Source organism: Lutra lutra, chromosome 4 (genome assembly GCF_902655055.1).
Source record: "Lutra lutra chromosome 4, mLutLut1.2, whole genome shotgun sequence".
In the NCBI taxonomy this organism is placed as follows: domain Eukaryota; kingdom Metazoa; phylum Chordata; class Mammalia; order Carnivora; family Mustelidae; genus Lutra; species Lutra lutra.
Window position 1 is genome coordinate 116992037 of NC_062281.1, and position 144179 is coordinate 117136215.

At 38.3% G+C, this 144179-nt stretch overlaps 1 protein-coding gene across 5 annotated transcripts; it reads left to right on the forward strand.

Annotated features, from left to right (window-relative positions):
- Positions 1 to 36973: 36973 nt before the first annotated feature.
- ARHGAP29 (Rho GTPase activating protein 29) lies at positions 36974 to 112359 on the forward strand. Of its 5 annotated transcripts, XM_047725519.1 has the most exons (24): positions 47780 to 47792; positions 47876 to 47931; positions 53664 to 53900; positions 65231 to 65365; positions 75133 to 75229; positions 75610 to 75682; positions 78201 to 78249; positions 78733 to 78870; positions 79745 to 79809; positions 80227 to 80337; positions 80442 to 80522; positions 80725 to 80913; positions 81649 to 81786; positions 94850 to 95007; positions 95544 to 95683; positions 95960 to 96064; positions 98295 to 98393; positions 99427 to 99566; positions 99844 to 100032; positions 100375 to 100512; positions 104983 to 105215; positions 106650 to 106980; positions 107110 to 107218; positions 109891 to 112359. In XM_047725519.1, exons 3-24 carry the CDS (start codon positions 53696 to 53698, stop codon positions 110754 to 110756), a joined length of 3789 nt encoding a protein of 1262 aa, XP_047581475.1. In that variant the 5' UTR covers positions 47780 to 47792; positions 47876 to 47931; positions 53664 to 53695; the 3' UTR covers positions 110757 to 112359. The 5 variants fall into 5 exon arrangements, with proteins under 5 accessions (XP_047581474.1, XP_047581477.1, XP_047581475.1 ...); XM_047725518.1 differs by lacking the exons at positions 47780 to 47792; positions 47876 to 47931 and adding an exon at positions 36974 to 37138; XM_047725521.1 differs by lacking the exons at positions 47780 to 47792; positions 47876 to 47931 and adding an exon at positions 36974 to 37138 and having other exon boundaries at positions 53672 to 53900.
- The last annotated feature ends 31820 nt before the right edge of the window (positions 112360 to 144179 follow it).

The following is a 144179-nucleotide window of genomic DNA, read 5'->3' on the forward strand; positions in this document are numbered from 1 at the left end:
CCAGTTTCTCTGCTTCTCCCACCACCATTCCCTCTGTAAGATAATTTGACAAATCCACCCCCTCCTCCCCGTTATTGAAGAGGAATGCAATAGTTAGAAGATCGGGTTGCAGTTTGCAGAAAGTAATCAGGATAAGCTACAAACATTCTTTCTTCATTCCTGAAACAAATTCCCTTCTTAATGGTGCACCTAAATTGTTGTCTTTTTTTTTTTTTTTTAATTTTCCTAAGTCAGGGCAAAACCTTCTTTTTTTTTTTTTTTTTTAAACTGGGGTAACATATAAATAACATAATATTTGTCATTTTAACCATTTGTAAATATACAATCCAGTTGCATTGGATTTCTCTACTTAATGGTGAATTTCGTGAGTTCACCATGCTGATTGTAGCTAGTTTATGTGGCTTCTGGGGGGAGATTAAGCAAGAGTGATTAAGATTAAGCAAGTAAAAACCTTAGAAGCCTCCAACCTTTCCATCTTCCTCTACAGGTTTCTCAATAGTTTGCTCACTTTTCAATGCAAGGAACTTCTATTGCAGGAGGTTTACCTGTAAAAGTCTATGCCAGGTTGGATGGGAGATACAACACTGCAGACCCTCCAGGGCTCCTCATCTGCTGGAGAAGAAAGCCAGACCAAAAACTAATCATCAAACAAAATATAATGTAAACACAAAACAAAACAGCCAAGTGCTAAAAGGCAGAAGAAGAAGAAGAAGGATGAATTAGGACTAAGTGGGGGAGATTAGGAGACGAATAAAATTTCTAAGGGAAGAGAAGGGTGGTTCTGGCAGAACACTGGAAAGAACAGTGTTTGACATAGAGTAGGTGCTCAGTAGTTATCAAATAAATGAATGAAATGCAAATGGGAATGAATAAACGAATGAGAGCCAAATCTGAGCACAGGCTGGGAACTGAAAGTGTAAGGAGACTGGGATGAATGGTGTGTAATAATAGCTGGATGTGGTCAGGGTGTACGGTGGGGAGTAGTAGCAAGAGGATAGGAGACAGATGTTTGGCTGGCTCAGTATGTAGAGTGACTATTGATCTTGGGGTTGTAAGTTTGAGCCCCATGTTGATAGGTATAAAGATTATTTTAAAAATAAAATCTTAGGGACACCTGGGTGGCTCATTCGGTTAAGCGTCTGCCTTCAGCTCAGGGCATGATCCCAGGGTCCTGGGATCGAGCCCTGCATCGGGCTCCCTGATCAGCAGGAAGCCTGCTTCTCCCTCTCACTCTTCTCTTACTTGTGTTCCCTCTCTGTCTTTCTGTCAAATAAATAAAATCTTTTAAAAACATTAAAAAAATAAAATTTTTTAAAAGAAAAAGATGATAGGAGAGAAAGGAAGGATTATATTAGGGAAAACCTTGGCCCCAAAGAGAAATTTTCACCAATTTCCCATCAGAATAAATGGAAAGAAAGGCCTTAAGGGAAAGACTACAGCTACAGTGAAAGTCCAAGTCAACCCCACTCTTAATACTTTTTTTTTTTTTTTTGACAGAGAGATCACAAGCAGGCAGAGAGGCAGGCAGAGAGAGAGGAGGAAGCAGGCTCCCCGAGAGAGCAGAGAGCCCGATGCGGGGCTCGATCCCAGAACTCCGAGATCATGACCTGAGCCGAAGGCAGTGGCTTAACCCACTGAGCCACCCAGGCGCCCCACCAAGTCAACCCCACTCTTAAGAGAAGGCCATCGGGACGTGGGTGGGAATGTGGGTGGAAGGGGGAGGCGTGTAGTTCAAGAATTAAGAGAAACCTCAGACCAGAGAGGAGATTCTATGAAGATACTTACTGAGTCATAAAACAATGAAGCAGCAGCATGCATTTGACAAACATGAATGAAAGGCCTACTCAGGCCGTCCCTACTGCCACAGAGCTGGCTCCGATGGTCACTTCCATCATGGCCTCCCTCCTACTTTGAAAGACAGGTAAATTCGTGATTTGGATTGGCTCTGAAAGTGTGGTAACAGAGGTTATGTGCTCAGTGAAATGGCATATAGTAAAAGGAGAGACTGGGTCCATCCCTCTGGGGTCAGGGAGAAACCTCACAGACAAGAGACATTTGAATCTCCTCTTTGAAGCATAATGTAGAAACGCATCAGTTGTAGAGGAGAGGCCCAGCGTTCCAGGCTGAGAGGCCAGCAGAGACAAAGAGGGGCATGAAATCACACGGCACATGAAGTATTGCTTCATACCATAAGCAGCTGCTCACTAATCTACACAGAGATATTCAGACTGCTAGAGATTAACCATCTGGAGGACCCTCACAGCTGCTCTTTGAGAACCACGGTGTTAAAGGACAAAAGGAAACCATGAGAAACAGTGAGTGTGGCCAAATGGTCAAGGAAGCTGGAAAGTAGGACACTGCTGTCCAACACTCCTATGAATGCTAGCCAGATTAAAAATAAGTGGTGAGTCAACGTGCTGCATTACAAATATATGAAGTAATTAGACTACGTTAGTTCCTCACAAATGCAAATTGAAATATTATTACCATCTTACCTCCTGCACATCAGAGGGTAATATTTTTGCTAATGGTCCCATTTGTGCCTTTATCCCATAAACCTGAATAGAGTCCTCATCGCTCCACTTCCTCTAGGGCCCATGGCGAGGGAAGGCAGCAGTTCTCCCAGCCAAGCAGCCTAATTCTGTGAAGGCTTGAATTATTTGCCCCCATTTATTGACTGTCAGGCTGGTCCCAAACCCATCTTTCCAGGCTGGCATGCCTATTTAATAATTACAGTGAGGTTTTTATATGACTTAAAATATTTTAATGTGACTGTTCCCTGAGGGTCCAGAGCAAAGTTGGGTTTAATAAATTTAATAACTAATTAAGACACCCTCAATTTCAACCTCCATTAGATTAATTTTTTAATGAGTTTCAGAATGCCTCTCAAGACGTTTCTTCCATAGATGTGGTGAGAAACACACACATGCACGCATGCACCCCAAAGATGGATTTGAGGCTTTGATATGCCAGGTACTGGCTGAGTAACTTATCTATAAAGGAAAAGCTCTGGACAAGGTTTTCAAATTCCCTCCCAATTCTTACCTTTAGTAATTCCACAGCAGAATGGCTGTTCTCGGTACTTCCCCTTTAAGGGAAGCAGAGAATCCTAAACTGTACAAAATACACTGTGCGTGTGTGCGTGTGTGTATGTGTGTGTGTGTGTATGAATGAATCTCAAATACTCTTGTGGCTTTGTACAAGTAGCAGAATTAGGAATGGGGATATTATCCATGTACAGAAAAATTCCTTAAAAGATTTTATTGGCCAATAAACATAAAATTTGGAGACAATTTGGAGTTACCAAGATGTGTTTATTTTCCTCCAAACGACTTAACCCTTCTGCTCCCAAGAGCTTGAGTTGTTCTCCCTTCATGTGCTACATCTTGGAGTTGGAGAAGAATAGCTCTAACCAACTCTCCAGTAGGAATTTTAGGGAAAAGCAAATCACCAGCCTGCTTTTTTGTCTTCCTTCTCCTCTCTCCTGTCTAGCAGATCACACTGTGGGATATTTACCTTGATGGGGGAAGGAGAAGAGAATTCCAAAGAAAGGGAAAGAGAAAAACTAAAATATTAACTATTTTATGGCTACAGTGGAATGGTCCTTCTTCGCCCGTAAACTTGGGGAGTACAGTCTTACTCACACAAACACACGCATGCACGCACAAGGTAGAATAAAATACGAAGCCAATCTACCCAGCACCTACAAAAATAAATTGTACTTTTAAAAAAATAACTATTTTATAATTTGTTTAAAATCCTAGTCAAAATGAACATTTGTTTTCACCTTGAACAGTAATTTAGGGGAACAGAATCTGAGGAAAAACAAGGTCTGAACTGTCTCATTCAGCATAGCCAAACGTTGATTATCCAAATCCATGACAAATCTGCCTTTCAGTGTCTTTGTGACATGACTCCCTCCCCCTGCATATTTAACTCATCTTTAAGAATGAGAAGTTGGCTTGCTCTCCCATTTCTTCAGAGCTGGATCTTCCCCGAATAGCAACATTATTTTATTTAAAGTCCATTGAATTTCCAGAATTCTAGAAACACTCATATTCAAATGTTAGAATAAAAACACATTCCAAAGTAAGATGAAAAAGTGCACTCTGCTCTAAAGCATGGAAAATTAAGAGTTGGCTGTTTGGGAAATTTCCTGCTGCGTCAAAACCAGTTGAAAGCATTGCCTGTTTTCATTTTTAGTATTCATAAAGGCCTCACTAACAATTTTGGGGGTCATAGCTATGGGAGTTAAACCCACTGGCTGGTTAGTGCCTAGACTCATAATATTCATTAAAGTTAGTTGGCCATTTTACTACTCAGGAACAGGGTGATGAATACTACAAAAAAGAAAATGAGAAATATACAGAGTATTTTTTCCCAATATATCAATAATAGGAACTACAACAACAAAAGAAAATTGGGACTTGGGAATTTCTAATACTTATATCTTTTAAAAAAACTCTAAAGATCAATTCTATGTATGAACAGTTATAGCTTAATGGGATCATTTGATGTCTTTGTCAGGTTGTCCCTATGAGATCATCTTTCCCATATTTCTATAGCCTAATAAGACACCCCTTTCCCTACATGCTCTGAAGAGACACATGAAATAATATCCAGAGTGGTGTCCAGAACTTTTTTTTAGGTTGAAAATCCTCCTGCTGTGCTCATGGCTCTGCTTCTATGCAAATGCCCTAAGGTGGAATAAAAGATTGAAAATCCTGGGTTTTGGTTGCCAGAGAATGAAAAACCCAATAATTGGGCTAGTTTTTTGGTTGTTTTGGGGGGTTTTTTTTTGGTGTGTTTTTGTTGTTGTTATTGTTGTTGTTTGTTCTTTAAGTTTGATGTGGGGCTTGAACTCATGACCCTGAGATCAAGACCTGAGCTGAGATCAACAGTCATATGCTTAACTGACTAAGTACCCAGGCACCCCTGGACGAATTTTTTTTAAGATTTTATTTGACAGAGATCACAAGTAGGCAGAGAGGCAGGCAGAGAGAGAGAGGAAGGGAAGCAGGCTCCCCACTAAGCAGAGAGCCCAATTCGGGGCTCAATCCCAGGACCCTGGGATCATGACCTGAGCTGAAGGCAGAGGCTTTAACCCACTGAGCCACCCAGGCATGCCCCCCCCCCCCCGACCAATTTTAAAGCCGAATCAGGACAATGGAAACCTTCTGCCACTCCAATATTTCTTTTCTTTCTCACTGCCTTCTAAAACTCCCTCTCTTGTACGTTCCTACTCCTTTAACTTTTTGCTTTTCCAGCTTATAAGTTTTGCCAGCTGGCACTCAGTGACCCTACTGGACATTAGTTCAAACCAAAGCGGGGGCTGAGAAGACCGCCAACCCGTCTGCCAAGAACCTGGAGGCAGGAAGAGTCTTGCCTGTGCTTCACTAGGCTTGATTTATACACAGGTGCTTCTCTTCTGCTATGTAAAGCATGCCTGAAGAAAGCATGCAGGCATGACCCCTCCAAGATTCTCATTTTTATCCTGTTGCCTAACAAGGAGGAACTCCTGACCATTCTTCAGCATATTAGGGCAACAAAGTGGACTTCGGCACGACAGCCTATCAAATAAATCATTGGCCCTATATGGGAATGATGGGAAGGTAGTAACCGTGGTAAACATCCCTAAAACCAGTTAGATTTTTCCTTCCCTCTTGGTAGGATGTTTGTAAATGTAGTCATGGCAATAAACACAGAATAGCTGGCTGGAAAGGTTAAAAGCAACTTCAGAAATCCTCCTGACTAGCAGTTTCTAAACATAGTTCATGCACATCAAAATCACTTGTGGCGCTTATTTAAAAACTTGGATTCTCAGATGCTTAACCAAGACCTTCTAAATTACAATCTTTAGGATCAGGGCCCTAGAATGTTATTTCAAGTGAGTATCTCATATCCAGCCAGGTTTCAGAACTACTGCTAGACGGGTCCACAGTTCCCCACTGACTCTACTTACTCTTTTCTGGGGGAGCAGATAGCCACTGAGAGAGTGAGGTCAATACTTCTTAGGGTAAGGATTCAAAGCAAAGTCGGAGAAACTAAGATCCCTAAAAATAAACTGGTAATTTTTTTGGAACAGACCTCCAGGTGACATTGTCAAGCCCTGGCCATGAGAAATTTCCACTGTAAAGAGCCTGAGTGTCACACAAATGCGGACTGAACAGCAAGTTCAAGCCACACTCCAGCTGCTGTCATTCAAATAACCTTTGTGGGGGCACCTGACTGGTAGGGCATGGGACGCTTGATCTCGGGGTTGTGAGTTCGAGCCCTACCTTGGGTGCAGGGATTACTTGGAAATAAGATCTTTTAAAAAAAAGAAAAGCAACACAACAAAAACACAAATAATCTCAGCTCCTGGACAGTGAGCTAAGTGGTAGGAGCATAGGGTTGACACTGGGTCACTGGCTCATTCTGCCAGAAGCCCCCTATTCCTCAGGTCAGATAGTTGCCCTTCCTCTTGTCCCCTTGCTACCCAATCACTGCCCCTATCATATAGCCCTTATACAGTATACTCACACAATAACTGGCTATTTACATGACTTTTTTCCACTGTAAACTCCACTGCAAACTAAGGTGTCTGTTGTCACTCCATTGTCGGTACCCCAGCATTAAGTACTCAATCAGTGTTTGTCGAATGAACAAGTTTGTATTTTAGATGGCTCCAACTTGGTTAGAATTTTCTCTGTGGGATTCCAAACACATTTATTTTGAAAAGCAACCCACGTGCTTCACAATTTAAAACACCGTCCCACCTGAGAACAGCAAACAAACAACATTCACAGAGGTTAGGCCCACCTGCCAAGTCCAGGTGGCCTGATTTTATAAATAACAGTCTTGTTGGAACACGGTTACACCCATTCATTTACCTTATCATTTATAGCTGCTTTCACGCAGCAACCTCAGGACTGAGTAGTTGCTACAGAGAGACAGAGGCTGTATGGCCCACAAAAAGCCCCAGATATTTATGATCTGGCTTTTTACACAAGGGTTTACCAAATCCTGCCCTAGAGGTGGGAAGACCTGTGTGACATTGGACACAATGCTCAACTTTTCTGAATTTTGGTTTTCTCATCTGGATAATGGGGATAATAATGGTGTTCTATCTTACAGGGTTTTGTTTGGAATAAATGGGATAATCCTTGTAAACCTGAACATACTAGGTGTTCAGCAAATATTAGTCACTATATTTATTACTTTGAAAACTTGCCTATGTTCCCTCTTGTCTTTTTTCAGCTATTCCTCATCAACTTTAAAAAATGTTAATAAAAATAAAACCAGAGCATTCTCTAGCTTCAGAAGCATTGCCATTTGAGAGAACTTTGGGTTCAACCACTCTAATGATAAACTGCCTACCTCCTTAGAAAAAAGACTCTAAGTAAGTCTTTATTTCTAGTTAAAAAAAAAAAATTCCAAGACAAGATCTTTGGGTATTTAATAAACATGCCTTGCTATGAGATGCTTGCTTTCTCACAAGCTTCGATCATAAGAGCCAGAAGAGGGGCTTGACCTCACACACATCTATCCCCCAGCTTGGTATCTGTCTTACATATTATTCCATTGCCTCTAAAATCAGACACCCATAGCACTTCTATTAAATATCTTGAAAAAGTGCAGAGGTGGGGCATGGAGCACTAAGTACATGGAATGGTTTTTGTAGCAAAAAGGTCTGAGTGATAAATAGGAAACCAAGCCAAGAATCTCTAAAGGCATCTTTTACTTAACTTGGAGCCCTCATTTCTGGAAAGCTGGCTGACCACTCCTGTTAAAGTCCTTTCATCAGACAGATGTCCCACTGAGTGAATTGTAGTTCATGCAAAGGAGGACAGCTCTCTGACTTACCTAACATCTTATTTATTAATTTCTTTTTCTGATTGTAGAGCTGAAGTGGAATTTCAGTTTTTCCTTTAGCATTCAAGATTACCAAAGTCTTGGCATTGACCAAGACTCTGCCCTACAGGAATTTGCAGCAGTAGGCAACTTCTACCTTGACTTCTTTCAGACTCTTCTATCCATCTGTGGGATTTCCTGCTTGGCATGGTGGCTAACTGCCCAGAGCAACCGGACTTTACAGTTTTTGTTAATGTACAAATTTATGCTTTGTAAGCGGGACTGTAGTGTGGATTTGTATAGTTGGGAGATTGTATAGTTGGGAGATTCATGTGTTAGGTTAGAATCGATTTAGATTTCTCTTGGAATTTTACCCTGAACTCCCAGGGATAAACTCACTCAGCTCTCATGCCAGTTCAGGTCCTCCAAAATTCAGTCACCTCACAGTTTACTGTGAGGATATAGGGGACTAAAGAGGGGGAAGAGACAGAAGAGTCTTCCAGTTGTGATGTAGGTCTAATGTATGTGAAGAGAGAAGGGGAAGGAGAACTGCACAGTAGCACTACTCTGAGCTGAGACAGTCTACTGGAGACATCTCTTGTTTGGCAGAATTGTCCTGGCTCTAGAGCCCCCCCATCTCAGGTGTTGGCTGGGACGAGCCTGGGATGACTGGTCTCAGGGTGAACACTGGAATGTAACCAAAGGTGCAAAAGCTGGCCTTACATCTGGTTCTCTTGAAGGGAGAACTGAACAACATACTTCTGTGGTCACCATTATCCAACCCTAGTGGATAATGGGGTAGATAATGGCATCCACTTCAGACGAGTTCGAAGAGCAGCTCATCCGTGGTTCCCATAGTCCCTTCTTTCTGAGGAGAAATTTAGAAAATTTTAGAAAAAGGAGGCTAGTGAGACAAGCTATTGTCCCATCTCTGGTTAGTTTTTGAATCAAAACTGGTATTCATCTTCTCCCTCCTCTACTATCCATTCCAAATCTCCCTCATCCTCTACCTTCACTTCCACAAGTGTTGGTGGCTCTCCTGGGTGGTTGAACCTAAACCCTCATTCTTGAGGCATCTTCATCTTCTTCCTGCACTGGGTTCACTGTATGTGCCCACTTACAGTTACAGCTGGGTAACAGATTACCAGGAGGTATGCAAGTACTTGTGTTCATTCCTGCCCCCATTATGTAAAAGCAGCCCTATCTCTCTTACAGATCAGGTTAATTGTTCCTGATTTTACTCTTTGTCAGCTGGTCTCTGGACACAAAGCTTTTGAAGTAACCAGGTGGCAGGTGTGCCTTGTAATTCAATGGGACATCCTGCTCTGTTTCAGGCATGTGGGCACTTCTTTTGGGGACGAGGACTTCTGACTGTGCACATCTCATAATTACCAGGATGTCACTGGAAATAATGGCAAGACTACTTCTGCTTCCATCCTTAATATTATTCTTCAAGGGGATACAGTCTCATAAAGGGGTCTCTAGAAGATACTGTGTCCTAAAGGATGGCACTCCATCCTGTAGTTATTGCCACCAAATTGGCACCTCAGCTATACCTCCACTAGGCCATTCCAGTGCTTTAATAGCCATTGCCTGGAAATCTGTATTGTGATAGGCAGTTTCTATAATGGCTCCCAATGATCCCCACCTAGTTGTATAACTCCCTCCCCTGGAGTGCGGCTGGACCCAGTGACTTACTTCCCACAAATCAAACACAGCAAAAGTAATGGGATATCCCTTCATAAATTAGTTTAAAAAGGATTAGATTCCATCATACTCACCCTCTCTTAGTCTCTTACTTGCTCACTCTCATGAAAGCCAGCTGCCATGTTGGAAGTTATCCTATAGAGGCTGATGTGGCAATGAACAGAGAAACTAATAAAAACAAAACAAAACAATACAAAACGGAGGAGGCTGGGCAAGATGGTGGAGGAGTAGCCGACTAAAATGACATCAGCCTGCAGGAGTTCAGCTAGTTATCAAGCCATTCTGAACACCTACAAACTCAACAGGAGATTGAAGAGAAGTGCAACAATTCTAGGAACAGAAAACTGACCACTTTCTGAAAGGTAGGACCTGTGGAGAAGTGAATCTGAAGCCATGGAAAGATAGACCGTGGGGGGAGGGGCCAGCTCCTGCCAAGTGGTAGAGCAGTGGAGCTCTACCTGGCAGAGCTCCCAGGTATTGGAGTCAGAAAGCCAGCTGGAAAGATGGAGGTAAGGAGTGAGCTCTCAGCTCGGGGTTACCTTAAACCATGATCTGCAGCACAGTCGGACCACTGCTCTTCGAGCAGGGACCCCACAAGTGATAGATCCACAGAGACTCAGCTTCCTCCTCTGGAGGCAGAAATCTGCTGGATTTGGAGACTCCAAATGGGGCTGTGCGCCAGAGACCGAAACACTTGGTCACAGGCCGGGTGAGTCCAGAGTGCAGGTGGAGACCAGGGAGACAGGAGTGATTGAGCACTTTTCTCCAAGGGTGCACTGAGGAGTGGGACCCTGAGCTCTTAACTCTTCCAGGCCAGAGATTGGGAGGCTGCCATCTTCATTCCTGTCCTCCAGAGCTCTACGAAAAGCATTCAGGGAACAAAAACTCCCGAGAGTGAACTCAAACAGATTTCTTAGCCCAGCCCTTGGCAAGGGGGGTGCAATTCTGCCTTCAGCAAAGACATTTGAGAATCATTACAACAGGCCCCTTCCCCAGAAGGTCAGCAAGAACATCCAGCTAAGACCAAGCTCACTGATCAAGGACAACAGCTTAACTCCAGAGGAGGGGAAAGCGAAGCATGGAATTTATGGCTTTCTCCCCATGATCCTTTACTCTTGCCAAGTTAAATTAAATTTTTTTTAATTTTATTTTTTTCTTTTTCTAACTTTTTAAATTTTTCCTCTTTTCTCTTTTAACGTTTTTTAAGTAGTTTATCTTAACAATACCTTTCTTTAAAAAATCTTTTTAAACCTTCATTATTATAGTTATATTTTATCCTTCATTGTATTTTAAGCTTATTTTTTTGTATACATATAGGGTTTTTTTTTTCCCAAAATATTTTGGGATACAATTTCTTCTAATAGATCAAAATATACCCTAAATCTAGCACAGGGCTTTGTTCTAGTCTCCAGTCTGAGCACATTCTCTCCTCTCTCCCTTTTTTTTTTTCCTTCTTTCTTTTTCCAACCAACTTACCTTATCAATTCCATTTTTAGAATTTTTTTAAAATTGTCATCTTTACAGTCCTATTCCAGCCCTTCATCATGTTTACCTTATTTTTGTGTATATATATATATATATTTTTTTTTTCTTTCTTTAAAATTTTGAGAGGTAGTTTCTTCTAAGAGACCAAAATACACCCAAAATCAAGTGGGTGGCTCTGGTCTATTCACCAGTCTAATACATATATATATATATATATACATACATACATACATACATATGTGTGTGTGTGTGTGTGTGTGTGTGTGTTTCTTTTTACCCCCTTTCTTCTCCTCCCGGTTTGGGGTCTCTTCTGATTTGGTTAGCGTACATTTTTCTGGGGTCTTTGCCACCCTTTTAGTATATTATTCTTTCATTCATATATTCTTACCTGGATAAAATGACAAGGCAGAAAAACTCACCACACACACAAAAAAAAAGAACAAGAGGCAGTACTGATGACTAGGGACCTAATAAATACAGACATTGGTAATATGTCAGATCTAGAGTTCAGAATGACAATTCTCAAGGTGCTAGCTGGACTCGAAAAAGGCATGGAAGAGATCAGAGAAACCCTGTCTGGAGAAATAAAAGAACTAAAATCTAACCAAGTTGAAATTTTAAAAACCTATTAATGAGGTGCAATCAAGAGTGGACATTCTTACTGCTAGGATAAATAAGGCAGAAGAGAGAATTAATGATATAGAAGACTAAATGACAGGGAATAAAGAAGCTGAGCAAAAGAGAGACAAACAACTAATGGACCATGAGGGGAGAATTCGAGAGATAAATGATACCATAAGATGAAACAATATTAGAATAATTGGGATCCCAGAAGAAGAAGAGAGAGAGGGGGGGGCAGAAGGTATATTGGAGCAAATTATAATAGGGAATTTCCCTAATATGGCAAAGGAAACAAACATCAAAATCCAGGAGACACAGAGAATCCCCCTCAAAATCAATAAAAATAGGTCCACACCCCATCATCTAATAGTAAAACTTACTAGTCTTAGTGACAAAAAGAAAATCCTGAAAGCAGCTTGGGACAAGAAGTCTGTACATACAATGGTAGAAATATTAGACTGGCAACAGACTTATCCACAGAGAACTAGCAGGCCAGAAAGAACTGGCATGATATATTCAGAGCACTAAATGAGAACAATATGCAGCCAAGAATACTATATCCAGCTAGACTATCATTGAAAATAGAAGAAGAGATAAAGAAGCTTCTAGGACAAACAAAATTTAAAAGAATTTGCAAATACCAAACCAGCCCTACAGGAAATATTGAGAGGGGTCCTCTAAGCAAAGAGAGAGCCTAAAAGTAGTAGACCAGAAAGGAACAGATTCAATATACAATAATAGTGACCTTAGAGGCAGTACAATGGCACTAAATTCATATCTTTCAATAATTACCCTGAATGTAAATGGTCTAAATGCCCCAATCAAAAGACACAGGGTATCAGAATGGATAAAAAAACAAAACCCATCAATATGCTATCTACAATAAACTCATTTTAGACCAAAAGACACCTCCAGATTTAAAGTGAGGGGGTGGAAAACAATTTACCATGCTAATGGACATCAAAAGAAAGCTGGGGTGGCAATCCTTATATCAGATCAATTAGATTTTAAGCCAAAGACTATAATAAGAGATGAGGAAGGACACTATATCACACTCAAAGGGTCTGTCAACAAGAAGATCTAACAATATTAAAAATCTATGCCCCTAACATGGGAGCAGCCAACTATATAAACCAATTAATAACAAAATCAAAGAAACTCATTGACAATAATACAATAATGGTAGGGGACTTTAACACCTGCCTCACTGAAGTGGACAGATTATCCAAGCAAAAGATCAGCAAGGAAATAAAGGCCTTAAATGACACAGATGGACATCACAGATATATTCAGAACATTCCATCCCAAAGCAACAGAATACACATTCTTCTCCAGTGCACATGGAAAATTTTCCAGAATAGATCACATCCTGGGTCACAAATCAGGTCTCAACCAGTACCAAAAGATTGGGATCATTCCCCACATATTTTCAAACCACAATGCTGTGAAGCTAGAACTCAATCACAAGAGGAAATTTGGAAAGAACTCAAATACAGGGAGGCTAAAGAGCATCCTACTAAAGAATGAATGGATCAACCAGGAAATTAAAGAAGAATTGAGAAAATTCATGGAAAAAAATGATAATGAAAACACAACTGTTCAAAATCTGTGGGACACAGCAAAGGCAGTCCTGAGAGGAAAATATATAGCAATACAAACCTCTTTCAAGAAACAAGAAAGGTGGGGCGCCTGGGTGGCTCAGTGGGTTAAGCCGCTGCCTTCGGCTCAGGTCATGATCTCGGAGTCCTGGGATCGAGCCCCGCATCGGGCTCTCTGCTCTCTTGGGGAGCCTGCTTCCTCCTCTCTCTCTGCCTGCCTCTCTGCCTGCTTGTGATCTCTCTGTCAAAAAAAAAAAAAAAAAAAAACACAAGAAAGGTCTCAAATATACAACCTAACCCTACACCTAAAGGAGCTGGAGAAGAAACAGCAAAGAAAGCCTAAACCCAGCATGAGAAGAGAAATAACAAAGATCAGAGCAGGAATCAATGAAATAGAAACAAAAAAAAAATATGATAAATCAACAAAACTAGGAGCTGGTTCTTTGAAAGAATTAGTAGATTGATAACTCCTCACCAGACTTATCAAAAGTAAGAGAAAGGACTCAAATAAATGAAATCATGAATGAAAGAGGAGAGATCACAACCAACACCAAAGAAATACAAACAATTATAAGAACATATTATGAGCAACTATACACCAGCAAATTTGACAATCTGGAAGAATTGGATGCATTCCTAGAGACGTATAAACTACCACAACTGAACCAGGAAGAAAGAGAAAACCTGAACAGACCCATAACCAATAAGGAGATTGAAGTACTCATCGAAAGTTTCCCAACAAAGAGCCCAGGGCCAGATGGCTTCCCAGGGGAATTCTACCAAACATTTAAAGAAGAGTTAATTCCTATTCTCCTGAAACTGTTCCAAAAAAATAGAAATGGAAAGAAAACTTCCAAACTCATTTTACAAGGCCAGCATTATCTTGATCCCAAAACAAGACAAAGAACCCATCAAAAAGGAGAATTACAGACCAATATCCTGATGAACACAGATGCAAAAATTCTTACCAAAATACTAGCCAATAGGATCCAACAGTACATTAAAAGGATTATTCACCATGACCAAGTGTGATTTATTCCTGGGCTGCAAGGTCGGTTCAACATTGGCAAATCAATCAATGTGATACAATACATAAATAAAAGAAAGAACAAGAACCATATGATACTCTCAATAGAAGCTGAAAAAAACATTTAACAAAGCATAGCATCCTTTCTTGATCAAAACTCTTCACAGTGTAGGCATAGAGGGTATATACCTCAATATCATCAGAGCCATCTATGAAAAAGACACAGCGAATATCATTCTCAATGGGGGAAAACTGAGAGCATTTCCCCTAAGGTCAGGAACACAGTAAGGCTGTTCACTATCACCACTGCTATTCAACATAGTACTAGAAGTCCTAGCCTCAGCAATCAGACAACAAAAAGAAATTAAAGGCATCCAAATCGGCAAAGAAGAGTCAAACTCTCACTCTTTGCAGATGATATGATACTTTATGTGGAAAACCCAAAAGACTCTACTCCAAAACTGCTAGAACTTGTACATGAATTCAGTAAAGTGTCAAGATATAAAACCAATGCACAGAAATCAGTTGTATTTCTATACACAAACAACAAGACAACAGAAAGAGAACTTAAGGAGTCAATCCCATTTACAATTGCACCCAAAACCATAAGATACCTAGGAATAAACCTAAGCAAAAAAGCCAAAGAATCTATACTCAGAAAACTATAATGTACTCATGAAAGAGATTGAGGAAGACACAAAGAAGTGGAAAAGCATTCCATGCTTATGAATTGGAAGAACAAATATAGTGAAAATGTCTATGCTACCTAAGACAATCTACACATTTAATGCAATCTTTATCAAAATACCATCAATTTTTTCAAAGAAATGGAACAAATAATCCTAAAATTTATATGGAACCAGAAAAGACCCCGAATAGCCAGACGAATGTTGAAAAATAAAGCCAAAGTTGGTGGCATTATAACTCCAGACTTCAAGCTCTATTACAAAGCTGTAATCAACAAGACAGTATGGTCCTGGTACAAAAACAGACACATAGATCAATGGGACAGATTAGAGAGCTCAGAAAGAGACCCTCAACTCTATGGTCAACTAATCCTCAACAAAGGAGGAAAGAATGTCCAGTGGAAAGCAGAGAGTCTCTGGGTGTCTGGGTGGCTCAGTGGGCTAAACCTCTCTGCCTCTGGCGCAGGTCATGATCTCAAGGTCCTGAGATCAAGCCTTGCATCAGGCTCTCTGTTCAGTGGAGAGCCCCCTTCCCCCGCACCCTCTGCCTGCTTCTCTGCCCACTTGTGATCTCTGTCAAATAAATTAATTAATTAAATATTTTTTAAAAAGAAAGAAAGAAAAAGGACAGTCTCTTCAACAAATGGTGTTGGGAAAATTGGACAGCCACATGCAGAATAATAAAAACTGGACCATTACCTACACCACACACAAAAGTAGACTCAAAATTAATGAAAGACCTCATTGTGAGGCAGGACTCCATCAAAATCCTTGAGAAATCTCTTCGGCCTCAGCAACAGCAACTTCTTCCTAGAATAATTGCCAAAGGCAAGGGAAGCAAGGGCAAAAATGAACTATTTGGACTTCATCAAGATCAAACGTTTTTGCACAGCAAAGGAAACAGTTAACAAAACCAAAAGACAACTGACAGAATGGGAAAAGATATTCACAAATGACATATCAGATAAAGGGCTAGTATCCAAAATCTATAAAGAACTTATCAAACTCAACACCCAAAGAACAAATAATCCAGTCAAGAAATGGGCCGAGGACATGAACAGACATTTCTGCCAGGAAGACATCCAGATGGCCAACAGACACATGAAAAAATGCTCACATCACTCAGCATCAGGGAAATACAAATCAAAACCACAATGAGGTACCACCTCACACCAGTCAGAATGACTAAAATGCAGAGAACGGGGAACACTTCTACACTGTTGGTGGGAATGCAAGCTGGTGCAGCCACTCTGGAAAACAGCATGGAGGCTCCTCAAAAAGTTGAAAATAGAGGTACCCTAATACATATATATATATATATATATATATCATACACACACACAATGGAATACTTGCAGCCATCAAAAGAAATGAAATCTTGCCATTTGCAGTGACGTGGATGGAACTAGAGGGTATTATGCTGAGCTAAATAAGTCAAGCAGAGAAAGACAACTATCATATGATCTCCCTGATACAAAGAATTTGAGAGGCAGAGTGGATGGTTTAGGGGGTAGGGAAGGAAAAAATAAAACAAGATGGGATCAGGAGGGAGACAAACCATAAGAGACTCTTAATCTCACGAAAGAAACTGAGGGTTGCTGGTGGGGGGTGTATGGAGAGGGTGGTTGGGTTATGGACATTGGAGAGGGTATGTGATATGGTGAGTGCTGTGAAATGTGTAAGCCAGACAATTCGCAGACCTGCACCCCTGGGGCAAATAATGCATTACATGTTAATAAAAATAATTAACAAAAAATAAAATAAAATAAAATAAAATAAAAGGTAGTAAGGAGCCAAGCCCTTCAGATAGCATCCTGTGAGAAATTGAAAACAACTGAAAAACAAATTGAAAACAACTGAAAAACAAATTGAAAACAACTACATGAGTGAGCTCGATCACAGATCCTCCCTCAGTGGAGCCTGGAGATTACTACACTTTGGCAATGTCTTTCTTGAAGCCTGTGGGAAACCCTGAGCCAGAAGGTCCAGCCAACCACACTCGGATTTCCAACCCACAGAGGCTGGGAGATATGTGTCATTTTAAGCTGTTAAGGTAATTTGAAATGTAGTGATAGATAAGAAATACACTTTCCTATCTTGGAATATTTCTCTTCTTCACAAAGAAGAAGGCATGCTGCTTGCAGCTCTGTGCATTGGAAGGATTTTCTTTCTTCACTTTCTTTCAAGTCTACCCTGGAAGTGCTGTCATGGAACAGCTGTCCATTTCTGGCTTGCTTCCATTTGCAAAGTCAACCCACCCAGAACTCAGACTTAGATTTTGTCCTTCTGTTTAAGCCAGTCATACAGGGAACTCCATATAGCATAGCGAGATACAAATTGAATGAGAAATGCTTTTGTAATTGTTGTGGATGACATGGGGGCCTGGACCACCTGCTCACAAAGCTATCTTGTGTCTCCTGGTGTTGCTTGGGCTCAATCCTGGATGTACTAGATCCATCTTTTAATGGACCACTGCTAGATCTATTTGACTTTACAACTTAATGGCACCAAAATAACCCAACTCATCATAGGTAGCTTTAGGTACCTGGTCTTCCTAGGTCAAATAGTTCAGGTCTATAGGGCTCAGTAGCATATCAAGAACTCTGTTTAGCTATAGACGGCATGACCATGCTCCAAAACTCCAAAAGCCTCCCTTATGATTCTCCCATTGAGACTGACCCTAAACTCCACTTTTCACCACTGACAACTTGACCATCACAGATCTGCTGGAGCTTATGCCCCAAGCAGCTTAGTCACTTAGATTGTACTGGGTATAAAGCCCTTTTCTATTCTGGGCCCCACTCAAAGCTGGTAGTCTTCCAGGATGCCAGTATATGGACTAGCACAGTATTTAGGTGTAGGATCTGTTGCTTCCAGGACCCCAAAGTGTTATCGATCACAGTGCTTCCTGCCTTGTAGCAGAGAATATAAGATGCAGTATTATGCCTCTTCAGAGGCATATCCCAGTACCCCACCCTCTCTCCTACCACTGGACCCTGGAAACTGTACTGAAGTGGCAGATCTCTGAATCTTTATAGGGCTTCTTTCCCACCTGCTGGGGCACGCATACATCTCATCCAGGTCTCCAGTATGCTAACTACCTCTTGTTTCTTTTGCTTGATCAGCATGATGTTATCAATGTAATAATGTTCTGAGAGAAGTCCAGCTCTCTCTTTCAGACTATATTGTGATAAGTGGGATAATTAGCATAACCCTGGAGCAAAACTGTAATTTTTTTTTTATCCCTTGGCTTTCTCCATCTCCAACTTTCAAGTCTGTTAATCTCAATTATACATTTGAGAACAGGGAAATGACCCCCATTTGGATCCATGGGCCCAATGGACCCACTGCAATTGGACTCTATCCAGGACTCTAATTATAAGCTCATGCACCTACCTATTATTTACTCATTTTTTATGTCTCCTCTACTAGAATATAAGCTCCTTGAAAGCCACAACTCTGTAGGTTTTCGTCTCTGCTGTACCTCCTGTACTTTCCACAGCTCTGGCACCTACTAGGTACTCAATATTTAACAAATCGATTGCATTATTATTTTAATTTGAGTTGTTTTAGTTATGAGTAAGATTGTTTTCCTTGTTCTGTAAACTCTTTCCCTCACTGTCATCATTATCATTAAGTATAATAGTAATAATAATAATAATAATAATAATAATGAATTTTGCTACCTCTGTTCCTGGCCATGAGCAGTTGCTACTTCAGAGCAGTCAAAAGGGCTGATCCAATCTCAAAAATCTGGTTATCGTAGGGTGAACTTGACAGTGGTTTGCATTACTTAGAGACCAGGAATATATCCTAACCCCTTGCGTTCCTTTAACATCCTGTTGTCAGCTGTAAAGAGACATTTACATTGCATTATAATTGTCTTTTCACTTGTCTATTGCTGTTCTAGATTGGATTCCTTCCAGGGAGGAACTTTGTCCTTCCACTGGATATAACCAGGACCTAGCCCAATGCCTGACAAAGAATGGGAAATAAATAAATCGATTAAATGAATGTTTGTGAACATGAATCAAGTCAGCCTGCCAGGGCTAAACAGCAAATAACAACTTAACTTTAGATAAAAGCAGATTCTTTCTGAGCTTCCCTCTAAAATGATACTCCATATTCAAGCACCAATGTGGAGAATGAGCCAGATGTCTAACTGGATCAGGGCCAAACCTGGACTCGACTCTGGGGGTTTTGAAAAGGAACCTTTTCTGGACTTTCACCCTGGGGCATTCACCCCAGGGATATGTGATAAAACATCCATGTCTTTAAAAGTAAACATTCATTGCCTCAAAATAGGAAAGGATTACACTCTGTTGACAGGCTTAAAAGTTATTGATTGCACTATGCAAAAACCTGATCTTCTTACATACGTGTATGTATGTGCATTTATATGCATATTATATATGTGCAGGTGTGTACACATATATACACATGCAGGTATAGATAAATAGTTATTACTGAGGTCTAGTTTAGCTTAGCAGGAAAATAAGAAAAGACAAACAATGGCTCAGAGATTTGCCTATATTTTTACTATGGAAGATAGTCATTTGGTAGTTCTAAATAGACCTGTTTAAGGACATATATGCCAGTGTATTCATTTAACAAACATTAATATTTACCATATTCATTGGATATCTATGTCTTAGGCACTATTGTAGGCACTTGAGAACTATTAATGAGAAAGAGAGAGAAGAAGGGAGGGGGAGAGAGAGAAAGAGTGGGGAGAGGGAAGGGAAATAAATTCTCCCATGTGTAAACACACATTAAACATAACAAAATTACATAGTATGTTAAGTGGTGCTAAGTGCTATGGAAAAAAATTGAGCAAGATAAAATGATTCAGGAGTACCAGTGGAGGTGGTGGAGGTGGTGGCAGGAGCGTGGGAAGGTGGAGAATTAAATGGGATGACCAGATTATACCTCATTAACTAGGTGAGATTTGAACAAAAACTTAAATGAACAAAAGCTTAAAAGAGAGGGAATGAGTAAAGTGGATATCTTTGAAATTAGCATATCTAATATTGTCTATAGGTCTTGCAGTATATTACAGATATTTTAATTAAACTCAGAGTTTCAATGGTTATAATTAAAATGACTATCTGAATTAAGACAGACATAATTCATTTAAAAATCAGAATATGAAACAGAACTATAATTAATGAAATTTACTCATCATTCTCTTCTGTTTGTCAAAAGAAGCCTATGTTTACCTAAAGCTTATACAAGGTAAAAACAACTAAGAGAGCTAGAGAAAGAGAAAAGTCAACAGAATAAATATTAACACTGCCAGGAGGCCGAAGAAATGCAGTTATGTCATCTAGTAGCTTGAATATCAAGGTTTCCTGTTATATAGTGAAGACAGAGGTAGTTCAAAGGACTGCAATAATCATAAAATGGTCAGGATATGATCTCAGATTTGTTTGATGTCACAACCCACCATCTCACTCTTGATGGTGGCCCCTACTACATTTTACTATTACATTTGTGTCTATCATGGGAGATAAAATGTAGGTGAGTTAAATCTTTACAAGAACAGAAGAGAAATGTAAGTAAGATGTGATGATTACATTGCACTGATACTTGGTCCCAGAACAGAAGAAATGGTGACATAAGGACATTATGGTCATAACCATATTCAAATCTTGTGACACTATTGCCTTTGGAAACCAAGGCTTTAGAAATAGAAATAGATATAGAGGCAACTGGACTATTTCTGAGCTACAGAAGTCATTTCAACTCAAGAGATAGGGTTGCATAAGCCAAAGTGAACCAAATGCTAAGGATGGCATGATGGGATAATAGGAAGATTCCTGGACAGAAGACAGAAGATCTGAGTTTCTGTCCTGCCTCTACCATTAATTCATGTGACCTTGGGCAAATCACTTCACCCCTATGAGCCTTGGTTTCCTCATGCATAAGAGGCCCAGTGCTGTAAAGATTAAAGAATGACAATGGGTATCTTTCCTTTAGGAGCTAATGATAGGTTGTCATAAATAATTTATTTGTATATCTGTCTTTGGAACCTGAAAGTTTGATTCAGAAAGTTGAGAACAGGAAACTCCAATGCTGGGGAGATAATGAATACTGAGAAGTAAGCTATCATAAATTTAGTAAGGACGGGCTAACAGGAACTCCATGGACCTCTTTTAGAACCAGAGTTATCAGAATAAGTTTGTTCTCCCAGCATCCCTCTGTGTTCTACACTCTGTACGCCACCACAGTGCAGATGAAGAGAAGCAAAAGCCATAGCACTAAGGGCCCAGTTCCTGAACTAGGGAGGAGAAGAGAGTAGAAGAGCAAAGATATTATTAGCTCTTAGATCTATACAATAAACACAACATTCAGGAAAAGTTAGTCCCTGTCTAAGTGAGAGAGATTCAGAATCCCACTCAAAGCTGATTCCTCAGCATAGTTTGGAGCTGAGGGAATATTGACTGTTGAGGGCTGTTTCTGGAGTAGCACAAGTTTTGGGAGTTCCTGGTCTTCATTTAAGCAGGAGGGAGCCTGGGAATAAGCATTACAGAAGGAGGCCAATGACAGTGACCAGAGTCCATTTAGTGCCTGGCGTTTGAGCCTTGGCTGACCCACTGCTCTGGCCATGTCAGTTAAGCCTGTAATCCTCTACTTTCCCGCTAGCTTTCCCTTAGAAGGGCCAGCCTTTCCTCTCATTCCATTTGCCTGAACTCTGAGGGGGTTTCAGTTTCTTTTAATCAAAAGCAGCTTGATCAGAAAGAATACCACCATGAGCCTTGCCTGCTGGCTCATGAAATAGACCAGAAATAAGAAGAGTGTTTCTTCCCAATCTCCCTACATCTGCATTCCTGGTGCCGTGCCAAGTCTGTCACAGTTGCCAGGGTGGAAAGGCACCAGACCCTTCTGGGTTTTTGGATTTTGTCTTCACAAACCAAGAGACATCTCTTCACTTTCTTGGTTTCTTGCCCCCCATTAGTGAATAGCCCCTGGCCCTGTGGCACTCACTAGGGCAACAAGCCACCCCCACCCTTGAAGCAGGTGGATTTTTTTCTAAGGAAAAATTTACCAGGCCTTCCAGGAACAGGCAGCAACAGCAAGGAAAGGAGATCCCATTTGTGTGATGAAAGCACTGTGGTAGTTCCCAATCAATTGACGTTCTGGAATTGGCTAAGAACATCCCATAGGGAGAGGATCAGGACATTCTAGACAATAGCTAATGGTTTGTTTCTTAGAGTTTCTTCAGCTCTAAGTGGCTGCTCCTATTCTCCACATTCCTTCTTCCCAAAGTATGTCCCTGGAAAGGATTTGCTGGGAAGGGATGGCCTGAGCCTGAGCTACCCATATTCAACTATTATGCCTTATCTTCTCAAAAGAAAACCGAGATTGGAGGGGTTAAAATATCCTGTCTCTACAGCTTCTGGAGCAGGGCCAAGCCCAGGAGGAGCCAGGGCCCTTAGGAATCCCAGGACATCCCTGCTAGGACAGCTTATGGACACAGCTCAGAGGGAAACCAGACCAGGCCAGTAATGCCAAGGTAGGAGGAAAGAGCCAAGTGGGGAATTGAGGTATCACATGGGAGGCCAGAGGCCAGAGGGAAGGTCAACCAAGGTGCTGATGCCAGAGATGGAGCCTAAATAAATGGGAGATAGGAAGGACCAAATGGATATTGAGCAGGGAGGGGATAAGCCTGGGGAGTGGAACAGAATTTATTAAGATGAAACTGGCAAGATCCCACAGCCCTTCAGTGTTCATTTAGTACACTCCCTTAATATCCTGAAGCAAGGCTTTGAGCTGTCAGCTTCCCACTGGACTTGTAGCACATGTGCCAGGGCATTCTGGTAACAGAGAAGCAATTCTGAACCAAAGTGAGAGGGACCGTCAGAGTCAAGGGCAAAGCTAGGGCAGAGTTGACTTCCCAGAGGAGAGGTTGGCAGTAAGAGATCAAGACCAAGCAATGGTATAGGAAATACTGGCCCATTTCATGGATGTTAAGGTCAAAGAGGCAACTAACATAGAGGAAGAGATAAAGGGAATGGTCTCATTGAACTCTGGCAGAAACCAGGAGTGGTGGGATGGAAGATTGTTGCAATGTGGGATTGTGAAATATAAAGCTAAATCATTCAAAGAAATCTATCCAATAGGAGGTAGGGAAGAGCAAGAGATAGCTCAGCCCCAGGAAATGGGGCCGGCCAAGAGATGCAGGGAAAGCAGGTACCAGATTGATTGTGGGGTATAAGGTAGGACTCCCCTGAGTGAACTCAAAAGCCCAAGAGAGGGGAACCTGGGTGGCTCAGTTGGTTATGCATCTGCCTTTGGCTCAAGTCATGATCCCAGGGTCCTGGAATCAAGCCCCAAGTCAGGCTCCCTGATCAGCAGGGAGTCTGTTTTCTCCTTCTGCCCCTCCCCCAGCTTGTGTGCTCGCATGTGCGTGCGCTCTCTCTCTCAAATAAATAATAAAATCTAAAAAAAACAAAAAACAAAAAACAAATGTGCAAGAGAAGCAAGTAGAAGAGAGCTATAGTGGGGCATCCAGGGGCATCCAGGGAGAATGATTGCCTAAATATGTCGAAGCACCTGGGTCTTCTTTCAGTCTGAGAACCAAAGACCATTTCCAGACTTGCACCGACCAGTAGGGCAATGTTATTCATGTTCTTGCTAACAAAAGCCTTCCCAGTCTTGGGATGGAAGAGGCAGGCTTTGAACATCTGGATGCTAATTATGAACAGTGGGGTTGAGATGAGGGCCAGTATGGAACCTAACAAAGAAGGACTCAGGGAGGAGCCAGCAAAAACTCCAAGGCTCAGTGGGACTTAACCTACCTCCTGGGGGCAAGAAATCAAATGCTGCGGTATTCAGATACCATTCTCATATGCCACTGCCAAGACTGTAAAGAGGTACATTCTTTCCAGGGACCACTTTGGCCATATGTCAAAAGATCCATAAAAATATGCCTAGCCTTTGAACAAAACTTCCACCTCTAGGGATCTAATCTAAGAAAATAAGGATTTATACAAACTCAGCTCTATGTACAAGAAAGCTCACCATCTTCTTATTCATGCTAAGGAAAATTAGAAGTAATATAAATATTCAATGGTAGGCTAATGTAAGGAACTTCTGGAAAATGAACCACTATGTGACCACACTAAATCACACCTTTGAAGAATCCTAAATGGCATGGGGAAATGCTTATGTTGTAAAATGCTATGAGGGAAAGCAAAAGCAAAATAAAACAAAACAAACAGAAGTAGAAAGTGGTATACCTAGGAAAATTTTAGTCTTGTGAAAAAATTTATATATATCTTCAAATGCACAAAACTAAAATGAGGAATACTAAGGCATTAATAATCATTGTCTTGAGTAGGGATGTTATAGATTGTGTTAGAATTCTCACCAATTTTCTAAAATGAACCTGTGTTATTATAAACAGAAAACAGAAACATACCATATAATACCTAAGCAGAATTAGCCCATGGGGAGAAATTCATTACATTGAGGAGTTCTGCCTCCTTGTTTGACACTTCATAATCATACCACAAAATAACGCATGAACACACGGTCTGCAAGTCTTCTAACATCTTTAGAGCACTGTGGGTTCTGATTGCAGATAAGCTGGACACAGAAGACCCCAAATCTTTGACTTCTAAATTACTGAAATCTTTAATTCTGTTAAGATGTAGCTACATTTGACCCATTTGTATAACACAGTAAAGACAAGTGAGACCGAACTTTGTTGAAACCAATGCAAATATTTATTACTACATCGCTGAATGGAACCAGTATTATAACCCATGTCTCTTGATTTATAAGGCATGTCAGAACTTCTACAGCAAGTGGATTGGGAAAGGGGAAAGAGCAGAACTATGGTAATGAGCAGGCCAAGTGTCAGTGTCCAAAGGGGGACTGGATACTCGGGATCACTGTGAGGGTATCCAAGAACTCTAATCTAATGGAACTTGGCATTGGCACATGGTGGTTTCATAGACCAGTTTTTTAATATTTCAAGAATAGAGAGGTATTTACCTTAGTTAATGGCAGGAGTCAGATGGATAAGATGGTGTTACAGGGATGAAAGATGTAATGGCTGTACAACTGTGCCTCACAAAGACAGAACAGCATTTAAAAACTAGAAGTTGCTTTAGAATACAATTCAGCTTGAGGGGTCCAATGAGATCCTGAGCACCCATCAACCTGACTGTAATGCCCTGTCTCTTTTACACTTAGCCTGTGTTTCCACTGTTCCTGCCTTTTACTGCCAACTTCATGTGTTCTTTTTGTTTCATGGCTTCTGCTCACTAATGCTATCTGTTGCCTTCATTGTTTCTACTTTCTGTGTCTTTCCAACTTCTGTCCCTGCTACCAACAGCAGGGGCTCTCCAGAGACTTAAACTCTCTAACATAGAAGGTCTTATTTGTGCTGTTGCTTACCTTTTTCCTCATTGGGTAGGGCTCTCCTGCCTGATTACTTCATAGAACGTTGATGGGCCCGAAATGGGCTGCTCTTGGATGAGACAGGCAAATGTGGTAGAATCAGCTGGGTGCAGGAGGTGGAAACTGTGGCTAGTTTTTCTCAGAATGGACAACGGGCATTCTAAGAATTGAGAGTATAAGAGATTCCTCCCTCATTGCACAGAGTCCATCCAATTTGAGACAGACCCTTGCCAGAGCTTAGAGTAAGACAGGGATCTGCCCTTAGAGAAATGAAAGCTGGCAAAGTTCTGGGAATCATAGTCCCATAAGAGAAATTGAGTCAGATGCCAGACAGGGCACACATGGCAGAAAATGGGAAAGACTACCACATAATGCACACTTCAGTGTCTATGGCGCATCCCAGCCATATTGGATTTCAGACTTGGAATAGTAGATTGGTTAATGAGCTTCGTATCACAACCAGTCTTGGTCAAGATTAGCTTAGAACTGAGCCATTTTGAACGAACACACTGGATGCCTCTGGTCTTCTGTTGAAATTCCACAGATGCTTTCCCCATATCTAGGGAGGGAATTTTGCCTCCCTGAAGAGTATATTCTTTACCTAACAGCGTGTTAGGAAATACTTTCTGAACTTTTGACTTCGGGATCCTGAATTTAAATAGTCAACACAAATTCCTCCATTTTATTCTGAATGGGCATCACAATATTTAAATTTTTTTCTTTAACATGAGAACTGGTTTCCTGTGGCTGCTGTAACAAATTACCACAAATTTGGATGGTTAAAAACAATAGAATTGTGGGGCAGCTGGGTGGCTCAGTCATTTGAGCATCTGCCTTTGGCTCAGGTCATGATCCCAGGGTCCTGGGATTGAGCCATGCATCGAGATCCCTGCTAGGAGGGAGTCTGCTTCTCTCTCTCCCTCTGCCCCTGCTTGTGCTCTCTCTCTCTCTAAAATAAGTAAATGAAATCTTAAAACAACAACAACAACAAAAAACAATAGAAATTTATTCTCTTATAGTCCTGGAGGCTTGAAGTCCCAAATCAAGACATTGGTAGGACCATGCTTCCTCTGAAGGCTTTAGAGAATACTCTTGCTTCTTCTTAGCTCCTGATGGTTGCCAGCAGTCCTTGGTGCTCCTTGGTTTACAGTTGCATTTCTCTAATCTACTCATCTTTATATGGCTATCTCCTCTCTTCTTATACGAATTCTAGTCATCAGATTAGGGCTCACCCTAATCCAGTGTGACCTCATTTTAACAAATTACATCTGCAAAGACCCCTTTTCCAATGAAAGTCACATTCTGAAGTTCCAGGCAGACATGAGTTTTGGGGCCACACAATCCAACCCAGTATAACATATGTTAAATATTCCCCAATTTTTTTTTTTTTAAATCCTCTGTGCTTCTCACATGGAAAGAGAAACAGGAATCCTTTTTTTTTTTTTTTAAAGATTTTATTTATCTGACAGAGAGAGATCACAAGTGGGCAGACAGGCAAGCAGAGAGAGAGAGAGAGAGAGGAGGAAGCAGGCTCCCTGCAGAGCAGAGAGCCCAATGCGGGACTCGATCCCAGGACCCTGAGATCATGACCTGAGCTGAAGGCAGAGGCTTAACCACTGAGCCACCCAGGTGCCCCTATTCCCCAATTTTTGGTCAAGTAAATAATGGAAAGAAAATCCTATGCTTTTCTTAGTCTCCATTGGGTGAGGTCTATTTCTTATTTATATTTCTAAAATGGATACAGGATGCAGAGATGACTAAGATCATGAAACCTTAAATCTTTAATCAACTGCCTATCATCACCATAGATTCTCAAGCAATCTGAGCAGAAGGGACATCTGGCAAATGAACACTGCTTATAACTAACTGGAACTTTGGCTCTAAACTTCCAAGGAGCTCCCCTCCCCCCCATTCTAAGATCTGAACCACTGAACCACTGGGCCTCTGGTCTAAAGCCCTGAATAAAAGCAACAAAATGTCTTCTTATAGATCCAAAGTCAAGATTATAGTTTTCCATAGTGACAAGAGATCTAAAAGGATTCACTCAAATGAAAAAGTGTCCCAAGGGGAAAAAAGTTGTTCTCTCTCCCTCAGGAAGCCACAGACACTGAGGATAAAGATATGGGCTTTGGAGTCAACTTTGATATGAGTTCAGATCCTGATTTTGCCACCTACTTGTTGGAGGACATTTTTCAGGGTAGGTTGTCTTTTAAGTCTCAGTTTCCTCATTAGGACAACGGAAAAATTAATATCTTCCCTGTAGAACTGTGGTGAACAGTAAATGAGAACATCTATGTAATACATTTAGTACATGTGAAGTGCTAGCTATAATCATTACTAAAGGCTACAGCAACTGGCCCAAGTTGCTCATATCAGGCCTTTTAACTCATGAAGCCCACATTGATTTCTACTGGAACTTCCAAGAGCGAGAATGCCCTCCCATGTAGGAAGTATCCAAAGACCTTTTCTCACCAGCCACATGAAGGACAAATTATCCACAGGGCAAACCAAAGAGCACTCTCATATCAGCCAGACATATTAACCTAGAAGTTACAAACTGGTGGATTCCATGCTGGATTCTGCGCTTCATGAGTTTTCGTTGGTCTTGACAATATTTTTAAAAATTTGGAATTTGTTGCCTACGTTAAAAATCCAAAGATGTTCTTTAAAAACCCAAATTTCTGAGTTGAAAAATCAGAAGACCAGGCAATATTATGCCTAAATCTTCCCATGAATAGAGTGTCTATATACCATATTTTACAAACTGGAGCACTTTTGAGAGTGAGAGGAGGTTCTGATAATACTTATGCCTGAACAACAGGCTTTAAGTGAAACTGCTTGAGGCAAATAGGGATAATGGTTGGTCCCCTTACCCATTACCCCAGTGTTCTGGAGCTAAGTAGGAATGAATGCCTGCCTTCTGGCTCTCTCAGTTAGCCCCTACCTCTAGGGTTTTGAATTTTCAACCTCCATTTTAATGCCTTTGTATATCATGCCCAGTAATTGGCCCTTTGTCACCACAATCAAACATCCCTGATCTGGGCTTCTATCATCTTCCTTCTCTAAGAAGGAAGGAGTATGGGATGAGTCATCAATCAGTGCATATACTGGACTTCATTCACAAGCTATCAGGGATTCTTATAGAATTTCCAACAGCATAGTAACACCTATGTAATGTCATTAATACTTTGTCAACATCCAATGTCTTATTAATTAGTCCTTCGCTGCATCTATAGGTCATATATCATTGGGTTATGTCATACATGTCACAATAATTTACAAACATTGTAAGCTTCTTTTTTTTTTTTGACATTGTAAGATTCTTGAAGTGCCCTCTGAATCATAAAAGGATTGGTTTAAGAGGAACATAAACTAATTCTTTGAAAATTCTGAATTTTTAAGAAGTCCCCATCCAATGACTGGATTATGTTCCAAAAGTTTGCTTGTAAGTTTAGCATAAAGAATCAAAAGACATATTTTTATAAAATAATGCTGTCACCCCTCCACTCCACACACGTACACCCCAAGTAAAATGAATTATATATATTATAAAATAAATACACTGTAGTGTATCTAAAGATTAGTACTGGATACTAATCTATCCCTGGGTATTGGTAGTTTGAATTCTGTATGTAAGAGGAAGTATCTTCTAATAATTCTTTTTTTTTTTAATTCGTAAGTACTCATTCTTTAGAAATTCTGAACCAAGGCCAGTGGTGGGAGAAGTAATTTATTGAGGTGGTTTCTCTTCTGCTCATTTCTATGTGCAAAATGTTTATTCATGTAGCATTTGTAAAATAAGCATAATACACATAATAAATGTCAAAGTCCTCTATTACCTAGAATATTTGAGGTACAGAAATAAACATAAAACAGAAATATAGAGAAAATGTCATTCCTTGATCAAAGTAGATTATTTGAAACTTACGGAATGGGATGGGATTATTTAGAGCTGGTGGGTGAGTTGGAACGCATCCTGCTTGAAGAGACGGGCGACCTTGTTTTGAGTCCAATCTCTGCTATTAACTGATTGTGCAACTTTGGGTAAAATAGTTTACCCTCACTGAGATACAGCTTTCTTATCACAAATCTGAATAAGAGTGATAAAAATAATTTATATTTCACAGACTTCTTTTGAAGATAAATTGAGGTAACCTATGTGATAGAGCTTTGTACGCTGTGAAATGCTGTGAAAGAATAAATAGAAAAGCGAATGAACATCTTTTAAGCTCTTATTATGAATGAAGAAATGTGATGAAATTGCTATAATTAACTAGCTACCAATACTAATTGCAGTGGCAGCAGTGGTATCATTACAATTGCCCCTCTAAATCTTCCTCTTGTTAGATACAAATGAAAAGACCAGATCATCTCTTCCACTCTAAGCAGAAACCAATCTCCTCCTACTGAAAATACTCACAGAACAGCAGGCTTGTAAACATCCTGCCTTCAGATTTTAATGACAATATTACAATGGAGATGAGGCCACATCCTGGCCTACACCCCAGAGTAGGAGTGATATTGACTCATTGAGAATATTATGAAGAAGAAATACCTTCTTAAAGAGTTAGATAATGGCAACATTCAGCCAGACTTGGACTTCATATTTTTATGGGGCAGGGGAAGGAAATGGTCTTGGGTCGAACTAGAACCTATTAATGGTATTATTATTTGATTCCTAGAACTTACATGGTATTGTGTGTTGGTTTGCTGCAGATGCCATAACAAAGTGCCACAGACTGGGTGGTTTAACAGAAATTTATTTTTTCACAATTCTGGAAGCTAAAAGTTTAAGATCGAGGTCTTGGTGAAGCTGGTTTCTTCTGAGGCTTCTTTCAGCTTATAGATAGCCGTCTTCTCCCTGTGTCTTCACATGGTCTCCCTGGGTGTATTTACATGATCTGTGTGTTTCTATGTCCTAATCTTCTCTTCCTTTCTTTTTTTTTTAAAGACTTACTTATTTGAGAGAGAGAGAGAGAGTGAGCATGTGAGAGCGAGGTAAGGGGGAGAGGGAGAGAGAGAATCCTGAGGCAGACTCCCCTCTGAGTTGGAGCCTGATGCAGGGCTTTAGCCCAGGACCCTGAGATCATGACCTGAGCTGAAATCAAGAGTTGGCCACTTAACCAACTGAGCCACCCAGACATCCTCTAATCTTCTCTTCTTATAGGAATATCAGTCATACTGTATTAGGGCCCACACTAATGGCCTCATTTTTAACTTAGTACCTTTTTAAAGACCTTATCTCCAAATATAGTCACATTCTGAGGTATGAGGGGTTAGAACCTCAATATATGAATTTTGAGGGAATGCAATTCTGCCCATGATACCTTATAAGATAAATCAGTGATCTTTGTTCTCAAGAAATTTTCCCTGTGCTATGTCCTTTATCTTTTCCTTCTCCCTCCAGTCTTGTCCCACCCCCACTACCAAAACCACCTAGACCCTTCAGTTTCATAGCACTTCAAACACTATTTCATGAATATAACATTGCTACTGACATTTGCAGCTCCATTTCACTGACACGGTGTTCAAAAAAAGCTTGTGTAGATTAAAATACCAGTTCTTCATGAAACATCTTCAAAGAGTCCTTCTAGAAGCCACTCTTCCTTGACCCACATTCTACGCTTCTACTTATTTTAGTATCTAAGTAATTCCAAGGTCTATATCAAGACTTCTTGTCTACTGGTCTACTCATTTCCTTAGATTCTGGTTTCTTGATAAGCTTGTTTTATCTTTTAGTCATTCTTCCAGAATGGAATTCCTTTCCCCACCGCCTCTTGATTCTTAGTCATTACCCAAAAGGAAGTCATTAGAAGTGGGCTTAATCTTGTTCTTCCAACCAAGCATATTTGTCTTCATCTATTCACACAGGAGATGCATGTTTCAAACGAAAAATGCGACTCAGGCTAACTCCTAAGTAAGCCAACTTACAGTCTTGATGCTTGTTTGCCACTCCATTTGTTCTCCACCCTGAATATACTACGCTGATGGTTTCAGTGATGTTACATAACAGGGATTTCATCAGCTTTCTGGCTAGTGACATATATGGTTATGTTTGTGACCTCAGATACTCCAGGACCATGTAGCTCCCAGACAAAATTTAATTACACTGATGAGCATCCTAAAATGAATACATCATCAAGCATAATAACAATGTCAAATCTATCACTGACAAAAGACACCAGTCCATCAGTGATAATCAATTAATATTTTCCAAGGTTTTTGAAACAGAAGAGTTTATAGACATTTCCAGACACCAATAAGAGTTAATAGGATTATTAACTCACAGGACTAGTTTTTTTCCTTGTATTTTCTTCCTTCTAATTTAAGCCTCAGCTACTAAGATAATTTCAGAATAAAATAGTTTGTTTTTTAAATTTTTTAAAATATTTTTATTTATTTGTCAGAGAGAGAGAGAGCACAAGCAGAGGGGAGAGCAGGCAGAGGGAGAAGCAGATTTCTCGCTAAGCAGGGAGCCTGATGCTGGGCTGGATCCCAGGACCCTGGGCCCATGACCTGAGCCAAAGGCAGATGCTTAGCCAACTGAGCTACACAGGTGTTCCAGAAAAAAAAATAGTTTAAGTCCAGGTACCTAAATGATGAGATAATAACAGTTCTTCTGATGCTATAGAATGCAACCTTCTCTTGAATAAACTTAAAATGAGACTTTGCTGAAACAGGTTCGTAAAACTAAATATTTTTCAACTTTTACAAGCAGCCACTTCCCAATCTTCTGGCAAGCATGCCACAGGCAGCCACCCCTATATAAATATGCAGTTAGAAATATAAACACTCATTAAAGTCCCTAGTGGTAGCATTGTTTCTCAGGGTTCAGCAATATTTGTTCAGTAAGTAGATAAAGAAAGAGATTAGCAATGTTTCCATTGGGCTTTACTCCTTCCTAAAGCCAGCCAGCCCTCTCCCTAGGAGCATGGCAGTAATGTGTGTGTGTGTGTTCCAGAATGTCTTAGGACAACTTTCTGCTTCACGAACAAACCAAACTCCTCATTGGGTACATGCTAAGTCATTCATTTTTTTTAGGACATTAATTTTAGTAACTTAATAAGTCAGACTTCCAAAATAATAGGAGTAAATCTGTAGAACAAATTTCTTATTTAAACATGTCAGTATAGCTTAAGTATTTACACATGAAACTAAAAATGAGTTGGGTAAGTGCTCTAATCTCATTTCATAGACTTACAGACTGTCTAAGGGCTTAATCTATCAGTTAGTGTAGAAAGAGCTCTGGTCTTGGTTCCAACTGAATTAAGCCAACGATTAACCATATGATCTTTGGGAAAGCTGGGCTGGGCTTACCTTACAAAATAAAGGGGGAATGGAGAAGATGAGCTCTAATATCACTCTGACTCCAAAAATTTATGATATGCTCTTGGGAAAAATAGATCTCATCTTCCTATCTCATAATGTTTTGGTGAGATTAAATGTCAGGATGTACTCCAAAGCATCATGTTGACCATGGAATAGAATTCACAGGTGAGGAGTAGCTGTTTTTGCTTTCTTAAATCAGGATTTGGCAGAATAAATGAAAGAAAAACAATAGTAGAAAATATTTGCCCCTCCACTTAAAGAAGGAAGGAAATAATTTTAGATTCTAGAGTTATTTGTGGCTCTTTCAGATAGAGATTGGGTGAAGTAATTAAATTTGTCATGTGTTAATATGTTGGTTGTGAGCAACTAATGTAAAATCTTTGACAAACAAAGCAAACAAACAAAATATGGTTCTCTTATCTGATTAAAATTTTCAAAATGTTAACAAACTAATCTTTTCAAAAGATTAATCTAGTATTTAGGTATATGTCATTTTCTTTAAACTTGTTCATTGTTAATTAATTTCAAGTACTTTTCCAGGGTCTAGGGATACAATGGTGAACAAAACAGGCAGTCACTTCCACCAGGGAACTTAACTTCCGACACTCGTAAGGGAAAATAAAAATACATACTAATAACTATACCAAATCAGTAGAGGGATAAGTGACATGGTAATATTTAAAACAAAGTAAGAAAGATGGGGGAGTATCAAAGAAGGGAAATACTGTTTTCTATGGACTAGCCAGAGAATACGTCAATGATAGGGAACAACAGGAGACTGGGAGGGAACAAAGAGGAAGTCATGTGGATACAGTCCAGGTAGAGGGAACAGCAAAGGCAAAAGCTCTATGCAAGAGGGACCTTGGGGTATCTGGGAAACAGCAAGAAGGCCAGAGTGGTTGAGTAAGAATAAGAGGAATGATTCCCAAGGAAATCCAAGGAAAGAGCAACTTACCATCATCTTAACGTTGACTTTAAGTCCAGCAAAAACTCTCTTTAAAAAAAAAAAAAGGACTTTATTTATTTATTTATTTATTCATTCATTCATTCATTCATTCATTCATTTATTTGAGAGAAAGAGAGAGCACATCCACAAGCCGGAGTTGGGGGGTGCAGAGGGAGAGAATCTCAAGCAGACTTCCTACTAAACACATAGCCTGACTTGAGGCAGGGCTCAATCCTAGGACCCCAAGATCATGACCTGAGTCAAAACCAAGAGTCGGACACTTACCTGACTGAGCCACTCAGGCACTCAAGTCCAGCAGAAACTATTGAACTTCTTTTGTTTTGTGCCTCAGTGTTTCATTTGTAAACTGGGGATGATAATGGTACCTTGTAGGCTTGTGAGAACTAAATGACTTACTAAATATAAAGAATAATTAAGATAGTATCTACCACTGAGTAGACCATGGAAGGCTAGTTTTTATTACTGTTATCATCATCTCTTTATTCACAACAACATCAATAATTCAATTTTTTAAGCCAATAGTATTATTTTGTGTCAACCATTAATTATTGGGTGAGTTTCCTTATACATGTTCTTAGGACATTAGGTAAGGTCATGGTATGTGATGACTCAAGCTCAGAGGTTCATGTCATCAAATGTCTTACAGAGAACTTAAAACACATGGAAAAGAACTGGGGTATGAAGTTTAATATGTTAATTTAGACATAAAATGAATATGATATATACATATACTCACTGGAGTTTTTCTTTATTTTTTTCAGTCAATCTTAGTTTACTCTCTTGATGGCAACACAGAATTCTTGGATGTTTGCAATCTCTTTCACATTCATTTCCAGCATGTGGTCTGAATTGATTCCTTGTTTCTCAATTACAACCATCATGGAATCAAGATTAATAACCTGCTCGGTGAGTTTTGTACACTTTGGAATCTGGAGCCTTTGTACTCATTGTGGCCTTTCTGGCTCTCTGTGGTTCTTTCTAAATGCTCCTGCAGTGAAGGTCAAGGACAACAGCAAATACAGGGAACCTGCCTGACTTTGGGCCATCGCTACCTGCTTCCATTATTTCTTCTCTTCTCCCAGGGATTTAATCATGGTTGAGGAGAGTCTGGAAGTAGATTTAAAGTTCACTAATAAAACTCCTGTGCTTAGAACAATGCCTGGCATATTGGGGTAATCAATAAGTATTTGTGGAATAATTAAACATATGATAGGTCCGGTGGACCATGCTGCACTCTCCTAAACAGACTCACTGAAGCATGACTGAGAGGTAGAGCACCTGTCTACTGTACTATCCTGTGGAGCTGGAGTCCCATCTCCTCCTGCCACATGGAGCATCTGCCTACATTATCAGGCCCTTCAACTCGAGGCACAGGGTACCTGGGGCAGGCTTTACTTTTAAAAAGTGGCCATTGCACTTGGTTTCATTAGTTTCAAGAGATTGAGAAGAGCTTATGGAGAGAGAAAGAAAGAAAAGAAAAGAAAAGAAAAGAAAGAACGGGGAGGAAGGAAGGAAAGAAGGGAGGAAGGGGGAAGGAGGGAGGAATAGAAGGAGGGAAGAAAGGAAGGGATGGAGGGAGGGAGAAAAGAAAGAAAAAAGGAAAGAAAGAAGGAAGGAAAAGATATCCTGGAAAGATTTTTATTTCTGGCCTCACTGGTCATTCCCTCAACATTTCTCCAGAAAATACTTAGTAGTTGTCCCTACTGTATTGAACATAGGCCAAAGTAACATAACGCTGTAGACTTGTATACAACCAAATAAAATACTTCATAAAAATCACAAGTAGCACAAAAATAGAATTTTATATACCATATAATGTCAAATGGGAGGATTGATTTTCAGTGAAGAGAAGAGGAAAGCTTCAAGAAAAGAAGTGGTATTCTCTTTATCATGGAAAGAATGAAGAACATTTCAATCAGCAGAGTGATTATTTGTGATTAGTAAATACTAGAATATTAGCAATTCAATTATTAGCAATTCAATTATTCTATTGAATAATAGCAATATTATATCACCTGTCAGAAAGTTTCATTATTAATCCAGCATCCAAATATCTCTCTGAATTTTTGTCTGTGATTCCTTGTGTCCCAAAGCTGTGACTCTGAGCCACTTGAACCAAGAAACACAGGTAAGAACAAGTCAGTTTCTAAGACCATGAGCTGGGACACTTTCATAGTATTTGGTGGAGGTATTGTCTTTTCTTCCTTCTTTTCTTTACTGCACACATAAGAGATCTGTCCCAGATGACAGATTTTTGATGTTCATTCTTTCTCAGTTAATAATTGTATTTATTTTATTGCAGAAATGAATTACCATCTTTCTCTGAGAATGCTTTCAAGTATCATGTTTCTCCTGAATAATGATGAAAAGTGGAGACTGTGACAGGTGTATATTTGAGAAAGATTTAAAGGGAGGATGAGACTGAGACTTTTTTTTTCAAATTCCATTCCTATAATTTTGCCCATTTATTCAGCAAGTATTCATGAACCACCTGCTTTGTGTCAGCCTAGACTACAGAAAGAGTATTCCTGGCAGAGCTATTAAGTGTTACTAATTTATACTGTAACTATTCAATGGAAATGCCCTCCTTTTTTCCCATATATGATGTGTAATCCAACATCTAGTTAAGGCTTTAATTTTGGTTGTTCGTTTCCCCCAACAGCGTGGATGAGTCCTATTACTCAAGGAGCATTTGGTGGTTAAGAAGCGAGGAGCATAGTCAGGGCACATACATTCAACTAGTATTTACTGAGCCGGGTACTATATATAAAATATAATGTTATGTGTAGTTTAGTTTTCTGAAAATGACAAACAGTAGAAGATAGAAGAAAGTAGGTGTGTTTTAAAGTTCAGCACAAAATGTATTTTTGTTCTGAAAAGGAGAAGGCAGGTGTGGGAAGAAGGCAGATAAAGCAAGTTGAAGATCAGATTGCCCACCGGGAGAAATTCAGTGCCCACCAAAGAAATGTCCACTTAAACAAGGACAGAGTATCTGCTACCTGCTGGACGATACAAAAGGTGACTCGTGCCTGAGGTTCCCTCCGCCTGTTGTGCCGCAAGCCCCACACTGTGGCTAACACGTCCTGCAATGTTGGGGACAGCCTGCCCGCTGGGGTGCCTCTAACAACCCGCGCTCCGCGTGCTGGAGCGGGCAGCCGCCCCCACCTGCAGCTTGACGCCAGAGCCCCGCCCCGCTCGGGCGCGCGAGCCAATGGGCTGGGCCCCAGGGGGCGGGCCGCGGCCGGGCGGGAGGTGCGAGGCCCGGGGGCGGGGAGGGGGGCGGAGCGGACGGGGCGGAGCGAGCTCAGCGGCGCGGTGGTGGCCGAAGCTGCTGGGGCGGCGGCGTTGGCAGCTTGGTCCGGCGTCCGCGGGTCGTGGGGGATGGGGGTGGCGAGCTCCAGCCCTCGGCGGAGGCGGCGGCGGCCGTGAGTGTTGGGCCGGCGTCCGCGTCCGGGACGCAGGATGGAGCGCCGCGGTGAGTGTGGGGCTGCAGCGCTAGGTCGGGCCGCGGCGGCTGGGGCTCGGGGCTCGCGGCTCGCGGCTTGGGGCTCGGGGCTGGGGTGGTCCGCGGTTCGGCGGGCGGAGTGCGGTCCAGGGTGTGGGTGGCCCATGCGGCGACCCCGAGCCTGGGGGGCGGCGGGCTGCGCTGGGGGTCGGACTCTTGTCCTCGGTGCTCCTGGTCGTCCGGGAGGGGTCCGACGGGGCGAACGGCGCCCGGGGTGCAGCAGGAGCTGAGGAACCGGGAAGGGCGCGAGCAGTCGCTGCGCGGACACTTTGGATTCCGGTTGGGTGTCCTGAGTTACGCGAAGCCGCGCGGCCGCCGCAGAGAGGCTCGCCGGACAGACTTAAATCGCGTTCCAGGTGTCCTGTTCCCCCCACCCCCCCGGCCTCGCGCCCCTTCCCCCCACCCGGAGCGTCCTGCAGCCCTTCTTCCTTTCGTGCCCTCATTGCCTCCGTGCGCAATTCAGGGGTTCCTTTACTTCTTAACCTATTGGTTTCCTTCACTGGGGCTTCACGTTCGTCTTCCTCGCTTGGGGATCTTTTTGGAAGTTTGGTGGCGGTTTCTGAAATTTCAGTCTGACAAATCGCAAAGGTGAGATAAAATTACAGACATCTCGTATTCCATATCTACCTTTTCTTATCACACTTATGCCACCTAGGCCCAGGCTGTTTATTATTTGGAGAGGTGGGGGAAGAACTGTAGGTAGAAAAACACTTTCTCTTTCTGAGTGCCCCCACTCGTGCTTCTCTGTCACTCTCCACACCGCTCCCCTCTCCCTACTCCTCTTTTCCCCCCAGTAACTGTCCCTTCACCACCACCCCCTCCATACAAGGTCTATCTCGCTTTTTCACCACAACCACTCTTTACAGACAAGGGTGAGGCGTTTTTTATTTGTTTTTGTTTTTTGTTTTTACCACTACCCCTTTATACATTGGGGTTTTGGGATTTTTTTGATGTCCTTAGTCTTCTAATGTTGGATATTTAGGGATAGTTAAGTGTTTGGTGAAATTTCCAAGACCGTGATGGAGCCAAAATTGCCATCGAGCTTTTGTTTCTCATTTCTCTTTTCCTTTCCCCTTTTAGTGGGAATTAGCTTTTTATCTTCATTCCGTTTGTGAAAGGGGTTTTCTCTTCAGGAAAAAGAATTCATGAGTAAAGAAGTCAGAACAAATTATGAGAATCTTGGAGATTTAGATTCCTTTCTTCAGAGATTTCTTTAAGCAGTTTGCCAGAAATGCATAATTAAAAAATGCTCCCTGATTGTAGGAACAGTGCAAGTGAAGAGCCCTGACGCCTAAAATTCATTAACTTTATTGTATGAATAGCTCTGGTCTCCTGATTCTGAGAGGGGTTTGAGAGTGAACTTGGAGGAAAGTAAAGTAGGCCTGGGTAGTAAACGTTTCAGTCCCCAAATCTGTAGGAAATAGAACTTTGGCTGAGATGGAGACAACACTGTTCAGCAAATCTGTGGTGGCTGGTCTTTCCCACTCTTCCCAGCTGCCTAAAATAGAACATCCACCTAAATTATCGGTGCCTTTACTTCCAGCTGTAGAAGCCCTTGACCTAGGAATGTGGGCTTCTACAACCACTGCTGTTGGTCCCAGGAGTGAGCACTATGTTGAACAAAGCTCACACCCAGAAGTCCCGCTGGAAGGATTTGCATTCCTGTGCCATTGGTGATTCATTCAGCAGTCACCCAAATACATCAGTTTCATCCCACTGTACATTAGACCAGGGTCCTGTGGAAGCTTTCATAGGTAATTACAAATTGATAGGGCCCAAGGCATAATATATTGGGTTACCCAAGAAAAGTATATTGAATGTCCTATAGGAAAGTAGAGGGATGATTTATTTTCTGTGAAGGGAATGAAAAGGCTTCTTGGAAGAAATGATGTTGTGTGTGAGATTGAAATTAAGAGAATAATTTCAGTAACCACAGAAGGCAGAAAAGCCCTTCTGGACAGAATTGCTGGTTTTCTGTAATGCATACCAGGATATTAGTGATCAGCTTCCGTGATTCTGCTTTGAAGGCTATTTTCTTTATTTTTAGTTTGCTACCTCAGCTCCAGATGATGATGAGCCACAATACATAAGAACACTTTGATGTGTAAAGAAACAAGGAGGTGTAAAAGGAGGGTCAGGAACACATTTTGGTAGGATTTTTGTGGAGTGTTTACCTTTCCTTCTTTGTCTTTATTATTACTCTGATAAACAAAAGAGCCATTTACTTATACTGCCTCCTTAGATAAGAATTCTTCTTTTTCTTAGAAAATGTTTCAATATTTGTCATTGAGAAATTTTTTAAATACCATAGTCTTCCTTCCCAAGGAGGGAGATGGAAAATAGTTTGGCAAGTATTAAGGAAGGGAGTCAGTTGAGTTTGAAGGACTACTCAAATGTAACATTCTGTAATTTTATAATTTATTTATTTAATATTCATTGACCACTAGCATGCTATCAGATTTTTATACACTTTGAGTGAGTTTAGACGAATGTGTACACCCATGTAATCACCTCTATAATCAAGATCTTAAAACACTGCTATCACTCCAAAAAGCTCCATCATGCTCATTTGGAACTCCCCCACCCTCACCCCAAAACTCCTGTCCCCAGGCGACCAGTCATGCTTTTTGTTACTAAAGATTAGTTTCATCATCTTCTAGAATTCATGTAAATGGAATTATATAGTATATATTCTTTTGTGCCTGGCTTCTTTCATTTAACATAATGCTTTTGAGAATCATTTATGATTTTTGCCATATCATGGATATCTGTTGTTAAATACTATTCCGTTGTAAGGCTATATCATAATTTTTATGCATTCATCTGTTGATAGACATGTGGTCTTTCTCCAGTTTTTGACTATCATGGAAAACAGTTGCTGTGCACATTTATGTGCAAGTTTTTGGATGAATGTATGTTTTCATTTCTGCTGGGTTGTATGGTAAGTGGGTTTAATTGTATAAGAAACCGCCAGCCTGTTTTCCAAAGTGGTACCTCATTAGCAGCACCGTGTGAGAGTTTTAGTTGCTCTACCTCCTACCCAAAGTTTGATAGTTAAGTCTAGCTAAAATTCAGAATTCTAGTAGACATTTTAGTGGTATCTCATTGTGGTTTAAATTTGCATTTCCCTGATACTAATGATGTTGAACACTATTTCATGTACTTATTACCCATTTGTGTATTTTCTTTTGTGAAGTTTCTATTCAAATATTTTACTCATTAATTTATTGGGTTGTTTGTTTCTTACTGAGTTTTAACAGTTTTTTATATAATTTGGATACAATTCCTTTGTCAGGTATTTTCTCCCAATTTGTCGCTTGTCTTTCACTTCTTAAGTTGTTTTTCAAAGAGCAGAAGTTCTAAATATTGATGACGTCCAGCTTACCAGTGTGTTCTTTTGTGGTTGTTGCTTATTGTGTCTGTCTGATTTTCTCCCATATTTTCTTTAAAAGAGGGATGCTCAAACATTTTCTTAAGGGACAAGAATATAAATATTTTAGGCTTATAGATTATACACCTCAACATTCAACTCTGCTGTTGTAGTTCAAAAGCAATTATTGACAGTACATAAACATGAGAAATGACCTTGTTCCCCCCAAAACTTTTATTTATAAAAACAGGCAGATGCCCCCTCTGAATACTGAATTTAAAAGGCTGATAGACTTAGGTTATATGTTTAAGTCTCTGATACATGTTGTTTAATTTAAGGTATGCTGTGACTTAAGCACCCAGGATCATTTGTTTCTCATATAGATATCAAGTTATTTCAGTATCATTTATTGAAGAGACTATCTTTTCCCCCATTGAATACTTTGATACCTCTTGAAAATCAATTGACTGTATATATGTAGTTCTCTTTCTGGACTCTATTCTATTATGTTGATATGTGTCTCTATATCAGTGTCATGCTATTTTGACTACTGTAGCTCTGTAGTTAAGTCTTGAATTCAAGCAGTGTAAGTCCTCAAACTTTCTTCTTTTTCAATATTGTTTTGGCTGTTCCAGTTCTTTTATGTAATCGTAAACATGTTAGACCCAGCCTGTCAATTTCTATAAAAAAGCCAGGAGGAATATCGTTTGGGTTTGTTTCAAAGTATAGATCAATTTGAGAGAAATAGAAGTTTTAACATTATTGAGTTTTCCAATCCATGAACATGGTATACTTATTGATTTATTCACTTCTTTAATTTCTTGCATTAGTGTTTTGTTGTTTTAAGTTTAGGATCTTGGATGTGTTTTATTAAATTTATTCCTAAAAAATCTTGTTTTTTGATGTTACTGTAAATGGTATTAGTTTCTAAAATTTTATTGTCCAATTGTTTGTTGCTAGTATATAGAAATAAAATTGAGGTATATTGACTTTATCTTCTGTGATCTTGTAATATTAATTTATGAGTTGTAGTAGCTTATTTATAAGTTCCTTAAGATTTTCTAGGTAAACAAACATGTAGAATAAAATGTTTTACTTTTTCCTTTTCAATCTGAATGTGTTTCATTTTTGTCTTGTTCTATTGTACTGGCAGATACCTTCAGTAACAATATGAATCCTTAAGAGGAAAACATGGTCCTTCATCACAGTGTTAGCTGTAGACTTTTTGTAGTTGCCTTTTATCAGGTTGAAATTATTTTCTGTGCTGACTGCTTTAATCATGAATAGATGTGGAGTTTTATCAGATGGTTTTCCTCTATTGAATATTAAAATAAGCTTGCATTCCTGGGACAAACCCTTCTTGGTCATAATGTATTATCCTTTTTTTATGTATTTTATTTGACTTACTAACACCGTGTTAACAAATTTGGCCTGAAGTTTTCTTGTAATGTCTTTGTCTGATTTTGTTATCAGGGTAATGTTGATCTCACAGAATGAGTTGGGAAGTGTTTCTGCCTCCTTCTGTTTCTCCTCTATTTTCTGAGAGTTTTTGTGGGATTATTTTAACTGTTCAATAGATTTCATCATTAAGCTCATCTGGGTCTGCAGTTTTTTTTGTAGACATTTTAAATTATGAATTCAATTTCTTTAATACATGTGAGGCTATTCAGATTTTCTGTTTCTTGTGTTAGGTTTGGTTATTTGTGTCTTTCTAGGAATTTTCCCATTTCATCTGAGTTGTTGAACTGGCAAATTTTTGTAACATTCCTATTACCTTTTAATATCTATAGGGTCTGTACTCATAGTTCTTCTTTCACTCATGATTTTAGTAATTTGCATTTTCTCCCTTTACTTTTTAATTAGTCTAGCTAGATATTTATGTTTACTTGCTCTTTTCAAAAAACCATTTTTTAGTTACATTGCTTTTTCTCTCTTGTCTGTTTTCGATAGATTTCTACTCTTACCAATATTTCTTTCTTTACTTAGTGTGGGTTTAATTTGCTTTTTATTTTCTAGCTTCTTAAAGTGGAAGTTTAGATCATTGATTTTAGAAACTTTATTTTTAAAAGCATCTAACCACTGCATATTTATCTAACCACTGCTTTTAATATGTAACTTACACAGTTTGAAATGCTATGTTCTCATTTTCATTCAGTTCAAAATATTATTATCTAAAAGTATATTTTATAATTTCCAATTATTTGGGGATATCCCTATTATTTACTGTTATTAATTCCAAATTTAATTTTGTTTGGGTCAGACAATATGACCGACATGATTTCAGTCCCCTTAAATTTATTGGGACTTGTCAAATGGTCCCATGTATGGTCTGACTTAGTGAATATTTTATGTGCATTTGAACAGAACATGTACCCTGCTGTTGTTGGGTGGTTATTTATGTCTATCAGGTCAAGTTGGTTGATAGTATTGTTCAACTTTTATATATCCTTACAGATTGTATATCAGTTTATGAAAGAGGAATGTTGAAATTTTAACTATCATTGGGATTTGTCTGTTTTTCCCCACATTTCTGTCAGTTTTGCCTCATGTATTCTGGAGCTCTTTTTAGGTGCAGAAAATTGTAAGATTATGTCTTTATGATTAATTGATTTTTTTTTTTAGGTGCAAAAATTTGTAGAATTATGTCTTATGATTGATTCTTTATCATTATGATATTCTATCCCTGGTAAAACTCCTTTTCCACTATAATAGAGTTACTTCTTTCTTTTTTGATTTGCATGATGTATCTTTTTCTGTTGTTTTGCTTTCAATTTATTTCAAGTCTATTTCTTATAGGGAGTACGTGGTTGATTTTTATTTTTCTATTCATTTTGATAATCTCTGCCTTTTTATAGGGGTGTTTAGAGTATTTATATTTAGTGTAATTATTGCTATGATTGGGCTTAGGTTTATCCTCTCACTTTTTGTTTTTAATCTGTCTCATCTGTTTATTTTTTTTTCCTCTATTTTTATTCTTGTCCTGCCTTCTTTTGGATTATTTCCTTAAAATTCCACTTATGTTCTTTTTTGGCTTCCTAAGTGTATATATAAGGGTTTTAATATACATTTTTAGCTTCCTCTTATTATTTTTTCTTCTTATGATTATACACCTTCAAACAATATTATGCTACTTTATATAATGTAAGAACCTTATTGTATAGTTTCTTTTCCCTCCTCTATGCTATTGTCATACATTTTACTTCTGTATATGTTGTGAATGCCATAACACATCATTATTACTTTTGTTTTAAATATGAATTTTTTAAGTTCATAGGATTTAAAGATTCTTCTAAAGCTTCTTTGGGGTGAAGCCAGAATACCATATTTGTTAGGTCTGACTTAGATATGCTATTAACACATGCTGTTTTGGGATCTCTTCTTCAGTGTTCATCAGGTCTCTCAACTCTGGCTGATGAAAACTCGGAAGTCTTTCAGCCCTGTGGGAGCCCTGGGAATTGTTCAGTTACAGCTCTCTGGAAATTCTTTGCCTATCCCTGGTGGGATTTCATCCACACATTTGTGGCTTTGTATTCAGCAAGAGAATTAAGGAATTGCCTGTGCAAATTTCTGGAGCTCATCCTTTGCCTACCTCCTTCCTCTTTGGTACTTTGTCCTACAGATTCCAGCTGCCCCAGTCTGCTCTGCTTGTCTTTCTACTTCCTGTGCCCTGGTCTAGAATGTGCCTCCAGGCAGAAAGTTGGGGCAGTTGAAGGCCTACCTCATTTGTTTGTGTGATCCCATACCTCAAGGATCATAGTTCTCTGCTGTCTTTAGTCTAGTTCTGAAAAGAATATAGTGGAAGGGCAAGTCTGGGCTCATTTCTGTGCTTGACGTATCTAAAAATTTAAGCCTTTTTTTAATCTAAAGATTTCTTTTTATCTTTTTCCTTGTAATTTATTTTAAAAATTGTGTTATTTGCTCTACAAAATGACCCACAGTCTAGATTTTGCTGGGTGCATCCTGTGACGTAATTTAGAATGTTCCTCTAGTTTACATATTGCTTAGAAAGTAGTATTTAGGCCTAGAGCAGAATTTCTCAACTTTGACTTTATTTCTCAAACTTGGCACTATTTGGGCCTGATAACTCTGCTAGGAATGGTGGTATTTAGGCTTAGTTGGTGGGGGGGGAGAGGGGGGAGGGGTGCTCTCCTGTGCAAGTAGGATGTTTTAGCAGCATCCCTGTCCTCTACCCACTAGATGTCAGTACAACCCCCTCCCCAGTTGTTATAACCAAAAATATCTCCAGAAATTTTAAAATGTTTTTAGATCCATGTTCTGTTATGGAAAGTAGCCTACCTAAACCACAGAAACAACTTCAGGAATATGAAGGTATCTACCTAGCAAAAATAACAATGCTGGCTAGTTAACACTGCAGAGAATACATGAAAAAGATTTTTAACAAGCAATTGGAGGCTTTATAGAACAGTTGACTCAAGAGCAACATTATAGGGGGTGTTAGTTTCTACTTCAGAAGGAAAAAAATAATAGAGGATAATGTAAATTGGTAAAAACAAATAGTTCATTTTCAATTATATGTTGCTTTCATAAATTTTTTTCTGCAACTCATTGAATGTTTTAAGATGTTGGACTTCTACAATAGATACACAGATGGGTTATTTTTTTTTTCTTTTTGGTAGCACTTTACAATTTAATTATAAACTAAGAATTCTGAACTTCCAGAAAGATATTATTTATGTGATATAAAATTACTTAAAACAAAATGCAAGTTGGGAGAATTAATTAAATAACCCTTTTAATTTTAATGTGAACTACCATTTTTTCAAATGTTTCCAGATGTTATTACCCTCCTTACTAAGGAACAAGCATGGAGAAGATGAAAGGTAATTAATGTATTTTTTTTAACTGTAAAAGGATTGAGATTGAGAGACCTCAAAAATTTCCCTCAGATAACCTTACTTATAGTTTAACTGTTTAACATTCATCGAAGACCCACTCTCTGTCAGGTTCTATGCATGATAGTTATGTTTTGAGGTGGTGTAGAGGTAGATCTGGTGGGAAGGGTCTTGAGATTAACCCAGAACAGATCTGAGGAGCGTACTTTCCTCCTTTGAGTGCCCTGAGGATTGCCCTGCCCCTACCCTTATTGGCCTTGAGAATTCTTTCCTCTTTCCCCATTGATGTCTTTCAGTTTAGTCATCAGTGGTTTCCATGGTGAGTGTCCATGGTGTATCATTCTCTTCCAGTGGAGTTTGAAGATGTTAGGTATCTTCATCATTTCTAGTGCTTTTGAACTTGGTATGGTTATGTTTAAGATTTAATGGATATGTTTTTAAAAATTAAGTCTGCAGAAATAATTGTAGAATTCAGTAATCAGGGAGCCTGGGGTTCTTATATTTATCTTTTTCATGTAACAACATAGGGGCCTGACTGACTTCACTTCCTTAGAACTGTGAGAGGTGTCCCTCTTCCCCTTCTCTGTCAGTGGGTAGTCTCTCAATCTCTTTCTCCCTATCACTTTTTATCTCTCGTCTCTTTACTGTCTCATCTTATTTTTGCCTGCACTTGTCTCTGCATCTTTCCATCTTCTTTTTCTCTCTGCCTTTCTCTCTTCTCCACAGTTGCTTCTCACCTTCTCACGTCTTGGTCTCTCTTTCTCCATTTTTTCTTTCCCTTCCTCCTGTGTGCTCCTTACTGTTTCTATCATCCTACTACCTTATCCCCACATACCCTTTCTTCCCAACAGGACCTTATTCAAGACATTGTCAGTGACATTGCGAGCTCCACCTCAACAAGGAACGCAATAGTCCTTATTAAGGGAATGGTGGATAAAATAGCACAAAGTAATTTATATCATTTAAAATAGATGTAAGGGGATGTTTGAGGTTGCATGAGTACCTCACATTTCTTCCCCACAGTCTTATGATTTAATCAGGGTTGCACTGCTTCATTCAGTCCCCTTTTGGCCTGGGGACTCCTGACCTCTCCTCTTACTAGTTTGTTTCCGTGCAAGGAATCTGCTTCTGCGATGGTGCATTTTTCTTTTTAGGTATGCTTAGAAGGATAGTTTGGTTTTTACTTTTCCTGAGTATCTGTGACATGTCCTTGGTATTGTTGTGTTTGGGATTTCAATGGGTAAATGTGAATAGGTTGAATTTGAAAAATCCAGTTTGCAGCTAAAGTAGCCAAGTAGCTGAGCATTTTCATATTAATCTTTCCCAAGTAGCATCTGAGGACCACATTTGTTTTATTTCACTAACATTGTTTTTCATGTAAGGATTCAAAGATGTTCCTGTTCTCTTTGTCAATTAGTTTCTCCTTTTCTCACTACTTGTTGGCTCTATCAGGCTAATTATTTTTTTCTGTCTGTAAGTAGGTAGTCTCTCCCTTCTTTTATTTCTCATTCCTGTTTTCTCTGTCATCACCTTTTTCTGCCTTCCTTGATTTTGCCTCCTGCTATGTCTGCACTCCTATTTTCTTTCTACTTTTCCTCTTCACACTCTATGTCTTTTTCTGCTTTCTCCCATGGTGATAATTTTTCTGTCTTCACCATTACCCACAGTCGCCTGCCCCATGTGCCCTCTGTTTCTCCATCAGGTTTTTCTCAGTGTTCCAACACAGACACAAAGGACATTGCTTGTTCCAGTGTGTAGTATGATATGGAGGCTTCCGTGCTTTGGGCCCCTGGTGCTTTCCTTAATTGTTCCATCCTTCTCAGACATTTTTCTCATTCTGAGTGAGTTTTGAGAGAGAAGCTTAAGAAAGTAATATAGGTCTAAGTGGGAAATACTACCCTGTACAGAGGGAAGGTGAGCCAGGCCTGTGTTACACTTTGCCGGTGTGAGGTCTTGTTTTTGTTTTCTTAAAGGCCTTGATGAGGGAGCAACAGGTGATCAAAAGAAGTACCTTATAAGAAATGTAGATTGCTCATTTGAGAAACTCCTGTTAGCCAGATGAAGTCATCAGGTGACTCGTGCCTGAGGTTCGCTCCGCCTGTCGTGCCTCAAGCCCCACACTGTGGCTAACACGTCCTGCAATGTTGGGGACAGCCTGCCCGCTGGGGTGCCTCTGACAACCCGCGCTCCGCATGCTGGAGCAGGCAGCCGCCCCCACCTGCGGCCTGACGCCGGAGCCCCGCCCCGCTCGGGCGCGCGAGCCAATGGGCTGGGCCCCAGGGGGCGGGCCGCGGCCGGGCGGGAGGCGCGAGGCCGGGGGGCGGGGGAGGCGCGGAGCCAACGGAGCGGTGCGGTGGTGGCCGAAGCTGCTGGGGCGGCGGCGGTGGTGGCGGTGGCGGCGGTGGTGGCGGTGGCGGCGGCGGCTTGGTCCGGCGTCCGCGGGTCGTGGGGGATGGGGGTGGCGAGCTCCAGCCCTCGGCGGAGGCGGCCTTGAGTGTTGGGCGGGCGTCCGCGTCCGGGACGCAGGATGGAGCGCCGCGGTGAGTGTGGGGCTGCGGCGCGGCGGCTGGGGCTCGGGGCTCGCGGCTTGGGGCTCGGGGCTGGGGTGGTCCGCGGTTCGGCGGGCGGGTTGCGGCCCAGGGTGGGGGTGGCCCATGCGGCGACCCCGAGCCTGGGGGGCGGCGGGCTGCGCTGGGGGTCGGGCTCTTGTCCTCGGTGCTCCTGGTCGTCTGGGAGGGGTCCGACGGGACGAACGGCGCGCCTGGCGGCGGCGAGTGCCGCGAAAACAGATGACGATTAAAATTAAAGCAAACAAATAACAAGTCCCACCGTCCACGTACTGTTCTAAGACTGCCCCACATTTTAACTTCTTTAACCCTCGCGACAGGTCCATGATTATTTAAGTTATTTTTTACACGGGGAAGATGAGGTTAACCTGCTGGAGCACACAGGCTAGTAATGGTCAGAGTTCAGATTGAAACTGAGGCTCTTGTGTGCTCTTGACCGCTAGCGAGCCCAGTCTTAGCTCTGACCCGCTCCACTCCCACCTGTCCTGACAGCAGTCCTCACTTCAGCTGGGTTCCATTCCGGAGACGTTTTAGAATTTCCGTGGTGCGGTGTTCTCCTCGTCTCTCTCTTTTGGGCTGAGGAGGAGCTCTTTCGTTCCGAGGCCTCAGTGTCGCTGGTTTTCCCAATTCCGTTGTGGATGTGTTTGGGGCTTGACTGTTATATTTCATTTTAATGGGTGAGCTCAAGAACCCTAGTGACTGAACCTCTTGTCTCCATGTTAATCTTATTCTACTCTCATTGGCAAGAAGGAATTGGCCTCGCACCCTTTGTGGGGGGCGGGCAGGACTGTTAGCTGCTAAAGGCAGGAGCTGGGCGCCCGTTCCCCTTTTTCCACCTGTCTTGGTGACCGTATCACTCCTCTGGTGATATCCATATACGCTGCCCTTTTTGGTTGCTCCGTTTCCCTACTCGGTATTTAAATACGGGGATGGGGAGCGTGCTCTTTGGCATGGGGTAATTTTGGCTAGTCAAGAGAGAGCCGTGCCTGCCAGGAATGCTAGACATTCTGGAGGCGTGGGAGGTTGGGCAGCTTCCTCTTTTTTAAACGTGCTAGGTTCTAAGTGCACAGGAATGAAGTGTATGTGTACTGCGTGCCTTTTTTTTAGAAATTACAATTATTTGCATATTATTGATAAAACTTTTTCACTTACCTGTATGCTGTTTTTGTAGGGAGAGCTTTACAAAACTATAATCAAAGACCTCCAGGATGAATTTTTCTGATTCTTTAAAAGCATCTTTAAGTAGATTCTTACCAAAAGAGAAATTGTGCTGAAATAGCAGATTTCTGAAATATCTGGCAATTTTTCTTGAGGTAGGAATAGTTAGATGGGAACTATTAAGTAGATATCTGGGGCAGTTTTAAACTTTAATTAGCCTAGTGCCTAAAATGAAAGTACTTATATAATGATGTGTTTGGGGGAGGATGTGCATGTAGCATGGGACGTTTGATTAACACAGGCTACTCAAGTCTTGGGAGAGTCACATTACAGAGTACTGGGAAGTTAGTGTTCACATTTCTAATGCACATATTACTTAGAATTAAAAACATATAGAGAAAGTAGTTTTGTGTAGTAATATTCTTTTACCCACAAAGTTCTTTGCTAAGTGGATAAAACACATTTTTAATGTTGATGGTTTGGAGTTGGAAGAGATACATGAGATTTTGGAGAGTTTCACAGATATTTTGCTCAATGGTCTGTTTGCATGGTTCAAACTTCACTTGGAAGCCATATAGTAGGTTTCCACGAAGCCAGCTAAGTTTCTGGAATTGTTTCCAGTGCTGTAACAGATATATTGTGGTGTAGCCACATCTTGTTCATTACCTAAGTGTATTAAACAAAAAACAATCTCCCACAGTAAAGCACGGCTAATAATAATGGTTAAGTTACTGAGTCTTCATGATGAACCAGGCACAATGTTAAGTGCTTTCCATATTATTACCTCATTTAATTAAATTGCTGGTTGCAATATGTTAGTAACTACATTTTACATTAACACCAACTAGAGGATATTCATTTTGGGACACAGGAAGGTAGTGTGGATGATCTGGGAAAGTGTATATCCTCCAAATTTTCCTCTATTATAGTTCAGTTTTTTGAAAACTTGGGTTAATTTTGTTATTTAAAATTTTTTTCATCTGTCATATTTCCTTTTTTCATTTCCAGTAACAATAATGCTGACTAGAGAGTATAATCCTTTCTAGTTTCTCCTTCCCCCCTTCACGTTTTGTTTGCTTATAGATTTTCTTAGTCTTGAGTAAAAATGTTTAGGCATTTTTGAAATACTTCTTACAACTTTGGGTTACTAATTTGACATTATGAACATGGTGAAATAGGTGAATTGCTTAGGTAAGTGAATTGTTTTATTTGAAACTTACGATACACATTTTTTTTTTAAGATTTTATTTATTTATTTGACAGAGAGATCACAAGCAGGCAGAGAGGCAGGCAGAGAGAGAGGAGGAAGCAGGCTCCCTGCTGAGCAGAGAGCCCGATGCGGGGCTCGATCCCAGGACTCTGAGATCATGACCCGAGCCGAAGGCAGCGGCTTAACCCACTGAGCCACCCAGGCGCCCCAACGATACACATTTTTAATAACCATCTTTTTACCAGGGACAATGACCAGTGATCTAATTTACTAAACTAAAAGCTGTCCAAATTAATCAGAGTGACTTTAATTAAGTAAGCTGCAAAAGTGTTAAGTTAGGAATAGTCTTCTCAATGAGTGATTTGTAAAAGAGCTGCCCAAATAAGTTGAGTGTTTTGTTTTTATTGTTGGTGGGGAGACTTAGGTATAATAATTGTACTAAAAAATTGTCCTGGGCTCATTTTAGAAATTACCTACCCATTTAAGGACTAATGTTAGATAGGTTTGGAACTAGCTTAAAGGTAGAAATTATATTTTCAGAAATAATTTGAGATTAACAAAAATATTTAATAAAGCAGCACTGAAAGCCATTAGAGAAGTAGAGAAGTTTTGTCAGAAATAGAGAAACAAGAACAGAAATCCAACTTTGATTCCAGTTTTATTCAGTCTTGCCTTTATCAGCTTTATAGACTTGTTTTTTCTTTTTCTTCTTTTATATTGTTTTATAGACAGATTTCTTGAAAACCCATATATATTTTCCATTTAAAACAAAGCAACAATCCAAAGTTAAACCTTTTTTGTTTCTGTAAACATTAATTGCAACTTTATTACCTTGTAAGCTCAGTGTTCATTCTGCAAATTCATTTACTCTGCAAATAGTTTTGAGTAGTTCTTCCCTCCTGTGCCAAGCACTGTGCTGTCGCAGGGAACACATGGTTAGCAAACTGACATGGTCTTGATTTCCTTGGGATTATAATCTAGATAGGAAAACATGAATCATTGATTTGAACTTTGATAAGTGCAGTAATGAAAAGTATAAGATGCTGTAATGCATCTAACAGGAGATTCTGTTCTAGTTTGGTGTTAGTTGTTACAGGGGCATGATGGTCCAGGAAGATTTCTTTGAGGAAGTAATCTTTGAGTTGAGGTCAAAATGAGTAAACAAAGGGGAAGGAGTAGTCCAGGCAAGTGGAACTGTATATAGACAGGACCCTGAGTCAAATAGTCTGTTTTTCTAGTTGTAGGTCCATGACCCACTATGAGTATGAAACCATTCTGATGGGCTGCAAGCCGCATTTTAAAAAATGAAATGGTATAGGATAGAAAACATCTGGTTTATTACCTGTTTCCTTAGCCAGAATCTGTTTTATGCTTTCCAACACACAACCACACAAAAACATAACATACTTAATGTGTATACTGGCTCATGATGTGAAATTATTTCCTACTGTGGAGCATAGTAAACAAATACTGTTGGAAAATGAGGAGGGAGTGTGTGTGGCAGGAATGTTGAGAGTGTCTAGTAGGAATTATGGCTCCAGATTAAGTAGGGGCCCCATCTCATGTTGTGCCTTAGAGTTCTCAATAGATTCTCACTTGTCCTCTGGAAGAGTTTTGAGCAGAGAAATGACATGTTGGGATTCATGTTTTGAAAAGTGTGCTCACTACATTTGGAATAGGATAAGAATGGATGTGGAGAGATCATTAGAAAATTAGTTCCAATAGCTCATATAGGAAATGGTGGTAATTCACCTAGTATGGTAGTACAGACAGAAGTAGATAGATTAAAGATACTGTAGATAAGGAAGGAAAAAATCTATAGAGTTGGGTGAAGTATAGGAAAAAGTAAATGATACAATAATATATCTTACACATGACCTGGAAGTGAATATTATGTAAAACTTCCTACTGTAAATTTCACAGTTCTTAGTAATTCTGCCATTTGAAAGTATCAAAATATTGAAGATGGGGGGCGCCTGGGTGGCTCAGTGGGTTAAGCCGCTGCCTTCCGCTCAGGTCATGATCTCAGGGTCCTGGGATCGAGTCCCGCATCGGGTTCTCTGCTTGGCAGAGATCCTGCTTCCCTCTCTCTCTCTCTGCCTGCCTCTCCATCTACTTGTGATCTCTCTCTGTCAAATAAATAAATAAAATCTTTAAAAAAAAATATTGAAGATGAAATATTTGAAAAATGTTTTAGTGATTATGCTTGTGCTAACTTAATTCCTCCAGTAATTTCCTTTTTGATTCAAGAAATGCAGACAAAATTAGGACTTTCAATTCTAGAAGGGTAAAATGTGAGGATGAAGCAGAAACAAACTAAGATTTTCTGAGTTTCAACTGTGTGCCAGGATTAAATGTTTTCATTGTGAATTCTTTTAATTTTCTGTCCCTTTTTAATTCTCACACAGCCTATAAACAAAATTATACAGGTCACACATTTAGAAAGTATTGAACCAGAAGTTAAGTCTAAACCTTTCTCATTTCAAAAGATTGTGTTTTTACTATACCATCTTTAAATTACCAAAAATATTGCTCTGATATTCATACATTTATTTGTTCAGGCAATCAGGATATATCAGATTAGTAGGCACCTTTAGAACTTCTTTTCAACAGAAAATTATTTTTGATGAAACTCGATAACCTGGGATGTGTATGCATGTGTGTGTATGTATGCATTAAGAACTAACTGTAATTGAACTTTTATGTGTCAGACACTTCTATATTTCTGTCTCTTTTAACGCTTACAATAATCTCGTGAGGTAGGTATTGTCAGAATGTTATTCCCATTTTATAAATGAGCATACCAAAATGAAGTGATGTAACAGCTTGTCAGGACAGACATCGTAAATGATAGAGGGGATTTTGAAAATAGGTTTTTTCTTTTGTTGGAGCTCATATTGTGTCTTTATTTTTGAAGCTGATGTCATGGAGATAGAGTATGTTCTGCCAAGTGACTTTTCAGAACAACTTACAATTAAAAGAATTCTGTACCCTAGGAGTTAAGAGCAAGTTATTAATTAAGAGAATAGATTTTGGCAACTAGACAGATCTGGGTTTTAAGTACCAGTTCATCATCTTTTAGCAGAGAGCTTAGACAAATGATTTAACCCCCAAAGCTTAGGTTGCTTATTTGTGAAATGAAGAGACCAGTAGTTTGCCTATTATAGAGTTGTCAAGATGACTGGCACTTAATAAATAAATTAGTAAGACCATGTTTGTTGTTGTTAATAAAATACTGAGGTGGGCTGTGGGTTGTTTGTGGAAACCTAGTCTAATGTTTCCTCTGGTTGATGTGGTATTTGTGTTTCTCTCTTGTTTTTTCTCCCTTCCACTTAAGGATTTCAGTTTTTCTGACTGTTCTGTGGAAGGATGATTGCTCACAAACAGAAAAAGACAAAGAAAAAACGTGTTTTGTCATCAGGCCAACTCTCTCCTGATGTTACAACTCCTGAAATGGGGCTCAAGTCCTTAAGTTCCAATTCCATTTTTGATCCGGATTACATCAAGGAGTTGGTGAATGATATCAGGAAGTTCTCGCATATGTTACTATATTTGAAAGAAGCTATTCTTTCAGGTTTGTCAACTATTTTCTTTTAACATTCTTACTGGATAGTTTGTTAAATTTTAAATGCCAGCCTAGCTGCAGATAAACACGTACACAGTGGTAGGAACGGGGTATTCTGCTTTAGTTACTTTATGACCTTTTCCCCCCAAAATGTTTGATGTTTGATGTTATGGTGTAAGCTATTTTATTATCAGATACAGTACAATACATAATAGAAACGTTGGTAAGTGTGAGGGAACAAGCATACAAAAAACAAAACTCAGTCTTTGGTTCTTAGCGGTTAGGCCCATTTGACATGAGAAAATTTTAGATTGTTGGAATTTTAACCTTCTTGTTAATGGTAGTGCAGTGCCTTGATTATTCTTTAGGAAGCAGACTAATGTTTATTATTTATATTTTTGATCCTTCTGCCTTGATTCAGTTTTCTATATTGTTCCTAAAACTTAATCTAGAATCACTGCATTTGAGTGAAAATTTTTTTTCTCAAAAGTCACACTTAACTCTGTTTTGCTGTTATATAATCTATTCTTCAATTAAGGGATAATCACAGAATTTATTCTCTGTCTAGTTAGAAATGGGTAATAGAGCACAAACTTTATTCTCTTAAAGAGCTACAGACATCTGCGTTCCCCAAGTTGATTTTAGTCCCTAAGGCTTTTAACTTTTAATGCCTGTTTTATATTCAGATTTGATGGTAGTGATAATAAAGATACAGCCCCTATCCTTTTGTGATAAATAGTAGTTCGTTTCCATATTCATAATGGTAGGTCTGGATGTAGAAAATGAATATTCCTAGTTTTATTTATATGACACCTCTTTTTTCTTCGTACACATGAGAGTTTAATAAATATTTTCTCTGTATATAAGATAAATATTCGTTTTCTGATACATGTTCTAGAAAGGAGACTAAAATCACATCTTATACTAAATGCTGTTTTTAAGAGTTTACTTCTAACCTGCTTTTCAATTTGAAATGTCCAAAACAACTGGACTTGAATTATAGCCTTAAAATTTTAGTATTTGAATTTTCCTTAAAACAATCACATAAATCAGGTTTTTGAGACTATATATTATTAAAAAAAAGTTACCAATACACCTGTTCATTTTAATAGCGTGATTTTGAAATCTAGTTATGGTTGATTAAATGGCAATAAAGTTTTCTTTTTCTTGTGGGAAGATATTCTAAATACATTAAGCATTATACTGGGAATAAATTTCTTAACAAAATGATACCATCTGCCATTTATTTAAAGAAGCATAGTTTTAAATAAACCCTTTTCTTAACTGGGTTAATTGTTTTAAATTTGTTTTTAAATTTACGTATAGTAAGGGTCATTCTTTTTGGTGTAAGTTCATTAACTGGGTTAATTTTGAAAGTAAAATTTAAAATGATGCCTTGGTTGACAAATCATTTACCTCAATTTAGGGTAAAATCCAGTTTTCTTTAATTATCAATTTAAGTGTTCATTAATACAAATAAAATTTTTAGTTAAGATTTTTATTTGTTTTTGTTTTCCTCAGGAGATTAACATCGTTTTTAAATCCTGATCTTGCATATTTATCCCTTGTCTCACAGATTTTAAATGATGATAATTTAAAACAAGTTTTATCTTCAGTTTTTTTATGTGAATTTTAATTTGTGAATAGATAATTCAGAGACTAGGAGAGAACTGAAAGCTGATTCTAATTGAGAAAAGAGAAAATTTCTAAGTAAGATGGCAAAAGGAGACTGCCCCTTAAGATAAAAGTATGCGTACGGAAATCTAGTTTTCATGAAATTTTATTATTAAAAATTTATAAAGATCTTATCCTTTTAAAAAAAAAAAAAGGTTTATTTATTTGAGAGAGAGAGAGAAACCACGCATGCACACCCAGGGTAGGGGAGGAAAGAGAGAGAGGGAAACAGAGAGTCTCAAGCGGACTCCCCACTGAGCCCAGAGCACCACTCAGGGCTCAATCTCAAGATCCTGAGATCACGACCTGAGCCAAAATCAAGAGTCAGACACTTAACCAACTGAGCCACCCAGGCACCTCAAGATATTGTTCTTTTAATGAGAAAACCAATACTTCAGAATTTATTTTGAATAAATTTTCAATAAATTTTGAATAAATTTTATTGCTGATAGTAAAAAAGTTTGCCATTTATGGCTGGTAAATTAATTTTAAAAATGTAAAAACTTTTGGATAACCAACTCTCATTAGTAAGCCATGACCAGAGAATTTTCATTATTTACCTTTGGATTGATTTTAATGTTTGGTTCTTCAATCAGAGTTAAAAGGATATATGTATGCTATCTCAAAACAAATCTTGGATGTAACAAGAATTTGTTTTCTATCTTAGGATCATTGTTATTAAAATCTGACACTAATTTTGAGTTGATAGAAACTTTTTTGTTTTTCTTAAACAAGGGAGCATATATAAATATATAAATTAACCTCATTATAAATAATAATACTATAAGTAATATGCTTATATTTAATTTTGATCATGATTTTCAGCTAGTTAGAATATCAGACTATCGCTTGTAATAATTTTATTATAAGAATCATACAAGATATAATCTTCAGGAAAGCAGGTAAAAAGCTTAAAATTCTGTAATTACTTGAGATGGTATTGTTATATATGTTCCTATAGACTAGACATAGGCCATACTTTTGTCTTCTGGGTATTAAGAACTTTCCCTGCACTTCTGCTGTTGTTTACTACCACTCTACTCATAAATTGGCCAGACAGAAAAAAGCTGTTTCACTGTTTTTCTTTTGGAGTGAGGGAGCCTTGTCAGTGGCCTTGCCAATATTTTGTCTTATGCTTCCTTAAGAGGAAGAATGCCAGATTTCTGGCATTGTTCATTACCATGTCAGCTGGCTGTTAAAAAGCTAAAAAGTTAGCTTTTAAAAATAAAGAGTGTAGGTATACAGTTAAATCACCTTTTGGTATAATCTGAATACCGTTTTTTTTGTATATGTTACCTTTCATGAGGCAATGATATGCAAAAATCACTTGACCGTTGCTTCAGGTGTTCAGTCATATTTCTGAGGCTACACATAGATTAATAGCTTTATAATTGATTTATAGCCACATTTTCCTTTCCTTGAAACTTGTTACAGGAAAATACGTAATTATATATGGTGCTTTGCATTTTATAGATTGCTTTTACATACAAACACTGTTTTATCAGAGTACCCACAAACACTGGTAGTTTTAGCCCCATTTCACAGATGAGTTGTATGTATAACATAGATCGTATGATTTCATCACCCTCTTATTGCTGATATATAGTGATTTATTTTGGAATCCAGAGGTCATAAATGCAGAATGGTGTGTGTTCTTTCCATGCTATCTCAACTGATTCACATGGCAGGTACTTTAAAAAAATACCATTCCGTCTTCATTATTTCATCAGCCAGTTCTGTTTTTGATGGGGACTATGTAGACCTGCAGTATCCAATATGGTAACCTCTAGACATGTGGCTAATAAAAAAATAATTTTTTATTTTAAGTAAAAAATTCAAATAAAATTTAAATAAAATTTTAAATAAAAAATTCAACTCTTCAGTTGTAGTACCCATATTTCAAGTGCTTATTAGCCATATGTGGCTAGTGGCTACCATTTTGGACAGTGAAGGTATAAGTATTTACATCATTGCAGAAATTTCTGTTGGACAGTGCTGGCATAGACATTTGGCCTTTATCAGTCTCAAGACTACTGAGATGAATTCTTGAGCTATAAACATTTGTTTATTTCTATAGCACTTAAAGAAACCTAGAAATAGTTGTTACTGGAGCAAATTTAACAAAATGTTATTTAGAAATAGGTACTCTTGGGGTCTTTTTAGAATCCCTTTGTCTTTGGAGTGCATAACTTTAATGCTATCCTTTGATTTGAACCAACAGATCTGTTTCCAGCCAGGCTATACAAATTGATGAAATTGGTAGTAATGGATGGCAGAAAGAGCTATGAAGAGAATCACTTTATCTAGGTTTTAGGCCTTGTTCTGCTACTGACTAGTTTTGGAATATGGCCTCAGTCATTTAATGATTTAAGAATGAGGTGCTTTACCAGATGCTACCAGTTTCATAATTCTGTGATTCAGAATTTGATTGGAGTTGGAGATTATACATCGTTCTGAATATCAAGAGTTCAGAGCTGGAGAAGACAACTAGATATTTGTTTTCCAAGTATATAATACATTTTTATATAAAAAAGATTTATTTATTTAAGAGTGAAAGGGAGAGAGAGCATGCATGTGCAAGCAGGGGCAAGGGGCAGATGGAGAGGGAGAGAGAGAATTTCAAGCAGACTCCCTGCTGAGTGCAGAGCCCCATCTGGGGCTTGATCTCATGACTCTGAGATCACAACCTGAGCCAAAATCGAGTTTGACAACTCAACCACCCAAGGGCCCCCCATATAATGCATTTTAGAGGACATCTGCCTCCCACTACTCTATAGGATTTTGTAAATGTGGGTTTTCTTGTAACTTTCTTAAATGCGGTATTTGTGAAATTTGTGAAAGTGAGAATGTGAAGCTCATGTTGCCATAGTTTTTGAGGAACTGATTAGAGAAAATAAGTGTCTACCAAAGAGCTCTGTGATAACAAGTAAGGTAGGTATACAGTTCATCTCTGCTCTTTTTATTTACAAATAAAAATGAAGGGTTTAATGTGGGACATCAGGTGACTATGAAAACTCATGCTTTGGTAAAGTAGCTGATAGAGTTTGTTGATTCTCTGTCCACTGTTTATTTCCAGGAGGAGGTTACCCTGTAGTCTTGTATAAGTAGCACATGTGGAATTTGAAGTTTTAGATTTCTATCTGGTGTCATTAAGATGCATTATGAATAGTTACAGGGCCAGATTTTACATTTTATTTTAAAATGCTGAAGGCACTCTTTTATACATGTACTCTCTGTGTTTAAATACAACACTAGTAGTTAACATATGTTCTGTATAAATACCACTTCAGGTTTATGGTTGTCCCCCTAAGGAATAATGTGTTCTTACTTCCAAAGAACAGATTCGTAAGTGTTCTTCTAGTTCATACAATAATCTTAAACTCTGCAATATACCTTCTCATTTCTGGTAGAACACCATTCAAGGAAGCTCAACATTTGGGCATGTGAAAGGTGCGGGGCTTTTTAATTGGGCTAGAAAGAATAGTGCAAATTACTTAATTTTTCTGCCCCTCAGTGCTTGGAGAAGTAGTCATTGCTGTTATAAACTGCATCTGAAGGGAAATTGGTAGTTTGTCTAATATACTATTTTGAAACTGGAATTTAATGAAAGTTTACTATTGTGACAGTGGTGCCTTGTTTATGTTTTGTTCTTTAAATAGTCTAGAAAGGAAGATAAAACTTTATCATCAGTTGCAGATAAAGTTCTCTAATTTAAAAAAAAAGCTTTCTGATTTAAGAGTGTATCACTTTATTTTATAAAAACATAACTGAATCTTATAAATGATAGCTTCTGATGAATTCTGTCTAGGTCCTTAATTTGTCTGAACTATAGTCAGAAGAGGTATGTTAACTTTGTAAGGTAATTTTTTTAAATAAAAGAAGTTAAATAAAATGTCTAATGCCATTAAGTAATATGTTCTATTGTAAGAGGGAAGGTCTGCATAAATTTTCAGTCTTAATTGAAATCCTGTCTTTTTGCTTAACTCAATTTTCCCTAGGTGATTATACAGGAGAATATGCAAATTTACTTCAGACAAATTTTAACAGAGTAAATTTTACCACTGATGAATATTAATTAATTTTCATCATCTATATCCTCTATATATATCCTCTATATCCAGAAATTTTGTGAAATATTAGGAAGGTTGGGTTGCTAGTCTCAGATATGTCCTCCTGCCATGTTCTTTTAGAAGTAGACCTCTCCAGGGGCGCCTGGGTGGCTCAGTGGGTTAAGCCGCTGCCTTCGGCTCAGGTCATGATCTCAGGGTCCTGGGATCGAGTCCCGCATCGGGCTCTCTGCTCAGCAGGGAGCCTGCTTCCCTCTCTCTCTCTCTCTCTGCCTGCCTTTCTGTCTACTTGTGATCTCTCTCTGTCAAATAAATAAATAAAATCTTTAAAAAAAAAAAAAAAAAAGAAGTAGACCTCTCCAGAAGTGATTTCTTTTTTTTTTCCTTCTTTTTTTTTTTTAAAGATTTTATTTGTTTATTTGACAGAGAGAGATCACAAGTAGACAGAGAGGCAGGCAGAGAGAGAGAGATAGAGGGAAGCAGGCTCCCTGCTGAGCAGAGAGCCCGATGCGGGACTCGATCCCAGGACCCTGAGACCATGACCTGAGCCGAAGGCAGTGGCTTAACCCACTGAGCCACCCAGGCGCCCCAGAAGTGATTTCTAATGGATATCACTTAGGAAGAGTTCAGGTAAATGTAGATAGGTTATGACTTTGAAATGAATCTTTGAAGAATAAAGTATGAAATACGGGCAGCTGCTTTAGGACATAATGTGCCAACTCTTAGGTGACTGCTTTTTTTGTTTGTTTGTTCCACTTGCCTGGAATTGTTTACAATACCTTAACACCATCTATAATAGTAACTGGCACATTTGATTAGGAGGTAAAGCCTATTTAATCAGAGAGTGCAGAGTACCTGTCATTAAACCGTAACTTCTTTAATCATGTTCCCATATCATAGTGATTAAGAACACAAAATCTAGAGCTAGAACAACTAAGGTGGAATCCTCATTCTGACACTTGCTGGTTATATGTAGCCATGAGCAAGTTACTTATCTTCTCAGTGCCTCAGTTTTTATATCTGTTGGAAGGAGAGAATAGTACCTACATCACTGGGATGTTGTGAAGACTAGAGTTCATATACATAAAGCTTTTACAGTAAATTTTTTAAAATGTCAGCTATTATTATTTTTACAGTCCCCAAATGGCTGAATAAAGAAAGCTGCTGTTCATACTTTGCTTTTATCCTGTAAATTCAGAAGGCATTACTGCAAAAAAAGAGAGTTTCCTAGTGATAAGTTCTGAAACTTACTTTCCTCCTTGTTTTCATTGCTTTCCCAGAGAGGTTAAGCTAAATTAACAAGAGTGGTTTTAAAAATTGTCAGTTTTTTTAAAGCAAGAAAAACACCATGGTTTTTTCATTTATTTACTTAAGCATTTCCATGAAGTGTTTGCAATATAAACACTGTGGTATTGTGTTAATGCATGAGAACAAAAAAGTGGAGCTGGCTAATCTGCTTTCACTTGATAAGCTAAATGAAGCAGAAAATAAATGGCACAAATGAGTAAAACAATAAATTAAAATTCAGATTACCATATTACAGGGATGGTAGATAAACAAGCAAACATTGGGTTACCAGAGTTTTCCTCTTCTAGATAACTAGCATTAAGATTTTGGCTAAACATTATAGTAATTGCATATGCACATATGTATATATAAAACAATAGGCTTTGCAATGCAGAACTGGGAAAAATATGTTATTTTTACAACTATTCAAATTATATTGTTTTCCAGAAGTTTCTTTTATTTCAAAGCTGCTAGGTTCCATTTCAGACCTAACCTATGTTATTAGCCTATTTCCACCATTGCCTTAACTAATAAAAATAGCTATAAACATTTATGGTGGGTGTTCCAAGTGCATGATGTGTTTTAAGTCATTGAATTCAACAATCCTATGAAGTAGTTACTATTGTCTTCCTTTTACAGGTGAGGAAACTGAGGCACGCAGAAGTTAAGTATCTCACCCAAGGTTTATAAACCGTGCAGCTGAAATTCAAATTCAGGCACTCTGGTTCTAGAGATAATGCTTTTAACCCACCACTAAGCTTTATTGTCTCAACTAAGTAAACCTACTGAATGAAATAACATCCACAGTTAGGAAACAGATGAAACAGATAATGGTCATTTCAGATTATTCTTTAAGCTACATAGCACATATTCTGTAGCATTTGAAACTTTTATAATTAAAAAATGCATTTATAATTTAATATATATTTGCAGGGAAATTCCAAAAGTACATAAAATTCCTAGTATCTCTTGCCCATCTGTATTTTATTTTTTAGATAGACTTTATTCAGGAGGGAAAAATGAAACAAGACAAACCAGAGAGGGAGACAAACCATAGGAGACACTTAATCTCAGGAAACAAACTGAGGGTTGCTGGGGGGTGTGGTTGTAGGGAGAGGGTGGCTGTATTATGGACATTGGGGAGGGTATGTACTGCATGTGAGTGCTGTGAATTGTGTAGGACTGATGATTCACAGACCTATACCCCTGAAACAAACAATACAGGGGCGCCTGGGTGGCTCAGTGGGTTAAAGCCTCTGCCTTTGGCTCAGGTCATGGTCTCAGAGTCCTGGGATTGAGCCCTGCATCAGGCTTTCTGCTCAGCAGGGAGCCTGCTTCCCTCTCCCCCTCTCTCTCTCTCTCTCTGCCTACTTGTGATTTCTGTCAAATAAATAAAATCTTAAAAAAAAAAAACAATACATTATATGTTGGTTTAAAAAATAAATAGACTCTATTCTTTTTTTTTTTTAAGATTTTATTTATGTATTTGACAGACAGAGATCACAAGTAGGCGGAGAGGCAGGCAGAGAGAGAGAGGAGGAAGCAGGCTCCCTGCTGAGCAGAGAGCCCAACTCCCAGAACCCTGGGATCATGACCTGAGCCAAAGGCAGAGGCTTTAACCCACTGAGCCACCCAGGCGGCCCCCTAAATAGACTCTATTCTTAAAACAGTTTTTGATTTACAGAAAAATTGAGAAGATAATACAGAAAGTTCCCATATATTCTGATACCCAGTTTTTCTTATTTATTAACAACTTGTCATTAATATGGTACATCTGTTAGCCAATATTTGATAATAGTGATACATTATTATTGATTAAAGCCCATAGTTTTATTCATATTTCCATAAGTTGTTCCTAATGTCCCTCTTTTCTTCTAGGATCCTATCATATTACATTTAATTCTCATGTCTCCTCAGACCCTCCTTGGTTGTGATAGTTTCTCATACTTAGCTCATTTTTGATGACCCTGACAGTTTTAAGGAATACTGGTTAGATATTTCGTAGGATGCATCCTGATTAGAATTTATCTGATGTTTTTCTCATGATTAGATTGGGATATTGGGAGGAACAGATATAAAGTGCCGTCTTCATCACAGGTCATATCAAGAATAATTTCTAGAAACATGATTTATCACTCAATGTCAACCTTGATCATCTGTCTTAGTAATAAAGTTTCTTTACTTTAAAGTTACTCATTTTGTCCCCCTTTCTCTACTTTACTCTTTGGAAGGAAGTCACTATATGCATGCTCCATCTACTTGAGGACAAAATATCTATATAAATTATTTGGCATTCTTCTATCCAAGAGATATATCTCTTCCTGCACTCACTAATTTGTTCATTTATTTGTGTCAGTATGAACTCATGGATATTTACTTTATACTTTGAGTTATAATCCAGTACTACTTTATTTGTTGCTCAAATTGTTCTAGCTTTGGCCGTTAGGAGCTCTCAGTTGGCTCCTGTGTACCCTTGATGTACCTTAGTCAGTGTGAGGGTTAGTTTTTGCTAAGCTCTTACTTTCTGGCTCTACTAGATGCACCTAACTTGTCCTGCACATTTTCTGCCCCAGTCCTAGAATCAACCATTTCTCTAAGGAGCACTGATACTTTTTTAGCGAATGGTAGTAGAAACCAAGCTCAGGGTGGTAGGTGTGCTTGTTCCTAAGGGGTGTCATTTCTTTTAGGCCCTTTCAGCAGACAGAGCAAAGAAATATATGTGTGTGTATGAACCTGTGTAAATACACATATCTATACATATATCTATATGTAACCACCTGTGTCTGTGTTAAGTTAAACATGAAATCTTACTGAAGTGTCCCACTCTAATCTACCACAATATGGATTATTACATTTATTTGTAAATTTCTACTCCAACAGCGAGATACCTGGCTCCCAACATCCACCGTCCATTTACACAGTTTTTCAATTCCAGTGTTTATGTATAGCAACATCAGAATTGTTAACCTGAACCCTCACTGAAAATTCTTTATCACCTAGAGTGGTGGTACTTATATGCATTTCCTTTACTTTTAGTCTTTATAGACCTAACTCGTTTCCAAGGTTACTTTAGCCAGCACTTATTCTCCTATATTTCTGTCATTAGAATTTGTTGGATGAATGAGTCACATTTTCTCCTGAAAGCACTTATATTCTCTCTGCTTCCATCACTCCCTGAACTATTCTTCTTTGCCTCTTCCTGGAATATGCTTTGCCCTGATGCATCCAGCTCACCACCTTGCCTACACTTTTTTTTTTTCTCTTGATAATACAGTTAAGGAATGGCATATTTGATGGATGATGGCTTTTTCATTTAAAAATTTTTCATTTTGGTTTTTTATTCTGAAGACAGTTTTTATTTCTAATGGTTATCTTTTCAACACTTCTGAAACAATTAATTATATAATTATGACATTATTTTTGTTTTCTAAGCTATTTCAGGGGAAGGCAGTCTAACATTAAGAGCATGGCTTCTAGAATTATATTCACTGAGTTCAAATTCTGGCCCCACGGCTTAGTAACTTAGTAAACTTAAGTGTGCCTCAATTTTCTCATCTGTACAGTGGGTATTTTAAAATTATCTGGATGTGAAAGTTAATGAGATAATATCTTTTAAGTGCTTTTAACAGTACCTACCACATAGGAAGCATTTAAAAAATGTTAACTATTTTTAAACACTAGTTCTATAAGGTTACAGAAAGGAAAATTACATCAGAGTGTTACATTTAAAGTAGTCATCTTTTCAGACTTTTGAAGATTACTTGAGGGGTTTTAAAGTTAGGGTGATTACTCTTTCTTGTTTACCTAGGATGGCCATCCGGGAATATGCCTCTTGGTGCTGGCAGGAGGAGTAGCTCTCCCCTTTTCACTTGCTTAGAGTTTTTGGTTTGGATGATAAGTTATATGGTTACATTATTTCTAAGGCTTATAAAATTATGTCATCTGCATCTGACCAGAGTTGCTGTTAATGAGCAGAGCAGGCTGGGGGTAGACAGGTGGGGGCTAGGAAGGAAGGAAGGCACAATCTGCAGAGCATTCAGTTTTCCCAGTTTCAACTGGGAAAACTGAAAAAGGTAAGGCTAAAATGACCATAACTGTGAAATCCTTACCAACTTAAAATGATTATAGAGTTTTTGAAGGCTGAATAAATTGAATATACTAATTGCAATGGTGAAAATACAAGTGAACATGTCAGTAGGCAAACATTGCAGGGCCACTGCTTTTATTTGAAGTGTGCTTCAAAATAGTCTTTCATCGTTTGCATTCCGGAAACTTGGTCTGGGAAACAAATAAATTTTTTTTTCTTTTAAGACTGTTTTAAAGAAGTTATTCATATACGTCTGGACGAACTTCTCCGTGTTTTAAAATCTATAATGAATAAACATCAGAACCTCAATTCTGTTGATCTTCAAAATGCTGCAGAAATGCTTACTGCAAAAGTAAAAGGTAAGAAAGATGTATTTAAAGTCTGTTGGTGTGGGCAGAAAGCGTCTAAGTAATACATTTTGGTCCATAATGAGTACAGTGCCACCTCCCCACATGGCATCAGTATGTATATCAGTAGGAATTATGTATACTTCAGTATGTAGATAATCCCATTAGGTCACACCTAAACTCTCTTCCTTTCAAAAATTAAAACTGCATTCAGCAGGAAGGAATTTGAAAATAATAACTGAGATAAACAACTGATATTGAAAATTTCTGAGTTTTTTGAAAGAGTGCATGCTCTTTTGAAGTAGGTTATTAGTGCACAGAAGTCTTTGTTTTGTAAGGACAGTTGTTGCTGGAAAATGGTCATTTGTAGTGACTTTACTTAAAAGAGAGAGCCAAACAGAGAAAAAGACTTAATTGGAATCTTTTTTTTTTAAGGTAAAAAAAAAATGAAACTAAAATTATATATGGATGTACACACACACACACACACACACACACGTGTATGTTACATGTGTTAAAGAATCAAGAATTGGGACTTATCCTCTAATGAAATGACTTGCCACCAAAAATATTTTATTAGAATCTAATATTCCAGACTGTAGTGTTTAAGAAGGATTGAGGTGCAGCAAGTATTTGAGAAGAATGAGGCAGGGGGTTCAGTTAGCTAGATGGTTAGAAATAAGGGGCTGCGTGTGGGCTGCCAGTCTGATCAAAGAAGCTGGAGTGTGCTGGAGGTGGAGTGTAGTTGTTATAGAAGAGGAGATGGGTGCTGGTTTGATGGAACAGGACAGGTGGAATATTGAGGATTAATGTGAAGTTTGGAGTTGAAGATAGGGACTTGAAAGCTGTTGCTGTATCGGTGATAATGGAAGAGGGCAGCTCCAACCCACAGTTTGCAGAGTAAGTGTAGGCTGAGTGTGAGGGCCCAGGGATGGAGAGAAAATAGAGGAGCCTGAGAAACACCCAAGAAATAGGGAGATGGTCTAGAGAAAGATGTCATGGAATTTTATTTTATTTTTATTTTTTTTTTTTTAAGATTTTATTTATTTATTTCACAGAGAGAGAGATCACAAGCAGGCAGAGAAGCAGGCAGAGAGAGGGGGAAGCAGGCTCCCTGCTGAGCAGAGAGCCAGACGTGGGGCTCCATCCCAGGACCCTGAGATCCTGACCTGAGCTGAAGGCAGAGGCTTAAACCACTGAGCCACCCAGGCGCCCCGATGTCATGGAATTTTAAAAGTGTGAGGTTCTAGGAAAGGATTGTCAGCATTAAATGTCACTGATAAGTAATCTGAATTCAAGCAAAGTAACTGTAGAAAGTGACTCACCATGGGTTAAATAAAGAAAGGAAAGGATTCTTTGGGGAGGGGAATTACCTGTTCTGAGTCTCAAAGGTCCGGTGGGCATTTCCTGGGTTAGGGTGGGTGGAGGTTGGGGACTGTGATATAGAGCACTTTTGTAAGAAATCTGAATGTGAAGAACTTAATGCAGTTGGGGAACACATACTCCTATCTAGAGAAGGCCAAGGGCAAGTAAGTGTCAAGGGATGAGGCAGGAGAAGAAAATAAAAACTTTGTCAATAAAATATGGTCCCTATACCTGAGAACCACTTCCTCTGCTTTTTGACATAGATTTATTTTGCTGGAGTGGTTCTTTTTCCTTGTTTCTTTTTCTGTATTTCAAGCATTAAAAAACATGTAGATGACTTTACATGGGAAAAATGAATAGTTTGTTGTGACTTTTAAAAATGTGCTTAGTAACCAAATTTGTTTTTAAATAGACTGTTTATAAGTGCCGTTTAACTTAGATAGGGAAATTTGCGTCTATAGATAGTAAAATTTCCATGCTTGGAAATAGCGACCACAGTTCATTCAATTGTTGTCAGTAGCTATTGTGTGCAGTCAGGATGTCCTGGGGAAGGAGTATGCCTGTGTATAGTTGGTGTCCACATTCCAGAAACAGACTTGAAGAAAGTGGCTTCTCAGCTGCCTTGGAGATCTTTTTTCCTTGGAGGTAAAGCTATCTTTTGAATATTATCTCCCACTAGGACTGTCTTTACCTTTGGGATTATTGTTACCATTTTACTTTTGTGTTGGGTGAAATTTAAAAGATTACTTTGCTTACTCTGTTTTAGTAAGACTGCATGAGGCCAGAAAATTTTAAAAATCGTTTTTTCCTTGGTGTAATTTTATGTTTTTAAATAAAACCTTTCCTCCTTGCTCTTATTATTGAGACTGTCTAAGTGAAGGGAGTTTAAAAATGAATACCCAGTGACCTGAAAAATCGAGGTCAAATTAGAGCTTACTTAATTTTTTCTTTTAATGATTATTTTCAAACCCTGGAAAGACAAGGGGGAGGCAGAAACCATTTTTGAATCTCTGTTCTTTGTCAGTCTAGATGTTTTGCATATGCTGTCTATTTTAATATTTTCAAAAAACCTATTAAAGTGCATTTTTATTTCTATTTTAAATGGGGAAAACTCAAAAAAAGCTGTTATAACTTGGGATCAGAAAGCTGTCTGGAATGTGGAGATCATTTTTTCTTAAATCCCTGATTGCATTTAAAAAACAAAGATGACATGACTTGCTGAGGAGGACATCTTAACTGTTGATGCAATTGGCAAGTATACTAAAACATTAAAAAAAAAAAAGATATACAGAATGACTTTAGAATCAGGGAGGTATAATTTTGTTTGTGCTACTGCAGGATGCATAAAGTCTGTCCACTTCCTGTGCATCATAAATGTATTGGAAAAAAATTGGAATCTCTGACTCCTCTTATTTTTTAAGTATTGACTTTACCTTTTTGATAACTTTAAAAGAAAAATTTAAAGCTTTAAATTAAATTAAAAACTTTAAAAGAAAAAGCTTTTACTCATTCATTCTGGTAGTGATTTGTATTTCCTGTGTCTCCTCCTGTTTCCAGGCAGGAAGTTAGGTCTGACAAAATATTTGCAATATGGTAAGAGAGATAAAGCTTATTTTAGAAGTAGATAAAAGACATCTTCACTCAGTAATTTATTATGTACTTAAGTATTTGTGTTTTCACTATTTACATTTGTTTCGGTCAATCTTATTTGTAATTTAATTTAATACGACCGTTCATTTAGGTTTCTCGTGTTCTGTATTTTGCACTATATTTAAAAACTGAGAAACAAAAGAGAAAAATGAGCTTTAATTTTGTGTCTGAAATTGTAGGAGCTTTGTGTCTTCTTTCTGTTTTGAAAACTTAAATTTTTAATAGGCAGTACATTGAAATGATTCATAACGCAAATGGCATAAAAGAGTATTCAGCAGTGAAGTGTATTTTCTATCTCAGATGCTTAGCTACCCTTTCCTTTACCTAGATAAGCAGCAACTACTACTGGATTTTTGTGTATCTTTCTAGAGACATTATTTTATGTAAACAAGTTCTTTTTTTTACTCTCCTTTTTACACAAATGGTAGCATTCTGCTCCTTGCTCATTGTTCTGAGTTATGTTCTATACATAAAGGGTTGCCTAATTCTTTTGTTGGGATTTGTTCTGTTTTTTTTTTTCAAAGGTGCATGGTAATCTGTTATGCTTATGTGCTATAATTTATTTAACCAATCACTAATCACTAATGGATATTTGGATTGTTTCCATTTTTTTTTTCTGTTACAAATAATGCTTCAATGAATAGCCATGTTCATTTGTATTTATTTTCTTTATATTGCTAAATAACCTCTGTGGGAACTCTGCCATTCTGATAGCAGTGTTGAGAAGGCTGATTTATTGCACCTTTGCCAACAGAGCTGGTTACCAAGTCTAATAGTAAAAATTGGCATCTCACTAACATCTCTTTGTTACCCAGTCTAATAGTAAAAATTGGCATCTCAGTGTGGATTGATTTGCATTTCCCTCATTTTGAGCGCAGTTGAGTATGTTTTCATGTTTTAGAGCCATTTGTACATCCTTTTATGTGAGTTGCCTCTTTACCCTTTTTATTTTTGTGTGTGGTTGGTCTTTTTTTCTAGTACTGATTTATAGAAACTTTGTGTAAGTGAAATTAACCCTTAATCTTTGATATAAATTGCATATTTTCTTTATCTTTTGATTTGCTTATGGTATTTTATTTTTGCATTTAAATGTATCTGTCCTTTTTATGGTCCTTGGGTTTTAGGTATTAGGAAGGACTTCCCTACTCTGAGATTATAATAGCATTCTCCAGTGTGTTTTCATTTAATGTTTTCCTGGTGTCACTTATTAAATTTAAGTCCTTGATACATTCTAGATTATCTACATGTCTAGCTTATTTATCAAATAATTCTTTTCCCCACTGATCTGAGATGCCATTTTTATCATAAATACACTAAACTGTCATATATATCATTTTGGGACTTACTTTATGCCCCATTGATTTGTTTAGTAATGTGCCAATACCACACTATATTATAGTTGTATAGTATTTTTAGTATCTGATGGGGTAACTCCTCTTCCTGTTACTCTTTTTTTTCAGGATTTTATTTTTCCATCAGGACTTTTGAATTGGCTTATCTAATTCCAAAAAAAATCTATTAAAAAAATTCTATTGGTATTTTGAGGATGATGAGTAAAATTTATGATTTTATAAACTTACAATTTATAAATTAAGGAGAAGTTACATATTTAACATTTCCGAGACTATAGTATGCATTTCATTTCTTCAGGTTGTCTTTTGTGTTTCTCAGAAGCAACTTCACAAAGTTTTCATTTTGTAAGCCATACTGCTTTTTGGTCTTTCCCCCTATGCATATGATGAAAATTTGCCTACATTTTATCTTTTAATTCATTGGTTTGCAAACTTTAGGCCCTGATGTATGACATCAAGTTAGTGGATTGTAACCAGCATTTTTAAAATACAAAAGAGAATAGAAAAGAAAAATCAGAATGCAACACTCATTGTATAAGACTTAAGGATGTTTTGAAACTTCAGAGGTGTTATATATAACTAATAACTATTGTATGTGTTTGGAATACTTGGTCATGATATAATATGTATTTCTTACTGAAGGTTGTGGTCAAAAAAGTTTGAAAGTCACTAATAGATGGTGTGTTTGAAAGCTACTCATGTGATTTCTTAAAGAGATACTTAATGTGTCTTCGTACTTATTGTTGTGACTTAATTTGGAGCTCAAGGGAGACAGTTATTTAAACCTTGAGCAAAATTTTGATGTCATTTTGAAGAATGCCTAATAGGGAGAAGGGAGTGGACACAGTGACACCAATTAGCAGGTTGTTAAATAATCCAGACTACAGGTAAAATGTGGCCTTTTGAACTGAATGGCAGTGGGAATGGTAAGGAAGAAATATTTTAGAGGTATTTTGAAAGCAAAGGTATAAGCTAAGGAATGTAGAGAAAAGAGTAGGCTTGCAGGGCAGAATGGAAGGGAGGATAGGGTTCAGGTAGGACATGTTGAGGTTGTAATGCTGGTGGGTGAAGCCTAGAAAGTAGGAGAAAGAATATATCAAACAGACCATTGGAAATGTGGATCTGGAGCTCAGAGGTGAGAACTAGAGAGGTAGTTTAAGGATTCATTTCCTTCAAAGGTCTGATAAAGTGCATACAGTTCTGTGGAGATAATGTATAAAGAAGAAAGCCAAAGAGAACGCAGGCTGGGTGGGGACGACTATATAAAGTAAGATTATCAATAGACAGATACACAGAACATGACAGCACTCATGTTACTAACTACCAAGCACTGTACTCTAGGTGGTTTACATTTGTTTTCTCAGTCATTTCTTTCAATGATATGCTATTTTACAGATGAAGAAATTGCAGTGAGGTGATGTATTCAGAATAACACCAGGAGTGGTAGAGGTTATATACGAACTCCGGTCCAAAACTCTGAAGCCCCACTTCTTCTAGTTACTAAAACACATTGCTTCTAAGAGTGTAGAATACTTCGAGATGGAAGAAAGTGGTTAATATTTGCAATAATAATAGCAGACGTTATATGCCAGACACCATTAAACTCTGCATGGAGTATCCCATTATTCCTCACAGCAAATTTTTCAGGTCAATACTGTTATTTCTAACCTTATTTTGCAGATAAGGAAGCTTGGGACATAGAGAGGTTTGTCCAAGTTTGCATGTGTATTAAGTGGTGGAGCTGTTGAGAGTTGTAGAGTGGACAAGTAGGATGAAAACTCAGAAGAAGAAAAAAGGTCTCCAAGTTTGACTAATATGTTTTTGTTGGCAGTGTTGTTAAGTGGTGTTGAGTTAAAATAATAACTAACATTTATTGAGCATTTTCTTTGTAACAGGCTCTGTTTTAAGTTAATTCAATTTTTATAACTGTTCTCAAAATACATATTGTTTTCCGCACTTTATAAATGAGGAGACTGAGGCACAGAGCAGTTGCGTTAAGTCCCTAGTAGGGGACAGGGTTTAAGATTTAACCTAGACAGACTGGCTTCAGAACCCATCCTCTTAATCAGGCTGAGCAGACTATTTCTGGTGGCTCAAATCTGGTCTGCTGCCTGTTTTGTAAATAAAGCTTTATCAGAGCATAGCCACTCTTACTCATTTATGTATTACCATATCTCATTTATGTATGGCTCCTTTAGGAATAGTTGCAGCATACCACGTGTCTTGAAAAGTCTAAAATATTTGCTTTCTAGCCCTTTACACAAAGTTTTTCAATCTCTGATAACCATTAGACTGGATGAAAAGCCAAATCCTCGTGAATTTAGTCACAACCTATTTATAGAGGTTTGGCAGTTAAAAAAAAAAAGGAAAAGTTAAATTGGATGGTAACTTTAAGAGGAAAATATGGTAAAATGAAAGTTTTTTTTACAGAGGAAAGATTTGAGTATGTTAGTAGCGTGAGGAAAAAGTGTCAATTGAGTGGGAGATAATAAAAAACTATAGAGGGAGGTGGCACAGGATTTGGAGAATGCAGGAGAGAGTGGAAAGATTTATTACTGGAAAGGAGCCAAAGACTTTTCTTTGAAACACTGAGCAGAAGCAAAAAAGAGAAAAGATATTAGAAATATAGGGCTATTTTGAATTGGAGGCAAGGGCAATAATAGTAATTTTCATTCGATGGTTGTCATTCAAGTAAGGATAAAGGAAGATGGTTGAGATAATTGTCTTTTGGGGATTTGCAATTACTGCTTTTTAAATCTCCCAGTCATGTTTAGTGCTACAGAAGATATAGGTAAGAAAGAAGAAGAAGAATTGTAGAATTTGCTGTAGTGTTATAAGGTGTTTTTTTTTTCTTTAAAGTCTAACAGGTTATGGTTAGGAAATATAAGTAGGCTTTACATTTTTGCTGGTTATAAGTTATTGTAAATAGACATTATAAATTACTATTTAAAGGTGACTTTCCAGTGAGGTTTTTAAAACAGCTTTGTTGAGGTATAATTGATATTCAATAAAGTACATATATTTAAAGGATCCCATTTTATCAATTTTGACATAAAAACCCTTGTGAAACTGTCCCAATCCAGGTAATGGGTGCCCCTCAGTACTCCTTCCTTTCTGTACCTTCTTGTGGCCCCCTTTCACCGATTTTGATAGGTGGTATTTTCATTTTCATTGTGTTCAAAATACTTTCTAATTTCCCTTTTTCTTCTTTGACCCATGGGTTATTTAGAAGTGTGTTAGTTTCTTGGTATCTGGGGATTTTCTAGAGATTTTCCCGTTATTTCTAATTTACTTCCATTTACTCACAGAACATCCTTTACCTGATTTGAATTCTTTTAAATTCATTTTGACTTGTTTTATGAAATGGTCTATCTTGGCAAATATTCAGTGTGTACTTGAAAAGACAGGCATTCTGTTGTTAATAGATGGAGTGTTCTACAAATGTATCTGGCAGAGGAGGCTGATAGTATTGTTGAAGTCTTCTGTATCCTTACTGATTATCCATATATATGTTCTGTCAGTTATTGAGAGAGGGCCATAGCTGTAAATTTGTCTATTTCTCATTGTGGTTCTATTAGGTTTTGCTTCATGGATTTTAAAGTTGTTTATTAGGTGCATAAATGTATAGATTTGTTATGTCCTCTTGATAAATTGACTCCTTCATTATTACAAATTGACTTTTATCCATAATGGTTTCTTTTACCGGGGAATCTACTCTTTGTGGTTTTGGGCACGAAACTGGGGCTCTTGTGAGCTTCCGGTATTCGTTTATCTGTCAAGGTTCTTATCTTTAGTTGCCTTATAGCCAATGTCTTGAAAATGTTTGTTTCCTATATTTTGTTTGAGTTTCTTTCGGTTATCTCAGGCAAAAGTGTAAACCTGTATTTCCATCGTGGCCAGAGCAGAAGTCCAAAACTAGCTTTTAAAATTACTTATGGTGGTTCTTAAAATCTTTCTTTTTGTTTGTATCAGTGATATTTAGAAGAATCTGATGAAAGATGTGGCTCTTAGCCCCTCATACCTACAAATGCTTATCGATGTAAAAGCTTGATTGTAATTTCATGAGACTTAGAGGCTTGAGGCTTCCTTCATCCTGGCTTAGGAGTTCTTGCTTTCCAGCAAGCATTTTCAACCCGACTTGTACACTAGAATCACCTGGGAGAGCTTTTTTTTTTTTTTTTTTAAGATTTTATTTATTTATTTGACAGAGATCACAAGTAGGCAGAGAGGCAGACGGAGAGAGGGGGGAAGCAGGCTCCCTGCTAAGCAGAGAGCCCGATGCAGGGCTTGATCCCAGGACTCCGAGACTGTGACCTGAGCCGAAGGCAGAGGCTTAACCCTCTGAGCCACCCAGGTTCCCCACGTGGGAGAGCTTTTGAACAAATACCTATGCTCCATCAGATTTGTGAAATCTGAATTTTTGGTGGTAAGACCCAGATTTTTGTTTTTAAGACTCCCCAGGTAATTCTGCTGTGCAGCTAAACTTCAGAACAGCTTATTTTAAAGTAAAGGATGGCTTCCTCTTCCCTTGGTCTCTCTACCTTTCCTTTATTGGCAAGGATCCTATGGAGGATGGGATACAGGGAGCCAGTTGCTCCTTAAATTCACCCTGAGTAGAAGGGGTTACTTTGAAAAAAATTGCCAATTCCACCTTCAGATTTTTTTCTTGGTAAATTATATCTGGGCTTTTAACAAAGGTGCATAGAGAAGAAATTAAAATAAGAAAACTTTTTCAGTTATATTTCACGGTTTGCTTCAGCAAAATGTTAGACATTTAGACAAAATGTTAGACATCCCTATGGCAAACAAGAGAAGCAATATATCAATTAAAATGGATCTCAGAGCCCAAGAGCCTGTAAGAAAAAAGGCTATAAATAGGAACTTAAATTTTCTAAAGCATTGGGTGTTTATGTAATAGGTGATATGTATTGTATATGGGATTTATGCTATGTCAAATGTATATGACTTCAATTATTGGTAATTCATAGTGAAAAATATATTTGACCAAAGTAGGCCATAGTGCATTTAACTATTTTTACAAATGCCATAAAGCAATAAGCAAGAGAAAATAGCACTGAGTGCTCTTAATGAGAGGTCTGAGGTAACATGGACTCTGTGACTCTGAGACAGATTGATTTCATGTTGCATCACTTTTTAGATATGTCAAATTATGTAATGCACAGAGTAGTAAGTTTGGAATGCCAGCCACTTGTATGCAGGCCGATTCTTTTGTATGATTTCTTTAATGAAGAACTTGAACATTGTATTTGTTTTGTGTGTTAGGCTTTTCAGTTTCCTAATCTTCTAATGCTTCTAGAAATAACAGTGAGTTTTAAGAGATAAAATGACTTTGTATAAATCTAGTTTAAATTATTTTCTTCCTCATTTATTGTAACCAATTTTTCCCTGTAGCTGTGAACTTCACAGAAGTTAATGAAGAAAACAAAAACGATCTCTTCAGAGAAGTGTTTTCTTCCATTGAGACCTTGGCCTTTACCTTTGGGAATATGTAAGTAGAGGACTGTCATTTAAATTTGGGCCTGGGTTTCTCAAGATAGGTTACATAATTCAGTAGATACATGGAAAGTAAAGTATTAAAATACAAAATATTATCACAACACTGGAAAGAATATGTTCATTATTTCATTGTTGTTTTGTTACTGTATTTGACAGTGTCTGTACAGTTGTTCGGAAGCAACATCCATTTGCAAGTGACTATGTGGTTTATGTGAATAGATTCCTAGAGTTTATTTCTAAGGTTCTTGCTTTAAAAAAAAAAAAAAGTATTCTGGATGACATGTTGAATGTGAAGCCTGTAACCGAGCAATGAAATGACTTGTCTTATTATTTCTATTTCTTTCTTTTTTTTTTTTTAACTTCCCTGGATAGCTTGACAAACTTCCTTATGGGAGATGTAGGCAATGATTCATTATTGCGACTGCCTGTTTCTCGAGAAAGTAAGGTAGGCCAAGTTTGTGTGAAAGCAGAGACTTTAATATTTTTAACTTAATATTTCAATAATTTCAACATTAGTCTTTGATAATTTTTGAGTTGAGCAAGAAAAACAGATCAGTTCATTTTAATATGATAATTTATGGTCAGTTTCTGGAGCAAAAATTTAATTATACTTTTTAAATGGAGCTATCATTTTAAAAGAATATATCTGGTAGTTTTATGGTGTCCTCTGTAAGGAATCTATATGTCATAGGATCCAGAATTTTAGCAAGTAATTCTTAACCATTTTTCTCCCCTGACATTGTCACAGTTCTCAAAGACTGGTGGAAACTTAGAAAAATAACACAAGAAGTAAAGAGGGTGTTAATCCTTTCACACATCCTATAGTTTGTTACCGTGACATATTTATTAAGAGGCTGTAGGTCTTAATTCTCCCTAAGAGCAGTATGTCAGAGGATTGTAGTTCCAATTCCCAGTTTATTTTTTTTTTTTAAAGATTTTGTTTAATTATTTGAGAGAAAAAGAGCAAGAGAGAGAGCATGAGTGGCAGGGGGTGGGGGACAGGTAGAGGGAAAAGGAGAAGCAGACTCCCCCCGCTGAGCAGGGAGCCTGAAGAGGAGCTCCCTGGGATCATGACCTGAGCCAAAGGCAGTCACTTAACCGTCTGAGCCACCCAGGTGCCCTCCGACTTCCAATTTAAAGAAAAATTGTTTTGAAATAATAGAACACGAGGAATGTTTGTAGAATATTGCTTTAAAGATTATAGTAGTAATATTTTGATTTGACTGAAATTTTTTCACTAAATGCAAGCTATTTTTTAAAACTGCAGTAGGGACATGCACTAATAGTTTCTTTTCAAGGATGTTCCAAATCCAAAAGGAGTTTGACAAATATTTGAAAATGTGCCAGTTATTTCTGTTATATCAAAATAATGTAAAAACTGCAGGTCTTTCTTAAAATGATATAAAATATGAATGATTAGTTGAAGCATTTGTTATATATACTATAATATTGAGAAAACAATTGATTATTTCTGAAGTTATCCATTGACAAATCAAGGATAGTGTATAAATCTTCATGAAGAATTTTAAGATCCTTAAATATTTTGCTATTTATCATTTTTCTTCAATTTTTTCTTTTCAAACATACTACTAATTCAGAAGATGGAATAACATTTTATCTGTGTGACAAGGCTCTGAAGAACTAAAATTTTAGGTGTGAATCTTATTTCCTGTTCCTGTTGGCTCTATTGTGTGCACATACTACACTAATTCCTAATAGGAAAATACTTTTCCTTTCTTTTCTTTTGCACCTTATTTACCTTTTTACAATTTTTAATTAACCTAAGAGATTAAGCTTTAAAAGTCCATGATAAATAATGCTCCTTTGGTTTGAAGAGTTTGAAAAATACTTTAAATAACAATTGCCATTTATTTAATAGTGTTTATTATGTACCATGCCCTGTGCTAAACCTATATTATCTTAAGCCTTAAAGTAGCCTTATGAAAGTAGTGTTCATATCCCCATTTTACAGAAGGGCAAACCAGAGTTAAATAAGCCTAAATATATAGTCCAGTGTCATATAGCTACTAAGTGATAGAGCTGGACATTAGACCCAGGTCTCTGATTCCTTTTGCATTGAGTCCCTGTGTAGTCTGTGTTGCCCAGCCAAACAGATCTCGCAATTTTGGCAGATATGTTTTTCCTGCACTGTCTAGTAAGGTAGTCACTTACCACATGTATGTAGCTTTTTAAATTTAAGTTAATTAAAATAAATAAAATTGGGGTGGCTGGGTGATTCAGTACTTAAGCGTCTACCTTCAACTCAGGTCATGATCCCAGGGTCCTAGGATCAAGCCCCACATGGGGCTCCCTGCTCAGCGGGAAGCCTGCTTCTCCCTCTCCCCCTCTGCCTGCTTGTGTTCCCTGTCTCACTGTCTCTCTCTCTCTCTTTCAAATAAATTAATTAAATAAATAAATGTTGAGAATATACTTCTCATTTTATAATCATCATTACATTAGCCACTTTTCATATGCTCAGATAGCTGGACAGTGCAGATACAGAACATTTCCATCATCATAGAAAGTTCTGCACTAAGTTGTCCACTAGACTTTCAGAGAAATGCTTATCAAATGATAAAAGGGTAAAAGATGGCTGGAAGAAACAGGTCTTTGTCTTCAGTTTAAGTGAAAATCTATTTAGATTGTTTCTATAACTTCCTGACTAATATTTTTGAAATCTGTAGAATTTAAAGTTTTGAATGTATTTATTAATGTTAACTAATGCTGTTAGTAAACAATGAGGTCATTTATTCTTGAGTCTTGAGAACTGCAATTGTAAAAAGGTATGTAATTCTTACAAGATGTGGCATTTAAATAGATTACTTAGGCCCTTTGAGTTCTAAATACTTGAAATTCTTTAACAGGAATTATGTCACAGTAACAAATTAGAGTGAAAAATTTCTGAAGCAAAGATCTGTTATCTTCTGCTCTAATCTTAAATTTGTTTTCTTCCATGTTGTAAGTCTTTTGAAAATGTTTCTGTGGAATCCGTGGACTCATCCAATGAAAAAGGTAATGCTTGAGGTACTTAGAATCTTAGTCAAATTTTTGCAGTTCCTTCCTTTCTTTCTTCTCTCTCTCTTTTTTTTAACCAATCCCCAACTTCCTGCAGTTACTTTCAATACATGTTTTGGATTATTTAATCTCTTCTTGCTCAGTAACCTGAAGTATTCATTTTTAACACAAAATGTTGTGTAAAATTTTGCATAAAAACTTCAGAAAAAAGATCTGCCAGAATAGATAGTAGATAGGTAATATAGAGATGGATCAAGAATTACATAGGGTTTATAACCTGATGAATAATAGAAATATATATTAGGATAAAAAATATAATTTGAAACCATTTTAAGTTTAAACTGTGACCTTTGATTCTAAATTTGTCACTTGTTTTTTTTTTTAAACAGTTTTCATTGAAGAACATCTTAGGATTTGAATGCTGCTTTGTTTAGAGTTATGTGCTAATATTTGATATGTACTTGATGTTTTTATTTTCAGGAAATTTTTCTCCTATAGAACTAGACAGCGTGCTATTGAAGAACACTGATTCTGTAGAATTGGCTTTGTCTTATGCCAAAACATGGTCAAAATATACCAAGAACATAGTTTCATGGGTTGAAAAGAAGCTTAACTTGGGTGAGTTGCCCTTTGGGGCATCTGATTAACTTTGGAGTGTAAGAACTAAATTGTTTGCAATTCATTTTGTATAGGCGATGACTAATATTCCAAATTAGTAGCTGCTTCATTATAGTGAATAAAATCATTGTCCATTTTCTCTTCTTAAAATAGGAAAGACTCTACTTACAATAAATGTACTTATTGAACATTACTGCGGGCCAACCACTTGATCTGGGGACACAAAGACAAATAGTATACTGTCTTTGCCTTTAAGGAAGTCATATTCCAATGGGCAAAAAGAAATGCAATCAGATAATATGGTTAAAAGAAATAAAAGCAACAATAGCTGTATGAGCACTGGCCATGGAAACATTTTAATAGCTAGTATTTTCCCAGTGTTTTACAGTTGACAAAATACTTTCATACCCTATACCTCATTTAATCCTTACCAAAACCCTGGAAAGAAGGCAAGAAAAGAACTATTCCCATTTTACAGCTCAGACAAACAAGACAGGTGATTTGCCTAAAGTCTGATAGCAGATTTGTGTAGGATTATATGGCACTAACTGGAAGAATATGGGATTTGCCCAAATCCTGTGTTCTTTCTACCAAAATTATTTGCTATAAGTAGAGATGCCCTTCAGAAGCACCTGACTAACCTTATAAAAGGGCAATACACAGGCCTAGGTCCCATCTCCAAGAGAAGTGAAGCCAATGTATTTTGCAAGTTTCCTAGTTGGTTTTGATGAGCACTTTGAATGAGAATCATGGTATCATATAATGTAAGCTAGTGTGTGTGTTCACTCTTTAACTTGGAATCATAAATAATTTTAGAGTATGGAGGGAAAAAAGAAGTTAATTTACCTTCTGATGCTTTCTTTGACCTTTTCAGAATTGGAGTCCACTAGAAACGTTGTCAAGTTGGCAGAGGCAACTAGAAGTAATATTGGAATGCAGGTGAGTGTTCAGTGACCACCTAGGGTATTGGACCAGGAGGTTAGCTGAATGAGCTCATGGTAGCGCCTTATGAAGTCAGAGACGTGTGTACTAAATACAGGGAAGAAGTGAGATGCTCATGCTGAGCGAAATAAAAGCCTTTTAAACTTAACGTGGAGACCCATTATGAAAAAAATTGGAGTATTCACAATTTTATACAAATGTTGATTGTTTTGTTAGCCACTAGTCTTGCCTACCTAGTTTTATAATTAACATTCTTCAGTATCTTTCTCATATAGTCATCTTTGTGACTAGTCATCTGTCTGCAGAAAAATGTCTAAACTTAAAATTTCTCCCTCTGAAGAGAATAGTTGGGGTGTGTCTAGTACTCTAGTGCTATTTCCATTGGATAATTTATTTTTCAATTTTAATTTCTAGGAGTTTATGCCACTGCAGAGTCTGTTTACCAGTGCCCTTCTTAATGATATAAAGAACAGTCGCCTTTTACAACAAACAATTGCAGCTCTCCAAGCCAACAAATTTGTGCAGGTAAAAATTTCTATGTATAATACAATTTTTTTTTTTTAATAACAGCATAGCTTTAGAAAACAGCTTTTTTTTTTTTCTTTCTTGTTTTAAAATACCCTTGACAGCCTCTACTTGGGAGGAAAAATGAAATGGAAAAACAAAGGAAAGAAATAAAAGAACTTTGGAAACAGGAACAAAATAAGATGGTGAGTATTATTATGGAGTTTCATTTACCTACTTGTGAACATCTGAAATCATCTCTAGTATGTAAGCATCTACCCTGGAGATGCATTCCTTTATAGTTTTTCTAAAATGCTATTTTAACTATTTTGTTGAAATATGCTAATGAAACTCATACATTAGGGTTTGTTTTTTATTCTGTATTTAATACTTCCCCCCCCTATATAGCTGGAAACAGAGACTGCTCTTAAAAAGGCAAAATTGTTATGTATGCAACGTCAAGATGAGTATGAAAAGGCAAAATCTTCCATGTTTCGTGCAGAAGAGGAGCATCTGTGCTCGAGTGGTGGATCGGTAAAAAATCTCAACAAGCAGCTAGAAAAAAAGCGAAGGTTGGAAGAGGAGGCTCTTCAAAAAGTAATCATCTTTGTTGTTATTTGCAAGTTGAATTAGCAATAATCTGTGAAGGCTTTCGTTCTCAAGTGTTAGTATGCATCAGGATTGCCTGGACGGCTTGTTAAGACAGGTTATTGGGCCACACATCCAGGATATCAGATTCAGTAGCTCCAGGGCTGGCCCCAAACAGCCTGTGCTTCTAACAGGTTTCCAGGTGGTGCTGCTGCTGTTGGTGATCGGGATCCACACTTTGAGAACCAGTATGCTAAGAGATTTTTGCTTATCTTTCAAATATTTTATTTTGTTTCTGAAAAAGTATCTTAGAGAGGCAGTAGTTTAATATTTTTTACTTCGTTGTTCAGGAAGTTCACTTTTTAGGCAACTGAATGTATGTGTGTGCTAGTTCTAGTACCTGATAGCAAAGCTAGGCTAGAGCTTTATATTGCTTATGAAATATAATTTGATGAAACCTGTAAGATTATATAGAAAATGATAAATAGAAAAGGCTGTTAAATTGAATTAGGCATTCATTTTGTGGACAGTATACTAATTGTAAATCCTACTTGACTATGCCTTTGAGTCGCTGACCAGAACAGATTGTTATCTTTAGAAATATTCTATTTAAAACAGACTAGTTAATTTTTATGCAAAAGGTTTTTTCAGTTATTTCCATTGAGTTTTATTATAATAAGTATTTGTTTTAAAATATAAATTCTAGTGATCAGTGTCATTTTTTTTTCTGTGGTATTCTTGAAGGTAGAAGAAGCAAATGAACTCTACAAAGTTTGTGTGACAAATGTTGAAGAGAGACGAAATGATCTGGAAAATACCAAAAGAGAAATTTTAACACAACTCCAGAAACTTGTTTTTCAGTGTGATCTTACCCTTAAAGCTGTAAGTATTTTGTTCAGTATTTGGAAGGCCAGGGGCAAAAAGGGTATAAACAACTGCAGAAGGGAAAAGGGTGCTTGATGAGTCAGGATTCTTCGGGGATTTAGTTTCTAAAATTAATGAAACATTTAGAGTTTGGAAAACTGACTTTCCGCTTTTAAATAGTGGTAAATGGTTTGAGTTACATTTTTTTTCTGGTCCCCCACCCAGTGGATCAGTGATTTGTCCAATTAAAGTCTGAGAGTTTGAAATTGCCTCTAAGCCACTGTCTTTCTTGGCTTGGTTGACAGAATGGATTTGATTGTTGAAACTTCTGTCAGCACTATGAGATCTATTCTTTAGAATTGAGTAAACTAAATATTAAAATTGAACCTAGGAATTTATTTAGGGGAAAAAAAAGCATTCTGCCCTCAAAGGTTTTTATTTGCCTCTTTAAAATGACTTGTATAAAAAGTTTATAAATAAAATACCTTTTTTTGATGTACATTTCACAAGTTTTAACACGTATAAATTTGTGTAGCCAGCACCATCACAATCAGGATTCAGAAGAATTCCATCACTCCAAAAAAGTTTACTCATGCTGCCCCTTTGTAGTCAGACTCTCTCCCCACCCCCTAGCCCCTGGCAAGGGTTGGTATGTTCTCTGTCTTTCTAGCTTGATCTTTTCCAGAGTGTCATATAAATGGAATCCTATGTGACTTGGAGACTGACTTCTTGTACTCAGCATAATTTCTTTGAGATTCTTCAATGTTATGCTTGTATCAAAAGTTCATTTCTTTCTATTGCTGAGTAGTATTCCATTATATGAATGTACCATAGTGTTTATCCATTCATCAGTTAGACATCTATGCTGTTTCCAATTTTGGGTGATTGTGAATATAATTCACATATTATATTGTGAATATAATTCAACAGCTATGAATATTTGTCTCTAGGTTTTTGTGTGAATATAAGCTTTCATATTTCTAGGGTAAGCTCCTAGGAGTGAGATTACTGGATGTTATGGTAAATGTCTGTTTAACTTCATAAGAAATTGATAAATTGTTTTCCAGAATGGCCATAACATTTTCATTCTAACCAGTAATATATGAGAGTTCTGATTGTTCTGCATCCTTGACAATACTTGTCGGTTGTTAAATTTTAACTGTTCTAATATGTGTGTACTGGTAGTTGTTTTAATTTGTGTTTCTGGAGTGACTAATGATATTGAGCATCTTTTCAAGGACTTATTTGCAGTCTGTATTTTGCCATTTTTAAAAATTCAGTCCTCCCCTTATTATTGAGCTTGCACATTTTGTCTTCCAGTCTGAAACTTTTTATTCTTTTAGCAGTTTGTTTCAGGGAATAAAAGGTTATAATTTCGATCGAATCTAACTTATCAATTTCTTCTTTTATGTGTCATGCTTTTCACATTATTTCTAAGAGAGTTTCAGAGTCACAAAGACTTCTATGTTTTCTCCTAAAATTTTTATAGTTTGACATTGATGTATGATCTGTTTTGATGTACTTTTTATATAAGGTGTGAAGTACACATTAAGGTTCATTTTTTGCATATAGATGTTGTGTTAAAATTATGCCTGTGAGACTTTAATTTATGGAGGTGACTGAATGCTGACATGGAGAGGTCAATGTTACTGAAAGATGAATTGATTACTTATATTTCCCAAGGGAAGGGGATGTGCTGTACCATGTAGGGCCACAGAAGTACCAGGTTTGGTGAAGAAGAGACAGGAGTGAGGGGAAAGCTGAGTACAGAGCCTTATTGGGGTTTCCAAGGGGAAAACAAGGTGGGGCAGGAAAAGCAGTATAGGATTGGCTAGTTTGATGATCGGTCTCTCTTTGCTTAGTACCTGGCCCTGGGATGATTTAGAGCAGGAGACAGTAACAGCTTGGTGTGTGAGAATTAGATAATGAGGTTGTTCGGGTAGCATATGAAAGACATTACCCCACTGCTGCCCACCCCTGTGCTAAGAATTGGTTAGCCCTGGGAGGAGTAGACTTTCCTCACCCAGAAAACTTTTTAAGATGTCGAAACATGGGGCGCCTGGGTGGCTCAGTAGGTTAAGGCGCTGCCTTCGGCTCAGGTCATGATCTCAGGCCTGCTCAGCAGGGAGCCTGCTTCCTCCTCTCTCTCTGCCTGCCTCTCTGCCTGCTTGTGATCTCTCTCTGTCAAATAAATAAATAAAATCTTAAAAAAAAAAAAAAGATGTCGAAACATTATAAAATACAAAAAATAAAAAACATTGTTAATACAGGTGTCCACTTGTTTCAGTGCCGTTTGTTGAAAACATTGTGCCATCTCCATTGATTTGTCTTTGCATCTTGGTCAAAAATCAATTGACCATATTTTTATAGGTCAATTTCTAGATTTTCTCTTCTGTTCCATGGGTATATGTGCTTGTCATGTCCAAACTCTACTACTGTGTTGATTACTGTTTTATAGCAAGTCTTAAAATCAGATAGTGTGAATCTTCAACTTTTTTTTTCCAGAATTGTTTTGAGTATTTAAGATCCTTTGGCCATAAAAGCATTGGAATCACTTGTGGTATCTACAAACAAATCTGCAGACATTCTCATTGAAATTGAGTTAAATCTTAGATCAGATGGGAAGAATTGACTACATATGTAGCATCTTAACTCTATAGAGAAAGTTGTTCAACCCATGAAGACAGTATGTCTCTCCATTTTTTTAGATACATGATATTTTTTTCATTTCATTTTATTTCTTTTCAGTGTTCCAGAATTCATTTTTTATGCACCACACCCAGTGTTCTGTGCAATATGTGCCCTCCATAATACCACCACCAGGCTCACCCAACCCCCTACCCCCCTTCCCTCCAAAACCCTCAGTTTGTTTTTGAGTCCAGAGTCTCTCATGGTTTGTCTCCCCTTCTGATTTCTCCAAGCTGATTTCTAGATACATGATATTTTTTTAATCAGCAACTTTGTAGTTTTCAACATAAAAGTTTTTCACATGATTTGTTAGATTTAAACCTCTGTATGTATGTATTTATTTGGGCAGCTATTGTCAATGTGACATATAGATAAATCAATAGATAAATACATACCACATATAATTTATGTGTGTGTATCTGTGCACACATATTTCTTTAATTTCAGATTTCAGTTCATTATTAGTATCTAGGAATACAAGTGATTTTTGTATGTTAATCTTGTATCTTGCAAACTTGCTAAAACTAAATAGTTCTAGAACTTTTTTTGTAGAATCATTGGGGTTTTCTACATAGAAAGTCATGCTATCTACAAATAGGGACAGTTTTATTTCTTCCTTTCCAATCTGTATTCCTCTTATTTCTTTTTATTTCTGCCCTGGCTAGAGCTTCCAGTTCATTATTGAATAGGATTGGGTGAGAGAAGATATGTTTGTTCTATTCTGGACTTTAAGAGCAAAGCACTTAGTCTTTCACCATTACATATGATGATAACTAAAGGTTTTTTGATGATGCCCTTTCTCAGATAAGGAATTTCCCCTTTTTCTAGTTTGCCGATGGTTTTATGATAAAGATGTTGGATTTTTTTTTTTTCCACTGCTGAGAACTTTGGGGTTGTTATTGCAGCACAAGCTAGCATAACTGTCTGCTTCAGTATATAACTGAATATATATGTACATATATTCTTTAGTCCTTTATATACTATATACTATGTCATGTATACCTAAATATGATAGAGGAACATCTTTAGAACAAATAATATATAACTACAATTTATGGGGTTTAAGATGCAGTTTTTACTAATTACATTATTATAAACATTTATAATTGTGTCTGCTTTTTTTAAAAAAAGATGTTGAATTTATCAAGTGATTTTTTTCCATCATTTGATTGATGTGATAATACAATTTTTCTTTTATAGTCTACTAATATGATGGATTGCATTGATGTTTGAGTGCCGAACTGGTCTTGCATTCCTGGATAAGCTGCTTTTGGTTGTGATGCATTGTTCCTTTATATATTGCTGGATTCGATTTGCTAATATTTTGTTGAGTATTTTTTTCTTTTTATTCTCTGTTAATAAAAGACATTGGTATGTTATTTTTTTTCTTATACTATATCAAGTTTAATATCAGGGTAATTCTGGCCTTATAAAATGAGTGGGGAGGTGTTCTTTCTTGTCAGTATTCTGGAAGAGATTGTGTAAAATTGGTGTTATTTCTTCAGTTGTTTGATGGCATTCTCTGGTGAAAGCATCTGGGCTTGGGGTTTTCATTTTTGGAAGAATTTTTACTATGTTTTGAATTTCTTTTGAGAATAAGCCTATTTGAGCTAATTATTTCTTTTTGAGTGAATTTTGGTAGTGGCTTTCATGGGCCTTCGTCCCAGTTGTCTAATTAATGTGCACAGAGTTGTTCATAGTTTTTCTTTATCCTTCAGTGACTCAGTAGGCTGTACTGATATCCTCTCTTTGACTCATGATATTGGTAATTTGTACCTTTCTCTCTCTGCTTATTCTGGCTAGATAGAGATTTATTAATTTTACTGACCTTTTTGAAGAACTAGCTTTTAATTTTCATTGGTTTCTCTATTGTTATTTTTAAATTTTTATTTATTTCTGTTTGCTTTGGGTTTATTTTTCTTTTCTTTTTAGTTTCGTAATGGTGGAAGCTTAGATTGTTCATTGAGACCTCCCTGCTTTTTGTTTTCTTTTTTTTTCCTAAGATTCTACTTATATATTTATTTGAGAGAGTGAGTGAAAGAGACTATAAGCAGGGGCAGAAGGAGAGGGAGAAGCGGACTCTTTTGCTAAGCAGGAAGTGTGATGTGGGGCTTGATCTCAGGACCCTGGGATCATGACCTGAGCTGAAGGCAGATGCTTCACCGACTGAGCCACCCAGGTGCCCCAAGACCTCCCTGCTTTTTTAATATAAATATTTAATCATTTAGATTTCTCTCTAAGCACTGCTTATCTATATTGCACAAATTTTGAATTTTATATTTCTATTTTTGTACAATATAAAATATTTCCTAATTTCCCTTGAGACTTCATTTTGACCTATGGATAGTATAGAAACTGATTGTTCAATTTCCAAGTATTTGAGAATTTTCTGGTTAAATTCCTGATACTGATTTCTAGCTTAATTCTGTTATGATGAGAGAAATATTTTATATAATTTCAATTTTCTTTTTGTTTTGGTTTGTTTTGTGATTCATCATATGGTCTATCATGGAACATATCATGCATATACTTTTAAAAATGTTCTGCTCTTGTTGGCTGGAACTTTGTAAATGTCAATTGGTTATTGTTGGTTTATGGTGCTATTTATTTCTTCTATATCCTTGATGGTTTACTTTTTTCTTCCATCAACTACAGTGAAATGAGGAGTTCTTTTAAGTTTTTATTTAAATTCCAGTTAATTATGGGGCGCCTGGGTGGCTCAGTGTGTTAAAGCCTCTGCCTTCGGCTCAGGTCATGATTCTAGAGTCCTGGGATCGAGCCCCACGTCGGGCTCTCTGCTCGCCAGGGAGCCTGCTTCCCTTCCTCTCTCTCTGCATGCCTCTCTGCCTATTTGTGATCTCTGTCTGTCAAATAAATAAATAAAATCTTTTAAAAAAATAAATTCCAGTTAATTAACATACAGTGTAATATCAGTTTCAGGTGTACAATTTAGTGTTTCAGCATTTCCATACAACACCCATTGTTCATCACAACAAGTATATTCCTTAATCATTCACCTATTTAACCCACCTTCTACCCATTTCCCCTCTGGTAACCAGTTTATTCAGAGAAAGGAGTTCTAAAGTCTTCAACATAGTGTATATTTTTACTTCTGTCAGTTTTTGTTTTATGAATTTTGAAACTCATTTGCTTGTGTATTAATAATTGCTATATATTCTTGGTGAATTGATCCTTTTAGCCTTATGAAATGTCTTTTTTAATCCTGGCCATTTTTATTGCTTTTTAGTCTTTATTTAATACTGATATAGCTATTTCAGTTTTCTTTCTATTATTTTTATTATGGTATATTTTTTCCATTCTTCTACTTTGAGTTTTATCATCATATTTAAAGTGAATTTCCTTTTTTTTTTTTTAAAGATTTTATATATTTGACAGACAGAGATCACAAGTAGGCAGAGAGGCAGACAGAGAGGGAGGAAGCAGACTCCCCACTGAGCAGAGAGCCCAATACGGGGCTTGATCCCAGGACCCTGAGATCATGACCTGAGCCAAAGGCAGAGGCTTAACCCACTGAACCACCCACGCCCCTAAAGTGAATTTCTTATATAGCATATAGTTCCATATTGATTTTTTAAAAATCTGTTTTGATAATCTCTATCTTTTAAGTTAAATATTTAGACAGTTTATATTTAATGAAAATGTATGTTAAGAATTAGGCCTACTTTTCTCTTTTTTTATTTGTACCTTGTGTTTTCCTTCATTTGTTTGTTTCCCTTTTGCTGTCTTATATTGGATAATTTGATAATTTTTTAGAATTATGTATAATTTATATTACAGATTTAATTTAATCTATTTTTATTTATGTGTTAGAGTTACATTTTTATTTACCTGACGTGCTTATTTGCATTTTATTATCTACATTTTAATTTCCTGGGCTTTTGACTGTATGTCTTTTTACAGGGTTTTTTGTTTGTTTGTTTGTTTTAATGGTTGCACTAGGGCTATATTTATAAAAACTTTTCACTGGCCTATGTAGAACTAACATTTTACCCCTTCAGGTGGAACGTAGAAACCACATAGTCTTACCATGTAAGTCCTTTTTACTTGTTTTGGGTTGTAATTGGTATGTGTATGTTCTATCTATATACCTTGAAAACCTCACCAGACAATTTAAAATTTTTGTTTTCAAAAGTCACATGTTTTAGAAAAGAGAAGTCATCTTTTTTTTTTTTTAAGAATTTATTTATTTATTTGACAGAGGGAGATCACAAGTAGGCAGAGAGGCAGGCAGAGAGAGAGAGAGAGGAGGGAGCAGGCTCCCTGCCAAGCAGAGAGCCCGATGTGGGACTTGATCCCAGGACCCTGAGATCATGACCTGAGCCGAAGGCAGAGGCTTAACCCACTGAGCCACCCAGGCGCCCGAGAGGTCATTTTTTTAAATTACCAGATATTTACTGTTGCTGTTTCTACTCTTCCATTTCTAAGGTTCTTTTCCTTTGATATCGTTTCTCTCTTTTCTAAAGAATTTCCTTTAGCATTTCAGTTACAGCAGGTCTTCTGGTGGTGAATTCTGTATTTCATCTGAGAATGTCTTTATTTCATCTTTATTCCTGAAGGACATTTTCATTTGATAAAGAATTTGTTCTTTTCTTCAACACTTTAAAAATGTCCTTCTGGCCTCTGTGTTTCTAATGAGAAATCCATAGTCATTTGAATTTTTGCTTCCTCAATGTGGAATGTGTTGTGGGTTTTTTGTTATGTTTTTTGCTTGCAAGATTTTTTTTCTTTGTCTTTGGTTTTCAACATTTTGATTATAGTTTACTTGGGTGTGAATTTTGTTGAATTTATTGCTTGGGGTTCCCTGAGCTGCTTAAATCTGCAGGTTTGACTCTTGTAATATTTGGGAAGTTTTCAGCTATTGTTTCTTCAAAAAATTTTTATAGCACTCTGTCCTGTTGCTCTAAGACCAGTGACTCAAATTTTAGACCTTTGTTTTTTCTCTATGGGTTGGTGAGGGAGGTGTCTTTCCCCCCCCCCCAATCTTTTCTCTTGATTGTTGATCTATTGATCTGTCTTCAAGTTCACTGTCTTTCCTTTGTTATCTCTATTTTCCTATACAGTTAAAACAGTAAATTTTTTTGTTTGAGATATTTTTCTGTTTCTTTTTTATATCTTCCATTTCTGTGCTTAGACTTGAGTCTTCCCATGTTTTAAGATTATTTGCTCTTACATATTTAGACTGTCATATAGCTGCTTTAAAAGTCTTTATCCGATAATCCAAAAAGGTGAGTCATCTCAGGGTTAGTGTCTATTTATTGTCTTTTCTCTTGTGTGTTGATGAGATTTCCTGGTCCATCATGTAGCAAGTAATTTTGGATGGTATTCTGGACTTTTCTGTATTTCTTTATATGACTCAGGGTCGTCTTTCTAACCTATGCTGAATGCTGATTTTTTAAAAATTTTAGCAGGCATTTGATCGAGTTATGTTCACTCTACAGCTCCTAAGGAGTCCCTTCCAAGTCTTCTAGCTGTGCAACTTAGCTAACCTACTCTGCTACTATTGAGGGCCAAGGAAGGAAAGGATAAAGACATAAAACAATAGGAATTTCAGACCCTTCACTCTTTAGATCCAGTTTATCTGGTCCTAGAGAAGAATTCACCTCAAAGTTATAGATGTCTGTTTGGCTGCTACTGCCATCAGTGCCATAGCACCACAGTTTAGTGCCTGGGACTTGCTTTGGGGCTGGAGGACAAGAGAAAATAAACAGAGAAAAGAAACCAGAGAGTCCCCCCGCCCAAACTCTTTCAGTCACATGTCTTTGAATAGGAGTTCAGTATTGCCTGGGAAACAGTAGCAAAAGAAATAACAGGAAGCATACCCCTGGATTGCTCATACCTCAATTTGTTGTTTCTTTCCACAATCTGCCTGCTGCCATTTATTTTCCAGAGTTCTCAGAAAGTTGAGAATTTGGTGGGAAACCGGGGAGGGGGGGAGGTGGTAAGCCTATTCCATTTGAATCAGAAAGTCTCCATAAAATGTTCCTTAGTATTTAAAATCGTATCTCATTTGTTTACCGAATTCTGATTAATGTGTGATTAATTTAAAGAGAAAATTTTAGCAAAATGATTGAAAAGAATTATAAAAAATCCCAGGATTCAAAATTACATTATGAGTTACTTAGGCCAACCTTTACACTTGACAAGCCCTTTTCACCTCAGACAATAGCTCATGAGAGCTAAGATTGATATGTACCTGCCAGTGTATTAAGTTCTTTGCCTACATTAACTCATTTCATTCTCACACAATCCCATTAGGTAAATACAACTGTTTTTAGCTCCATCTTATTGGTAAAGAAACTAAAGTTTAGAAAACCTGTCTTCTCAAAACATGGTCCTTGGGCCCGACACATTATCTTTACATTGGGAGCCTATGAGGAATGCAGAATCTTGGGTTTCAACTCAGACTTTTGAAATCAGAATCCGCATTTTGAACAAGAATCCCCCACATGATTCATTTGCACATTAGCTTTTTATGAAGGATTTGCTTAAAGAATTTACAAATAACTTGATCAAGGTCACCCAGCATGTAAATTGTAAAGCTAGGGTAGAACCTGATTGAATGACTTCAGAACCTGTGCTCTTAAATACCGTGCTGTCTTGCCGAATGATTATTTAGCCTGTGTGTGACAACTCTAAAATTAATATAATTTTTATATTGAGCTAAAAGGAAATCTGTTTCTTGTGGACCTTTCAAGTTATACCATATTCCTATAATCCCTTTTCTACAAAATAACACTTTAACTGTTTAAAGATAATTATTACCTCCCTTTCCTGAATGTTTTTTCCAGATTACACACCCCCATATCTGATTTTTTTTTCATATAACATGGTTTTAAGCTCTCTTACAAGGTATAATTTTGCCTACATACCTCTTAAAAATGATGCTGTTTGGTGATCCAGTAATTATGATTTCCTTTAATTTGATGTGATATAAATAAGGGGATACTTAATTTTGTATGTAACATATATATATTTATTGATGCCCACTGTGTACATAAATGTAAGACAGATACCTGCTTTCAAGGAGATTAACATATATTTAGGAAGAGAGAATGAACACATCTGAAAAATTGGAGAGTAATACCTATCAGTGTATGAAATAGACTTTGAGGTTAAGGTCTCTCAAACTTGGACAAATCCCCAAACTTATGAAAATCTGTACAGCATGTAATGTATAGAGACAGCTAATAGAGGTGATCTGTGTATATATTTGTGAATAAAAGTTGATATTAGCTAAAGTTCTTTGAACCAATTTAATTAAGTTTAGTTGTTCTGTCTAGTATTTATTCACATGCAGATCCAAACAAATACCAAATCAAACATTTCATTTCTTGAATATAGATATTCTTTTCTAGGTAAGAACAATGACTTTCTCAGATTTCTTTCAGTTTTCTTTCTTTTATATGAGATTTTAAAAATTTATTTATTTATCTGGGAGAGAGCAAAAGCAGGGGGAGCAGCGGGCAGAGGAGAGGGACAAGCAGACTCCCTGCTGAGCAGAGAACCCGATTCGGGAGTCAGCTCTAGGACCCTAAGGTCATAACCTGAGCCAAAGGCAGACATTTAACTGACAAGCCATCCAGGTGCCCTTCTTTATGTTTTCTTCTCCATCAAAAGCAGAACTTAGGGGTTTTGGTGACTTATTTTCAACATCTCAAATTGTTTTTAAAACATTTTTATTTTTCACTCTAGGACATATCACATATGTGATTGTTGAAAAAGCAAAATTATTTGAGGTACAAAGAAAGATTCTAGACACTCAGGTTCTCTCACTATTTTCCGGAAGATACACATAACACATTTATATCCTAGGAAAATTGTAAGTTATATCATGGACATTGAGGATTACTACTGAATATCTAAAATTGTCTTGAATTATGAAATATTGAAGGATCAGGGATAAAGATTGTAATTATATTACTGAGAGGAAGAAGAAATGACCAGGCCAGTCACTAAAGACCTAACCAAATCAATGGGCTTTGAAAAATGGGAAGAATTAGAGCAAGAGTTTTGTTTTGTTTTAGAGTACATTCAAAAAAAGTTTATCTTTAAAATAATATAGGATAGAGAATTATACTGAGCCAAATTTGTTTTAGATTATTGCTATTTTATATGAAAGAAACTTTCCCCATTATTTGAAATTCAAATTCTCTCTGAACAGCTATCATAAATATTTGTACTAATCCAAGTGCCATTGGAGGAACTAAAAATTTGCTGTAGGTGATGAAAACTGGGGATAGATCTAGTTTGAAATCCTGTGTGCTAGAGGGAACAGTTCCAGAAAACAAACAGAATTACAGTATGACATTGGCTAATCACACTTTCTGTTACCATACATTTGGTCATTTCCCCTTTAAGAGGCACTTAGGTCACTGTACTAACTAGAGGACTAGAAGAAAAGTCTAAGTTCCTGATTCAGGTTGCAGATTGGGGCACAAAAAAATCTAGAGGCAGGATGATTTTTGAGGTACCTGTGAGCCACCCCAGGTAAGATCCCCAGCGAGTCCTGTAGAATCTACCCCATGGGGGTTCACTCTTTACTGTTTCTGTTAGGTAAGTGAGAAGGCTGAATAATTTAGGGAAAACAGATTTTAAGATTGGACTACCCATATATATAACTCCTTAAGTCTTTATTTTTAATAAGTACCCAGAAACAAACATTCAGCAGATGAATTGATTATGCCAGTATATTCATTTGGCTTTTTAAATTATTGGTGTTTTTAACTAGATTCATAAATCTTATTAAAAAGTACAAAAAATGTACAGTTACCTTTAGGATCAAGAGAGTAAGTTCAGTTTACCATTAACTGGGGAATTTTCTCATCATAGCCAGTTGCAGGACTTAAACTTTACCATCTGCCATTTGAATTTCCTTTGTTCCTTGAAAGAGTTATAACACATATAAGCTATTCTTTTATGTGCACTTTTCAAATACTACTTATGCTGAGTCTTATTTATCCTTCGGGAATGCCTGTCTACCTTGGAAAGGTCTCAGAGGTTAATCAGAATTTCAACAGATTATCTGGTGTAACAAGAGAAATGAAGAGGAAACATGGCAGTCTTTGAAATAATATTAAGCCGATTGAAATTTGGCATTTATTCACATTGCTCACCTGGAAGCCAGAGTGGCATTTTATAACATAAATTCTGTGATAGCTCTTAACACCCTTTAAAACCCTCCACTGGCTTCCCATTGTACTTAAATTCAGACTCTTTACTTCTGTTTAAATGCCTCCTCTTTCTGGTATCACCTCAAACCGAAACTTCACCTCTTTGGACAAGGCTTCAGCCATATTGACCTTTCAAGTGTTTCTTGAGCGTGGCAAGCTCTTTCTCACTCACTTTTGCTCTGGGGTCTCTGTGCTACCTCTTCCTTTTTTCTGGATTGGGCTTCTCCCTGAAACTTTGCATTGGCTCTTTCTTACATCAGATCTCAGTTCAGGTGTGACCTACTCAGAGAGGCTTGACTAACCTGCCATATCAGAAGTGCCACTCTGCAAATGCATCCCAGCTCATATTTCATAACTTGACAGTCTTATATAGTATTTATAGAAGTTTTCAATACCAGAAATTATCTTATCTACAGAATTTATTTGCCCTCTCTCTTACTTCACCTTCAGGAGAACGTAAATTTTGTGAGGACTGGGATCTCATCTGTTTATTTGCCATAATACACTCAAAGCCTGGGTTTCTGAGAACACTAAATTAGTTCATTCGTGTGCAACTCTCAGAATGGATTTGGCACATTTGCAGGCACTTGCTGGTTGTTAAAAATTGCTACTATTACTACGAGTAGTAGGAATAGTAGTATATGTGGGCATTTGTAGAAACTCAGTGGGATAATATATTTTGGATAGATTCAAGATAATGCCTAATTATTAAAGCTGAGTTCCTTAGGATACATTATAATTGGAAAGCATTTTTTAATAGGATTGAAAAAGTAAAAGTCAAAATAATTATACTCTGATTGAAACCTTTTCCCTTATGTTTCTCACTTAAGAGTTTAGACTGTTGTGGTCAGACCATCAGCATACGGAGCTGGGGATCCTCAAAAACACATCTGTCTCCTAATATTATGAACCAGTAGGACAAGGGAATGTATTTGTGAACTTTTCAGTTTACAGTCAGTTTTGCTGGCAACGATTGCTCCTAGACAGTGAATTACAACTACTGTTTTTTTTTTTGTTTTTTTTTTTAGATCTAGACCTAATCTAGACCTTGCACAAAGCCACGCAATCTAGTATGCTTGTGGTGATATTCAGTGTTCTATGCTTCACTGTATGGCCTTTTTTCTTTCGAAATCAATCTGTCTTTATATAGTGTTCTGTATAGTGGAAGTTATTTTGCCTTTTGTCTCTGTCTGTGACCATAGGTGACCGTTAACCTCTTCCAGATGCAACACCTTCAGGCAGCCTCCCTTGCAAACAATTTACAGTCTCTCTGTGATAGTGCCAAACTCTATGACCCAGGTCAAGAGTACAGTGAGTTTGTCAAGGCCACAAATGCAACTGAAGAAGAAAAAGTTGATGGGTAAGAATTAATGTGTAGATGAAATTATCTCAAAAGATAAAACCTTTATTGCTAAGTTCCTATCTGATAGTAGGTGGTGTCTTTTCTAACATTGGCAGAATTGACTTTAAAACTTTCTGAACTCATTTTGTATTCAGATGTGACTCACTTAAGAGTAAAGCTTTTCATTTTGACACAGAGCTCAGTTCTTTGAGATTTAGAAATCCTTTGAGAATGGCAAATCATATTCATATCTATTTTGAATGTCTACATATTTAACAACCTACATTTTCCATAGACGTTATACTAGAAAAGTTTAACCATGACATGAATTATTGACCATACTTTTGCTACTCTTTTCCATGTTTTGGCTATAATAAGTTCAAATGATTAATAAATTTTGTTCACATCTTCTCTAAGAAGTTGAACCATATAATAAGATTTATTTTTAATATTACTCTGTTCATTAAAGTAGCAGATTTTTCTGAAAATAGAATAAAATAGTCTGGGTATTAGTCATTCTTCTAAATGATGAGTTTTATTTGGGTTTTTCTTAGGAATATAAATAAACCATTAACAAATAGTCCCCACACTTCTGGATACAGACCTACCGACTCGTTAGAGGATGTAGTGCGCCTTCCTGACAGTTCTAGTAAGATTGAAGAGGACAGATGCTCCAATAGTGCTGATGTAACAGGTAGACTTTCACATTAAAGAGAGCTCTGATTTATGGAAGATCAAGTTGTTTAAATGAGATTATTAAATGAGTTGCAACTCTGGAATTTAAAAATCAGGCCTTGAATTAAAACTTCATGAGGCCTTATTTGCAGTTGTACGCACTGTGCCTGTCTTAAAGTTGACTGTTTGATCACTGTACAGAAATTTGTCTTGTCTCATTTTATGTAATGTCAGTATTTCACCTCATGAAATCTGTCTGTAGCCAAGTTTGACTTTAAATATTCTTTTCTTAAAGGTCCTTCTTTTATAAGGTCATGGACATTTGGGATGTTTAGTGACTCTGAGAGCACTGGAGGAAGCAGTGAATCTAGATCTCTGGATTCTGAATCTATAAGTCCAGGTACATAGCATTTAAGTCTAGCAGAGAAAATTCAATGACATATTCCTTTTGGGGGATATATTTTAACCACCTGATTTTTTTAATCAACTGTCTCCTAGAGAGGAGTATATACATATACACATGCAGTTTAAAGAAAATTAAGACAAACCCTCATATATTCACCACCCAGCCTATAAGAAATAAAACATGATCAGTATATTAGCAGGGCCCTGTAGACACCTCCTTGAAAACCTTACCCCACTGCCCCCCAGAACAGACCATCATCCTGGATTTTTTCAATCATTCTCCAGCTATTTTAAATGTTTTACTACCTGTATCTACTTGAGCTTTGCCCTCTTTGGAATGTTATACAGATGGAATTATACCATTCTTTTGTGTGACTTCTTTCATGTTTTTTTAGATCCATATTGATGTGAATAGCTGTCCTTATAGATCTTTATTTTATACTTATAATCTATATAGTATTCCATTCTGTGAACATAACTATACATTTTAGATTGTTTTGTAGCTAATTGCTGTGGTGAACAATACAGTTAACACTAATTTTGTGCCTGTGATTACTTACTCAGTTTTTTAAATGTACCTTTAAAAGCCACTTTGATAAGGAGAGTCCAATGCTCCTTAGAGAGGCAAGATAGATGTGTTGACTTCTCCTTAGTGGCTTCAAAGAGGATGACTTGCCAAAGGTAATACAGCTAGCAGGGAAAGAAGGTAGTATTTGGACCCATGAGATTCTTCCTTAGACATTCTTTCTCCTCCACTCTTCTACCAAAGACTGCTCCAATCCTGTTCTTCCCAGCCCTTCTCCTAGGATCCTTGGCGCTGTGGAATATAAAGATATAACCTGCCTCAAAAGTCCAAGGCATTTTTTAAATAGTGTTCTATATATTACAGAAATTTTATTTCCATAAGTAAATCTCTTGAAATTTAAAGTAAGAAATAATTTCCATGCAGCATTGGGGTTTGTAGGCTTACTCTGTGTCTTCCTTGAAAACTAGTTGTGTGCAAGCGACACCCTGAAGTTGTGAGCCTAAATAATACTTCGCTGAGTGTTTGTAATTGACTTTGTAAAAACACGATGGTTGTAGCTATCCCCAGAAATTAAGACCCATTCTAGAGCAACCCCTAAATTATTTGGAATCCCATAAGACTACATGTGATAAAGACAAAAATTTGAAAACTAGTTACATGGTAAATGGTGAAGACCTGGGAGGCCTGATCTGGGAATGAGGGAAGTGGGGAACACGACAGCCATCCTCACATCCTGGAGTGGGAAGGGATTCAAGGACAGTGCTCATCTCCTTCAGGAAGAACGGGGACCAAGGGCTGGGGTTCGTGGGCAGGCAGGTTGCTGCTCAAAAATACAAGGAGGCCATCTCACAGTTAGAATAGTTCTAAGTAGAACGTGGCACCCCATGATTTCTCAGTCACTGAGAGCACAATTCAAAGCAAAAACTAGGTGACTGCTAGCCTCTTAAGCATATTTTGAAGAGGAATCTTTTTGGGGGAAAGATGTTGGTTGAAATCATCTGTAAAACCTTTTCTAACTCACAACCCTAAGCTCGTGAAGGCCTTGAGGTAAGTGAGATCTTCCACTTGGATAGATAGAGTCCTGGCTGTATGCTCTGCAGGGAGCAGAGGAACCTCAGGCCCTAGTCAGGCGGCTCTGAGACCCACACAGAGTCCTTTGCTGACACAGCTTGTGTCCTGTGCTCTCAGCTCCCTGCCAGGGATTTTCATTCCTGCTTCCCGCTCTCCCATCCTCCTCGCAACTTGAAATGTTACCATTGTATTGCTGTATTCATTAGATTTTTGTGTATTATTTTTGTATACGTTTCTTTGTAATTCGATTCAACAAGCATTTAATGAGTTTACCATTGTGCTAGTCACTTTGTTAGATAGTGGATGGTAAGACATGAATAGAAAAGAATCTCTGTCCTTGTAGAGCATATAATCTCTAACTATCACAAGTTGGCAGTAAGGTCTCATTGGAATGTACGATTTCCCAATTTTAAATTTATTTGGAAAAGTCAGGTTTGGTTGAATTCTCTTTTGTTCCTAATAATAAAAATCAGAATTCCCTATATCTAAAGTCTGAGAATGGAAACAGCTTTTTGCATTGTAGCCCACAAAATAGTATGACTTGTGTTGTTCAAAAAATATTGTCATTACCCATTTCTTAAATTCTACTGTGAACGGTCAGGTGATTGTAGTCACAATTTCCTTTTAGGAGACTTTCATCGAAAACTGCCACGAACTCCATCCAGTGGAACCATGTCTTCTGCAGATGATCTAGATGAAAGAGAACCACCCTCCCCTTCAGAAGCTGGTATTACTCTCACCTGAATCAAGTTCTCACTAAACCCTTTGAGTCAGCAACACTGCATGATATTAGGAAAATAATATAATTTAAAGAATTACTTTGCTGTGTATTAAAAGATATTATATTGACTTAAATCTATCCCAAAAATTACGTACAAGTATGGGTTGATAATGCACTAGTGAAATGTTAGAAATAAGAATAAAAGAATAAGTAACAAAACTACTAGATCTAAAATGTATTAGCAGGGTGCAAAAATAAACTAGTTAGTTTGATCTTTTATAAACCTCATACAGTGCCTTAACTGTTAAAAGTGTTGCAATGCATGAGAAACTCTGAAAAAGTCTCTTTAAAAGAAATAGTGCATGAGAAGTTAGGCAGGAAAATTAAATAAATATGTTCTTGAGGACAAGGAAAGTTATGGATGTTGACAGATATAAGAGAGAAATCAGTTACCTTAATGACCTGAATTAGACTCATATAAATTAGTTTTGTACGTTTGAGAACTCCTTATACCTGTTTGGGCATCATTAACTAGAATAATATGGAACATCTGATCTCAAGTAGGATACTGATGGAAAACTAGCTAGTATTATCTTTAATTTTATGATGAATTCACGGTAAGAGTAGCTTTATCTTTAATGCAAATAACAGTGACACTTACTGGTCTCATACAGCTAGTTTTCTTTGAAGCTTTCATAGGGACATTTTCTAAGAATGAAATACCATTCTGTAACAGCCTTCCAGGTGCTATAAAGGGTATATTAATAACAGTGTAGATTGGCTGATGTTGAAAACATAATGCCATCCTATTTTAGAAGTACCTTAATAGTTTTTTGGTGATTTTTTACTTACAGCTCAAATGTGTACTTTGTAAGAGATCTATAAATTGGATGCCTATTTTGCTGTTGCAGACTCAAAATAATAGCTTCCTGTGACATATGAATGTTACAAAGTCTAAAGATTTTTCAGAATTTAGCATCATGTGTTATAATTGTTATGTCATCTTACAATTCTTATACCAATTTATTTCTGTTGCAAGGACCCAATTCCCTTGGAACATTTAAGAAAACATTGATGTCAAAGGCAGCTCTCACTCACAAGTTTCGAAAATTGAGGTCCCCCACAAAATGTAGGGATTGTGAAGGCATTGTAGTATTCCAAGGTGTTGAATGTGAAGAGGTAAGATCTTTCTGGAATTCCATTAGCTCTTTCATGAAAGCTTTTTGCCTTATACTTTTCTGTTACTAATTTTATTGATTAGGCTCTCTTACATGTATATTTTTAATAAATTGAACCACAGTGTAATTTTGTAATTCATTTAGCTATTAAGATAGTTCAGACACCACAAGTAATACCTTTTAAAATCATTCTTGTTGGGTTACCATTCTACCTATAGTTTGCTCAGTTCATAGTTTTGAGGTAAATGAACCATTTTTTAACTGTCATTTTCTTGTAGTGTCTCCTTGTTTGTCACCGTAAGTGTTTGGAAAACTTAGTCATCATTTGTGGTCATCAGAAACTTCCAGGGAAAATACACTTATTTGGAGCAGAATTCATACAAGTTGCAAAAAAGGAACCAGATGGCATCCCTTTTGTACTCAAAATATGTGCCTCAGAGATTGAAAATAGAGCCTTGTGTTTACAGGTACGTTGTAACTCTTAAAATTAAGTTTAAAAATATAAATGCCCATGTGATTTGTTCTAATGATGAGCCTTTAAAGGAAAACAGTGCTCTCAATTTTTAACAAGTAAAAGTCTCTTTAAAAGAATTTATTCAGAATAAATAAAATAATAATAAATAAATAATAAATAAATAAAATCTGAATTTATTCAGATTTATTTAGAAAATGTTACCTCATTTGGCCCTAGTTTTTTCCTGAATTATTAATAAAAATTGAAGTAGACACATCATATGTATGGAGATGTCTGCATTTAGCCATTTGTTCTAAAGGAGAATTTTGTCAAATTTTTCCATTTTCTTCTCAAGGGAATTTATCGTGTATGTGGAAACAAAATAAAAACTGAAAAACTGTGTCAAGCCTTGGAAAACGGAATGCACTTCGTAGACATTTCAGAATTTAGTTCACACGACATCTGTGACGTCTTGAAATTATACCTTCGACAGGTAAAGTTTTTACCCTTGAAACATACCATTAAAGAGAAAAGAACAAAAATATGATTGTTATTTTACTGATAACATTTGCTACACAGATATTTTCATTGACATAGACCATATCCATATGTCTCCAATTATTGTTACAAATCAAAGCGTATATAAAATACATGTACATTTAAAGACCAATAATAATAAAAACACTCATTTCCCATCACGTAGCTTTAGGAAGTAGAACATTACCTTACTGAAGGCTCCTGCGTGCCCTTCTCCAGTAGTTGCCCTCAACGCCACCCCACTGGTCTTTTCTAACCATGTTAATACCTCCTTTTCTTAATAGTTTTAATACCTGTTGCATGTTCCTAAACAGTGTCTTATGAAGTTTTAGGTAACTGAAAGGAAAGCATAAATCTAGCTGTGTATTATTCACACTGTTAATGAAGGATTCAGTAAGTTCCACAGTGTCTGAGTCATGGTCCACCTTTACCTTCACTGACATCCTCAGATAGCCATTGTGGGAGGTCAGCGGGCAAGATCATGAAGGCATCTTGGGAACCTGCAGTTCAACAGATTTGGGGCATCATGCAGGACTTTTGTATAAGCTGGATACTGGAGATTCAGCAGGAATATGGTCGGGGGTGGGCTGCTCTGTATTTTCTCTTTCTGTGCTCACTATTGTATCTGAGATTTACAGGAGTAGATCCAAAAGAGAAATACACACACACGCGCTCTTCTGTGGGTTAAAACAGTAATCAGCCTTAGTGGCTTCAGGCAGCAGCTCCTCATTGAAGGGTTGTAGGAGCATCAGTGCATTGCCATGGTGAGCCAAGTACGGAAAAGAGCTGGGGTCAAGTTCCTTGAGTAAAAATGAAGATACAGTCCCAGAGAGCAGAGCAATGATGGTTCTCATCATGTCCATCTCTGGAGTTCTGTTCTGCATTTATATCCTTTCTAATATTGTGAATAGCCATCATCCTGGGATCTCCCTTCTCTGCCCCCTTCTCTCATCTGAGGGAATGCCTGTCTTCTGTGTCATGTCTTCCTGTTTGTGGTTTATGCTCCTGTTTTGGTTATGCCATACTTGATCAAGGTGGAATAAGAGTAAATTTAGTTATTTGAAAATGTCTTTATTCTGCCTCTTGGACAGGATGGGAAAGTAGATTGTGTGGTAGGTTATCGTATTCTAGATTGGAAATTATTTTTCTTCAGAATTTTGAAGGCATTTTTTAATTGTTTTCTTTGAAGTGTGAAGTCTTTCTCATTTCTGATTCTTTGTATAAGGCCTATTGTTTGTTCTCTGAAAGCATGTAGAATCTTCTTTATCTCCCCATTGTTTTAAAGTTTCACAGTGTATGCCTTGATGTGGATATATACTCATCTGTCACTTCAGGTACTCCACAGGCTCCGTTCTCCTTGGCCTTTTGTTTTTAGGACTTTTATTTTGTTGCTCATTTCCTCCCATTTTCTGTTTTTTCTTTCTGGAAGTGTGCTTACTGGACAGCTTGTACTTGTTCTCTAGTTCCTTCATCTTTTCTCTATTATTTCTTTTTTTGTTTGTTTTTGTTTTCTTTTAACACTTTTTAAGAGATTTCCTCAGTTGGTCTTGTTTTGTTCGTTTGGTTTGGTTTTTTGTTTGTTTGTTTGTTTACAGAGACAGACGCAGAGAGAGAGGAAACACAAGCAGGGGGAGTGGGAGAGGGAGAAGCAGGATTCCTACGGAGCAGGGAGCCCTGCGGCTTGATCCCAGACCCTGGGATCATGACCTGAGCCAAAGGCAGAGGTCATGACTGACTTAACGACTTAACGACTGAACCACCCAGGCACCCCAGGTTTTGTTTTGTTTTTTTTTAAGTAGGCTCCATGCCCAGCATGGGACCCAGTGTGAGGCTCAGACCCACAACCCCCAGATCAAGACCTGAGCTGAAACCAACAGTCAGAGGATTAACTGACTTAGCCACCAGGTGCCCCAAGATTTCTTCAGTTTTATCCTATACACCTACTATAATCTATTTCATTTCTGAGATCATATTTTAATTTCTAAGAAATTGGTTCTCTGTTCCTTTTACAACATCCTTTTTAATGAATGTAGTATCTTATCTATATGAGATATTCATAGCTTTTTTTCTAAGGATTCTTTGCTTAGCCTCTAGTGCTTTTCTTTTTTTTTTTTTTTTTTAAGATTTTATTTATTTATTTGACAGAGATCACAAGTAGACGGAGAGGAAGGCAGAGAGAGAGAGAGAGGGAGGAAGCAGGCTTCTTGCTGAGCAGAGAGCCCGATGTGGGACTCGATCCCAGGACCCTGAGATCATGACCTGAGCCGAAGGCAGCGGCTTAACCCACTGAGCCACCCAGGCGCCCCTCTAGTGCTTTTCAATAGGAATATAATGTGAGCCCTATATATAAAACTAAATTTTCTAGGAGCCACATAAAAAGAAACCGTGAAGTTAATTTTAATATGTAACATACTGAAATATCATCTGAATGCGTAATCGGTATTTTTCAATTTTTAGTGAAATTTTTTTGTTTTTGTTTGAAATGAAGGGTTACTGAGTCTTTGAAATCTGGTGTGTATTTTGCATTTAGAGCATATGTCAGTTTGGAATAGTGACATTTCCAGTGCTCAGTAGCCATATGTGGCTAGTGATTACCATACTGCCAGCACAGTTCTAGATCTTCAGCTCATTTTGTTTCTGCTTATTTTGATTTCAGTCTTTCATGATTATCTGCTTAAAATGAAAGAATTGGAATTGAAGTCTCTTTGGAAGGTTTTGAATACGTACAGGCTTTAAAGATTTTAAGCTCTAGTGTGATCTAGGAGGGCTATTTGGGAAACACCGGTTGTCTGTATCTCTAGGTCTCTATTCTTAGGCTTGGCTGATACCCCAAAGAAAGGTCTTTCCCTGCCTGTATGGTGTGGTGCCAGAACTCTGGGAGCCACCTGGGGTAAGAAAGCTCCAGAATCTCTGCTGTAGCAGGCAGACAGTCACTAAATCCCTATTTTTAGATAGTTGTGTAGCTGTTGTTTGTGCTTGACATTGGCCATCCAGAGGCCATCTCTTTTACACTGTCCAGAGATGAAATCCCCACACTGCTGGGGAAAATGTTGTTCAGAAACATGGAGTGGAGACAAGGATCTGGAGATCTAATACTTCTTAAATAGCCCGTTCTCCTCCAGGATCAGAGTACCTCATGCTAATAGTTTGTGGGTCTCCTATAAATTGTATTGGTTCTCATTTTGGAATTTTAGCTTTCTCAGGACTGCTAAGCCATTACTTATTCATCTGCTCTTCAGTGGTTAAATGTTGCTTTTATCTCCTTTCCTATTCTCCTAGTCTTTGTGGACTTAACTATTTCAGTGGGGTTGTCAGAGGGAAAGAAACTAGGTACAAATGTTGGATCTGCCATGTTAGCCCAAGAAACTTGATTTATTTCACATTTTGCAGAATTCTCAGCTGAGAAATGGAGACAGAGTACCTCTGAATGACTGTTAATCTCACAATGAGTCATTTTGTCCCTTTTGGCCAATCAGAGGGGGGAAATAAATGGGGTCCAATACTATTCCATCTCAAGAATGCTATGGGACCATCATTTTAGTGTGGGGAGCCATGCTCAATTTTTATAGTATTAGAGAGTAGCCTTCATTTTACTCATATTTGGGAAATCTAAAGCCTCAAGAGGTTGAGTGAGCTCCTTCAGATCCTAGAATAATAGAGGCAGAAATTAATCTCAGGGCCTCCCCTCTCTGTGACCAGCAGGGGAAACTGGAGAAATGAGTGCCTACCTCACCACAGATATTATAGGACACCTGCTAGCCAGATATGGACTGTTTCCATCGCTGAGCGGTGGAAATATTGAAATCGCTTGTGCCAGTAGAGGGATCAAGGTGGCATGCCCCTTGATAGTTTGAGAGAGGAACATTTTCTTTAACCTACTTATGGCAATTCAAGTTGTATTTGAAAATTAGGTAAATAAAACATTGGCAATGTCTTTCTTCTAAGCCATGCTATCTTATGCTAATCTTCAGTCTGGTCAAAGTAAAACAAAAGGACCCAATAGTATTTTGTTCTCTGTCTACCCTATGCCAATAAAATTCAGAATATAAGCTTTTTCTAATTAATATGACTGGCTTGTTTTAATAAAACAGTTGAAGATCATGCTAACTTTGGGGCAGTGATGAATGTACTTGGTATAGGATATATAGCAAAGTTTTAAAATCCCTCATGCAGCTTTTGATTTTAGAATGTTTTACTGATTATCAGTTAACTCACTTTTAATACAGATATAATTTTTGGCGATGATGTCAGATTCACTTAATAGATAACATCACTGACAAGCATAAATCTATTTCTAAAAGTAGATTGATCTTAAGTCCCTTCTAATCTGAAGGGACATACTAAATCCGTCAGTAGCTATTCAGTAAATTATTAAAAGGGAAAAAGTGGACAGAATGATATTCCTAATGTGATTTTATTTCTTTAGCTCCCAGAACCATTCATTTTATTCCGATTGTACAAGGAATTTATAGACCTTGCAAAAGAAATCCAACATGTAAATGAAGAACAAGAGTCAAAAAAGGATAACCCTGAGGACAAAAAATGGCCAAGTACATGTATAGAAATAAACAGAATTCTTATAAAAAGCAAAGACCTTCTAAGACAACTGCCAGTATCAAATTTTAACAGTCTTCATTACCTCATAGTTCATCTTAAGCGGTAAGAATTTTGTATAAGGCGAGCGTTCATTAGTGGGTGGACAATTGATCAGGTTTGGCTTTTTTGGTTTTGTTTAAATTGTGGTAAAATACACATAACATAAATTAACCATCTTAACCACTTTTATTATTTTTTAAAGATTTATTTAAGTACATGGACAAGGGGAGAGAGGAGAGAGAATTCCAAGCAGACACCGTGCTGAGCATGGAAACTAATGTGGGGTTCAGTCCCATGACCCTGAAATCATGACCTGAGCCAAAACCAAGAGTTGCTTAACCAACTGCGCCACCCATGCACCCCCATCTTAACCACTTTTAAGTGTACAATTCAGTAGTATTAAGTACATTCATATTGTTGTGATGTTTTAAAATGAATGTTTTACTTCTCATATGTGTTAGGGGAAGGGAGGCATTGAATAGATATTCTTAGAGCTAACACCTTCACCTCAGATGCCTCCTGTGTCCTGCACTCTGGCTAAGGAAATAAGGATGCAGATATTAGGTCTCTGACACCTGTTGTGCTGTTCCTCTTGATGGCAGGTCTGCAGGCCAGCGCAGCACAGACCATTCCTGTTCTAACGGGGCTGGCACAGTGTGCAGAGAACAATGAGGGGATGGAGGGGCCGGAGTCAGAGAAGCTAGCCCTGAGCCAGACTGGAAGAACTGGGTGGTGGTTTGGGGACAAAGACTGTGCAAAACAGCATTCCGGGTAGAGGGTAACAGACACAGGTGCACAAGATAATGTTGCTCTTGGGAAGCATAGGTAGTTTGGCGAAGGGGACGTAGCAAGCAGTAGCTTGAAGTGAGCTAGGCCAAGGCTCGATAAAGAAAGTCCTACATACCTGCCAGACAAGATGACTGTCTTCCTTCTGTACCCACTAAAGAATCTGGAGCCAGGAATGTAACGTGTTTAGATTTGTTAGATCTTTCTGGCAGCAGTATGGAGAATGGGTTGGAGGGGGTCCTTAACTGCAATTCAGAACTTCTTGGGTAGTTATAGAAATAAAAGGTGTGGAGAGCTTAAAATAAGGCCAGAGCTCTGGGAGTGGCAATCGAGCAGAAAGATCTTTAGGACGCAGAATCAGCTTGGCTTGAAGACCAGCTGTGGCCAATGAGAGAGCAATCTACGATGACGGTTAAGTTTCCAGCACAAGGGCCCTGGGAGGATGTGCTGTATACTGACATAGGAGCAGCTCTTCGTTTTTGATTTTGCTTTTCTACTGGTCAAACTTTAGTAGTTCCTCTACTTGCTTGAATGTTATCCTAATACTCTAAAACCCAATTCAGTGTGTTGTCAGTAACTAATCAGATAAATATATCCTTTTTTAGACTTCTGCTGCCCGTTTTTCCTCCACCCTTCTCAGTCCATAGTAAACTACCAGCAAGGAAATCTAATAGGCAAATCTCATACAGCTTCATGTGTTCTACTTCACAGAGTCGTAGATCATGCAGAAGAAAACAAAATGAACTCCAAAAACTTGGGGGTGATATTCGGACCAAGTCTCATTAGGCCAAGGCCCACAACTGCTCCTGTCACCATCTCCTCTCTCGCTGAATACTCAAACCAAGCCCGGTTGGTCGAGTTCCTCATCACTTACTCACAGAAGATCTTCGATGGATCCCTGCAGCCACAAGAGGTGGTCGTGTATAGTACAGGTGGTGGTATACCTCATGTTGATCAAGGTTGCCTTCCAAAGCCTCTTTTATCACCAGAAGAAAGAGACCCAGAACATTCTATGAAGACACTGTTTTTCTCTTCAAAGGAGGTGAGTTTTGACCTTTATGGAATTGTGGTGGAACTCCATAATGTTTATTAATTATTAATAAGATTAAAGTTAAAAATTTTTGAGATGTGTTTTACTTCTTCAAATTCAAGAATTCTCCTCTATCAACAGGATATGCACACTGTGGATAGTGAGACCAAAATTTTTGAGCCAGCTACATCATTTGAGGAATCAGAACGGAAGCAAAATGCATTAGAAAAATGTGATACGTGTCACATTGGTGAGTGGCCGTGTAAAATTCATGTTTGCTAACCAAGCTGTGCCAACAAACCTTGTCTAACAGCTACAGTGAGTGAAGTTGAGAGAAATCAGGGAAAGAAGCTTCATTAGTAAATGTATCTTTACTGGTCATTAAAAAGTTGCTGTTTACTATACCTTACATTTTTTTTTTTAAGATTTTGTTTATTTATTTGACAGATAGAGATCACAAGTAGGCAGAGAGGCAGGCAGAGAGAGAGAGAGAGCAGGAAGCAGGCTCCCCGCTGACCAGGCAGCCCAATGTGGGGCTCGATCCCAGGACCCTGGATCATGACCCGAGCCGAAAGCAGAGGCTTTAACCCACTGAGCCACCCAGGCGCCCCATTATACCTTACGTTTAAATGAATGTCATTCTTTACAGTAATCGTTCTTATAAAAAGACATCTTGGGGCTCACAAAAATTTCATTTTTGCCATCAATTAAAGTCAAGGAAGAAATGTGTTGAGCCATATCAAAGTCAAGGCAGAAATGTATTGAGCTGTATGAATTATCATAAAATCTGTTACTACAAATCATTGTATTGACCTAACTGCTCATAACAAGTCAACTAGACTCCTCAAAATTAAAACATTTAGACTCCTAAAACTCCTAACATTTTTTTCAAATGCTTTTACCTGTCACCTTTCACACTTTAAGCACAAATACATATATTTTATTTGCCGTATGATCATTTTAGTTGTAGTGATTAGTAGCTGTCATGCTGGCAAAAAGGCTTCCGTTTGTTACTATAATCCTATGTATCTTTAGAACTAAATTTCAGTTATTTTTAAAATGTAGAGATATATGTTAAATTTGATGTGTAATCCTATGTCAGTGATCGTAGCCTGACAGGATCCAAAAAGTAAGGGATCTGACTTTCACTTAAGCATCCTCCTGCTTTGTGCTAAGCACTGTGCTTATTGTTTGATTCCATTTATCTGATTTGATCTTCATAACAGTTTTGTGCTAAAAAGTCGGTAATATCAGCCCCATTTGATTCATCGCCAAATACTCTGAGAGAGGCTAAATAATGTCTGAGGTCATGCCACTAGTAAATTGTTCAGTTAGTATTTGAACTTAAATTTGTGCTTATTTTACTAACATGATCAATTATTTACTATCATGACCAATTAGGAAGAGTAACTATAATCAATGTCATTTTCTGAGAGCCTATCATATACCAGATCAATTCTGAGCACTTTTCATGATTAAATCATTTAGGCCACACATCATCATAGATATAATCATGATCTTTTCTGACAGATGCTGACACAGGGCCAGTGACATTGCCTTGCCCAGTGCCAAAGTGGTAGAGCTGAGCTCAGCCTGGCAGTTGGGCTTGAGAGGCTGCACTCTCACCCATTATGCTCTTAAGTTTATCCCTGGGAACTTTAAGAATTGTACTTCAACTCAGGTCATGATCCCGGGTTCCTGGGCTCAAGTTCCAATCAGTCTCCACAGGGAGTTTGCTTCTTCTCCTTCCCCTCCTCCCATTTGCCCTCTCAATCTTTCTCTCTCAAATAATAAAGAAAATCTTTTTTAAAAATGCTTAAAAAAAAGTGTACATTGGTTGGTGACTCTGGCCCTGCCACCAGCAGTCAGTTCCTTTAGAGTGGTCCATAGAAGGACCTGGGATGGTCCCTGGAAGGCAAAGCAAGAGCACGGTGCCCTGGAAGCCCAGGGGAGAGAGTGTCAGGTAAGGAAGGTCAGATGACATGAAGACTGACAGCTGATTCTGATGGCCTCCTGCCTGCAAACCTCTGCCTCAGAGATGTGGCAAAAGGACCTGGCCACAGGGAAAGGGGTCACATGCTGTGCTCGGGGCAGCTGAAGTTCAAAGCCAGAATGATGCTCAGACACAGACTTGTTGGATGTTTTCCAGCAGGAAAGGGCAGCATGAGCAGAGGGCTGGCATTTTCCACAACTAGGAATTTTTTTAGGGGAGACGCTACAAAAAGGGACCAGGTTGGAAGGAGCTGAGGGTTCTAATTTGAAAAAGCATGGCCCATGGGTCCAGATTGAAGGAAAGAGAAGAAAGGAAGCCTGGGAGGAAACAACCAATGAGGAGAATGGTGTTTTTTACTTAAAACTGAACTCTTCAACCTGAATTGGACAGGATGAATGTTAGAGCGCACTGATGAGTTGTTCAGATAAGGACGCATCTGAGGCATTTAATGGGCTATATTCTCACTGTGGGTTGTGTGTAACTGGAAATAGCAGATTGAGTGAGTTGGCAAAAGCCTTTGGTTTCAGGGCACACCTGCATTTGGTTGGTGTGTAAATTAGTGTAGCTTTTCTGAGGTTAATTAATACCAATACCTACTGAAACTGTGACACCCCTTTCATCTCAGAAATATTTGCATGGAGCCCATTAAGAGAAAAAAGTTACTTAAGCAGTTTTTTTTGTTTTGTTTTGTTTTGTTTTATTAACCTGCAATGGATTTTGTAGCTGTTTATTATATTGATTTAAATAAATGTAAAATTCTAACATTTTTATTTCAAGTGCACCTTTAATACTTTGAGTATTTAACTTCTCTGCATAGATAACTGAGAGTGTTAACAAGAGTCTTATATATTTTTCCAAGTTATTCTGTAAGACTCTTGTTAACCACGTGTCATAAAGTTTGATTTTTAAATAAATCTTTTCCTTTTTAGACAACAAAGTGGGTTTGCTTGTAAGCCAAGAGTTTGAATCAGCATCACAAAAGATGGAAGATGTCTGTAAAACTTCCAAGCCACTTACTTTGAAATCAGAAAGGGAAACAAACAGTGTTGAAAGGCATGCTCCACGGACCAAAGTTAGACCTGCAAGTTTGCCTGTAGATAGACTACTACTTCTTGCAAGCCCTCCTAATGAGAGAACTGTCAGAAATATGGGAAATGTAAATTCAGACAAGTTTTGCAGGAATCCTACCTTTGATGGAGTTAGTAGGAAGGATACTCCTACTATTGTCTGTTCCAAATTGGACGGTTTTGACCAGCAAACTCTACAAAAAACTCGGGAGAGACTATATGAACAAAATGGCCTCAGTGCAAAGACTGCAGCTGGAACGGGAACCGTGAGCATCAGGATTGGTGGGGACCAGCCAGACAGCGCCCCCCGGCCCAGTAAGCCATACACAGAACCAGTCAGGTCAGTGAGACAGGTGTCAGAGAGACGGTCCTCTGACTCCTGCCCTCCCGCAGCTGTCAGAGCACCCCGAACGCTGCAGCCCCAGCACTGGACCACGTTTTACAAACCACGTGCTCCCACCAGTAGCCTGCGAGGGGATGAGGAGAGGCTCGCAACCCCCTCCCCAGGACTGCCTCCCAGCACAGCCCCCACCCCCCAGGGACCCCTGCTAAAAACAGTCCCGGCCTCCGACAAGGCACCTCCTGCCTCCACGCAGTCCACCAGCAAGCCAGGAGAAAACTCTGAGGAGCGGGACTTGCCCGAAGTGCCTCTCGCGTGTCAGAGACCGAGACTAAAACGAATGCAACAGTTTGAAGACCTGGAAGATGAAATCCCACAGTTTGTGTAGGGTTGTCAGAATCCAGCTTTTCTTTGTTGTTGTTTTATTTTGTGGTATTGTGTTTGTTTCGTGAAAGAAACTTCTGACAGGGCCCCTTCTTTACAGTATTGCCACATCATGGGTTTTGCTTTTTGTCCTTGTATCGTGTTATACTGCGTTGGTCATATTGAATGGTAGACTGTTTTGATAGGGCCCCCATCTGCGCCTCACTGGAATTCTCTGTATTTTTAAAGTTGTGAATAAATAGGTGGACTCATGTTTTTTAAAGTTTAGTTGATTTTTCCCATAAAATGGTCCATTTAAATGCATCCCTAATATATGATATAGTTCTCAACTAATAGGTGCAATTGGGGAAAATCTGCTTTATTTTTTGAAGTGAAACTACGTTGCTTATTTATAAAAGGACTATTTCTGAATGCAAGTGCCTGAAAGATATTTGTCTGGTATGATTGTTTTGTTCACATGATTTTATAGTGTACATCTTTGACCTCTCATATGGTATGTATGTAACCTTTTATTTTTCAATTGGCAATTCACCTATTAATATTTACACAATGGCCAAAAGGCTTGCAAGTCTGTAATTTCATTTTGATTAATGGCCAGATTTTCCATGTGGTAGTCAGTTGAATTGTACAAAGAAAGTACACTTAAATTTATTTCTAAATTACATAATTCAGTTTTGTCTTATTCGGATTTAGATGGTTTTAATACATTTAATATCTTTTCACCTCTTGCCTTGTTCAACATAAACTTTTGTTTTTCAACAGTTCTGAACGTTTTGGTATTTTATACATTGGTCCAAAAATGTTTTAAAATTCAGTGCATTTCCTCTTCATGTTGTCTGGGATTTTTTTTTTTAACCACTACTTTGGTATAAAATGTTTTTACTTTTAAGTAATTTTATGTACTTTTTCTACCTGAATTTTTAACCATTGACAATGTATGTTTCATCCAAATCATGCAGAGATTTTATTTAAGTTGATTCTAAATATAGTTTGGCAAGCCTCATTGTTTGGAATTTGAGAAAAAGTGTAGATGATTGGATGGATATATTTCATTTATAAAATTCCTAGTTTTAGAACTAGTGCAGTTCTGTGATTTTCTGGGTTACATCATTTTGCCTAAAACATGATATAAAAGGGACAAAAAAATTTAAATAGCTTCTTTTTCTGTGTGAATTCTATTTGTAGCAAATGCTTTTATATGAATATGTTATCCTTGATAAAAACACATATTTTATATATATTATATATATATATATATTATATATATATACATATATGTGCATATATATGTATATATATTAACCTGTTAAATTATTTCAGGTTCTCGTGGCTTCTCTGAAATTGTTGCCTCTTCGGGTGTGAGACTAGATTTAGTCACCATTGGATTAGTGGTCAGTACTTGAACTCATATATTCCTTGGCTATAACATGGAATGCATTTTGTAAGAAGTCGCTATATAGCTCTATATGACATTATGGAATAAGGAGAAATGAGTAACTCCTTTGTACTAGAGTCTTGTTTTTAGTCCTTATTGTGTAAGATATAAAAGAATTGTATTGCTACAAAAACCTAAAAAGAAAATAAGAGCCAGCATTTATTGAACCTTCTCTTTGTGCCATGAACTTTGCTAAATTCCTACATAAGTTATTTCCTTTCAAGTTCACAGCAGCCTATACTACATAGGTAAGTATTTTACTATTTCTGTATTACAGATAAGGAAACAAAGGCCTGGTTATAATGTGGTTTGGTTCCGTAGGTGTAACAGTTGGATTCAAGTCTCAAACACAGGGCTGTCCGATTCTTGATGTTTAGTACTCTTAATGACTGTGTTATTACTCAGTAATATCAGGTAATATTTAACAATAGAAAATACACCTTTAAAATTTTTTTATTGTGGCAAAATATGTATAACATAAAATTTACCATTTTAACCAGTGTACAGTAGCATTAAGTACATTCACATTGTTCTACAACCATGACCACTATCCCATCTCTAGAACTTTCTCATCATCCCATACTGAAACTTTGAAAATGTACTTTTAAACTCCTTCAGTTTTCTTTTAGCGTATTGAGATGACCAAGTCAAAGAATCTGTGGTATAATCAGCTGGCCTCTGTGTTAAGCCTCACAAGTGAGAATTCCACTTGGGCCTTTCTGTCTTAAAAGCTCTCTGACGTCTCATGCAGCTTAATCCATCAGTCTATAGGTATTTCTAGTTTCCTGGGACACTGAGCAAGTACCTCCTGAGCAGATGCTGCTATTTCTAGAGGACACAGAGTGTACACTGCCCTGTTCTACTTAGTAACATGGTGGCAGTTCTTCATAGGAAGTTGTTTTTTGACACATGGGAAGAGTATGAGTCAAGGGAAAGGGCAGTAGTGGGGAGCCTTTTGGAGAGCTGCAAGACCACCAGAAAGGTTTGTGGAAAGCATCTTGTTCAAGTTTGCAAGAAGTCATTTGTGAAGGGTTGATCATGACTTTCTTTGATAGACTTGTTTTACATCCTGAGAACTTAATTAACATCCATGAATATTTAAAATCACTTCTAGTGCACTTCAGGCAATGTATTTCTTTTGATACAGAGATGAAGAAGAGATGATGCCTGTGAAGGACTTGTCCAGAGATTTCAGAAGCCAGTGAAGTCATACCTCCCTTCTTTGGGTGATTTAATTTAAAGATGGTACTATAGCTACATTATTCCCAGCTAAGCTCGTATTACTTACTGTATTTGTACAACTATAAAAATCTCTTTAAATGACAACCATGTATATTTTTATGGCACATCATCGTCAATTAATTCTCTGGTGTTTTCTTTCCTAGAAGCAGGAAATTGTTTTGATGTGCTGATATGATTATATATGTAGACAAGTCAGTAATACCTGGAGTTCAGCAAAGTTGCTATATTCACAGTTATGCGAAAGTCAGTTGTCTTCCTGTATATCATCAACTAATAAGAAATGAAAGTTTTTAGAAAGATCTCAACATAAATTTGAAAGACCTGAGACTATATCTAACAAAATATATACAAGATCTTCATGGAGACACTTTTAGACTATATCAAGAAGCATTTAAGGAGATTTTGGAAAAAATGGAGTCCTCTATGATGTGCATGGATGGGAAGCCTCAATATTGTAAAGATGTTCATTTACCTTCCATTATTTATCAATTCAGGGTAGTCTCATCCAATATTGAACCAGTTTTGAACTATTTGAATTTGAAAATTCCATACATGATTTCCTCATTACCCCTAAATGCTTTAATGATGTTTCCCTAAAACAAGGGCCATTCCTACATAGCCACAGTAGGACAATCAAAATCAGGAGATTAACAATGATGTAGATCATCTAATCGCAGACAGCATTCAAATTTGCTGATTGCCCCAATACTGTTCTTCTCTGCCCCAGCATCCCTTCCTATGCAAGATCAGATGGTGCATTTAGTTGTCCTGTCTCTTCTCTCCTTTGATCTGGAGCAATTTTCCCAGTCTTTTCTTTCATGACCTTGATTATCTGAAGAGCATAGGCCAGGTACTTTGTAGTATGTCCCTCAGTTAGGGTTTATCTAATGATTAGAAAAAATGATTAGGGTTCCTCGTGATTAGATTCAGTATATATCTTTTTGTTAGAAATATTGTCCTATTCTCACTATATCATACCTGGAGGTACACAATGTCACATTGTCCCATTCTTGGTGATGTTAACTTTGATCACTTGGTTAGGATAGTATCTACCAATTTTCTCTCTTTTAAAATTAGTAAAAAGAGTTTGGTGAGGACAGTCTTTGAGCCTACGTAAATGTCCTGTGTCTCATCTAATTGTCACCAGTTAATTTAAGTCTATTAACACCTATTACCTGAATCAATATCACTATTCTGGTTGCCGAATGGTGAGTTCATCATTGCTAATGCTTTGATTGGTATTCTGTGAGGAAGGACAGTCCCTTCTCCATCCACTGTCTATTCATTTGTATCAGTGTGAACTCATGGATTCCTACTTTATTCAGTAAGTTCCAATATATGATTGTCATGTACTTTGCTATGGAACTTTTCCCACATTTGGTCTATGGAAGGTCTATCCAAGCTTGCTTCTAAGTTCTTTTGATTTTTTGAGCTCTTATTTTTTTTAAGCAGATTAAGGTATCCCAAGCTTATCTTGTGCTTTTTGCAAGAAATCTTGGTTCTTTTAAATGGAAAATAGTATAGGGGTACCTGGGTGACTCAGTAGGTTAAGCGTCTGCTTTCGGCTCAGGTCATGATCCTGGGGTCTTGGGATCAAGCCCCATGTAATGTTCCTTGCTCAGGGGGGAGCCTGCTTCTCCCTCTGCCCCTCCCCCCGCCCCTTGCTTGTGCTTTCTCTCCCTATCTCTCTCAAATAAATACAGTCTTTAAAATGAATGAATAATGAATGAGTGAATGAATGAATGAAAAATAGTATATGGAAACCAACACCTGAGACATGCTCATTGCTACTGGAAAGTTTATTATTGACATGAACAATTCATATAATAAAAGCCTTATTGGTGGACAGATCAAAAAAGTACATGCCTGGAGCACCTGGGTGACTCAGACGGTTAAGTTTCTGGCTTTGGCTCAGGTCATGATCCCACGGTCCTGGGATTGAGCTCCATGTCAGGCTCCCTGCTTGATAGGGAGTCTTTTTCTCCTTCTGCCACTCCCCCTTGTTTTTTTCTCTCCCGCAACCCCAGATAAAATTTTTAGAAAAAAAAAGTGTGTACACACAGAGAGATGTACAGCTATATAAATTTTTTTGAAGATTTTTATTTATTTGGCAGAGAGAGAGATCACAAGTAGGCAGAAAGAGAGGGGGAAGCGGACTCCTTGCTGAGCAGAGAGCCTGAAGCAGGTCTCGATCCCAGGACCCTGAGATCATGACCTGAGCTGAAGGCAGAGGCTTAACCCACTGAGCCACCCAGGTGCCCCGCTATATAAATTTCTATATATACATATAAACACTGAGATCCTCAATTCCAATTCAGTACTTCAGGATTTAATCCAGTATTTTCCCTTTCCATATTTATAACTCTCTCTCTCTCTCTCTCTCTCAGAAATCTGGCTCCCATAATCCTAAATATATTATTTGCTTACTTTTTCTTTACATTCCAACCTCCTGACAATGCGAGCAGCTGCATTGGCCCAACTAGCTCCAAATATGTCAAATAAGTCAGTCACCCCTGCACTATCCTGACCACACTACTCCCTCATATGCTGACTGAAACCCTAGCTTTCAACTAAAACCAGCACCAAGCCAGCTGAAAACCTTGACCCCTGTGATGTCAATCCTGACCCCACCATTCGACCCGAGGCCCTGGCCCTGCTCATCAGATGAATCCCCCACCCCAACCAGAGAGGAGGGAAGGAACAAATTCATGATCTTTTGATAATGAGCAACCATTAAATATTTATTCATTAAATTCACTAGGAAAAGTTTGCAAATGAAGGGTTAAATATATTTATCAAAAGTGTTTAAACATAGATGGATATATTTATGAAATTTATAGGAAGGTTTTTTTTTGGTCTTTTTGTCTCAGCTCTAATACTTGTAATTTTTAAATATTAATACTTTGTGTAATAACTAAGCCATATTATGTTGTTTTTTAATGTCTTTACAACCAGTTTAATTGCCCTATAAGCATAAAATTAACATGCTTTTCAGAAAGCAGAGTGAACAAGACTATTTTTCCATGTTTCTGAGTTAAAAATGTGAATAGGCCAGGGAGCTTTTTCACTGTTTCGGGAGTGCTGATTGGTAAGTGAATGTGGCTCAGGACATAGAGCAAGTATGGGAAGATCTTATTTACATTTGTAGGCACAGAGCCGGGTCCATTATAGTTGCTCTCCGTTACATTAATTATCTGTATCTCATTTCATTTTACACCAGAAATTTCCTTTCTGAGATCTACTTCCAACGAGTTAAAAACTTTTCTGCATCCAGCTATCTTCTTCAAAGTTGCCAATGAAATCAGTCCATACTGGGATTCAGCACAGGAGAAAGCAGGGAATCTGTGAACTTTCCATCTACAAGTGCAGATACAGATCGAACTCAGATTCAGGGAGTTTTAAATAACTTTTGTTTTAAATTGGATCATAAATGCAGAGGTGTGCCAATATATGTGTTTTGTTTAAAAAATAACTATAATGAACTCCCATTAACCCCCAGATCCCTTCACAGAATTTAGGGAGCCACCAGAGCACGCCTCCCTAATCACACCTCTCCCGTTCAATACACACACCCACCCTGGTGTATCTGTTCTGAATTTTTTTTTTCTTTTAAGATATTTTTTTAAAGGATTTTATTTATTTATTAGAGAAAATGAGCGGGGAAGAGGGGCAGAGGAGGAGGGAGAAGCAGACTGCCTTTTGAACAGGGAGCTCAAGGCAGAGCTGGATCCCAGGACCCAGAGATCATGACTTGAGCTAAAGTCAAGTGTTTAACCGACTGAGCCACCCAGGTGCCCGTCTTCAATTCTATGTTCATCATTTCCTGACTCTTAAAAAAAATTGCTATCTATGTATTATTTAATTTTGACTGTCTCTTTAACCTTTTAAAAGTGGTATCTTTGATTCCTTCATGGCTCACTTCTTGCATTCATCATCTTTTTAAGATTAATCCATGTAAATGTTTATAGTGGCAAACATTTTTCCTTTTTTTTTCTTCTTTATAACTACTATAAAGTATTCCTGTGATAAATTTACCAAGGCAAGTATTCTTAACTGAATTTTTCAGATGAACAGATAGACTTCAAAGAGATTAAATAATTTACTATATGTTACATAGCTAGTAAGAAAGGGTGCTAAGACTTGAACCCAGATGTTTTTATTATAAATTCTGTCATTTCTAAATTATTTTTTCCTAATACTTTAAGCCAGAGGCTGTCATAAATAATATATTTTCAGGCTATAGTTTTTCTTGCTGGTTGCTAGGATACTAAAGTTTTGGGTTGTATTCCAACTCCAAGGTCATTTTTAGTGTGCATGTGCATTAAAATTTTTTCATTTCATTAAAGTCATTGCATCTAAAATTGCTGAAGATTTTCTGGGTTGCAGTGAGTTTTGTAGTTTTAACTTCAGAGAACAGAGCAGATGATGAAATAAATAGCTCTACCCCTGCGCGCTCAATTCCAAAAGAATAGTTTGGAAAACTGTGCTATAATAGAGAGCCATTTGAGGAATTTAAGCATATAGAGAATATGGTGTGCACGAGATCTCCCAGCATGGTAATCAGGAAAAGAGTCAGCATTCCAGGTGAGAAATAGGCCCTCAATTAAGCCACTGACCTAATTCCAATTTATTTTTAGGAACATAATTGACAGGGATTAGTGAACCATTGTGAATGTGTAATTGGTGAAGGTTGAGGGTGGAGCTGGCAGGGTAGAGAAGGTGGTGCTTAACCTGGAAGCTGGGCACATAACAGTTTTCTTCAGATATTGTAAGTGAAAACAAAGGATTTAAGTTAAATATCTTACTTGCTCCTTCAGGCAGAATACAGTCGCATGACAGTAAAACAGAGGCAGATTTTGTTTCAGTACTCTCTAAGGAAGCCCTTTATGATTGTTTATATGTGGAATGCATGATCTTGTGATTTGGTGAATTCCTCAAAACTGGGAAAGTGTTTAAGGCAAAAACTGACCTCCTACAAGGATTATTATTAGGGAGGAAGTTGGGCTAGATGATCTGTAAAGCCTTCAAGCTCTGATCATAATTCTGTGGCCTTGAATTTAAAGTGAAGGAGCAATTTCTGGGTGCTGCAAATCCTGGCATCATTGCAGTAAGCAATTTTAGTATCTGTTATCAGTGTAGGCAAGGAAGCATTTATACCTTATCAGAGACATCACTAAAGACCCCTTTAAAATTCTGGGGTGGGAGTGAATGTCAACCCAAAGTTATATGTAGAGTAAAAATATCCTCTATAAATATAGGTGAAATGTGCATGTTTTTACAAACGAAGAATTAGTTAATAGCAGGACTGCATTAATCCAAATTCTGTAGAAAGGTTTTTAAGCAGAAGGAAAGAGATCCCAAATAGAAACACAGATATGTAGGAAAGAATGAAGACCTTTACAGAAAAGTAAATATAAGTGAATATTGACTGTTACAAAATAATACCAGTAATGTGAAATTTAAGATGTATGTAGAGGGGCACCTGGGTGGCTCAGTCAGTTAAGTGGCTGCCTTTGGCTCAGGTCAGGATCCAGAGGTCCCTGCTTTGCTTAGCAGGGAGTCTGCTTTTCTTTTGCCCTTTGCCCCCCCTTCATGTTCTCTCTCTCTCTCTCTTTCAAATAAATAAAATCTTTAAAAAAAAATTTACGTAGAGTCAGAATACATGAGAACAATATAGGAAAACGTGAAAAACTCGAAAGCACAAAGTTCTAGTATCAAGGAAGTAGTAAATACAATAATTCATATTAAATTTAACCCAGATATGTGTTGTAATATCAAAAAGAGTATATGAAGGGGCACCTGGGTGGCTCAGTGGGTTACGCCTCTGCCTTCAGCTCAGGTCATGATCTCAGGGTCCTGGGATAGAGCCCCGCATCGGGCTCTCTGCTCAGCAGGGAGCCTGCTTCCCCCTCTCTCTCTGCCTGCCTCTCTGTCTACTTGTGATCTCTCTCTATCAAATAAATAAATAAAATCTTTAAAAAAGAAAAAAAGTACATGAAAAGAAAATGAAATATTTGAATACTCCAAAAGAAGAGAATGTAAAAAGGTAAATCAAAGAATGGGTCAAACAGAAAAGTATCAAATCACTAATTACAGTAAATGAAAATGGATCAGAATATTTCAAGTAATATGCTAATGTCAGACTGGGGAAGAAAATAAAACCCACGTATGTCCGATTTGCAAGAGGCACATCTTAAGTATAGGTGCACCGAAAGTACAAGGATGGCAAAAGCTAAAACATGCAACCCCTAGTGAAAAGACTGGTCTAGCTAGACCAATGTCGGAGGAAACAGATTGAAGTCAAGAAGCGTTACTGGAGATGAGGGATATTCTGAAATGGTAAGTCAATTTACAAGGAAGATTTCACAGTCAAAACAACACTGTTTCAAATGGATAAGGCAAAAATAGACAACTGAAAAGAACTGGATAATCCACAATCGTAAGGGCTACTTTGATATACCTCTGAACAGACAAAAAAGTAGTAAAAATATAGATCTGGAGAACACAGTTAACAAACTTGACCTGATAGGTAGAGAATACTGTCAACAGTGACAGAATTCACATTTCACTTAAGCCCATATTTAAGATTTACCAAAACTGACAGACCATAGAGAAAGCCCCAGAAACATTTTAGAGGCTCGAAATAATTCAAAATATGCTCTGACTTCCGGGAAATTATGCTAGAAATCAGTAACAAAAGATCACTAGAAAATCCTCAAATGCCTGCAAATTAAACAGAATACACTTCTAAATAATCCATGGACTGAACAAGAAATAGGCATTAGAAAATATTTTAAGCTGAATGATAATGAAGATGTGTCATATCAAAAATTGTTGGCTGCAGCTGCTGATACAATGCTTGGAGAGAAATTTATAGCCTTAATTACTATAAAAGTTGAAAAGTTAAAATCATATACACTTCATCTCTAGAAGCAAGAAGAGAAAAAGAATGAGAAAGGAGGAAACAAAGATTAGAAATCAGTGAAACAGAAAACGAAGTTAAAGAAAAATAATAAAGCTAAAAGCCGGTTCTCTGAAAAGTTGGAGAAAACTGACATCCCCCCAGTAAGATCAATAAGACAGGAAAAAAAAAATATCAGGAATGAAAAATATATTATCATTGGAGACTCTACAGTGAAAGATGTGATGATATAATGAACACATCGATTTGAAAATTTGAATAAGGACAAATTCCTCAAAAAATTAAACTGACAAATGGAACATCTAGAGTTTCTTCTGTTGGTGGAAATTGAATCAATTATTAAAAGCCCTTACACAAAGAAAATATAGAAAGAAGTGAGTTCTTTCAAATATTTAAGGAAGAAATTACCTCAATTTTATACAAATGCTTCCAGTAAATAAAAAAAGGGAATACTTCCAAACTAAGTCCAACCTAACTCTGATACCAAAAACCTCACAAGGACATCACAATATATAGGAAGGTGACTTTCAATATATACAAAAGATAATATATCACTACCAAGTGAGGTTAATTCTCCATGTATGTAAGTGTGGTTTAACATTTGAGCAATCAATCAATGTAATTTGCCACATTAGTTTTTATAAGGGGATGAAAATGTAGTTATCTCAACAGATCCAAATTGGTTAAAGGATTTGATGAAATTCAATAGCCACTTATGATGAAAACTTTTAGTAAACTGGACTAGAATTTCTATAAACTGATAGAGATATAGCCTACAGCAGACATATCTAATGGTAAAATGCTGAAAATTTTGCCCTTGAGAACAGGAATGACCAGGAATTCCTACAATCACTGCTTTCATTGAACATTATACTAGAGATTCCTGGCATATATAATAAGGCAAGAAAATGAAATGAAAGGCATAACGACTGAAAAGTAAGAAAGAAAATAGTCCTTTGTTTGCAGAGGATATAATTATGTACATAGAAAATCCAAATGAATTTACTATTAGAATTAATAGGTAAATTTAACAAACTGCTTACAACCTCACTCGAAAGTCACTAATATTCACAAATTGAAACCAAATAGAAAAGGGAATATATGAAACAATATCACTTAAAATAACATTCAGAACATCAAAGAGCTGGGAAACCTAAGAATAGGTGTATAGAGATGTTTATTTCTATACTGAAATACACAAAATCTTTTTATATAAATTAAAGAGCTAAACAAATAAGATATTCCATTTTTGCAGATTGGAAGATTCAAAAATATGAAAATAGTAGTTCTCTCCAAACTGATCTAGACATTCAACCCAGTCTTACTGATTCTTGTGAATTTTTTACAAGTGTGCTTTAAGGTACACCAATATAAGTAGTTTCATGATCCTCAGCGAGGCAGAGTAGACGTTTTGAACTTCTCCTCCAGTGGCTTCAAAGAGGGTAATGGCCCATAGGTAATAGAACTAGCAAAAGAAGAAGGTAGCCCTTGAACCCATGAGGTGCTTTTTTTGACATTTTTCTTTTTCCTCCACTCTTCCACCAGACTGCTCCAGGCTTGTTCTCCAAGCTACGTTCTTCCTATAGGATCCCAGCACTGCAGAAGGTATATTCTAGAATTGAACCCACCTCAAAGTCCACAGCAGAGTGTGTGTGTGTGTGTGTGTGTGTGTATGTGTGCACACGCCCTATATATTACAGAAGTTTCATTTAAATTAAGCCCTTGGGGCACCTGGGTGACTTACTCAGTTGAGGGTCAGATTCTTGATTTCAGCGCAGGTCATGATCTCAGTGTTGTGAGCCCTGGTCTTGGACACTGGGTATGAAGCCTGCTTAGGATTCTCCCTCTCCCTTGGCCCCTCCCTCATTCCCTGCTTTCTGTCTCTCATCAATCAATCAATCAATCCCTTGAATTTAAACTTGGAAAAACCTTAACATGTAGCTCTGGGGTTATAGGCTGATAGTCAGCAACTACTTTGAGTCCTACTGTGAATATAGGGCTGTTCAAGGGACCCTCTAGAAATGTAGACCTAAACATTTAATTGAATATTTATAATTAGCTTTATAAAAAACAAAGGTCTTCTAGCTATTGCCAGAAATTAGGACCCTTTATAGAGAAAGCCCTAAATTATTTAGGATCCTGTAAGGACTTCATGTGACAAGGACAAAAATCTCCTAGCATGAAGGAGTTGAGTGGGTTGTGTTTGTTGCAAATTCTTTTGGTTACCCATTGAATAAGTCTTTTCTTTCCTCACTACTTCCCTTTGTCTGAGCTAAATTTAATTTCAAAGGGAATTTTTTAAAGCCTATAATCTTATTTGGGCTTAGTTATTATCTGAAAGGGCTACTCGTAAAATAATATGCCCAGAGCTATTCAGGGTTGCCCCAATGTTAGCCAACTCTGCCGAAATCACATGGAAGTCATCACTGCCCAAATATTTGCAATATGATATGTAATAATTAAATGTATAGTTTTAAAACATTTTAGACATAATACCTGTCGGCAGTGGGGATGGAGCACTCAGGATACCCTGAAAGGGCCGGGGAGGCCTGACCTGGGAATGAGGGAAGTGGGGAACACGACAGCGGTCCTCACATCCTGGAGTGGGAACAGATTCAAGTGACAGTGCTCATCTGTTCCTTCAGGAAGAACGGGGACCAAAGGCTGGGGTTCGTGGGCAGGCAGGCCTCTGCTCAAAAATACAAGGAGGCCATCTCACAGAATAGTTCTAAGTAGAACGTGGCACCCCATGATTTCTCAGTCACTGAGAGCACATCCAAAGTAAATCTGGGTGACTGCCAGCCTCTTAAGCATATTTTGAAGAGGAATCTTTTGGGGGGAAAGATGTTGGTTGAAATCATCTGTAAAACCTTTTCTAACTCGCAACCCTAAGCTCATGAAGGCCTTGAGGTAAGGTGAGATCTTCCACTTAGAGAGCTAGAGGCCTGCCTGTATGCTCTGCAGGGAGCAGAGGAACCTCCGGCCCTAGTCAGGCGGCTCTGAGACCCACACAGAGTCCTTTGCTGACACAGCTTGTGTCCTGTGCTCTCAGCTCCCTGCCGGGGGTCCTCATTGCTGCTTCCCGCTCTCCCATCCTCCTCGAAGCCTGAAGGTGATGTTACCGTTCTGTTGCTGTATTTGTTATATTGCTGTACTCATAGATACACAAAAATCTATTCTATTTTTAGAATTTTATAATATACATCAGATATTTCTATAAAGGTATTCCATTTTTTCAAAAAGGTTGTCCCTATCCCCCTGTCTTTTCTGTTTTCCTCAGGGCAAGAAGCAAGAATTACTACTCTCATAAGTAAGCAGCTCCATTGTATTGGACAGTAATTATATCTTTATGTTTCAAGGCTTATCATCTCCCCCAAACCCCCTTTCCTTTCACTGCAGTCTCATGGCACTGTCCCACAGTAACACTGTACTCTGCTCAAATTCAGAGCCTGAACAGAAGCTAGAGGCCCCAGGATTTGGGGAGTACTGATCTAGTAGCAGCATCTGCCAGCACAAACCTTCTATTTATGCCTTCTGAAAGAATAGAAATGAAAGCTACTTTAATGAAGAAGGAACTCAGGAATGAGATCATTAAATATAACTAAACACATCTTAAATATAAGTGTCATATATTTCCTGAACAGAATCAGGTACGTAGCCATCTATCCCAAATTCTGGTCTCCGAGAAAAAGGTCAGAGACAATTATAAGCAAGGTGCTTCATATTATCAGGTCCATTTTTAAAAGAATGAGATCCTTTGGAACAATCATTTCTGTCTTTTCTTTTTTTTTAAGATTTTTATTTATTTATTTGACAGAGATCACAAGTAGGCAGAGAGGCAGGCATAGAGAGAGGAGGAAGCAGGCTCCCCGCCAAGCAGAGAGCCCAATGCGGGGCTCGATTCCAGGACCCTGGGACCATGACCTGAGCCAAAGGCAGAGGCTTTAATCCACTGAGCCATCCAGGCGCCCCCATTTATGTCTTTTTACCAGAGATTTCTGTAGGTCCTTTTGTTGGTAATCCACTATGTCTGTACCCACATAGTCTACTTTGCCTTTGTTTTCATCATGGGATTCTTGAAGAGCTTTTCTAGGCCACATTCGACTAACAAAGGGGGAAATCAGAGGGCATAAGTATTACTCCAAGAATATTTCATAGATCCAGTGCAGAACTGGAACGACAATGCAAGAAATATACACCATCCTCCTGGGCCTGGGTTCCTGAACCACACATACACAGGCCAAAATGTCCACACTTTTGCAGGGTGCCCGATTTTTTTATATTTTAGACAGCTTTGGGTTACATTGTATACATTTCTTTGTAACTCAGTTCAACAATTTACCTGTGCCATCCACTATACCAGATAATACAGACAAAAGAAGTTTAAAAAATACTTCCTATCCTTGTGGAGCTTACAACCTATTATTATTAGAAGCATGGCCCTCAGGGAGTTCTATTTTTACAGTTGGAGAAGTCAGATTTGATTAAATATCACTTTTCCCCAGGAATGATAGAGGAATTTTCCTGTATACAAAGCTTGAGAACAGAAGCAAATGTTTATATTGAAACTAAAGTAATGACTTATATTTTTCCAAAAAGCAATTAATTTGAAAAATAGCCAGTTTGTTGTATATATACGAAAGACATCATAATTACTTAACTATAACCCAGTGGTTTGTACAAATATGGGTTGATGATGTAATGTATTAATAAAATGTTACAAGTGTCAGAATGGCCAGTAACACGAATTTATCTAATACGTACTGGCAGGGCACTAAAGTAACTGGCTAAAAATTCTGCCACGAATCAACGCCAGCTAACGGATGATGGTCTGTGTAAAGTGAAAATTCTTTAGAACTTCTGGTTTCACAGTTAAGTTTATTGGTCGAACTCCTCAAAAAAGGATCAAACTAGACTTCTGAAATTTATAGGGTTTTTTTCCCTAAATGCTTTTGGATGTGATCTGTCTGGTTCATTATGCACACACATATACGTATATACTTTTCATTTCTTTAAAATGTACCATTTCAAAAATAAAATAAGATAAAATGTACCATTTCATTCCCTGGAGTTCATAGATGATGGAAATGTCTCCACTGTTAACTACATTTTTATACACTAGTAGAGCTACATTCTGATACATATTTAAAGTAGAACCCTATTGATTAAGTTTGATAAGCTTACTATCTACTCATAGTCTCAACAATCACAGGGTCTGAAAAGGAGGAAAATAAAGAAAAACAGCCAATTTCTACTTGCTTTATTTTGGGCCTTGTACTAGGTACTTAATTCTATTTATTTTAGTTCATTGAACAACTCTGTGATATGAAAAAGAGGGAACTCACTTCATTAAACACGCCGTCCAGCAAGCCAAGCTCCATGTCACCTACGCCCCATATCGTGCCCCTAGCAAATTGTTCAGTCAGGATTTGAAGCCTGCTTCCTGTATCTGTGCTTATTTCCCTATCTGGTTATTTAGGGCTCCCAGTTATGGATAGTAGTACTTTCTTTTTTCTTAGAAAACAGACATTTACATCTCACGTTGTGACCAGGAAATCCAAGATCAAGGTGTCTGCAGATTCCACGACCAGCAGGAACGCTCTTCCTGGTTTCTAACAGGACATTTTATTGCAGTACTTTCACATGGTGGAAAGAGAAATGTCATTTTTTGAGAGCCTATCATATACCAGATCAATTCTGAGCACTTTTCATGAGTGCTCATCATCATGAGTGCCACACATCATCATAGATACAATCATGATCTTTTCATGCAGATACTTAGGACCAGTGACATTGCCTTGCCCAGGGCCAAAGTGGTAGAGCTGAGCTCAGCCTGGCAGTTGGGCTTGAGAGGCTGCACTCTGACCCATTATGCTCTTAAGTTTATCCCTGGGAACTTTAAGAATTGTACTTCAACTCAGGTCATGATCCCAGGTTCTTGGGCTCAAGTTCTGCACTGGTCTCCACAGGAAGTCTGCTTCTCCCTCTCCCCCTCCTCTCACTTGTCCTCTCAATCTCTCTCTCTCTCTCAAATAATAAATAAAGAAAATCTTTAAAAAATGCTTTTTTTGAAAAAGTATACTTTGGTTGGTGACTCTGGCCCTGCCACCAGCAGTCAGTTCCTTTAGAGTGGTCCATAGAAGGACCTGGGATGGTCCCTGGAAGGCAAAGCAAGAGCACGGTGCCCTGGAAGCCCAGGGGAGAGAGTGTCAGGTAAGGAAGGTCAGATGACATGAAGACTGACAGCTGATTCTGATGGCCTCCTGCCTGCAAACCTCTGCCTCAGAGATGTGGCAAAAGGACCTGGCCACAGGGAAAGGGGTCACATGCTGTGCTCGGGGCAGCTGAAGTTCAAAGCCAGAATGATGCTCAGACACAGACTTGTTGGATGTTTTCCAGCAGGAAAGGGCAGCATGAGCAGAGGGCTGGCATTTTCCACAACTAGGAATTTTTTTAGGGGAGACGCTACAAAAAGGGACCAGGTTGGAAGGAGCTGAGGGTTCTAATTTGAAAAAGCATGGCCCATGGGTCCAGATTGAAGGAAAGAGAAGAAAGGAAGCCTGGGAGGAAACAACCAATGAGGAGAATGGTGTTTTTTACTTAAAACTGAACTCTTCAACCTGAATTGGACAGGATGAATGTTAGAGCGCACTGATGAGTTGTTCAGATAAGGACGCATCTGAGGCATTTAATGGGCTATATTCTCACTGTGGGTTGTGTGTAACTGGAAATAGCAGATTGAGTGAATTGGCAGAAGCCTTTGGATTCAGGGCACACCTGCATTTGCTTGGTGTGTAAATTGGTGTAGCTTTTCTGAGGTTGATTTATCAATATCTGCCTATTGAAATCATGACAACTCTTTGACCCAACAATTTCACTCCTCTGAATTTGTCTTCTGGAAATACTTGCTGATATTTTCATAAAAGTAATTTCACAGAAACAAGCTTTTTTTTTTTTAAACTAAATGTGTTTTTACAAAGAATCAAAACAAAAACTGGTGTGTTTTGTTGTTTATTACATTAATTTAGATACATACTCATAACTTTACCATTTCATTCAAAGTGTACCTTTAAACATAATATAATTTTAGGGATAGGTATTTCTATTGAGTAGGTAACAGTTTTTATCTAAAGCAGAAAGCCGTATTCACTAATTCCTATGCATCTTTTAGACTGAGAATAACTTGTTTAAAAAAATTATATAATTTCTCCATTGTTCTGAGAGTGAGTGCATCTGTCAACTCGGGCTTTTTTCTAAGGGGCTCCCCAAGTTTGATTTTTATATTTAAAGTGACAACCCTTTTCCTTTCATTTTTTTTCTTTTCTTTTTTTTTTTTTCTCTTCTCTTCTTCTTCTGTTTGCAGACCAAGGACTCAAAACATCATTCCTCCCTCAAGATAAAAAATGTTGAAAAACCCCTGATTAACTTCTTCTAAAATCTAATTAGACCTGTAATTCTGCCCGTAGATAGACTACTTCTTGCAAGGCCTTTTATTGAGAGAGATGGCAGACCAGTTTTACAAGTATTCTTCTATAGAATCCTGAATATCACCATTTTGACCATGGTGAAATAAATCATCCAATAGAGGTTAAGTAATTTCGTTTTATCATGATGTAAACCCAGGCCAGTTTGACTTCTAAGACTGTGGCAGTTCTGCTATCCCGTAATAGAGCATACACTACAAGAAATGTTGATCAGAACACATAGCAGAACACAGAACACATATAAAATAAATCAAGAATTTATTAAGTCAGGTAACCGTTCCACTTACTTTGCCTCGACCTCTCAGCAAAATTTAGTGAGCTCTCTATGGATTTATGAGGTTATATGTCTCTGAACTCAGTCAAGCGTGGCTATTAATTAAATGCCCTTCAAGTTGGGTTTGTAAAAAATTAATTGACATCCATTCCTTTTTTCAGAAAACAACAGGTTTCTGGCCTTGGACCAAGATGTTCTTTAAAAAAAAAATCAGTAAATATCTAGGTCTTGCTCAACTTCAAATTCTTGAATTGCTTTCAGAACCCTGAGAACATTGCCATCAAAACATACAGAGACATTCTATCTGCTTCTTGAGTGACATCATTACATTTTATGTTTTGAAACTTTTAAATATAACATGCCAATTTAAAAATTTTTTAATTCCATGGATTATTTTGCTCCCATAAAATGTTATCTTTTAATCTATTTTTAATAAAGTACAGCTATCTATCCAATTGATCAGTACAATCAGTAAGAAACAGTTTTACCTTTTAGAGTGGAACTAAGTGTGTATTTATAAAAATAATGTTTCTGACTACAGTGGTTAAAAAAAAAATCTCTGATATAAATTATGTGCTTGTAAAAAGAGAAGACAGGATTCTTTTAAACAGTTGTCCCCTGTTAAACATAAGCTTCTAGCCTCCAAATGACAATGGACAACTTCATTTTCAAATATTTTCTATAATAGCTAGCAAATATACTTATATATCTTTATACCAGAATTATGATATTTACCAATGTCAGTCATCTGGATTGCATAAAGATGTACCTGTTTAGGTTTAGTTAGATTTAGTTAAAGGTTTAGTTTAGTTAAAGGTTTAGTTAAATCTCTTTGGTTGGATTTTAAAATATGTTGATAGTTTGTCTTTCAGCTCTTGGTCTTTGACACATGTAAATTTTAAATTTCCAATCAAATTGGTGCTCACAACTTAAGTATTTTATATAATGGTGAAAAAGTTCAGAACTAGATTAGAGATAAAAATCAAACTGCATGTAAGCAAAGCAGAAATATTGGGAGAGGATGAACTCTTAGTGTTTTAAAACCATTTAACCTTATTCTAAAGAGTGACTTCTTTGAACCTTACAATTCAAAGAACTAATTGTATATTTTTTTTTATTGGCAAGGGACACAAAGCTGTCAACAACTGAAATAAGGGCACAAAAGCAAATACAATACAGTTTTAAGCTTTTTCACAATTACATAAAACATTTAGAACTTTGTTATGTATCTATATCAATTTTATAGTATAATACGTCTTCAGATGTGAACAGCACATAAATTGTTAACCAGTACAGAGATCAGATTAATTTAAGCTCGTTTCTGAATAGTTTAGTAAGGTATCTTATTTAGAGTATGATATACGGTTTAGAGCAGGGTGGCAAGTGTGGCCCACAGACCACATCTGGTCTGCCACCTGTTTTTGTAAATAAAATTTTATTAGAACACAGTCATGCCATTCATTTACATGCTGTCTGTGGTTGCAATGTGAGAGTTGAGTGGTTAGGACAGAGCCCCATGGCCTGCAAGGCCTAAAATATTTCCTATCTGTCCCTTTACAGAAAACAGTTTGCTGACTCCTGAATATGATGAATGAGTCTGACGGTGAGTTGAAGATTTCAGTTGCTATTTTAATAATGCCATTTTTACCTACAGGAATTCTCTCTTCTGGCTTTTGACTAATATGTCTAAACGATAGGTAAGATAGCCTAAATGTCCACATTAGTCCATTCATAGTATATTTACTGTAGTAAATGTTTTTTATGACCTCGTTATAGCCATACCTATGTATATTATCTATATATTGAGTATATATATATGCATATTGCACTTTTGTGACTTATCTCAAGGACTTGTGGCTCGTCTGAAATCATGGTCTCAGGTTTTTTTCAAGTCTGTGAGCCATAGGTTGGTTTTCAACATTTCGAATCATACTTCTTTGGCTGTGAGATGAAATACATTTCATGGGAAGTTATATTATAGTTGAAGAGCTGGAGGGAAAACAATAGCCCACCCTCTTTTCTCTGCATTTTTTAGTCCTCACGGAGTGAAATATAAGTCATATTACTTAAGGAAACCTAAATAGAAAAATCATGGTAGCTAACATTTACTGAGCCTCCATTACATGCCAGGTGCTGGTGGGTACTCTGTAAACATTCTCCTATTTTATCCGCATATGCATAAGAAACAGGTTGGTGTGTTATCCCCATTTTACAAAACAGGAAACCCAGGCTTAGTTAAGACACTTGCCCAAGATCACACAACCACAATCCACACAGCCAGGACTCTCACATAGACTGTCAGATTATAAGGTGAGGGCTCTTAATCTTTCCATTAAGTAATAGGTGTAAGTATTTCCGCACTTTAGTATACCTTCACATGTCTTCTAACATGTCAATACAACCAAGCCAGAGAATATAATGGAATTACCCAGTAAATGGACATCTTTTTCTCCTCTCACTGGAAAATGTCAGTGGGAGAATCATTCCTTGCTCTCATTCCTTCCTTCTTGCCTTGTCTCCCTGTCCACATCCAGCACCCTAACCTGTATAATCTGGGACAAGCAGGGAAATCCTGCCTTCGGGGTCCTTGGCATCTCATCCTACTTATAATCCTCAGCCTGTCTTTATTCACCAGCTTCTGAAGGAGAAGAGATGCTGCTTTTTCTATTGTGAAAATCACTAGCTGGAAGGCAACTTATTGCAAATGGGCAGGGTGGTCTGTCTGATGGAAAAGAGCAATGGTGTGGAGCTTACAAACCCACTGACCACAGCAGCCCTTGTGGGCTAGTGAACATGAGAACAGGTATCTGCAGGGTTGGGGAATTCTAGGTGATCTGGCTTCAGGACCTGAAGACTATTACCAAGATGGGAGGGCATTTACAGATATTCCTTATGGTACGCACTTGGATAATGCATATTTAGGAATACGGAAATGGACATAGTGTGTTTCCTGTGAGGAATTTTCAATCTAGAGACCTCAAAAGCAAACAGGGTAAGACCCTCTCTTCTGTAGCTCATTTACTTGAAAATGGTACTATGGCTTCCTTAGGCCCAGCCAGTAGAATGCCTCTTACATTTGTGAACCCTGCAGTTTATTTCAGGAATGTGTAAATAGTCCCTCTATTCATATAATTGTACTTGGGGATGGAATGGGTGGCAGCCTAAGTCTGCATCCTACTTAATGGATGAACAGCACCAATGGTGTACCGATATAGAGAAACATAACAAGAACCCGTCACTACTTCTATTTACCACTGAACATTGTACTGGAAATATTGGCTAACACGATTAAACAAGAGAAAGAAAAGTAGAGGTAAAAAAAAAAAAATTCAGCAAGGACAAGATAAAATGATCTCTATTTGTGGATGAAATCTGATTGTAAACCTAAAACCTCAAAGAGAATCACCAACAAAGTACCAAGAGTAAGAGAATCCGGTAACACAATCCAGTCTAGGGAAGGGATCCAAAATTAATGAGTAGCACCTAACAGCTATCTTGAAGTGGTGTCACTGACCCACCTGTTGATAACTGTCTCTACAATTGACTGTTTTGTTTAGATTTTCTGATTCAAAAACAAAATGTTTATCTTCCCAACTCTTCAAGTCCAGGTGCTTAAATTATCCAACAGAATCTTCCTAAACCAATACAGAGAATAAGGTAAGCTAATTAAGCATTTTTCCTAAGCAGCTTATTAAAAAAAACAGAAAGAAAAAAACCTGACTGGAAGTTTCGGCATGTTCTTCATCAGAGGACCACCGCAGTTTTTTCCTGCCCCTATCATAGCGGTGGTCCCCCCAGAGACTTGTCCATGTATGTGAATTGGGTCTTTGAAGCATTTTCAAAGAAAAAGTAACTTCCCAGGCAAGGTGGTTGTAGCTATTTCAGTAATCATTGCGCATATGTCTCCTGTAATAATATTAAAATCAGATGATGCTGACCCAGTTCGAGCTAAGGATTAAAGAAATCTGCTTAGAATTGAGCTGAGTCCATTGGTGCAACTGCCAAGAGAAATGCGTTCCACAGAATGCCCTTCAGAGAGCCTCTCGTTAGCCAGACTGCAAGGCTTCCATTTCTTTTCACTTGCTACACGACTGCCTGGATTTCATTTAAATATGGACGTAATACATGCTTATACGTGTTCACAGCATATTTGTTTTAGTCTTTCATTTCTCCTGGACAATATGTTCAGTCTTATGCAGAATTCAGTTATTTGTAGCTTTATCCTACAATAGAAATTGAAGACCGTATAATATCAAAACAAATTGTATTTGTATTAATGCTCTGGCTACTTCCTTTGTGTGATTTTTATATAACCTCCAATACATCAGAATTATGAAAAAGTTAAAGCATTGCCTTTTAAACAAGAACCGGGTTTTGACTATAAGCTTTTAATTTGAAATTCAAAAACAAAAACAAAAACAAAAACAAAAACCAACAGCAGAACCTATTGCTCCTCCCATCAACCAGATGGGACAGAATCTGCCCAGAAATCTGTGTTTTTCCTAACTGCTACCAATTCTGCATTTATCCTTCCATCTATGCATTGCTTTCTATGTTGGATTAGATGTGATCTGTCACAATTGTGTTTTGTCTATAATGTGTTCTTAATACATATCCCCTGCCAGATGTATGTATATCAGCATCATCCAGTGTAAATTAAAATTCTCAGAAGGTAGGATTTTTAGCACCATGGTCTTGAGCCTTAGCCTTGATTTAGCACCATGGCCTTGAGCCTTGCATTAAACCCACTTGGGGCGGTTTGTGCATTGAAACATGGATGTTGCCCCCAAAGATTCTGATTCAATAGATGTGAGGTGAGCCCTTTCTGAAATATTTTGAAAAAGCTTTACTAGTAATTCTGATGCCCAGCTAAGAGTTAAGGGGCCCTCTTTTTAATATTATGTCCAATTTTATCCATAGTACCCAGCATACTGGCCTGGCACATAGGCAACCCTCAGAAACTGGGTCTGTAATTTGATGAACTGGTTTGAGATAGAGCCTCACTTGAGGGGCACCTGCAGTCCTTGCTTAAGTCCAGCAATTAGAAAGGTCTAGAATGTTGACAAAGCCACAACTGTACTTGCTTCATTTGTGTCACTTGAGCCCACCAGATTAGTGATTTAACCGGGACAGGTAGAACCTCTTTTGTAATTAAAAAGTTTTTTGTGGGGCGCCTGGCTGGCTTAGTTGGTGGAGCATGCAACTCTTGATGTAAGGGTTTTGAGTTTGAGCTTTGCATTGGATATAGAGATTACTTTAAAAAAATAAAATCTTTAAAAAAAATTTTTTTAATTAAAAGATTCTGGTTGCTAACAATCTAAGATTGCAGAAAGAACAGGCTTCTGTTGTCATAAAACATTCTTTATATTTATGGAGTTCTTTTCCTTAACTTAAAAATAGATAAATAACCATCCATTCCAATAAGAGGTTCACATATAAGATCCCAGAGTTGAGTTATATGACCTAGTAAGTTAAAATTCCCAGAGGTTGGGATGCCTGGGTGGTGCCGTTGGTTAAGTGTCTGACTCTTAATTTTGGCTCAGGTCATGATCTCAGGGTCATGAGATGGAGCTGTCCATAGGGCTCGAGCTCAGTGTGGAGTCTGCTTCAGATTTTCTCTTCCTCTGCCCCTCCCCTCCCCAAATAAATAAATAAATCTTTAAAAAAAAATTCCCAAAGATTTACCAGTGATATAATGGAAGTCAGTGTTACATTTTCTTGCTATAAATCAGTTCCACCCTTGGTGGCTCCTACAACAGCAGTTCATCTGTAGCCATCCTAAAGCCACAAGAATTAACTGGACTTAGATGACGGAGCCAGAAGGCAGCCCTGGTCCCCCAGTGGAAGAATGGCCTGTTCTTCTGATCTCCGTGGTGCTTCACAAATGCTAGGGGCATCAGAATCTCCTGGAAAGCTGGTTAAACCTGCAGATTCCAAGACCTCACCCCTAGAGATTTTCATGGAATGGCTCAGCCCCAAAGCCTGGGAATCTTCAAGCTCCATGGCCACTTCACAGTGATTCTGAGGCAGGGGATGTGACACCTACAGGAAGACCATGCTGGGTTGTGCTTTGTTTCCTTTTGTTTTGTTTTTCACTTCCGGTATCTGGAGGAAACTTACGGAAGGCCTTAACAACCTAGGCTCGCATGGGAGTGTTCCCAAGCTAGGCGTGTATTCAACTGCTTTTCTAACCTGTTTTCTAACAAGTGTATTTACACAGCCAAAGAACCTCATCTGCCCCTCGGAGACATTTATTTCTGGTTGAAATTCAGTCTCAGAGCCAATGTTTTCAAACCCAGTGAATTAAACTGTCTTACCAAAGCGATTGGGAATGTTTTTACAAGTTCTACCCTTTCATCTGAGTGAAAATGACATGTAGACCCCACTAAAACAACTTCAAATAGAGCTCATTGTCTAAGCAAGAGAGAATACTGCTAAGTTCATCTGACAACGTTAAGTTTTCTGTAGTGGGCAACAAGTTGGTAAATGGCGTTGCAAAAAGGCTCAACTCAAAATCGTGGTTCTGGCTGTGAGGTCTCTGTGGGAGGAGAGGAGAGAGGAGAAGGGCCTTTCCATTGGCTTCCATATCACTGAGATCTTCCCTACTCTGGGCTGAGGTACTGGGACATGGACCTAAGGTAATACCCTTCCCCCACCTCCACATCTGCTCCTTTCTCCCCATTTACCTCCTCGCTCTCCTGTCTTGGTTTGCCTTTCTTTTTCCTCAGAGGTGTAGCAAAGTCTGGGACCCAGAGCCCTTGACCTTTGAAAAAGATGGCGGTGATAACAATTACACGCAGGATCTCAGTCTGACTTCTCATCTTCATGATTGAAAGGGCACAGCAGCTTGGAAAACCAACCCATCTTTCCTCCTTTTGCATGCTCACAGTGGTAGTTAAAGTCTATCGTGATACTTCCTGAAATGGGGAGGAAATGGGAAATTAGTATCCCAAAACTGAATTAGAACCTCAGACAAGCTGCCAATGTGCGGATGAGTCACTGAAAGGTCTGGGAGCTATTTGCCATCTATCAACACAGAAGGAGGTTAGAATGGAAACAGGCGAAAAACAAATGACTCAGTTTTCCTTTTAGAAAATGCTCATTCCCAGTGGCCTGAATTCCCTGTTTAAATAAAAGGGATAAAACCATGACCAGCCAATGGCAGTACATGTCGGAGTTAAGGACAGCTTCCTAAATTGGTGTTCTTCAAAGAGGGGATGCTATCTGCACCCAAGTTCACTGGGTAACTTTTTGCAGAAGTTAATGACATTTCTGTACCAGGAAGAGGAGATGCAAGTCAAAGGAAGATTCAACCATGTATTTATTTCCTGCTTTGTCGGAGACTCATGTGGTTGGAAAGAATGAGAAGGCCGTGCGTTTCCGTCCCAACTTTTCTGTTTACACGCTATGTGACCTTGGCAGGTCATGCAACCTTTCTGAGAGCGTTTTCTCATCCATGAAATGAGAATGGCATCGGCATCACAGGGCAGCTGTGAAGGGTAAGTGAGTTAGTATACCTGAGTCAGTGCACATTTTTAAGTCCTATAAAAATGTAAAATATCTTTGCAGCCGTGAAGGTATTTGGAGTGATGGCCGTGGTCACTGGGTCACAGAAATGAGGCAACAGAGACGAGAGTGCACTATGATGGCTTTGAGGGGAAATGGTAAACATTTGAATGGACATCCCCATTATCACAGGTACGTTTTCCTATGCATGAAGATAGGCATCCATTATAAAAGCTCAATCATGTCCATCGTTGATTTCAAATTGTTAGGTAGCCAATGCGTCAATAGCAGACCTTTCTGACGAAAGTAATACTTCATACTCTCTTTAGACCCAACACAGTGAGAACCTTATTTTTCAGATTATCTCACTTAATCACAGCCCTGTGAGGTAGGAGTTCTCAACAGCCACTCTCTGAGAGCCTTGTGCATCGAGTGTTATTCCCACTTTACAGATGATGAAACTCCTCAAAATTAAACTTTTACAAACTTTCCCAGGGTCATATACTACTAGGCAGTGGAACCAAGTTTCGAACCCAAGTGTGTCTAAAGAGGTACATATGCGTTAACCACCAAAATTGTGAAGAGAATGGAAGCCACACTGTTTTCCACTGAATTGGAAGAGAAGTCCTATCTCTGTGACAAGCTGGCCTTGACTTAAATTCCTGTCTTTGAAATGGGTGCATGATGATGAGCGTAAAACATGGGAAAAAAAGATCAACATAGAGGGCAGGTGCCTTTAGGAAGCACTGATAGGACTTGCTGCATTAGGAAACAGGCTTCTCTTGTCCAGGTTCTCCATGCCTGGTATCCACTGATCTCTTCATATGTTCACCAGCCAACATTGTAACAGTAACGAGGCCTCTGAACATTCTTCCCAGAGCTCATCCTGCGCCCACCTCCCCCTGCTCTGGCCCAAAGCACTCCATATAGAAGGAAATTCAAGCCCAAGGGCTGCTTTATTCCTTCTCTAAGAAATTGGTTTTTTACCCTGCATGACTAAGGGGATCCAAACCCAGATGTATCTTCTACACAAAGCATGAGTCGAGTTTAAAAATGTACTTTTGATATGCTCAAAGTCCTGATTCAACATGTTTAAGAGAGAAAGCCCAAGTGCTCTGGAAAAGGTTTATAACAGCCCTGCTGGGATTAATTCCTCAGTTTAGGCCCTGAGTGTTTGCCATTCTCCAGCTGCAATTTAGCTGCTGAAGGTTGGAAGCCAGTGATAACTATTTTACTACAAGATTGGCTTTGTCTTTGATGACAGGATTTCCACTAAAGATAGCTTCTCCAGGCCTTGTTGAGAAACCAGGATTGACATGATATGGCCTCTTAAAAAGGCAACATGGTTTTCTGTATTAAGGAACTTCAGTGGACCGTGTCCCATCTTTCTCCAGATATAATCTAATTATTTAGAAAGTGGCTGAAAGAAAAACAAAGAAGGATCATTTATTAAGAAAAAGAAACCTTCATGCATTTTCTCAAGGAGCTCCTGGTTTAATGCAGACATTTTTTCTCATCATCTTAATAGCAACATCTGGATTTAAGACCAAGGGAGGTCTAGGGATTCGTCAGCAGCACACAGATCAGGGGCAGCTCTGAGATCTGAGCCCAGTTCTTTTGGCTTGCAAAGACTGTGCTGTTCTACCATACCACAGTATTCAACTGTGATATCAGGCATAGTGTTTTTAAAGAATTTAATTTCATTAAGGAGTAAAAAGAATCAGAATTTGACGAAGCTATGGTGATGGAAGCCACATGCGTGCACACCATTCACGGGGTCTCCAGGATGGTCACTAAGGGGCGGAAGGTGCTGCTTGGTCCCCAGTGAGGCCATGGCTGTCTGTGTTCACTAATACCTCGGAGAGGGTTCCCACCGGGTCTGAGCTGGAGATGAGTCCAGGCCAGGAACAAAGGCTGACACACCTCTTTCCCATTTCTCCTTACCCTGCCCAAAGGTGTAAAGAGAGAAAGAAGCAGAGGGCCAGGGGTGCTGTGAGTCATTGAGGAGGGGAGTGATAGGGCACTGTCTGAAGGGAGAGATTTCCTCACCCAAGAGAGGTTCCCCCCCCCACCCCCGATAAAATTAGCTGAAGGAATCTGACAACAAACCACAAGATTTCTTTGTGGGGCTGAGCAGGCAAGAGCCATGTGAAGTATTTTCCCATGCTGCTCCCACCCCCTCACAGACTACTGCCTGAGTAATTTCCACTTTCCTTCTGTTCCCTCCATTCTTAAGGTCAAACAGTAACTGCAAGAGTATGTTGCCTTTGGTCATTGTCTGGTTTTGCCACTTAGCCGGTGAATGGACGGGAGGGCCTCCAGACCATTCTCCTGCTGCCGGGCTGCCCAGGAGGCGGGCTCCGCACCTGTCATGGAAAGTTAGGCAGATGCCTGCGGCCCAGGTCTGCAGAGATTGCCATTGCCATTGCCCACTGAGGGCGGGAATTGGTTCTGAATTAGTCCGGGTCCCTGGTTTCAAAAATTATTTTTGGCCCTCAAATGGCTCTTTTCCTCTGTTCTCTCAGTTTGTCTTTGGTTGTGCTGCTTGCCTCTAGCCAGAGCCCTTTGGAATGCCGGGCCCTTGCAGCTGAGCCCATGATGCCCTGAAATTGCAGAGTGGCAGGATTGGCCCCAGGAGGGAGTTTACTAGGAGGGAGTTTACTCAGGTGTTACCAGATGCCGTGTTCAGCCCATGGCTCAAAACCCCACAAGAGCTCACGTGATAACAGCCCAGACTAATGGTCTGCTAGGAAACACTTGCCAGCATCCCCCCAAACTCTGTTATCTGCAAAGTATTTTGCACTTAATACCCAGAAAATGTAAAATCTCTGGGCTCTGGTGGGTTTTCCGAATATCAAGTCAGCAAAACTCTAAGCAGCTTTTGAAGCAAGTGTATAAAATGTGCTTGGAATAGCAATTTGCCTCTTCGTTTTCAGTAGCGGCTTGACTGTGTTTTCTGCTAGAGCAGTGTTCTTCACACTGGGGTATGTGCATAGCTTTCCACACGCCCCACCCACCACAATGTCCGCAAGGACTTTCCAGAGGTACCAGGCAAGATAGTTTACACAGATGCATTGCTAGACCTTTACTTTCCATGCGAATAATTTCCCCAAAGTCATCTGCATTCTGAGGTAGGGGTGCCCAGGTGCCCATAGATGCTTCATGCAGTCTAAAGAATGAGAAAAAAGTGGAACTGACTCCAGAAATGTGAGCTGGGCTGGTTATCCAGGAAAGAGAGAAATACAGGGAAAGCAACAGAGGGGCCTTGTGGGTGCAGCATAGGTGAGGTGGAAGGTGAGATCCAGAAACTACGACCTTGTCTTCCTTTGAAAACAGCAGACCTTTGAAAGGGACCAGTTCTCTTAGAGCAGAATTAACTGTAATTGGGAAAAGAATTTCCAGAAAACTTTCCTGTTGGTGCTGATTATTGGTTTAAACTGTTAAGCTGAACCAAATAACAAGATTCTACCTGTGATTTGCCAACTAATTAGATAAATATAATAGAGAGTGGGGGTGGGGTAATCTATGGTGGGAGGGGCGTTATCCACAACTAATTTGGCGCCCAAACACATTGTCTATAAGTTACTCTCCCATTATATACCCTCCCTATAAGTTGTCGTGTGTGTTACAATTTCTAATTCACAAAGTATTTTCACATTATCTCACTTAATCTCTTTATTCTTCCGGGCCACAGTGAAGACGGGAGCCACTAGGGTGAGCTCCCTCGTCTCCCAGCCTCACCTTTCTGAGTGAATCTGCACCTGCACCTCCCTGGCCTCTTTCCCTGTGGTGTCCTTGGAATGCAGAGTGCCCCATCTCCTGCCCAAGGCTAATTCCAGCCCCTCTCCTTCCTGGGGACCCCATCAATCATCCCCCACTCACTTCAGCATCTTTCTTTCAACTGGCTCTTTCCCACACACTAACATGGCCAAATCTCTTCCGTCTTCAGGGAAAACGAAGACCTGATGTTCCCTCTGGCTACTGTCTCCAGCATCTGCCCACACAGTCAAGCTACGTGACGGCAGCTGCCCACTCCCGTCTCACTCTTCAGCTCCCTACTTCTGGGTTCAGCCTCATCAAAGCCGTTCTCACAGGGGCCAGTCATCAAATCCAGCAGTCTTTATGCTACCTGCTCTCCTCGAGCCATTTGCAACTGAGGAACAATTCCTCCTTTCCATGGCTTCCAGGGCAACCCTCTTTCCAGACTTTTCCCTTTCATCTGTAGCTCATCTAGCTCAGGCTTCTTCACTGAGTTATGGTCTTTTCACCTGCTCTTTAAAAAAACGATAATTATTAAAGTACGATATACATACAGAGAAGTGTACAAATCCCAATTTTACAGACTGATTTTCACCAGCTGAACACACCCAAGTAACTGACGCTCAGCTCAAAAGAAAAACTGTTTCCAGCACCCCCAGAAATACCCTTTGCGCCCACTTACAGCCCCCCACCCTCCCAAAGTGTAACCACCGTCTTGATTTTGAACGTCAGAGATGTGTTTTGCTTGTGCTTGAACTTTATGTAAGTGTGGACTACAAATGTTTTCTGCCAGGCTTTTTTTTTTTTTTCTCAGCATTGTGGATGGAAGAATTATCCATATTTTTGTAGGTGTAGTTTGTTCATGCTTACTGCTATAGACTATAGGAGCTTTGACGGAAAGAATACCCCATAATTCATGCATCTGTTCTGCTGTGATGGGCATTGGGAGAGCTTCCACATTTTGCTATTAGCAGGTGTGCCATGATAAAACACTCAGTTGCCTGCTTCTTAAATGGTGAGCTCCCTATATTTCCATTCTGGACTGTTCTATGTGTTCCCTCAGAGTGGCTCTAGATTATTTTGGAGGCAAAGATTGCTTAGACATGAGATCAGCATCTCCCTCCTCTCACTAAGTAAGAAAGAAAGCCCATAGAAATGTTCCAGGTAAATATGTTTTCAAATGGTACTATTTTCACATGCTGAAATTTAGTATCTGTAGACCATCTGAACAATAACAACAACCTGAAGTCCAAAATTCTTATAGGAAAGATTAAATTAGTGCCAACTCTGTGCAAGATTCTCAGAGGAGAGATTGAATTAGTAAAATATAATTTATTTCTCAGTCTATGGAGCCAATGATTCCATAATGCCACTGAAAAATGCTTAAGTTCTATTTGTTTGGTCTTAATTTCTACTCCACAATAAGTAGTGATGGGACCTGGACCTCTTCTATGACACTGTGTAAATGTTTTTAGCAAGGCAAAGGAGAAGATGGGCATGTCTTTCTTACTGCCTTGAGTGGCCATGTCAAAGCAACAGGCAATAGCTCCAGGCCCCAAGACTCACCAATGACACTATGTCAAATAAGAGTCAAGACTGATTAATACATGAAATCAAACTGTAGAATATTTTAGGTAAAAGCAAAGTTCAGGGGTCACACTCACATCAAGTCTGTAAAGAAATTTTGGCATTTTGCTATTGCTTAATAATTCAGAAACTATTTTTATTTTGGTATAATCATTCTCAGTAAAAATATAAATTTAAACCTAGCAAATAGTGCCTCATAGTAATAGACATTAATTTTATACTATCCTGTGGAGGTAGGGAAATGTGTACTACCTCAGTTCTCATGATTTCTAATTTTTTCTCCTCCAGAGATATTTTTAAATATGGGACTTTTAGACATTATTTTTCTTGAGAATTTCCTCTACTCAGTGCCAACTGGTTTTGAAATAGTCATTATTTCTCTCTGATGATAAACTGTGGTATTACTTCCACTTTTCGAAACAAAGGGGGAAATGTGTTTACAGTTTCACTTTAAGGCTCTTTAGAGAGAATTCTTATAACAGGGAGTGGTAAATAAATTTTAGACAAAAAGTGGTTCAAAACTGGGAACAAATATCAATATCCCACTTGACTCACTGGCCACCAAAGTGTTCGGAAAATCAGTCGATATAATTCTCAATGTTTGGATCAATTGGAAAGTGGTTTAGTCCCAGCTAATAATGTCTAACAAATGATGTGTCTTAAACCAACCACACATCTTCCCCCTTGTTCTGCCTTCACATGGCTTCACATGTTTTAAAACATTGTCAACCCTTTCCTAATAGACACAGGGACTGACAATATTGAATATGTTGGAGTTCTTCTGCTTCTTTAAAAGATGCTTGTGACAGTATAGTTCTTCTCTTTTAAACTTTGCTGCAACAAAGTTGCAAGTAGAGTTTTCTACTTGTGTTAATATTGCAGTCATGTCCCTACCGAGAAACTGTATTCAGATACATTCCAATAGGCTGCAAATAATATTTTGGGCCCAATGTCAGTTGGTCCAGATCAGATCCTCTCCTTGATTAAGATAACTCACAACAGGCAGGAATCTTTTGGTTGCCATTGATAGGAGTTGCATGAGCTAATTTAGGCAAAAGGGGATTTTACTGGAAGGATTGGGGGTAACTTATATCTAAATTGCCTGAGGGACGCCTGGGTGGCTCAGTTGGTTAAGCAGCTGCCTTCGGCTCAGGTCATGATCCCAGCGTCCTGGGATCGAGTCCCGCATCGGGCTCCTTGCTCGTCAGGGAGCCTGCTTCTCCCTCTGCCTCTGCCTGCCATTCTGTCTGCCTGTGCTCGCTCTCTCTCTCTCTCTCTCTCTCTGACAAATAAATAAATAAAATCTTAAAATAAATAAATAAATAAATAAATTGCCTGAAAGAAGAGCAGGGGAGCAGCTGTGTCCCAAGGACAGCTGGAAACGGGGACAAGGCCGCAGCTGGGACTCGGGCCCTCTGCCTCTGCCTCTCTGTGCATTCCCTTCATTCCCTTTTCCTGCAGATCAGATTTCTCCAGTGATGGGGTCCACAGCCTCGGGGCTCTGCCCGCCCCTATGGCCCTGCTCTGGGTGGAGGCCACCTCACACTCGCATCACATCATTTGGTGAGCAGAAGGCCCCTTTGTGAAAAAAAGAGGCCCTCCTTTTCTGAGATGCAGTCCTCTAGCAGGGCCCATGTTTCGGTGGGCAGAAGCAAGTGAGATTTCAGCCTGATCTCTGCTCCTTGCCTGGGGGCCTTTGCCTGAGGACCCACCGAAGCTAGGGTCCCCACACGGCTCGAATTTCTCATAGCTTCTGTCCCTTTGTAAGGGGGATCATGCTTCCTCGGTTCCCCATGAAATGCCCCCAACTCCGTTTACCAAGAGCCCAGCAACTCAGGTCTTCACTTTCTCTTTCTCTTCCTAAGAAGGAGCCAACAGAGTGGCAGCCTGCTTTCCTCAACAAAGGGCTTAAGTGAATTAAAAGGGATTATACTTTGAAGGGGGAAGGGGAAATGAGCCTTTAATCACCCCAAGAAGGACACAGCAGCCCAAGCCAGAGGTGCCCTGAGCGCCATTTATGTCGGTCGCTGTCCCTCCACAGACGGAGGGCTCCGAGGGATCTCCTACTCGTGCGGCCCCCAAGCATGGGCTTTGTGAGACAAATCCAGCTCTTGCTCTGGAAGAACTGGACCCTGAGGAAAAGGCAAAAGGTAACAAGTGCAGTCTGTGGTCTCAAAGTGAGGTGTGGAGCAAATCAGCAGGGTGGGGGTGGGGAAGGCAAGCTCTCTCACGGGGCTCCTTGCTATTTAGCTCTAAAGCAAAGGCTTTAGGTGGCTGCTCCATGAACCGCTCCGACAAGTGTCCTTCACAGGAAGACCTGTTTCTCTGTCCAGAGATGGACACTTTCCACTTGCAGCCCAGCACGGCCACAGTATATACTCTTCTTTCCCTTCCTGCATGTGAACCTGTTACCTGGCCCTCCCTTCCCCCCACCGCCTGGTTTTGAAACCTGCCAGTCCAGCCCACAAACTCTTGAGCATCCTAATGGTGCTATGGGAAGATCCTAAGCCCCGAAAAGCGGGCTCAAAGGAAAACAAAACTCTCAAAGAGCCTCCTAGACCAATGACACTATATTTCATTGATTCTGTGAGGTACACTGGCTTTCCACATTTTCACATTTCTGACATAGGTCTGCAGCTCGTATTAAGGTGACAGTTTAACTAGACACGTCTGTTTCTTTCTTAGTGTGCAAAAAAATTTACAATTGATGGTGTCTTAGATTCAGTGAGCTACAATAACTTATCAACCAGCAAGACTTTTAACTGAGTCCTTTCAGGGAGCAGAGATAATGGCTGGGCTGGACCAGGGATGTAAAAGCAAAAGGACACAGATTCAACCCTGGACTCATTTCTAGTCTGGCTGGGGAAACCTGAAGGGTTTTGAGACCAAGAGCAATAAATGTACCAAATACCCACCAAGAAGTTCCGGCAAGAGGCACAGGTGAGCAGAGGACCCCAAGAGTGTACATACAAACCCCAATGGGCTTCTAATTTTTTTTGGAAAGGGGTGAAGAGTGAATATGTGACTATATGGAAACATACACTCTGCTGCAGCCTTGCAGTCTTGCAAACACTAAATGACACCAAATGACTAAAGATGCCGAGAGAAGAAAGGGGGGGAGAGAAGGAATGAGGGTTGAGTAGAGCTGAGATTAGACAGACAGGATGCAGGCAAGGCCGGGAGATTTTTGGAAGGAGAACACGAAGGAAGATTGGCTG

Bases quoted from the DNA above. Each gene is read 5' to 3' on its own strand.
- ARHGAP29 (XM_047725518.1), top strand. From the start codon at position 53,696: ATGATTGCTCACAAACAGAAAAAGACAAAGAAAAAACGTGTTTTGTCA. The intron at 53,901-65,230 runs GTTTGTCAACTA...TTTTCTTTTAAG, and splicing joins GAAAGAAGCTATTCTTTCAG to ACTGTTTTAAAGAAGTTATT. The intron at 78,871-79,744 runs GTGAGTTGCCCT...TGACCTTTTCAG, and splicing joins TGAAAAGAAGCTTAACTTGG to AATTGGAGTCCACTAGAAAC.